The sequence below is a fragment of the Trematomus bernacchii genome, unplaced genomic scaffold, assembly GCF_902827165.1.
Source record: "Trematomus bernacchii unplaced genomic scaffold, fTreBer1.1, whole genome shotgun sequence".
Lineage (NCBI taxonomy): Eukaryota > Metazoa > Chordata > Actinopteri > Perciformes > Nototheniidae > Trematomus > Trematomus bernacchii.
Window position 1 is genome coordinate 3,565,693 of NW_022987727.1, and position 144,179 is coordinate 3,709,871.

General features: G+C 40.6%; 2 protein-coding genes across 2 annotated transcripts; one reads left to right on the forward strand and one right to left on the reverse strand.

The window, feature by feature from the left end:
• Positions 1-27,783: 27,783 nt before the first annotated feature.
• Positions 27,784-97,648, forward strand: cpne5a (copine Va). Its single transcript, XM_034144622.1, is given in 22 exon segments — positions 27,784-28,134; positions 41,042-41,082; positions 41,895-41,941; positions 45,506-45,609; positions 46,705-46,744; positions 47,586-47,600; positions 47,728-47,804; positions 64,469-64,532; positions 69,414-69,517; positions 69,781-69,885; positions 71,950-71,991; positions 72,461-72,536; positions 74,863-74,916; positions 75,506-75,567; positions 85,785-85,831; positions 86,382-86,563; positions 88,303-88,430; positions 90,085-90,187; positions 92,638-92,695; positions 92,848-92,921; positions 94,235-94,375; positions 94,377-97,648. Coding segments are annotated over 22 exon segments (1,722 nt in total). The 5' UTR covers positions 27,784-28,024; the 3' UTR covers positions 94,425-97,648.
• A 27,284-nt stretch (positions 97,649-124,932) lies between these two features.
• On the reverse strand, positions 124,933-129,040 carry dclre1b (DNA cross-link repair 1B). The gene is made up of 4 exons (XM_034145473.1): positions 128,416-129,040; positions 127,989-128,154; positions 127,637-127,819; positions 124,933-127,281 (listed from the first exon to the last, which is right to left on the reverse strand). Exons 1-4 carry the CDS (start codon positions 128,611-128,613, stop codon positions 126,128-126,130), a joined length of 1,701 nt encoding a protein of 566 aa, XP_034001364.1. The 5' UTR covers positions 128,614-129,040; the 3' UTR covers positions 124,933-126,127.
• Between the last annotated feature and the right edge of the window lie 15,139 nt (positions 129,041-144,179).

Here is a 144,179-nt window from a genome sequence, read left to right on the forward strand (position 1 = left end):
GACATTGGGTAACTTAATACTGTCTGTAGAATCGAAAAACCACGATTTTGTCATTACAAGATTGAATCTAGCCTAATTTTGTTTACATCTTTCTTGGGTTTAGCTCAACTTGTAACTGTCGTGTTGCTGTTTAAGCAAATACTTAGGTTACTTTTGGTACAAACTCATAGACGACCACAACAACTATATATCAAAAATGTTTTTAGACTGTACTTTTATATTCTCATTGCAGTTTTACTGTTTTGTTTTGCTAAACAAACATATTATTCTCCTCTTTCTTTTTAAAGTGTCATAATGTGATATTTATTGGATTCTGCCTGACAGTTAGTTTGCTGAGGTTTATGGATGATGCACAGGAAGCTTAAAATAAAGGTCTGCAGATATCAAATTCAATATCCTTCTTATTGGAGAGCTGCTTATCTTGAAACCTGGAAACTGCCAGTGGCAGGAACACAATAAGGATTTTATTTTGATGAATTAAAAAAACCCTCACACAGACAGGTTATAGATTTGGATTGTCGTTATAGAGGTTGGGGATTCAACAACCGTGAAGTCTGAAGAGGATTAGAAATGGCACAGATGTGCAAAAACTGACATGGGAGCAGTTTCAAAACACACAGCACACTTGTGTTTGCCAACGCCAGCTGGTCTGTGATGCTTCATACTAAAGCAAAGCTCTGTTTCTTACAGTCACTGCTGTTCAGGTGATCTTTTTTTCCATTTTAATTGCCCCTCTGTGGGCTGATAAATGATCGTATTTAACACCAGAGTTAAGTTTTTAGTCAAAATAATTTTAATAATTAATTTTTCTTTTTGGTCAATTTATTGAACATGTCAGAAACAAAACATACAACAATAATAATAATATATATATATTCTTTTCTTTTTATTTTTTTCTTGCTCATAATAATAATTATAACAAAGTACAAAAAAATAATAATACAAAACAAAACAAAAAGAAAATAATAATTCTCAAATAACTCATTTGCTGCAGTCCTATTTTAAAATGTCTCATTCTTAATTGCACTTGTGTTGGCATGTGTGTCTGTGAAATACAACGGCACATATGGTTTCACTTGGTGTACGTTTCTTTTTGTGCCATGTTCTGTTATGGATGACAACTCTGGCTTGAGGCTGACAGGGGGCAGCCGGACAGAGCAGGCCACCATCTGGACCCTTCACCCTGCAGTCAGTGCTCATAACAAGGAGTTTAAGGGACTATACTACGTGACACTCTGCCATGTGTAGAGAAGTATTCAGGGACAAGCGGTTGTCCCACATCTCCCACGGGCTCCCTGACGGCTCCCCGCAGCGCAGTAGAGACCGTCAGCTCCAGGCAGAGAGGGAAACATGAGAGAGAAGGAGGGATGACATGGTGAGGAGACATCACATCTTAGATAAATAGACTCATCAAACTCAAGTCTGTGGTGTGATGGAGGAAGAATGTGGGGGAGCTGCTTTTGAGTGTGACAGCCTCTGACTCTCTTGTCAAGATTTCAGTCAAGCCTGCTGTTTCTTCAGAGACGCGGAGAGCCAGCATCTTTGTGGGAAGTAGAGGACAGCAGTTTGTCAAGGCTTCATGCACACACAAACACACAGATACTTTTACACTTTTAAGAGGCTTAACTTTTTTATTTGGTCTTCATTTGTTTTCTGAAATAAAACCTTGTTTCAGGCTTAATTTAAAGTCAAAATAATGGAAGCCTGTAGTGGTATAAAATCCCCAAATCCACTTATGTTGCTCTCAGAGCCTCTGGTAATCAATTAAAATATAAACCTACATCTGTTGTTCACCCAGAGCAGCGCTGCATTATTAAAGCACCCACATGAAGATGAAATGTGATGTCTTAGGGTTGATTGGCTGTGTGAATCGCAGATATGAGCACAAGGTGGAAAATAAAACCTTTCTAAACCTATTATGATTTTACAACCTTTGTTCACCCACCACAGGCGGGATCTGGCAATTGCAGAATAATGAATTGAAGACGTTAACAGAGTTACCATTTTCTTCATTGTTTGTTTGAGTTTAGAAGTGCTATTGACTGCTGAATATAAAATTCAAGAAGCATTTCTCTTTCACTTCACAGAGGAGAATGAAAGTTTGTTTGCATTGGTCTTGGAGTCGTTTCTCCAGCTGTCACCAGAGCTTACACAGAAATTAAACACATTGTGAAAATACGTCTGGCTGTGCCAGCCTTCTCACGACTCTTTTTATTCAGTACAGAGAGCAGAAGTTCAGTTGAGAAATCAACTAAATTGGAGTAAATGGTACACTGTAAAATACCCGAAATGTCCAGTCTTCTCAGATGGAAGCACTTGTGAAATGAGAATTTTTACTTATGAATACTAAGGGTAAGATTTGCTGTTTATACTTACGTAATTTTGACTTATGTTACATATTCAAGGTTCAACTTTTAATTGTAATGGAATATTTTACATTGCGGTTTTGCCCCTTTTAAGTGAAAGATCTGAATAATCCACAACAGTCAAACAGTCAAATAAGCACCCGAAGCTCCGAAAAGTGTTGTTATTTCAGTAAATGCATAATTATTTTGGAGTATACACAACTTAAACAAATAATAAACTGAAAGAGTAAACACTTTAACAATGATATATATTGGTTCTTCCACACATTAGAGTCCCACGAAAACACAGGAGCACAATTAGATTACCACGAACCCACTGAAGTTAATCTGAGGATTTCGGCTCTCTTGGGGCCCCCGGGGCTCTAGACAGTTCTTTGCGTGTTTGGGAATCCCTTCTGCGTATCCCCTTTATCCAGGCGATATTCTGTTGCCCAAATGTGGATTTACTCAGGAACCTAGGTGAAAGAAAACTGGCAGAAAATCAACCCAAATTCCTGTCTTCAGAAAGCCTGGGACACAGGCATTGTGTGTGTTTCAAGCATTTATTGAATAGTAAAGAGTAGAGATGTGACTATAAGCTATCCAGCTGAATGTTTTACCTTTATCATTACAGGGTCATTGTCTTAGAACATAAAGCCGACAAACACCCAAACAATACATCGGTTTTATGTCTTGAAAACAAATGACTAATTATTAATTAATGTGACAACTTTAATGGGTGCATAATGGCCAACCTAAGGATCTGCCATCCAAACACATTTTGTTGGAGCCACAGACTTATTCAATCCAAAAGGACGTAGGTGGTGGTTCTTCTATCGCATGAGTGCCTTTCTAAGCAAAGTTGGTAGCAGAGCTCTTCTGTCGTCTCTTTCTTAGACCGCAGGGAGTCAGGTTTGTTTATCCGTTTGTTCAACAACTTCTGCTCCTCATGCTGTTCAGAGACGCTGTTAAAACTATCTGTGCAGAAAGATCACAAGCAAGATACATTTGAAGAGGGGTGCATGTGAATATATTTTATCTGACTCTCTGCAAACTGAAAATGACAGAAACCAAATAAAAGGTGTGTTTTGTAGAGTGAATATTTATGGGTTTTGGACTTTGGACAGAAAAAAAGAACAATTTGACTACACTTACAGTATTGAACTATAATGAAAGTGATCTAAAGGAGAAGAGAAGGATTTACTTTACATTTAGAAGGTTTTATACTAAAAACTATTTTCAAATCATATCAAACTTTATTTGTATGGCTCTCTTTATACACAAAATGTAAAAGAAAGAGCTTCACACACTAAAACCAAAAGCAGAAATAAATACTACCAACACTACTAATAGCTAAGCCCAAAACCAAGAGCTTAATAAACCAATAATAACATTTTAAAATATATTGTGAGGCCCTTCCTCTGTTGCACTGTAAAATGCCAGCCATGCTTTATGTTGTTTTGCAAGGCCTAACCTCACACAGCTAACCCTGGTCAGGTGTGAGGGGTCACAGGTGTGAGGGGGCGTGGCCTCAGGAACAGGGAAGAGACATTTTGGGGTGGGGCTAAAGGAGATGTTTTTGGAGGGAGGGGGAGAAGTAATGGCATCCAGCAGCTAATTTAGCTAACTGTTAGTGTTGCACTTTATCCATCTGAAGTGATGAAGGAAATGACAACTGTTGGTCAGAGGACTGGACATCAAACCAAAGCAGGATTACCAGATCCTAACATCTGGTGAGTTTGATTATTCTCTTATGTAGGCTACTGTACTTTTTCCATTTAGGTGATATGACATTTTTGTTGACAGTATGACAGATGTTGTGGACATTCTGTTATTTTCTTGTGAACTACCTCGAGGCATTGTGTCTTTCATAAATTGCGCTGAAACATTAATCCAACTGTATTTTGTAAGTAAGTTTCTTCTCCTCCTAGTTTTTGTCATGATTGCATCTACTTTCACACACACAGTATCACTGATGCTCTGATGCATGACTGCCAGGCTGAAAACGAAAACAGATTGTTATAGTAGTGAAAAAAACGACTTTAGTTGTTTAGTACGGTGGCCCTGAAGTGCAAGTCAAAACAGCATTTCAGGAAACACCACAGCATTTCAGAAAACGCTACAGCATTTCAGAAAACACTACAGCATTTCAGAAAACGCCACAGCATTTCAGAAAACGCTACAGCATTTCAGAAAACACTACAGCATTTCACAAAACACCACAGCATTTCACAAAACGCCACAGCATTTCAACTTATACGAAAGGGTATTCCTTTAGGGTGAACACTTCTTGTTTGTGATTGGACAGAGCCCGCCAGAGAAGCACTGCTGTGATTGGCTGTTTTTGCTGCCAGTCAAGAAATGACGCTTTGTGATTGGTCAGCACACGACAGCGCAACATGTCCCGAAACATCAGCCGTTAGCTGTTAGCACACAGAGCTCACAGCCAGTGGCGGTTATAGACCAATTTGACTGGGGGGGCCAGGCTGGGGCCAGTTATTTTCTGAGGGGGGTACAATAAATTCAGGACAAAAAAGACAAAGACAGTATGAAGTAGGGCTGCACGATATATCGTGTCATGACGATAACCGTGATATGTGCATGCACGATATTCACATCGCAGGACGTGCAATGTTTTTAATATTTTTATTTATTTTTATTTATTTATATTTATATATATTTTTTTTTAGGACATGCGATGTTAAGTAGGCAAATTAACTCAAACACGTCATGTTACAATTCTTTTGCTGCTTGCTACAAAAGGAAAACTTGCGCGTCTCTCATGTCAGGGGTACTTGAGTGAGTGACATGCAGGCTGTGCATGCACAGCAAACCACCAATCACAATCAAATCTCCAAAGCAAACGGACCCCGTGATTAAAGGTCAAAACACTGAATAAAGTAGTTTCATGTGTTTCCAGGGCAGTTCGGCGCTGCTAACCGAGCTAGCTCAGCTTGTTGCTCTGATGACTTAAGATCCAGACGTCCGTGACTAAAATCCTTCATCTGGTTAAATATAGTTAGACAAATACCAATTGTATAGCATTAAAGTTCAAGAAAGGATGGTTTGCGGACAAAAAAACGGTCTTTTCTTCAATTCCTGTATGTTTTCATATCGCAATATATATCGCAGGGGAAGAAAATATCGCAATGTCAGTTTTTTCCAATATCGTGCAGCCCTAGTATGAAGTAATTGCGCATAAGAAAACAATGCAATACAGTTATTGATATTTGTTTCATTACACATTATTATATGCTTACCTTTAACCTTTGTGTGCTGTTTGGGTCTGTGACCCGTTTTCAGTGTTTACTAAAAGAAAATGTATGCAATTTAATTGTTTTAACCTGCTTTATTTGGGGGTGGACCTCACATCCTCTAGGGGGGTCCGGGGGCATGCAAATGTTGAAGTTAAATGCATTAATCTGGTGCACTTGGAGCACAAAATTAATTTATGGATACAGCTCTCAACACTCAGATGAAAGGGAGATGAATACTTTTCAATTATCCAAACATCTTTAGAATATGATCACAACCAATAACAAATCATTTAAACTTGTTTATTCTTATCTTATGTTACCTAGTTAGCATTCTTTCTTTTTATTTATGCATAGTGTGAGGGAAACTTCTGTGTAGCAATGCATTGGGAGTCACCGACTCAGGAAGGAGACACGGTGAGAGTTGGAGCTTTTGATGTCAAACACTGATGGGTTTATTCAGAGTATCGGCCGGAGGATTCACATCACAAGTCAAAGAGTCAGAGGTTCTGACTTCACGGTAGAGTTGCCACGTCAATTCTGAAGAGCCTCTCTCTATGTTAGACCTTTTAACTGGTTCACAGAGAGTAATCAACATCTCTGAAGGAGTATACTAAACAGCTGGGAACACTGAGCCACCTGCGTCCGACACTCATGGCCTCAAAGATTTCACATCTTAGAGTCCACAAACACCGATAAAGAAGTGCCTCAGCGTTCTCACAACAATTACCCTTCGTGCCAGACAAGTTGACCGGTCACAAACTGGTGACAACAACACATATGGCACCAAGGCCTTTCCTTAAAGGAGATAACAGACGTCAGAGTAGATCATAAAACGTCACAGAGCAAAAGGTTAGATATCTAGAAGAATTATTCCTTAACACATAGTTTACTAATCACTCCCCTTTTAAACTGTTTTTTATTTTTTATTTTACTGTCCTATATACACATTGGAATGATTTCTTACTTTATTTTTTACAATTATATTAAATAGATAAAGGTGTGCTCTCTCTCGCTCTCTCTCGCTCTCTCTCTCTCTCTCTCTGTCTCGCTCGCTCACAGAGGCTGTGTGCTCCTCCGTGGCGATGACGGCTAGCGTTAAAAAAAAACTACATATTTGTAAAGTGGGGGCTATTGGGCTCGACCAAGCCCCCAGGAAGTGCGCCGGACTCTGATGAAAATATTCGTGCTGGCCAAACGGCGGTACTACACTTCCTTTTGGTTGCCAGGCCCGGAAACACTTTTTCCCATTGACTTACATGGGGAAAGAGTGGTCTGTAAATCGTTGGATAATTTTTTTTAAACTAAATAAACTACCCAGTATGAACACTTGTATAGCCCTTATTAAAAACATTCGTTCCTCAAGTTGTAAAATGTGCTAATAACGTTATTCTGAGAGTTATTTCCCTCTGCATTATGAACGCGCATCTAACCCACGGGACCGCGCCGCCCGGCACGTTCATGTTACGTGTTCAGCACTACATGCGTTTATCTTTACCCATGGATGCACAATAAGAACGGACCCATATCGCCTTATTGCCAGCCCACGGAGCTGTAATAATGGATATATTGCACATGTTTGCTGTAATTCATCATTTGTAAAATATTATACTACATGGGCTGTATGATTAAATCTTGTACCGTAAATGTTGTATTAAATAAAGTTAATATTACCGACGTAGATTAACGTCCCTGTAGCTTCTTATTGCACTAAGAAGCTTATTGCACTGTGTGTGTATATATATATATATATATATATATATATATATATATATATATACACAGTGCAATAATTATTTCATGCAAAATGAAGCTCTGTTGCTTGGATATCACTAGATCCTGTTACAGCGTAATATAAAAGTACATAACGATTGATGTGTAAATTAGCATAATTACTAGCTAACCGCTAGCTGCTAACTGCTGCCTTGTTAATATCAAATCTATCATAACAAACATTACCATGCTGTCATGAACGTGCGGTGCTGTTACGTGTACGCAAATTGACGTGCTTGATGTGAACGAGCATTTTGGGGGGCATGGTTAAAGTTGCGCATGCGCTATGAGCGCACATACGGGTACTTCTCAGGCATGCCGGGTAATCTGTGACGTTTCGCTCTCTCAAAAGTTGGTCCATTTTATCATCATGCGCGAATGAGCAACTCTCATAGGAATGAATGAGGCCCCGCCTCCCACGCTGTATCCAGTTCTTATTATACATCCATGGGCTCGACGTGTTGGAGACCCCTGCTCTAATGGGTCAGACTAGAATGACAAATATCGTTAGTTCCGCCTATTCCGTCAGCCAGGAAATCGTTTAATCATAAACTTTTTTTTTTTTTTTTTTCATTTTCAGGGGGGCGGGATCTGGCAATTACAGAATAATAAAGACGTTAAAAGAGTTACCATTTTCTTCATTGTTTGTTTGAGTTTAGAAGTGCTATTGACTGCTGAATATAAAATTCAAGAAGCATTTCTCTTTCACTTCACAGAGGAGAATGAAAGTTGTCACAACTCTTTTTATTCAGTACAGAGAGCAGAAGTTCAGTTGAGAAATCAACTAAATTGGAGTAAATGGTACACTGTAAAATACCCGAAATGTCCAGTCTTCTCAGATGGAAGCACTTGTGAAATGAGAATTTTTACTTATGAATACTAAGGGTAAGATTTGCTGTTGATACTTACGTAATTTTGACTTATGTTACATTTTCAAGGTTCAACTTTTAATTGTAATGGAATATTTTACATTGCAGTTTTGCCCCTTTTAAGTGAAAGATCTGAATAATCCACAACAGTCAAACAGTCAAATAAGCACCCGAAGCTCCGAAAAGTGTTGTTATTTCAGTAAATGCATAATTATTTTGGAGTATACACAACTTAAACAAATAATAAACTGAAAGAGTAAACACTTTAACAATGATATATATTGGTTCTTCCACACATTAGAGTCCCACGAAAACACAGGAGCACAATTAGGCCCCGGCTCCACGAGGACGAAAACGGGTTGAATCCGCATATTTCTCATGCGTATAGCCCTCTAAGCTCGACCACGCCGTAAGGGAAACGTAGAAACAGACCCCGCAAACGACAACGGGTCCAAAGGTGGATAGATCTGGGAACGGAGCGCTCTGGGGGGTCCAACGGGGCCGTGGAGTCGCCTATACGGTCATTCGTTTTCATAGCCCCGCCTCTCCCCCGCAGGGTTGCTATCGTGCTCCAGTCGCTACTGACCATGCTACAGTTCTTTGTGCAACATCTACAGGAGCTCCTCCTTGAATTCAGATTATTTATCTTTATCTCGATATGGACATAAACGCGAGTGAAGTCTAATCTGACAGGACGGAGACACGCAGCTCCTGCCGCTGTGATGCAGCGGGAGCAAAACACACACTTCAAGTCAGATCATCACCCTTAGCTATTTTAATTACCTCTCAAACTACCTAAACTAGTTATAAATATGTTCATTTTTACTGTCGGGTCACTCATTACAGGATCAGCTGCTGCATGAGACAGACACTGACGCTGTCAGAAGAGAGGAAAAAGAGACATGCTCCGTGTATTTGATGATTATATATCATTATATCGTCGTTATTCATTTGTTTTAAAGCTCAATAAATAATAATGAAGACCTTTGACCGGCACTTTTATAATTTTGTCCGGAAGATTTAAACTTTAACACACGCTGACCGGCGATAAACTCTGCCCGGTTCTGTCGGCCCCCACCGCGGAGAATACACAGAAGTGCAGCCATGACAACCATTCTTCTTCGCTGCTTTTGTGGAGGAAGTTGCTGCTTTGGTGGAGGAAGTTACAGCGCCACGTACAGGTTCGGCATATGTACTGCAGCTTTTCCAGTGTTTGGATGTAAACGGAGCCGTCTCGTGGAGCTTGACACAATCCGGTGTATATTGCGTGTGGTCGGAAGGTTTTTTGCGGTTGCATTTGCGTTACTCCGATGCGTTTTGCCGTATTTGTCCTCGTGGAGCCGGGGCCTCAGATTACCACGAACCCACTGAAGTTAATCTGAGGATTTCGGCTCTCTTGGGGCCCCCGGGGCTCTAGACAGTTCTTTGTGTGTTTGGGAATCCCTTCTGCGTATCCCCTTTATCCAGGCGATATTCTGTTGCCCAAATGTGGATTTACTCAGGAACCTAGGTGAAAGAAAACTGGCAGAAAATCAACCCAAATTCCTGTCAAGCATTTATTGATCCCGTTTTGTGAAATGCTGTATCGTTTTGTGAAATGCTATATCGTTTTGTGAAATGCTGTGGTGTTTTGTGAAATGCTGTATCGTTTTCTGAAATGCTGTGGCGTTTTGTGAAATGCTTTATCGTTTTGTGAAATGCTGTACCGTTTTGTGAAATGCTGTGGTGTTTTGTGAAATGCTGTGGCGTTTTGTGAAATGCTATATTGTTTTGTGAAATGCTATATTGTTTTGTGAAATGCTGTGGCATTTTGTGAAATGCTTTATCGTTTTGTGAAATGCTGTGGCGTTTTGTGAAATGCTTTATCGTTTTGTGAAATGCTGTAGCGTTTTGTGAAATGCTGTTTTGACTTGCACTTCAGGGCCACCGTAGTTTTGGCTTGTAGCTTTATGTTTTGGGTTCAATCAGTGTTATTTTAGTTTTTTGAATTGATTTTTTGCAAAAAAGCTCTCATCACTCATAAGCTTTTCAGCGCTATATTCAGTTAGACAAACCATTACATTCACCTCTGCTTCCTAATAAGCTCAAAGAAGTATTAAAGTTTCTGAATTGCAGTTTTTATTGGCCAACATGCTGGGACCAATATCTCTGTAATAGGCTCATTATATATTTTTTTATGCTTTAGTAAATATTATAGTTTCAATATTATCATTGTTTCCCCTTAAACAGCGTCATGCCATCAAAATCCAACAACATGCAAAGCATCAGGGGAGATTTAATTGAACAATTCGTTTTCAGTGTTAATCCAATGAATTCAATAATAATAAATAATTAAACACTTTTTGATGTTTTTTTCCAGAACTTGATCAACACTAATCAGTAGGCAAACACATACTTTTACCATTCATCATTTTAACAACTTTACACTCAATGAATGCTGGATGTAACCTGGAATCCAAGCTTTAGTGAAGGAGTGTATATGTTTTGTTCACAGCCAACACATGGCAGACTTGCACAAGCAGTTTAATTGCAGCAGTTATTAAAATGATGTCTTTGAGTTTCCACCAGCTGGGACACACCTGCAGATTGTCACTGCTTTATAGGTATTAATGTTTATAAATGTATTCAGTCACACACCACTAAACCTCTCCTGCTCCTTTGTAAATGGGCCAGGTCTACTTCCTTGCTTGATCATATATCATTCCATAATCCAATACTAGGTGTGTGAGCTGTTGTAAAATGGCCTGTGGCACTTCTAATAACCTTCGCAGCTTTATTACATTTATAGCCAACTTTCATCAAATGAGCGACATGCTTATTCCGTGATGTGATTACAGCCTGCCGCTGAGGCGGGGAGCAGAGTGCATCATAATGTTTTTCTGGAAATGTGACAGATATTCTATCATCATAAGCTTTTTAAAATTATATATTTATCTATCATTCCCTAATGGTATGTGTCTCATCTTCCTTCCCACCTAAGTGTCTGCATGTCTTTGTAAAAGATGCTTTGGATTCATAACAAACAAGCACTCCGGTAGATTTAGATGCCAATGCCAATTAGAGATTGAGATTGAGATGAACCTTCTTTAAAACTCACGTATTTGAGTGACCCAGGGGCAGGGTGATGGCCGAGCATAATTAGATTTACTTAGTCTTTTCTACTTTGTATTCAGTTTAATAAACCGCTCCAATCAGTATTCAGGAGGGCAAAGTCTCTTGTATCCATCCCTTCATTTCTATAGTTTTAATCTCACCGGCTCTGTGCATACTGTAATATCCCTGTAAACACTCCCTGGTGTTGCATCAATAACCTTCACCCTCAGCTGTGCTGTGGCTTTTGTTCCCCTGCAACAACACTGTTTGAAGATAATGAGCCCTGTGAGTTTAGTGCAGGTGTTGTAATGGCTGCTGAGGCTCTGCCCATGAAAAGAGATGAGTACCCACATGTCTGTACTCCTCACACAGCCTTCTCCTCTCTGATGGCTGACCCTGCACTAATATCATCTCTCCTTCATTACTGCACCGCAGCTTCATGGATGCTAGTCCAGCTGGCTCTTATGTTGGGTTTCTTTCATCCCACCTCTGTTAGAAACGCCATGGTTTGGCAGCCTATCCAGAGCTCAGCCAGACAGATCTTGTTATTTCAGACGGAGAAAAGAGCACAATGTGCTTTCACGCCCTCAGCGACCCAGCAGTGCAGTATTTAGGATAACAGTGACGCATCTGCAGAGGAATTCTTGGAATGTGTGATTGGTGTCACACTAATGAGGTTTTTCCGATCACAGATGTCCTGATTTCATGCTATAAATAAATACATTAATAAAACACAGAAAAAGCCTCAAAGTGGGGTTTCTCTCTCTTACTGCATTGATGAAAAAAACCTTTATTAGCCACTATTGTCCAAGAGGGGGCAGTATACCATTAAGGGTATTGAGTCACTTATTAGCATGTATGCACACAGGACACATTAAGAGTCTGCTCCTCCCATACATCTTCTGAAACAGTTTCGACATTACTGTTTAAATTATATATTTTCATGCACAGTCACTTGCAATAGACAGGAATACTAATTTTCATAACCAAAATTACCTTTATAGATTCATTTCATGTTTGTTTTTGTCTTGCAAGGTGTGCCTGTGTTATCTTTTGATGTTGAAAAGGACCTTAAGTGTGTTTTCTAAATCCTGTGGTGTAATGTTCTTTGAAGAGGCTTCTGAATCCTCCAGACTGACTATATTAATACACACCACCGTTAATCACATTGATTTTCATATCCAAACACCTTTAAGTCTCTCAGTCAACCCCTCCCTGTGTTCCTTTCTCGTTTGGATTTGTGAATCATGTGTTTACTCTTTGGATGTCTTGCAGATTCTGGGATTGCAGCCCAGCGTGTGTGTGAACAAGAAAACAAGTGTGCGATGGGGTCATCGTTCAGTCCTCCTGTGAAAACACTGCAGCCGCCGCCTCCACCAACACAGCTGCTACCGGTGGGACGACACCAGCTTCATTTCCGAAGCCGCACGCACGCTGCATGAGATATCAGGGAGGGGTGCAGGTATGCAAGGACACGCTTGGCAAGGAGGCATATTTATCTCAGAGGGCGAATCTCATCGTTTCCTTTCCTAGACCTGAGACTCTGAACCTTCTCTACAGTATGTGTGTATACTCCCACACGTATAATATCAGAGGCCCTCCAGTGATTAAAGAAAACACACCTATAATTTCAATCATGATGTGCTGCGCCCTTTATGAAAATGTCGCCATCAAAACCATCAAAAGTGCTGTGAAACAGAGGCGAGGGCAGCCGCTCACAGCAATCGTCTGTTTGTGGTTTGTCATGTGTTCCCTTTTTGATTGTCACCGCATGTGTCTGTGAGGGCGTTTGTTTCTGTCACTGTATGTGTCAGTGAAGCTCCAGCTGTTATATAACGTTGTAGCAGAAGTGATAGGAAGGAGAGTTTTTCCGTTCTTGACAGTAACATTTGGTGTTGCAGTGGTATGAGAGCTGTGGGGAAACTCTTGCTGTTAATTGCTCTGTGAAGGTTTTTTACTGCAGATTCAGCCCCCTCTCCATGTCCCTCTTCTTCCTCTGCATTTCCACACCACAGGTAATAAAGGGGTTTTCGTTTACAGCATTAGTTCTTCTATGTCCGTGTCCCTAATCCATACATGTACATATTCAGCCTATGCGATAAAATATTCAGCATAATTTGCTCTATACCACACAAGAAATCAGTGTATTTCGACATGTTTTAATTAGTTCCCCTCTAAATGATGCAAGACATGCGCTGACAGATGTCAAACAACCCAACTGAGATTTGAATAGGGCACCTTCCATATAAACATTCAGCCTAAAGTGCTTCAAATAGCAATAGAACAACAAATTACACAATTACACATACTGTACAGTAGCTAACAAGTCAATGAAATAAACACGAGAATGCTAAGAAGCTTTAGAAAGAGGCTGCCAGTTTAAGTGATAATCACGTTGGGAAATGCACTGATTTCTCTTTTTCTGTCTGAGAGTTGGTTGAGACAGTGATAGCTCTCTCTCTAATGTCTGTATGGTCAATATGAATAAGAGCAAGAATGTGGTTATCTAAGCTCAGCATAAAGACTGGAAACAGCCAGCCATGCTCTGTCCAAAGTAATAAACAAGTATCCTGTTTAATTTGTGTAGAAACGATTGTGAGGTTGTGGTTTCATGAAAGTTAGGTGCTGCACTTCTTTGAATCTTGGTGTCACTTTGAGGTTGCCATGCAGATTTTGTTATCGTTGGGCAAAGCAATAATAGCTTGACAAGATATTGTTATGAATCAAAAGCTCAAATTAATGTATGTAATTGGCAGTCAAACATAGTTTTTGTGATAGTTCTGACTATTTGGACAGTTTCCCACAATGAATGATGAGGACATATTGGAATTGGCCCCTTCTTTACTCCAACTACTATTAGTGAGATTGATAGAGTGCTGAGTTCACCAGTTATACTCATAATATACTGATATTATTATGGAGTTTGTAGTAAGCTACTGTATTACTGGTTATAAAAACCCATCCAATGAAAACAGTTGGGTTACATTTAATGAAGATTAGGCTTGTTAGAGGCTTTGACTGGGCCACTATGTGTCATATGTTCTGGCATCACCGTGCTTACAGGCTTTATGCTAACAGTTAACAAGTTTCTGGTTCCATCTCTTAGAAAGAAAATAAGCCTATATCTCAAAAATGTTGGGCAAGTCCTTTTTGAAAAGAACGTTTAAATGTTTTCTAAGATGGTCTCACCTCCATCTGCAATTTGTTTGAATGTGCTGCAGCTGTGAGTCGCTCCGCCACCTCTTTGAGCACTGCACTGTGGGATAGACGTGCCCATAAACTGCACACTTGAAAGAAGTGCATTTATAAAAGACACTGATATATTTAACACACACACACACACACACACACACACACACACACACACACACACACACACACACACACACACACACACACACACACACACACACACACACACACACACACACACACACACACACACACACACACACACTTTTTTATCTTCTTCTTCACTTTGAAGAAGGCTGCTCAGATGATCCAAACAAACACTATATGCATCAAACACTGATGAAACAGAGACTGGCGATGATGCCAGTTTATGTAAACGGCCTGTAATCCTGAAAGAGAGTGACTGAATCGACATTAAAAAGCATTTGCTGGGAATCCAATAGTGTTTCTGTTCCCTTATTTCAGATTGAATAATATTTGGAGCTGCTATGTGTTCTTTAGTAAAGCTTCCCCTTACCCTGGAAGTACAGTTTGTTTAACTTCTTGGCCTGATTTATTACAGCGATGGAGGTGCAGGCAGAAAAAAACGCCTAGTTTTAAATCACTTCACACTGCTGAGCATTTAGCCATTAACTGTTTCTCTTCTACCGCCAAAGAAAGGACAGGTGCTCCATCACATAAAGCAGTGGCTGCGGCAAAACACTGGACAGCATGAATGGGGGTATAAGGACTTTATCTGGAGCTTGCTGACCCAGAGCAAGTCTTCAATGTTCAACTGTCTGTTTCTTTTCAATCAGAGACATGTCATCTAGTTGTTTGAATGTGTGCATCTACTGTAGGTACTCAATCCTACATGTTGCTCAAAGAAACACAAACTGAAGAGATGTCTGATTTTCAAAGAGGGTGAAGAGAATGAATTGACTTTATAGGCTCTGTTTTTGATGGACTTGTGGACTTGCATCAAGTGTATCTAAATAATGAGTCTCCACACTCATGATGGAGATTGTAAACATTTTTATTTGTTTCCGCAATAAAACAAAACAGCAGACACAACAACAAGACATAAAAAAACAGCTTGTGCAGATGAAAAAACCCTCTGGGCCTATAGGAGGAATCATACCTCAATGAATATCACAAGCAAACACAAAAGTCATAAAATCAACAAAGGTTGAAGCGTGCTCCTTCCTCTGTAGGCTGGTTAGATAGTGGAGGGGAGCCAGTTGTCACTTCATGGTGGCAGCTGCTGGTGGTGCGGTGTTATGGAGTAGCTCGGAGGGTTGAAGACTGCTGGCGGTAACGACACCTCAGCAGGCCTGTGTGGCTACCCGCGCTCGCCACTGATGACTCTTTTTTTCCCAGGCAGTGATAACATCCCCGGGCTCCTGTGAGCACGTGGAGCCCATCAACTCCTGAAATCAAGCTGCTCCTGTAATGAGGAAAACCATAATGGCAAATCCTGCTCTGATCATCCTCTGGTTGTGATGGCTGCACCAGAGGGCATGTGCGCAGAGAGCGGGCTGCTTCAGCTGGCGAGCAGCCGCTCCTCATTATCTAGATGTGAGTGTACGAGGGGAGAATAACGCACAGGGTGTGGAGTCACATTAATCATACTGTCACATATGTACAGGTCTACTCCAGAGACACAGTTCATGGCCTCGCATGCTGATGCTCTGAGGATGACAACAACTCCTTTCCTTACTTACTCGACACAGTAGCATTTAAACACCTACCCTAGGACAGTGGTACCCTATCATTTTCTACTTTCCTGGCAGTTACCTTTTTGATGATTTTCGTGGGTGTGTGCTGTAATGGTAGTCCACTTTTGCAGCTCCCGCTCCGCAGTGCTTCCCTGCACCTGATCTCTGTGTGGGAGGAATCCTGATATGTGTCCTCAGTGAGCCATTGCTGGTGCCCGCTGTGAGTCTTATCCTGCAACGCTATCATATCACTGCTGTGTATTCATTTCCACCCATACTGCACACAGTGCACAGGGGAAAAATGCAATGATTTGCATGGATATAGCTTTGAGAAAACACTGCGATGAAAGTCCCTCCCGCCCACATTGGAAAGCAAACTTTGATTAGGGGTGGGAGGGAAAAAGCTCCGGGCATGGCAGGGGCAGGAGGCCGCAGTGGTGCAGCATTTATGATTGGACCCGATGCTTGTTGAACAAATAGATGAGGTCAACATCCTTTGGGAGGCGCTCGCTTCTGCTGTCCCCAAAGGTTGTCTCCCCCATGGTGGTGATCCGACTCACTGAATCAGTTTTTATTAAGCATCTAAATCATTCTTATTTCATTAAAGATGAGCAGTGGAGCTGCTGAGTTTCAGACAACACAAACTAAATTGCTTCAGCTGTATCCTGAGGTAGAATGATGTGTGGGCGTGTTGCATGAAGAAGCTGAACTGGATAATTTGGAGGATGATGTGGCAAGTGATGAACAGATGATATATTTTTCAGGCTCCCTGCCTCTGAGGGGATTCAATACATTATCTTTTTTTGATTGACGGTGGACATTTTAATGTTTTTAGGCAGCAATTATGAAGGGATTTCTTGCAATTTGGCTCCTAAATCAAATTACATCTCCCTAGAGACTCGCAATCTATCTTTGTGAGAAGAATTCATCTATAGATCTCCATAGAGCTGGAGATGTGCTGAGTGATGAGTCCCTGTGGGTTCATCAGTAGGTGCAAATGGTGTTCTCAAAAGTAGAATAAAGGCTACAAACAAACAAGAAGTCTGCTAGGACCTGTCTGCTTTCTGTTGCTTTTGTTTTTCCCGCTGACATTTTACATTTTTTAGCCTTTGAAGATTTTCAGACCTTTCTTTTTTTCACTAAACCCTCCAGCCTGTCTGTTTCGCTCAAGCTTTATACTGGAAAAATAACAGGTCTCATTTAAATGTATACTATTTTCCAGGGGAAAATGTGTCTCTTTCTGGTTTTGTAGATTGGGTTTGTTTCTGAGTCTTTTGACCGTACATAATTATATTTTTGGGGGACTGTCTACTTCCTTCCCACTTGAACTTTATAACTCATGGAGTCTGATCTTCGTTGCCAAAAGCTTACTTGAGAGGGATTTCATACTTGTAAATCAATTTCATATTGAAGAGGAGACTTGACCTCACTGAAGCTGCTGAAAATAACCTGCAATTATAAAGGTCTATCGACCAATTTGCCAAATTCAATTTACCGGGGAATAGTCAACATTATCGCCAGACAAGAATGTTAATACTGGATGTTTGTGCAAAGCCCGGTATTATAGTCAACAACAATGTTCTTTTTTGTTTTGTCAACCTTATTCAATTCTGGCTTATTACTATATTTATCATACAACGTTTGGGAAATGAAGGACAGGGCTTTGAACATAATTCAGGAGGTGTAGACTTCAACTGGGAGTTGAACAGCTGTATAATGTCGATGTGGCTTTGGACGAACCCTGGAGAAAGTTAATTGGCACAAAATGAAGGTTACTTCATCTTCTGCTTGAGACTACAAACTTTTAACTGAAATCCTGAATCACAAAGTAGGCGGACATTGGCCATAGGTCAACCAGACAGGGTGGATGCACCTTGGGAGGGTTTCTGTGTTTGTTACCAATGTTATTGAACCCCTTTTTTATAAATGTTCTCTCACTGAAGTCTACAACCGATATGAGAGAGCAGTACAAAACACTAATCAAGAATTACTTTTTACATTTTTTAAAATGTCTTTATTAAGGAGTGCAGATTTAACAGACAATACAACCATTGTTCACATTTCCTGGTTTCACATTTCCCATCTTTTGTTACATACAAGAAAACAAACAGAATCCCCCCATCCTCACAAGAACTGAACAATTGGTCACAGCATTGTATCGCTTACACCTCCTGATACATTTCACATGATAAAGAGCAAAAAAGAAAATTAAAATAATAATAATTAATTAAAAACACACACAAAATAAAATAAAGATAAAATACAAATAAAAAATAAATAAAGAAGAGAATAACTAGAGGAGGGACATATAGACTTAGTCAGGGGGTAGGACTTTCAATGAATTAAAATATGATATAAAGGGCTGCCATTTCCCATAATCAAGAATGACTATTGTATTTTAGATATAGAAAGATGCAATGCAAGCAGTGTTTCTATTGTAATTCAAAGGTGTCGTTATCCCAACATAACAAAGAGTAAATCGGCCCTCAAACTATTATTTCATGCAAAAAGTATCTAAGTTACTGATACTAAGTTCACTGCCTCTATTGGTTTGCATTGTATAGGCTACCGATGGGATCAGCCAACAATCACAACTGACACGGCAATCAGTCATTTTGTGAACAACAGGAAAATGAGAGTGCCTGTTAAAAGTTTTGGTTTAGTCTTGAGGGTAACGGTAACACAATAAGCATACTTTTGATTCATTTTCTCTGACAATCAGAAGCTGCAAACATCAGTCAGTCAGAATCATGAGGTGTGGTTTCAAAGCACCCAGCAGGCAGCTTCAAGTGTGTGTGCTACATGTGTTTACTTTAGACGTAACGTAGCAGAATGAGTCCCAGAAAACTCAACTCAACCTTTAATTTACAAGTGACCACAGGTATGGCAGATGCAAGTCAGCCCTGAATCTGCACCAAAAAACATCTGCAGCAGCATGATGAAACATTTGGCAGGCAAGACAAACGCAGCCCAATGAGCTGCCATTGCAAGATAGCAACTCATTAGAGAGTTTTCCCTTCCACTCAAGGGGCTGTCTTATGATTAAGAGAGCCCGATGAATATGTATACGATGTGAACACAGGGATGGCTGGATCTAGGTCAGGCTGCTGGTGGATGATGAGTTGCTTGTGAAGTGAAGCGTGGAGACGTGTTGCAACACCGCGCTATTCAGAGACGCCCACAAGAGGCACGCAGATGTGAGGGACCTTAAATTTTCCAGATTATGTCTCTAACAAGTTTATGGGCTCATGGCATTCAGAGCGAGGCGGCCTCGTGCAGCTGAAAAAGCCCTAAATGACTTCTCTGGGGATCATTTCCGTCTGTTACTGCTTGGCATTTAAATAGAGCAAGTGGATGCGTTGATTGGTCCTTACTCACTCGGAAAAACAGAGTGTTAAACGGCTATCTCCACAAAGATGGTAAAGTGATGTCATATGTTGCCAAGAGATAGCCCTACTTTGTTCAAGTTTGAAAGAAGATATATGTGCACCCATCGGAGTTTTATGAACACTATATTGAGAGATAAAGAGGCAAGAGTTCATCTGTCTTGGGTTATGTATCACAGTGACTCCTCCATAGGGATAAACGAGAATTTGTAAAGATCCTTTAAGTTGTCCTGCAATCATGTCTCTCTCATCACAACAGAAATGACAACAGATGATGAGTTTCACAGCTTGTGGTTTTTGCTATGAACTAATGACTTTGGCTTACATTATAAGCTCCATGCCCCAATAGTTCAATTTATAGTTTGCTTTGGATATGATGCGATAAAGCATGTGTGTTGCCACACAGCCAAGTCCTCCCTGCTGTCACAAATGCCTAACCACCAGATCTGTGAGAGGATATGAGAGGAGCCCCCAGTATTATTCTCTTTTATTAAAATGTGCAAGCTTTTTTCCCTACCACTTGCAATGCACTGGGGAACCATGACAGGTTATATGATTCCTGCATGCACGACAGCTCTCAATAAATTCAATGATTTCCTTCATTTTTTTTCTTTTCTTTCAGATAGAAAATAATTTAAATGAATTACCCCATGTTATGTGTGCAGCCTTTCAAAGCAAAACCACAGAGAGAAAAGTCTGCAATCCTGGGCTTTTCAAAGCAAACTTGCACAACTGCAACTCTTACTGTGACTGCATTTCTTGACTTCATTATCAGAGATTCACACAACAAAGAGATATGATGTGTGAATTCTGCACTAGGTTGCAGCCCGAACGTACCAACGAGAGTCTGAAATATCTCCACTGTACTCTATAACAAGAAATGTCTTTTTTTATGGGGCTGTGAATCTCGTCCTCAACATAATGAACTCCCTGACGGGGAAGTGGCAGAGCTGCGACTCAGTAAAACATGGCCGTCTCCTGTCACTGAGCACAGCCACGCGCCAGTGTTTTAGTGATGGTGGCGAGGCGGCTGCCAACTTCACATTTCCTGGTGCTCAATCAGTGTAACGGTCTCTGCTACCGACAGTGATGTTAATACAACATGTATACATGTACACCACCAGCCATGCATATACGCACATAAAGAAACCCTGGCTGTGAGACCTCACACTTCATTATTTCTCTGTCACACAGGCAAACGAACAAGATAAAACCTCACACTCTTTTCTTTCCCTTCATGCTCCATGAATCTCCATCCACCTCACATCAGTGCAGCTCAATTGGACAGAGTAATTGAGCAGAGATGGACCAACACCACTTTTCTGTGGAGTTCAATTGTTCTCTGTACTTTCAGGTATGACTGCAGATCCACCCTCTGCCTGTCGACTACACTCATTATGATAGCTTAGCCACTTTCTCCTTGGAGCTAGAGCTATGCTACCTTCCTATAGGAAAAGAGTTGGCAACATAGGGCGGGTTTTTTGGTTGGATTAATTAAAAAATCTAGTTTATTCTTGCTGGTTTCTCGAAAGTTACCTACCCAAGCTTTAATAAAGATGCAATGTAATTCAAAGTTTGACATTTTGCTAGTGCCAAAAACGTTTACCGGTTACCTCTTTATCGACTGATTTTTCATCATCTACTGGCGTGATTTTCATTCAACTTGGGCATGGGCTAATACCCTATTACATTCAGTAGCAGATTAAAAAAAGGGGGTGATGTGCTACTGTCGCTGTCTGCAAAGTTTGCATGTAAACTCTACTAAACTCTGTCTCTGGACATTATGACACAATTTATTCTCAGTGGGAAACAGAAATACTGAGAGTTAATATATTCAGTCCGTGATTTTGTGCACTGGAACACAACAAACTTTGCCGCAGATGGGATAGTTGTCCTTGAAAAGTCTACGCTTTGAAATGAGACGCGTAGAATTGAAGCAAAACAAACTAAATTCCACTTCAAACAACAATCATCTTGAGAATTAATATCCAATTTCTCTTCCACGGTACATTTACAGTATGTTCCTTTCAAAGTCGATGTATGTGTTCAGACTGCCCAGAAAATAGATGATATTATATTTTCTACTTTGCTAGGTCTTTTATTCTAAACCTTTTCATAAATCTTAAAATGCCAGCAGCATGCACAAGATGCTTTTCTGTATATCGTATACTTCAGTGAAAAGTATTCATATAATTAATAATAATAATAATACATTTGATTTATATAGCGCTTTTCCTGGTGCTCAAAGCGCTTTACAAGCAAGTAACGAAGAAAAATAACAACAAAAGTAAGTGCTAAACTAGGTGGAATAAGTGGATTAGGAGTTGAGAGCAAGAGTGAAAAGGTGATTTAAATTCATTTAACCAATGCATTGTCCAATTAAACATAGTAGGCTAAATTAGGATTCTAAAGAGTTGCCATGAGGTGGGTTTGGTGAAGTGTCAGATAAAGTAAAGGCGGAGAAAAACTTGGATATTCCCTGAGATTCTTCAAACTACATCAAATTCATTGCAAGATTGATTCAGTTTGATTTAAGCTTTTTTAATTTGTTGCAAAGAGAATCAACATGGTTTCTTGACAACAAAAAACACTCATACTTTTTAAATAATATGCAAATCTGTGACTTTAAATGTTCCTTTTCTTTTTCTTGTAAATATTCGTATTTTAATCTGAGAAAAAATGTCATGATACAATATCCACGTTTTTGTTCTCTTTGGCGAAAAGTAGAAAATGCAGTTCTGTCTGGATCTTGGTTCAGCGTAAAAAGCAAAGACAGCGCAAAAGACATGTGCAGTGATGAGTTGGGTGCGTTAATGAGCCATATAAGTGCACTAATAATGAATAATAATACTCTTTATTTGCATAGCACCTTTCATTCTAGAGTTGCAGTCCAAAGTGCTTCACCGTAAGGAAATCTCTTAAAATAGTCACAGAAAACTGACACATAGACTATAGTTGCAAGTAAAACACATACAAATAAACATAATAGACTAGAATAGATTGAAAGTTACAACAATAAAAAGGTGCGTTAAAAGGAGGGTTGTGCAAATTCACAATGTGATTTCAACAAAAAAAATGGCAGCGATGGGTTGATAATGACAATAATTAAAGCTGTGATCTACGGTATGTGATGAAAACTCACAATTGTCATACAGACGTGTTGAGTAGGACAATATTAAGTCCCTCCTCCATTCCCCTCACCTCCTTCCTCCTAACTCACCCTCTCACCTCACACATCATTTTCACAATACAATCAGGATTACAATCAGGATTACAATCAGGATTACAATTAGGATTACAATTAGGATTTACAAAGACTTGATTTAAAAATCAAATTCAAAATCAAATCAAATGTGTATATGTGTATGCCTCACTGTGTAAACATGTACAGTATAAATTAATTACTGTTTCATATGTTGGTTACTAAAGTCTTTTTTATTTATTCAATGTATGTGTTAATCAACACTTTCATAAATAAAACAACCCATGGTATGAAATAGAAGATGTTTGTACAGATGGTGTTTTTATACTTGTCACACTGTAAACGTTCAATTCCATTACTTAGTTATGGTTTGACTGGACTGTACTTATTATCTCTTTATCAGGTATTTTCGTCCCCTCAAAGCTCTTTACAAACTACGAGTCATTCACCCATTCACACCTCATTCATGCAGAGCAGCACCACTTGCTCTTGGGAAGCTAACACTCACACACACACACACACACACACACACACACACACACACACACACACACACACACACACACACACACACACACACACACGCACACACACACACACACACACACACACACACACACACACACACACACACACACACACACATACACATACACATACACATACACATACACACACTCACACACCGTTGGCCATCTGGAGCAACTCAGGGTTCAGTATCTTGCTCAAGGACACATCGACAAGTTGACTGCACGGGCTGGAATCGAACCCCAAATGTAATTGTATTGACGGTAACATGGAGTCCTTCACCTCAATAGAGTAAAAGAACAAGAGAACGTGGAGATATGCCTTATGTGATTCAACAACACAAACATTTTAAACCTCAAAATCACCTAATTTTGGTATGGAAAATTGTAAATCTAAAAGAAAATACTCAAATACAATACTCCAAGATTGTGATTATAATGTTTTTCATCACAAATCTCTGCACCTCTGCACGATATGCATCTTTTGAATCTCCTTTTGCTCATAGTTTTTCTTTTCTTTCTTATCTGCTTCACCCTGTCTCTGAAGTTGGTGCAGAGGTAGGGGCAGAGCAAATATTGGACTTTCATTTGTCTTGTGGTCGCGTACACAACTCGAAGGAATGTTAATGTTGCTCTGTTTCTACTGACTGTGTAACAGTAACAGCTTGATGCAGACCGAAAACAACACTGCAAAAACCCACAATGGTTTATTCAGTGTTGCCTTAATCCAGTGGTTCCCCCCCTGGGGGGCGTGAGAGACCAGGAGGAAAAATGGTTATTACAAAAAAAAAAAAAAAAAAAAAGATTAAAAAAATATATATATATCATAATTTGAAAAATGATTGATTCGAAAATAATATGATACAGTACTATTACGTCTGGGTCTCTGTGTTTCATTAAAGCTCGGCTCTGTGTGTGTGTGGAACGAGCCATTTTGTGTGTGTGCGCGAGAGAGAGAGAGAGAGAGAGAGAGAGAGAGAGAGAGAGAGCGCACCGGTACCGGAGATCGTTGTTGTTAGCTTCTGGTGCTAGCGAGCTATGCTAACGAATATAAGTTTTGTTCAACAACAAAGTGGAGGAGAGTCCTCTCCTGTCAGACTGAGAGGCTCAGTGAGCTAAAGGACTCTCTCAGTGTTTAGATAGTTAACTTTAGTCTAAGTTATCTCAGTGGGTCTCAAACGTTTTGGTCACCATTAATGTAAACAATTATTTCCGAGGCACACGTTTATATGATCATTATAGTTATACAAAAATAAGAGAATAAATTAAAAACAGGTATGAAATACTATATGACAGTAAAACAAGAATAAAGTTTAAAAGGGTGATTTGTAAAATATCCATAAAGAAAAAGTAAATCTGTTTACAGTTCTGTTTCATATGGGTGTTGAGAGAGGTATCCATAGATCTCTTCATTTTGCTCTCAAAGTGCACCAGATTGATGCTTTTAACTTCAATATTTAAAAATCTTCCCGGGGGAGCTTGCCCCCGGACCCCCCTATGTGAGGTCCACACACCACCTATAAAAATAGCACTTTACCCCTGCTTACACCTATATGCCGTGAGCTGATTATCGAGCCTTCATTGTAACAGTCGCGGGTACATTGTGTATTTGCGTGGGGATTTTTGCAGTCGAAAATTCCACTGTAGCGACTGGTACATTAATGGGAAACCCTAAATGTTTGAGCACCCTCTATGAAACGTCAAGCTACCCCACAGCACCCCCAAAATAAATCTCTGGCGCCGCCACTGAGCCTGACTATTTGTGTTGGGGGGGGCCCGACTTTTTTTTTTCTCCAAAGGGGGGGCCTGACAGAAAGAGTTTGAGAACCACTGAGTTAATCACATGTGAGAGGTTGAACTTAGGAATGTCCACTTTGAGTAAAATGGATTGATGGACTTAAATAAAAAATGATCCTACACAAGCACCATTTGTTAACGCAGAACAAATAAGAGCATTTTCTGAGTTTAGAAAGTTCAACCTTGGCTGATAATAAATCCATAAAAACTGTTCAGCCCTTGAAGACAAAAAACATACAGTAATTTAAACCACCATTTTTGCAGCTTTTTAAAGAGATGTCCAAGTCTTAAACATCTTCCTACGGACGGCATCAAGGCCTGACCCCTGACTCTTTTTTATTATCTTTTTGTTATTCATTGTGTTCTGTTGCTTAGGAGCCATTATTTTAAAGTGATTTGAATAAAATATGACATGCAACACAGATGCATTGGCTGTCCATTGTCACGCCTTTTCTATACATCAAGGTTTCTGCAAAGGAGACACCTGTCTCCTCTTCACTTGGTCCATGAGATGCATTTTAGAAATTGAGAATACTTCAAAATGGAGTGCTAAGATTGATTTTCATGTCCCAGGCAGGAGGGTTGAAAAGATGAGGAGGAATGGGGACATGGCCATGGTGGTGGCTGTTTATCTTGGCGCTTTTTTTTTTCTATGCCCCCTGGTGGCAAACACTTGATTCATACAGCTTTAAGTAGACCTAAAAGCACAATAAGTACCATCTATATACCCCAATGCATCATATATTATTGTCATAAAAGTTAACCTTCAATTGAAAAGTAACAGCTGTCTGAAAAATGTAACAAAGCTAAATGTTGTGTAAGATGTTATATCAAGTTTGAATGTACAAAACATTTTCTTCCATGAAAATACAGTGCCTAATACAGAGTCAAAACTGGTAACTTTCAGCCTCTGCTCTTGATGCTGTGGGCTCGTCGCTGCAGAGTAACAATGATGATAGAGTTTGTACCCCATCATCTGGCCTCCTCCCTTAGTGGTACCACACGCACGCACGCACGCACGCACGCACGCACGCACACACACACACACGCACACACACACACACACACTCCCCACAGAGAGGGTCCATACGGCCATAATTACACTCCTGCCACAGCTATAGGAAGTGGGGCGGCTGTAGCTGGGAACAGCAAAGAGTCTCACAGCAGGTGGGGGGGGGGGGGGAAACGGCTCACTGAAGGGAGCTCAAAATCAACCAAGCAAGGGCCACCACGGGGCCTAATTACTGGGTGAACATAACTAATGATGAATCTGCTCTCTGCTGCGGCGCTGTCCGAAATGTGCAGCCCTCATCAGCCTCACAGTAATGTGTAGAAATGTAAAGCAGTGTATTACTACTGTGAATAGACTTCCCACAATGCATGCTGCTTAGTCTCTTTGAGGGTGATGGATGCCGCATGGACCTGCATGCTTTGTGTGGCTGCATGATTCATATAGTATAGAACATATTCAGGAGCCTCAGTTTGTACCACGTATTTTTGGTATAATGTCAGAAATTGAGGCAGCTCCTTTGTGCAAATTGGTGATTTGGAGAGGGGCCTATTTGCTGTTTACCTATTTGATATCTGCGAATGTGTCAGAGGACATGAGGGGTGAATAAGAGTGATTTCTTCAAAAAACGTTTCGCAAGAGAGAGGCAATCAATCTGTGTAGTGATCCTCTCCTTGGAGAATTCTTGGTAGTTGGTGGCTGTGACTAATGGGAGTTTCCCCCCGCCACACACACACACACACACACACACACACACACACACACACACACACACACACACACACACACACACACACACACACACACACACACACACACACACACAGCCACACACACACACACACACACACACACACACACACCATTGGCCACAGAATATATGGTAGAGCAGTTTCCCATGAATTATATGTTTGACAGGTTGAATATATCCTGGGTTTCCCAACGTTGTTCAATCAAGATAACGATTAAAGGGAAATGGATCTCCCCAGGGAGAGCGCAGCCTCACATACAGACAGGCTCTCAGAGATGAATATACAGTACTGTAGGTGTGGAAGAAAAACAAACGTCAGTTTTTACTGGCAAGATAAACGAGGAACAGTGCTGTAACTGAAGCTGTAGGAGTTTGAGGAGCTGTCCAGATGCTGAAAGAGCACCAGGCAGCCTTTCAATTAGTAATAAGAGCATGTGGCTCTGAAGGAACCGATGCAATTTTAGCACTTACTGAAAATAAACTATTCATTTGTTGCGTTTCCCCTAAATGTCCAGCTGGACGATGTATTAGAGCTGCTAACTTGATGCATGCAGAGAATCACCCCTCGGACCTTTCATAAACCAAAACGGCTTAAACAGGAGACAATTAACACGTTCCACACTATTATATCTATTTATCTGTTCTAAAGTAACAAGAAAGAGAACACACTCGAAGGTTAAGTCTTTATTCTCCCCCTTTGCTGCTAATTTATTTGGTGCAAAACACCGATCCGTACAGCAGAGCTTCACCTTGCCTTGAATCTGCAACGAGCTGTCAGTCGCTGCCCCGCATGTAGGAGAATGCAGACAGGAGGGGTGGAGTTCACAGCTTCTACTTTTCAGACGCTGCTCGGGCAGAAGAGCTCATTCTGTGCCTGGTAAACAGCGGAGTTGGCACTTATGCGTCCTGGCATGTGATCCCACTTTAGTTAAATCAATCGCCTCACTGCTGCAGCCTCCCATTAAACTTTCCATGCTGTTGCCCGTCCAGTGGACAGCACTTAGAGGGTTTGTCTGGACCGTATCCGCTCCTGCTCGCTCTTCCGCTGCTCTCCGTCTCTCCACCGCGGACTCTCCCGGTTCAGAGCGACTCACGCGGCTCGGGGAGCTGGCCCGGGTCTCCTGCACACATGGAGGGAGACGTAATGGACAAGGTGGAGGCCACGGCGACGGTGTGTGACTTCGATCCCATCAGTGGCAGCATCCCGGCCACCAAGGTGGAGATCACCGTGTCCTGCAGGTGAGTCCCCTCCGGTGCTGTGCCTCTGCGTCAGGGGCATGGGGAGCTCCGCGCGCTAGACGTGTGTGTTTGGCTGTGCCACCGTTTTAAGTAATGTGTCATTTTAACATTTAGCTGCTGAAAAGACTAAAACATGTTTAACATTTTAAAGAATAAAATAACTTTATTAAACGGTAAAATGACTGAAGTCCTCATAGTGATCATTGCTCTTCTGCTTAAACGATCCGATAGACCTCATTGGAACATTTAACCATTTGAGTGACTTTTCGTTAGAAATGTGAATTAAAAAAACACCTAATCAGCAAAGCACAAAGGGATGCCTTCAATATAATTAGGAAAAAGCAAACTTTTATGCCTTTGGTTAGTTTTTCCCGTTTATTATTGTTTTGTACCTTTCGATGTCTTTGTCAGTGTGTGGGTCTTCTGCGCTGTGTGTGTGTGTTTGGCGCGCGCAGGGTCGCGGTCCACATGAGATTGCCATCGTCAGAGTTTATTCGCGTGCAAGAGGTTTCCCCTGAGACAACTTGTCGTGCGTGGAGCCATGTTCAGCTTCACTGGCTCCAGAAACCACAATTGTTTGTAAAAGAAACGTAAAAACACCAGTTTGAATTACATATGTTTGTCCTCAATGTCCATTAGACTTTAACTCAGTCCCCTCCCCCAAGACCTCAAAAATACCACGAAGATTGCAAGTGCCTCGGATAATAGATGGGGTGGGGCAGCGCAGGTTGCGAGTCACAGTATAGTCTGCTGCAACATGCAGTATTCTGTCTTCACTGGTACAATTGCAATTAAGGTCTCTCATGGAAATGGTTAATTTGTGTCCGAAGGCACCTTCCTGTGCGTAATTTTACCATAATCCACAATGTTTAGCTCTTTGTAGCTCCGGGCAGCATCAGAATTATGTGCATGTAAACGGTGTTTTCCCATATGCATTGCTGTTGAAAATGCTATTGAGATTTCAGATGTTAATGTTGTTAAGCCACAGGCAAAAGGTTTTTCAACAAACACCTTGCTATCATCATTTTCTTCACTATATCGTTTGACTTCTATTGATAATCTGCATTTACTCAAGAGGGGACATTTTGGAGAGGAGACTGATTGTCTTTTTTTAATATTTTTTTTTTATAAATGTCATCCATTTTAAAATTCTAAAATTGTTCAACAAACCCAACATTGCTGTAGCCATGTAGGAGACATTTTGTATATTAATTAATTAGTCACATTTCAGAAGGAATCTGTTAACCTTTACAGAGTTGACAGGGAGAATGGTGCAGCCCTGGGGAGAGAGGGGCTGCTTAGAACAAGACGGCAAGCATTAGGGCTGCAACTAATCGTTATTTTATATATGATTCATCTGCAGACAATTTTCTAGATAAATCAATTAATAGTTTCAAATGTCAGAAAATAGTGAAAACTTAAAATGTATAGTTTATTTTGTCCAAACCCCAAAGTTATTCAATTGAAAAGTATGTAAACCAGAGAAGAGCAATACATCTCAATAACTGTGAGGCGGAAAACCCAATTTTCTGCCATTTTTGCGATTAATATGATGAATTGTGCGAGAACATTTTTCTGCTGATTGACTCACTTGCACCTTTAATCAGCACTTCAGGATCTTGTGTTATGTAACAACGTGTTTTCGTTATGGAGCTTATCGTGTGTGTTTTCTATTGTGGGGCATGTTTTCTGAGAAGCAGCTTGTGTTGTTTCCCTGGTGGTACACAGACCTTCATACTCTGAGCTGGATATGTTTGGATGCCCCCCGGCTCTGTTGATCTGCTGCTCCCTCAACTGTCATTAATGTCTCTCCAAACAAAGACTTGCTCCAGGACAGAGTATGATATAAGAGAATCCCTGCTTTCTTTGGTCCTTGAAACATTGTCTGCTTTTAACGGCAAAGACTTCAGGTCCTGCATTTTCTTCTTTAGAACTTGCTGCAGCATGTCATGGCTGACCTTTGAGGATTGCTGCAAAGATCAAACACTGGACAGCTCAAAAGTTGAACACTTACCAAATAAACAGCTATGCATGACGTCATTTATCCCACTTATTAGCAAGTGTGTCTTTGGTCCATCAAGGAGCAGCTAACAAAAACAATGGGTGTTATTTGGGTGAGAGGCACAACTCTGTGTAATTGATTTAGTAAGCCTGTGAGCTTGGAGATTGCATAGCACATGGAATTGAATTGCGGCCTTCAGGCATTCCCATAACCCTCTGCCAATATAACAGCAAGCCCCCCTGACAAACTGGAGGGACTGAAGCAGACAACCTCTTATCAAAACAAGTGCATATCGCTATGATAGCACATTGTTCTCAGTCTATGGCTCTGATTGGTTTTCCTCACAGGTCAGCCACTGAGCCGAGCCGAGACCAGAGCATCTGCTTCTTAGCAGAGAGAGCTACACTCCAACTCAGCGATAAGATGGCTCTTCAATATCAAGTGGCCTCTTTTCCTACATCTGCCTTAACAAACACATGCCAGGCAATGCAGTTCAGTGGTTTAGGGCCAGTGGTCCCCTGGTGCTTTTACAGACCTGATCGCACCTCTTACGTGGCAGGAATGAGTGTGTTCATTTGTTAATATAGAAGCGGCTCTGATACATATTTCAGAAGTTGTATATGTGGTTTGCTATAGATCATGCTTTAATTATGAGCAAAGTAGTACATGTGAACCCTGCTGGATGGTAAACTGTTTCCTTTCTACTTCCCTGCTTAGCTGACCGTCTCAGAGTTCCCATGTAGACTTAAGGGAAACTGAGGCTTCTGCTCTGTGGTTCCTCTGTTCCGCACACTTACTGTAAGTGTTGGAGAACATTTGCACAAATTACAAAGCCCTTAAAGGCTTGACGCATGGATATTCTTTTAATTAATTGATTTTTTTTTACACCCCCCACATAGGTTTACACCCCTTATCAGAATAGAGCAAGGTAAAAATATTGTCATGCTCTTGTAAGATACGTTGTTGGCATCCCATTTGTTAAAAAGCACCCATCCAGAGGAGATTGAGGGAGAAAAACAAACAGAGCTGTTTGATGGATAGCCCATATGTCAACGCTGTCTCATTGTAAGTACATGAAAGTCCAACGAGACCACTAAGCACAAGGACATATCATGAATTTCTATTGTCCTCCCACTTAAAAACACGTCAACAGAAGGTGTATTATAGGAATATATTGGTCCATTGCTATGGCAAACGCACCACAGGTATGCAGTTAAAAGTGAAATGAGCTGACAAAGCCACCCTCACTTCTTCTGCGCTCAGCCTCCCACCTGACAGCTTGACATTCAAACTTTATCAGTCCCCACTGCCCATTTAATCAGGACCAAGACAATGCACCTTGTCCTTCTCCTGTTCTCTGCTGTTGCGTTAGCGCTCGCTGTAAACATTCATTTGCTGTGATAGATTGGTTAGAGTAGCACTGCATCCAATCAATGCACTCCATTGCTCGGGGGGATCTAACTCAAACAGGCCACCCCGCTCCAGAGGGATTCATTACCTGGTGAAACACACGAGAGGTCACATGACTACCGGCATCCTGTGACAAATGCTCGCAGGAGTGGATCCCGGGTGCACAAGGCCACTGATTGCTGTTCCCATGGGTCGATCCTAAAACGTGGAATGCATTTTGATCTGAAGCAAGAGGGGGGGGGGGGGCCTGCCTAATGAAATCATCGGCACGATTAGGATGTGAGTTGTCGCTGCTCAATCTGTCAAAAACAATTTCCTGAGCAGAGCTATTGGGATTCAAGCTGTGTGAAAACCTTTTGTTTATTCAAATGCGTTGTTATGGCCTGTAACTCTGCTGTTGTTGTTGTGTTAATGGCTGTTGTTCTCATTTAGTTTTGGTTACCCACTCAATCAAAGCCTGTGACCTGGTTTTTGCGGTTAACCGTCCTTTTTTTCTCTGTGGCAGAAGCAAGATTGAATTGAGTTTGCATTGTGCAAGAGCATGAAATATTGAAACAAGATCTCTTTGAATGAGAAAGATATTTTAATTAAGATAATTTTCTGTGCGTTTTTTTGTGCCGCTCATTTAATTTTGTGTTCTGGGTTAAGACTGACCTGAGGCAAGCTCGCAGCTTTTATCTTGTAGGATGACTTGTGTGTGTGTGCTATGTGTGTGCTGCGTGTGAAAGAGAGTGATGTGTCACATCTGTTTTGGGGATCGAGGCTGAGCGGCACACAGGTGCCAAGGGGAGGTTGATTTTTTTTAATTCCAATTTAGGGATGTTAAGATTGGAGCCGGCGAGTCTCACAGGTCGATGAAGCGGATGATTATGCATGAACCCCTGACACAGTGAAAATGAGTTTGGATACCAGACACTTGGCTTGTGGTGGTGTCGGTGTTATTAATATATTCTCACATGGGATATATGACAGCAGAGGGGGATCCCATAGATACACTTTGTGGTGTCATGCCGGTGCTGTATCACACGCCGCATGTTGCTTGTGTCATCTCAAAGTGTTGATTAGAATGACAGGGAAAGTCAAGAGGCTGGTGCAGCAATAATAAATCGTAGCAGTCCCTCTTGGCTCTGAAGTGTCAAGCTGCTTCTGTCACTATTTTGAGAGGACCTTAAGGGTCAGCAGACTGTGTTGGAGGATTTCTGTAACCAGGGATATCTGACCCAACATCACAGCTTGTCTGGACAATGTGCGAGCTGCTAGCAGATTTGTCCAAAGTGTGCCAGGTCCCTCTGTAAAGATTTCAGCACATTATGTTGCCTATGTCAAAGGACTCTACCATGGTGACAAGCTGCAAGCCGAAACAAGCTACTCATTGTCAGATTATTCTCATTTCTGTACTTCTTGAGATAGTGTAGTGGAGGTGTTATAAAGAAACCAAAAGGGGTGTGGATGAGAATGTGTCTGCTATAATGTAAATGTGGCTGAAACATTTGATAACTAAAATACTATACATTTTCACAGTAGGGACATGGACTATCATTCAAATTTGTGAATCGAACAAGACTAACTTGACTTTTTAAATGTAGAAGTCAAGTACAAGTGATATGTTTGATGTTCAAGTGGTATAGGTCATAGCCTGGCACTGTACTGCCAGAACAAGAAAGGGTTATTAACGCCTTTGTAACCTCGAGACTGGACTATTGCAACGCTCTGTATGTGGGTATGGACCAGGCCTCAATCAAACGCTTACAGCTAGTCCAAAACGCTGCTGCACGTTTGCTGACTGGCCACAAAAAGCGCGACCACATCACCCCTATTCTGGCCTCACTACACTGGCTTCCAGTTCGGTTCAGAATTGATTTTAAAATCCTTTTATTTGTTTTTAAAGCACTAAATGGGCTGGCTCCGGCCTATATAGCTGAACTGCTCCAGCGCTACAGCCCAGCCAGAGCTTTAAGGTCTGCTGACCAGCTGCTGCTGGTAGTGCCCAAGACCAGGCTCAAAACCCGAGGGCACCGAGCCTTCGCAGCAGCTGGCCCTAGGCTCTGGAACACTCTGCCCCTCCATGTGAGGTCGGCCCAGACCCTAGGGGTTTTTAAATCTAAACTAAAAACACACTTCTTCTCTCTGGCTTTCTAGTTAGAGCGGAGCACGACTCCTGACTTTTCCTTGTGTTTTATTTTTATTTTGTTTTTTTAAGATATATCTGTTGTAATTTATTGTCGTTTATTGTGATTTGTAGTAATGTGTTTTTATTACATGTACAGCACTTTGGCTCGACCAAAAATCGCTTTTAAATGTGCTATATAAATAAAACCTGATTTGATTTGATTTGATTTGAACAAGAAATGGTATACAATTAAGAAATTCAAAGTAAAGAAAACCCTGCAACAACATATTGAATTTATATTTTGTTTTACAAAATGTTCATGTCCAGGAAGTAATGAAACCCCTCATCAGTGGACACACACTGGTGGGTGTGCCAGTGGCCTGAGGGTAGGAGCCCCTCAGTGCTGCATGGTGTCTCCAGTATCTGCTCCCCGACGCCAGCAGGTGGAAAACGCTGTTATCCTGGTGCTTTGGATTCTAAGTGATCTTCCTATATTCACCTTACTCTTGCAGTACACTGTGAATATACCTTTAGGCGGTCAGAGCATTGTCTGCTGTATATTGAGCTGAACACAGCACTCTTTGAGGCGCCTTGCTGTGCTGTTTGATGCTGTTTCCATACCATGGCAATTCAGTCTAATTATAAGACTTTACTAAAACTGCATAATATATTGATATGAATAGGTTGTGGTCATGCTTCTGAATACTTACAGTGCTTGTTAGTGTTTGTCAGTTAGGCTCATTGAAGTTTACCACCACCTTAATGGCTTTGGGCTTTTTCAAATGACGGATGCTCAACGGGAGTACACCGCCAGTTAGATATCCGCATTTCTCTTTTCCACCTTATATATACAACCAGTGGTTTCCCCCCCCACCCCCCCCATATGGTACACTTGCAGCTATTTCATCCCTCACTAACATCAATTAGTGTTATCCTCTGAGAGTTTCTTCATATGCTTTACTATCATGAACACACCCTGCTCTCTCCCCTCCACACTCGGCTGGATCTAAGCAGGGCTTCCTTTCTCTTTCTCCATTTAATGATCAGTTACTGTCATTTCAAAGCCAAAATATGTGAGCTTAGACATGCTTTTCTGTTCATTATTAGGTTTTTGTGTAGAATTTAATGTGGTTTACCCGTCTTTGGAGTACAGTATATGTATGGTTGGTGTGTGTCTGCAAAGATATTTGAACAGTGGGTCTTTTCACATGGGACCAACATTCATTGGTGTGAATTCACAGTAGGCTAAGTGCAAAGTGCTGTGCCAGGGTTATAACAGCCATATACCACGAGTGTGTGAAGCTCTCTTAGTCCCTCTTAAAAAAAGTATCTTTCTCTGCACAAACCCTGAGCTGTCATAGTCTGCAATTAGCACAGATATTATTCCCTGGTTGGACATTTGTCACACACAAAAAGCCCCTCATTTATTACTCTAGCAGTTTTATGACCGAGATTCTGTCACTGCCCGCGAGACGGCCAACCAGGGAGTACTCTGCTGCAGGTACTGCCCACCTGGAGAGATCCCAGGCGGAGCAGAAACTGAATAATCAAACAGATGGAGGAGGAGAAGACACCTGGTGCCATCACTGTGAAGGTCACTAGGAGAGGGACCGGATTGTGTGTTAAATGAAATGTAGGGGAGTTTCTGAGTTCCACACAAAAGCAACATTACTATGTATGCTGGCAGAGATCATTTCCAATAATGAAATGCAGCAGTGCAAAAACATTCTATCAGTTGTTGTTTTCATTTGTTTATTTTAATTTCACATGATTGCTCCTTATCGCCCGTATCTCATGATTTTTCCTGCATATTGTATTGAAGATATTTCCTTTTTGCATTACAAAAATGCCCTCAAGGAAAACGGAGTACTTCAGTCGAAATAATGGGATCCCTCCGGTTTGTAAAGAGCCTGTCGACCTCTGCAGCAGCATATATCTCCCGTTTGGTTCTCTGACTCTTCAACCCCTGATAAGCTGCTTAAGGGCATTTGAAACAAAAAGTGGACTTGCTGACCCCATGCTGTGTGAGTGGAAAGGAAATGTCTATCCTCAGTCAGAGAAGAGAGGGCCATAGGGCAGGAGAGAATGTAAAGTGGCTTGAAAATACAGACTGTCCTTTACATCCTCCCCCCCAGCCATCTCCCATTGTCTGCCATCTAGCATAAAGACTTTCTTTTTCTCTCACCCGGTCAGAAACTTGACTTTCATGCTTGCATTTGTGGTCTCCTTTCAAGAACCAATGAGTTAGTAGCTCATGCGGGGATTAGCCAGCCAAATTCAAGACTGTTTAAAACCACTTTCCACTGAATTAGATGCTATTTCTCCAAGGTGCCAATTATGCGTTCAGCTACTTTAAGAAAGTGGAGAAAAATTAAGGGACTGCTGACAATGAGGCACTGAGGGTGCAGTCATTAATTCTCACATTTCTTAGTTTAATAATCAGCCACATGGACCAAGGAGCTGCTAAAATATCCTCAGGGATCTGACCCAGAGGGAGCGTGTGCTCCGAATATATATTTTTAAACCACTGTTTAGCAACCAGCCATTTTTAGAGGTCAAATTTTCTTCATTCTTAGATTGTAGTAGGAAATGTTTTAAGCCAAACTAAATACGTTTTTGTCCCATTAATAAAGCCAGAGTGAGTTTGCAGATTAGGAGTACGAGCGTTGGCTGGCGGACTGTTTTAAGTTTTTGCTCGTACTGCCTTACTTATTTAAAGTGTGCGAAAACATTAACTTCAAGCCTTTATTTACTGACAAATAAAAACAATACTTCATTAGGTATGATGAGCCAGAGAAAGGAACATTACATAAATTATATTTTCTTTGTTTCTCAAGTAAAATGACATTTCTCGTTGTTTGTTTGTTCTGCATCTAATAATGAACCCCAGATTCTTGCTTCACATGTGATGAATATGTAATGCTCCTGCGACTAGAGGAGATTATTGCACTCAGTTTTAATGAAGGCGGTGAGATCAAAAGGAATAGGAAAAGTGATGTTGCCATTTCCATTCACGTGTTTCAAATGAGATGGTCGTAGTGATCACGAAAGTGCAACGGTATGAAAGACGGCTGAGAGATGAAATGTGGTGTGGATGAAAAGTAGCTGGATCTAATTACTTTTGTCCTACTTTCAATTAACTTTATATTCATCAACAAACTTGTTCTACATCAGCTTTTGGGATAATGATCTTCTCTTATCCCACTGAGATTCGTGGTGAGAAGGAGTTAACTTTTGAAATAGGCAACGTTACTTTAGTGAAGGCAGACGGCTTATCTGAGACGTTAATACCCATCCTGCGGCAAAACTGTGTTCTCTGGCCATGTGCACACAGTAAGATGGTGGATTAATTTGAATCGGTGTATAAATCTTTTTATAATTTCTTCCTGGAATAAAAAATGTTCTGCTACAGGAAAGTGACGTCGGCTACTGTAATGAAGCCTTGTTATTTGCCAGTAACATGTAAATGTAAAGCAGCATGTCATTTTTTCCAATTCTCCTTTTCCCATGTTCTCTTCTGCACTGAGAGGTGATGGACAGGCTAATTGTCGAGTGGTAATGGCTGCCAGACGGTTACAGGTAGATGCAAAGAGGCAGTTAGTCCTTGATGGCTTTGTTATCTACATTGATAATTACACTGACAATGTTCCAACTGTAGTCAGGTCAGCAGGGCTAATACCTAACAAAACTGCATCTATTATCGCCTACGTTTCCCTGTGACAGTAGACTTTGTGTCCAGGAATGCAGAATACATGGACATGAATGATGCCCTCAGGTTTTATTTATTTTGCTTGTATTCAGTCCTGGACCCTCATCTATATTCATTGAAATCCTCTTGTCCCCTAGAGGGATGAGGATTGTTCTGAACTGCATGCAAGTTATTTATTGATACGGCTAACAATCAGGGAAGCAGAAACAAGACGTGTTTATAGGCTTTTGAATTATACTGATATGCTAATGAGATCATTTCAACTATGTGGAAAATGGCCCACGTATAAAATGTTCTATTAAACTATTGAAGGTCGGACACTGATGTTATATCTGCTTTGTTAGATCTTGTACAGTGACTGAAGGAAATATTTAAAGGAAACCTATCATGCTATATTTAAATGATATATTGTAGGGCCATACCTATATAAGGTATATTTATACGTTTCTGTTTTCAAAATACCAAACAGATCATGCATTTTAGCCATGCCTCATTTCGCTCTATGTGCTGTTTGCTGTCTACGGGTCTGATTCTGCTGACCACGCCCCCCTGCAGGAGAGGGGAGACGTGCTCTGATCAGCTGCTGGGCTGTCAGAAGAGTGGGAGAAAAAGAGATCTCCGTCCTCCGTGTTTTATTATATAGAGTCGTTATTCATTTGTTTTAAAGCTCAATAAATAACAAAGAAGACCTTTGACCGGCACTTTTCAAATTTTGTCCGGAAGATTTAAACTTTAACGGACATCTTGACCGGCGAAACAAACTGAAACTGAAACTCTGCCGCACGGTCCCCTCGTTCCTTGGAAGAGGCGGAGAGGTGGGTGTTTGTCATCTGCTGGTGGACTAACCGGAGTGAATTACAGTGCTTGCCTCGACGGGGAGGGATTGCATTGCAGCGGGAGCAAACGCTTGCTTCGGGGAGGGAGAAAGAAAGCCACAGCGGAGAATAAACAGAAGAGTAACCATGGTAACCAAGTCTTCTTCGCTGCTTTTGTGGCAGACTACAGCGCCACTTACAGGCTTGGCATATGTACTACAGCGTCTCCAGCGCTTTCGAACGGCAATGGCCGTGGCTGTCTCCTCCTGATTGGTGGAGTTGGCCCAATAGCCGTAGCGCCACCGCCCTGACGTCAGGACAGTGTTCAAATCTGGATCAGTTTTTATCAGATCCATTGCAGCCCCTTTTTTAGAGATTTGGGTATGGAGGAAAATAGAGAGGGTTGTGTTTTCTGACACTTGGTGAGTTCCCTGGAACACCGGGGACACATATTCATGTATAAAAGACGTACAAAAGTGCATTTTGCATGATAGGTCCCCTTTAAGACTCATTACATCATATTTCATTTAGCTGATGTTGTCAGGAAAACTAACTTGTCTGCCCAAAAAAATCACAAACCCAATCTACTAAAAATAAAGGTGGAATGAATAAAATGAGTGCTGATTGCGGCTCTCATCTTAAATGAGCCAATCAGAGTCTAGCTGTATGAAAAGGTGTTGGATGATGAGTGTCAGAGCAAGGCTGTGCTTTATTTTATTTAACTTTAGAGGATTTAGACTGAGGGAAATGCTGCTGTACGTATCCTGACCTGCAATAGGAGTCTGATTTCTTTGATTGTTGTTAAAAATAGGGGAGATTGAATGGGGACTAGTCTGAATGAGTGTGACTTAGATACCCAAACTATGAACTAATAATACGCTCTTTTGCAGGTAGCTTCCCTTGGTTGCTGCATTAGCTTTGAACATAAGCATGCTCATGTTAGCATACTGATGGAGCTCTTCGATATATTGAGTTTTCTGTTGCTGGGAAATGATGAAACATTCCTCACATGAGCTGTTGCTAAATGCTAGATATATGAATCTGTGATGGAAACAGGTCACACTTTTCTATGTTGCTGTGGACATACAGTATTAAGAGATATAGTGTAGAATTCTTGCTGATAAAGGTTGCTCATCTGTTGGATGTTTTTTTAATCCATATCACTTGTGCATTAGGAGCTGACACTAACAATAATTTCACTATTGTTTAAAGGGGACCTATCATGCAAAATGCACTTTTGTACGTCTTTTATACATGAATATGTGTCCCCGGTGTTCCAGGGAACTCACCAAGTGTCAGAAAACACAACCCTCTCTATTTTCCTCCATACCCAAATCTCTAAAAAAGGGGCTGCAACGGATCTGATAAAAACTGATCCAGATTTGAACACTGTCCTGACGTCAGGACGATGGCGCTACGGCTATTGGGCCAACTCCACCAATCAGGAGGAGACAGCCACGGCCATTGCCGTTCGAAAGTGCTGGAGACGATGTAGTACATATGCCAGGCCTGTAGGTGGTGCTGTTCTCACAGAATCAGTCCTTGCAAAAACAGGGCTAAAAAAGTGCAAATTGAGCGAAATGAGGCATGGCTAAAATGCATGATCTGTTTGGTATTTTGAAAAAAAAAAAGTATAAATATGCCTTATATAGGTATGGTCCTACACTATATTATTAAAATATAGCATGATAGGTCCACTTTAAGCTGCAAATCCTTTTCTTAATTATTTTTGTCAGTTTTAGAAGCAGAAAGTAACATCTTTATTATTAATTTCTTGTTTGACCAACTGTACAAAACGCAAATAAATCCAGTTAGCTATCCTACCAGACAGAAAAGCAGAAAATCCTCATATTTGAGAAGCTGCCACTACAGACGTTTGTCATTTTGCTTAAAAGAAACCTCTCTGATGAATTAAATATCACAATTGTTGCCAATTGATTTGTTGGTATTCAGTTAAAAGAATGGGTTAGGGTTTCCAGCTCCAATTCCTTTGCTGCTTAAGTAGTGTGACTTCCGGCACACGCATTGCACACAAATAATACTGATTGTTCTGTGAGATCTTTGCAATTAATGAGTTATTTGTGAATGTGTGTCTTTTCTTCATTGTATTTCTGTTGTTTCATTTATCACTTTGACTGCCCGGTTTCGGAGCTGTGGTCTGATTGATACTGGTCCATCCTCTGCTGTATGTCATGCATGAGGCAGCCCTAATTGCATACAATCAATAAGAAACAAAGAAACTACTTCACCATTTAAAAAAACACAGTAGTTAAGCTACAGCAGCCAGTGTGAGTATTAGTCACTTCTGTTCTGTTCATTTGTGCCACATATTGATTAATTACTTCACAAAAGAGGATGTTTAATGTTTTCGGTACTGTTTGTTTGTTGTTCTTGTTCTTGTTTCTTAACAACATTTCTCAAAAAAAAAAATGGAATCCATAAATTAAATTAAATGTGTTGAAAAAACAAGACTGTAGGCTAAAGAACAATTTCACATTTTTCAATTTTCCAATACTTTTTTTTAAGAATTCTTGATTCTGAGAGGGACGGTTATTATGTTTTTCATCTGGCACATGCCATGATTATCCATTTTTATATTTTTCTTGATTTGGCTTTTCTCTTACTGAATCAGAATAGATAAATAAGATTGTTCAGCCTTGGGTCCACTGCTGCCTGACTCCTTTCACTGTCATGTGAAGTGTGGTTGTAAATGATTTTTTTTTACATATGTGTACCTACAAAGTTGAAACCTCCACATTTGTGGAAGCCCATTATTCTTACAATTCTGAGAAATGAATTAGACATAAATGAAAACATTTGCCAGAGCCCAGTTTTAAATTGACTGTTTTCTTCTCTTCCAGAAATCTCTTGGACCGAGACACTTTCTCCAAATCCGACCCATGTAAGTTCTCAGCTTTCACAGTGCTGATTTAAGCATGGCTTTTGTCTTGCTCAGAAAATGGTTCTTCACCTTCTCTCCCTCGACAAAGCTTTACTTTCATTTTAGCTGAGCTTCACTTTGATTCAGTTTACTTTGCTATTTCAAAGTGTTCCTTCAATAACTGCATATCATTTGCACATTAATGTGACAACCTTTCCTCACTGAGAGCTACAGAAAGTACCTTAATGCATGCAAGGCCAGACTTTGAATACAAATGGGTATCTTTGGGTGAAACACATGGGGAACCGCCATAAAAGCATTTTCTTTGATGCTCCCTGCAGGATGGAGAATGGGAGAGACATGTATCATAATAAGGAGGAGGTTCGAGCCCTTTGTGTAAATAAGCCACTGGAAAATATCACATTCGCCCTGTTTTTTATTCGCAGGAAGATGAACCCTAAGATATATGAGGGGTCACGCTGTGAGCATGAGCCTCAGCTTAATTTAAACTCGTAAAATAATATGGGAATAAAGAGATTTTCCAACCGTTACTGTATTGCATATTGTTTTTTGATTGCACGACTTAAATTGAGCTCCAGACGTTTACAATGTTGTTAAAGAGCTTTGTTCTTTGCATGTGCCCATTATACCCAGAATGTGATGCAGTGCAGCATCATCAAGCTTGGCACTTCATTATGCTGTCAGGGTGAGATGGGATAATTAATGATGAATTGCAGCAAAGACGGAAAAAACAAACACCGTATGAAGAAGCGGGATGCTTGACTGAGATGGTGCAGTGACAGTGCACTCCTCTGCTCTCTCTTTCTCTTCAGTGCTGGTGTTGTACACGCAGGGCGCTGAGTGCAAACAGTGGAGAGAGGTAAGACATCGCCCCTCTGTCGACACAACTCCATCAGCATGTATCTTCTCTATCACAGGCTGCTCTCTGTTTACACCCCCCCCCCCCCACCCCCTCAAGGTAAATGCTGTGAGTGCCAATCATTTCCAATTGATTAACCCTGTGAATATCCGTGCGCTGGTCAGCCCTGTGTAAACTGTGACTGATTGGCTGATTAAGACTTTAATTAGACCGCAGAGACAGGTGACGTATAGAGAGGAAAAGCTATTGTGGCAAGACAAGTGATGCCTTTGGGATTATTTGTTCCTGTAATCCTGATGGATGGGTATACAGAAAAAAACTCCTGATTTAAGATTCCTTTCAGACTGATATTCGTTTGATCTGACGCAGCTGAACCCTTTGCTGTGAACATGAATGTTATTTTTCAAAAGCTAAAAGCCAGGCATTCAGTAATATACAGCACAATCAATACTGTGTGTACAGTACATGCTGCCTAACAGGAAGACAGATACTTTTAAGAGCTGACACTATTTGCTATTTCTTTCACTCTGGCTGAATAGGAGTGCCATGTCTATTGACTCCACAGAGGCCTTGGTGTCACACTGGTGCACATTGGTGTGACACAACAGATTCAGGAGTGGGAAAGACTTGGCTCCAGGATACAAAGGTTTCACTTGGAATCTGTGTTTTGGTGGTTCTTGGCTCTTATAAATAGAGTAAGGTCTAAAACAGATTTCAATGGCACAAGGCAGGTTAATAACATGGATTCCAACATGGATGAGAAGAGATGCCCCGTCTTACCTTTACATAGCAAAGCAACAACACACACGCACGCACGCACACACACACACACACACACACACACGCACACACACACACACACACACACACACACACACACACACACACACACACACACACACACACACACACACACAGCGATACAACATTTACAAACCTGTGTGTCGGATTTGAAACCACAAAATGCATCATAATAGAAGAATATAGCTTGTTTATAAAAACAAAAGTGCCATGGGAGTTTCTCCAAACGCAACTCCTCGCTAAGCCCCTAATCCATTTGTATCTTAATGTTTGTTATTAACTGGCCTTCTGTCATTATCAAAAAGTTCCCCCCGAGTAAAGCAAGTTCAGTATCTAAAAGGAATAGTTTGACATTTTGTGAAATACACTTTCTCTCTGAAGGGTTAGATAAGAAGATCAATATTTCTCAAACAATTGATTCTCACAAAGGTTGAAGTACCACACACACACAAACACACACTGGACTACAATCTCGATTGGGTTCACAACGTAACTTTCACACTTTAAAAGTCCTCTGGAAAATTGTTGTCCACTTTACCATTTAGTACAGATGCATTTGGAGTCACGTGGGGGTTACTTGTGCATCTTATCACGTCCTGTTTCTTTAAATGTCATTTCTACAAACCTAACTGTAGACAAAATGGCGACTAACATGAATGATTAAATTAATTACCAATTGTTACCTGAACTATCTTTTTTGCTCACAGGCTTTTAAGAGTGGCCACCAGTAAAGCAAACATTGGTGCTTGTAGCAGCAACACAGCGATATGCTTTTAATGAGGCCATAAATTAGTTTGACTAATTATCATGCAAATGTAGTCAAGCCTCCTACACTTGTCACCTCTGGCTACACTGCCCCGCCTCGAGCTTCCACACTGTGTGCAGCCTGGACGTCTCTCCCTGACAGAGATACAGAGTCAGAGCAGGACAGCTGCCTGTGTGAGCTGCAGAGTCAAGCTGTGCAGTATTGATAAAGGTGCTAAGCCCTTCTTTTGCCCCTGTCATGACATGCGCCTGTTTGTTCTCCTCAGAGTGGATGTGGTTGGTCGGAGCACCTTTCACTGTGCCACCTCCCATCTGTAATCCAATGACTCTTGTGTGGGACAAACCCCCATTGGCTTGGTGTCTTTCAAGTTCATCCATCAAGAGTAGAACATCTGGATATTTTAAATCCAGGTCCATCAATTCCTCCCCTTGACTGATTTCTGTCAGCATCCTTAGCCGAATATATAAAACCGTAGCTGCAGCCCATCATTCTGTTACCACATGACTTTAAAGTATTAATATTCAACTCCCTCATCTTTAATTACTCCGAGTGCATGACATGTTTTCCTCTTTCCACAGCTTTGACTTAACAGCTGACACAATGTAACCTCCATACATGTAAGCAAGCCTGGCCTTTCCACGCTGAGGAATTAGAAGAGACATTCATCTTTTTACCAAGATAATTGAGTGACATTGTAGCTCACCATTTATCTAAGGCAGGGTTATTGGAGTGAAGTATTGCACACTGACTGCCAATGCCCAGATATCCTTTTTTTGGGGGGGTTGACAGTTAATTGTAGTGCTTTGCAACTCTGGCTTTACAGGCCCACTTTGTACTTGCCAAGGAAGGAATAATATGTGGTCTGAGAAATGTTTTATTTCCTCCGGTGGCTGTTCTCTGCTCTGGTGCTGATTTTATCCTTCTGTTGAGTTTAGGCTAGTACCAAATTGAATATGTTATCGGCCCCCTGTTGCCACATTCAGCTCCTATCATAAAATGATGCTGCTGTTCGCCTGGTGCAGATAACTCCCTCTATGCTCCCACTTTCTGACAGGTATACATAGGAAGCGAGATTTTAGTGCTGCCACATAGAAGTTCTACTTTTATACGCTTAGACACAGTTTTATGTTTGATGGCAGGTTACACATCAGTAAATCCACTCCCTCATACTGTCATATGTTACACACATCCAGCTAGACTCTCTTGCATTAGCATAGGCGTCCATCTGTTAAAAGTATTCTTCTTCTGCAACGTTACTCTGTCGCTCCCCACATTAAATCCCACTTTGAGTTTTACCCGCACTGCATGTAATCACAAAGTTGTGAGCCTGTAATCCTGCTGCTACATCTCCTCATTAAACCTTAACACTGCTATTATGAATTCCCTGTGTCAGTCTATGGTTCCAATTCCTTTCATTTATGCAGCTCCACATACATTCTCTGACTTTTAATTATTCATTTTGGATTCAATAATGTGCGTGATGGGGGTTATGCACAACACTTTTGTTTGCCTGTTGATTTGTTTATCAGCACATAACCGCATCAGAAGGTCTTGCTCTGTATCAGTGTCGTTTTTTTTTTTTAGTACTGACTGATTCCCATTTTCTTCATAATGCCAGGGAACTGGAGATGGCATCATTTGTAACAGTTCATCATCCCCACCCCTTGTTTTTGAAGTCACTATGAGCTCGGAAGTGGCGTTGAATGTGATATGAATAAATTAGTGTAATTGGAGTTTTCCTCAGGCTTGCTCATCCCCAGCACAATGAGAAGAGGTGGAGAAGAAGAGCTGAACTGTGCGATCACTGACTTCTGTTAATCAAATCTGAGCTTATCTGAAGCTGTGAATTCACACTGTTGCAGGGGGAAGATGGGGGGGGGGGGGGTACATTAATAGAACTGTGGATGTAGTTTCTGCGTGACTGCATGATGTGCCATCTGAAAGCTTTGAGATCACTTATTCGCCTCTTTTCTCCTGCTTACCTGGTTCTGGTCTAGTTCGGGAGAACAGAAGTGATCGACAACACACTGAACCCGGACTTTATCAGGAAGTACATCCTGGACTACTTCTTTGAGGAGAAGCAAAACCTGCGATTTGACGTGTGAGTTATTCAGTTTGATCCATTCCTCTGGAGACACACACCGAGTTTCAAATGTGCAGTCCTCTTCCAAACCAGTCCCCCATTTCGTTCATTTCTTTTTTAACCATAAGCTTCACATCTTCTCCCTCAGTCACTCTCTGTCTTCCCCATCTATCTCTTAACCCCCCTCCCCCTTTCCGGTCTCTTATTTTCTCTCTTCTCTCCGTTGTCACTGCCAGCGCGGCTCTCTCCTGAGGAATTATTCATTGGTGCAGAGTCTCAGAAGTCATTTTTTGAAAGGAGATTGGTATAAGGGTGATACATATTTCAAATAAAGTGTTATCCTTAATATCTCTGCTGCTAAGCAAAGCAAATCTCTAAAAGTCCCATGAAACTCGCCGAGACCTCTTTCACCCCCTCTTTCACATACTGCTGCCTTCCCCCTCTTGAAAAATACCGGCCTGGAGAGAAGGTCAAGAAGGTGCGGTTTCATTTTGAGATCCCCCCCCCCAGAACAGAGTCAGGATCATCCTCCCTACTCAAGGAGAACAGATGTGCTTCTTTTTTTTCTTCCATCCTTCAAGCATGAAGTCCCCAGTGGACTTCAGCGACGTATCCAGGGCCGGGCTGCAGGTCTCAAAGGATTTTAGACACTTAATGAATTAATTTGGCATGCTATCATGATTCAACTCTGGAACCGAAAATGAGAGAGTGCATCCCCTCACAATTAGTGTTGCTGATTTACATATTTCTTTTGGGGTGGGAGCCTGGGCTGAATGAGGCTTAATTACTTTTACATTAAGTCTGGCAAATGCTGGAAACTTTCTGTGCATCTGTAGATAGTTTAAGTCTGATCTCCCAGGCATAGTACAGAAATCACATGAATAAACTATAGAATAACTTTCCTAATTAACTGTCATATTATTGCTTATGCTTTTTCTTCATCAGTCGGTCTCTTTTGCTCCCTTAATGACCCAGGTGTGTGATCGACAGGAGGAAAATGTCCACGCTGCAGCCAGTGTTTTTTGTATTATTAGACTTGGTAGTAAAATGTGAGGTCTCATGATGTTTCGCCCATCTGTGCCCATGTGATTTGTGGTGACTTTGTGATTTCAGGTATGACATTGATTCTAAAAGTCCAGATCTGGCAAAGCATGTAAGTGAAAACACTTGATTTCTTCTTGGAGGTTCAGAAGTAGTTTATATTTCATCCTGAAACTAGTTTGAGTTGTTTTTAGTGCTTTAATATTAAGGTTTTATGCAAACCAGTTTATGGCATCTAAAATGCTCAAATATATTTGGGAATAATGAGAGGATTATGCTTCATCTGCCAAAATATTGTTTATTTTACACTCTCCACCTGCCTTAGTTTGAAAACACATTTTATTTCTCCAGAGCTATTATAATTGGAGTTTTATTTGCATCTGGCATACCCTCAAATGAAGCATTGCACATCATTATCAAAGCCTTTCAAAACACATTTCCCTGTGCGCTCTGTAGTGTACTTTGCAATTTAGATTTTCATATTCTAAGACAGCACATTAAGGAACAATACTCATCTATCACAGTGATACGTGTATGTTAGTCATTAACGTTGAAAGCTTTGATTAATACACTCTGTCTCATTTTATACATAAACAATATATTGGTTTGCATACCACCAAATGTCACTGTAATGCTTTTATTGTTGTTATTTTGTGCTGCATGGCTCGGAAACACACTGTTCTTTGAATGAAACTCTTTGTTGCTTTCCATCTATTGTGCTGTTTCACATTCTCTTTCTTGCTTCCTCTGAGACTTTCTGACTCTCCATCGTCTACTCTTCTGTGCTGCATATCTGCTCTTTCACATATCCACTTTTGCTCTTCTTTCTTGCACCTGGTTGATGACTGTCTGGTATTTGAGTGGTGTGTCTTCTGTTCCATGATATGCTCTGTTGTGTCACTGCTGCTGCCTGGTCTCTTTCTCTTCCTCCTCCTTCTTCTTCACCCTGGAAGCCCACCGACTTTAACGTACGTGTCTGCCTCAGATGTCCTTAATTATAACCGTACAATGCTTTTGTCCTTGTTACCCCCTAACCACCTGAATGCCCCCATCCTCCGTCTCTCTCCATCCCACTGTGTTTTCCCCCCATGGCAGGACTTTCTGGGACAGGTCCACTGTACATTGGGAGAGATCGTGGGCTCACCTGCCAGCCGCCTGGAGAAACCTCTCGGGTGAGTCTTCTTTTGACTGTTTTTAATCATTTGGAAAGAGCCAGGAAGAGGATTTTCCTTTATTTCTCAAGGAGACACAATTCTACTTTAGAAAACACCAGTTTTCAGATATTACAATATAATGAAATCTCAGTGGCACATCTCAGCCCATTTAAATCTTACATGGTTCTCCTGCTGGATTTCCCACGTTGCAGCAAAGATGAGGCGATGATGGATATGTCTGCCTTCTAGAGACATCTGTATCGTACATTACACTGCGAGATTAGACCCGTGTGCTTGGATGGGAATGGGTAATTGAACACGACCGGGGGCTTCCTCAATGCAATTACTGTCATTAGGGAAGCGATCTTGCGCGGAGAGCGGATTGAAGTCAGCGTGAGACACATGGTACTATCAACGCAGCTTCTCTTAAATTGGGAAATATGATGCCCTGAAGCCATTAGCACCCATGGGCCTGTGCGTAGCTCTTTGAGTTGTGTGTATCTTTTGAGAGTGAGAGGGAGAATTTGACAAACTACAGAGCTTGTGTTCGAGTGTGTGAGTGTGAAGTACAGCCTGTAGGCCTGTCAGTGAAGTTGGAGGCGGTGCTGGTTTGTGTGAATAACAGGGCTTTGGTGTCGACCATGAACTCTGCCAAGAACTGGTGGCGGTGGATTACAGAGCTGTGTGCCCTTCAGTGCTGAATAAGCGGATGAACAGGATCAAGAGTCAGTATTCGCCAGTATGCTGTAAACTAGGCTTCACAGCCCACATCAGAGACAGGCAGAAGGCTCAGGAGCCCCAGGCAGACATGATGGACAGAAGTATTGATTCTGCAGCTTCAGCGGGGCACCTTGATCACTGCTGAGACTCAACGCTGATGCAACACCTCATTTAGCTGCAGCAGAGGGCGATGATGATGATGATATGTTTGTCGTTACAGACCGCAGCTTTCAAATTGAAGGACTGAGTCTTTATAAAAACATTCACTTGTGCTGCTATTAACTGTTCCAACAGCTATTGTGTCAGGAAATATAGCAATTGAGGAAAGGTACAGGTTTATTTAGATTGAATGAAATACAGTTTTATCAAGCCCTGCCCCATTTGAATAGCTAAATGGCACCCATGGGTAATGAAGTTTTCCTCGCCTCCTGTGATGGACGACATTTTAGAAGTTGTTTAATGGCCATGTGCTCCATTTCCTTATCATGCGTCCTGATGTGACAGTGCCTCTCTGGACCGGAGCTTTAAGGAAAAGCTCCCGCAGGGACTGAGGAAATCTGTTAGCCATGCTTAAACAAGCCCTCCCACGGCACACCGCGTCCAATGACCTGCTTAAGAAGCACATCAGCAGCCTTTCCCTATTTTCCACACTTCATCTCTCATTTATTCTCCCTCCATCCATCCTCCAGATTCTTTTTTTATAGCCTGACCCCCTTTTTCCTCATTGTGCTTTTACATTTGGTTTTGTTCCCCCAAACCTCTATCTCTTGTTCTGCCTTCAGTTTGCTCCTTCCTCTTAGCAGCATACACTCAGAGATGTGTACTATACTTGTGAGGACATTTGACTGACTTAGCTTACTGTAATGTTGATGCTATTTTAACATCTACACACCTCCCAACACCCTTACCCAAAATGTATCTCAGTCATGATCTTGCCAATTTCTAACTATCTATGCAGGTTTTTTTGACCAAACCTTTGTGTCCAGAGGGTGGTCGTCTACACATATCCACAATGTGTTCCCACTATGTAAGGGCTTCGCAAAAAGCATTGCCTGGGGCAAAGTTAAGCTACTAAATCTAACAACTCACTAGCCCAATCTGGCAAGTGATAGATAAGAATGAAAAATGTTGTTATTTCCAGAGCTGATAATGGAAGTAGCTGAGAAGTCAGCAATCTCCTTCTCATATCTGTTTTGAATTTTAGATGTGCAATACCGATCAGGCACCTGGTATATAATATAATACAAATTTGCTTTTCAAGTTCATGTGGGAAGATATGCTGATGAGCTTTTTCGCAGGTGTCGACATTTCTGTGACAAAGAATGTTTTGCAGATACACTCAGTGCGGTATGTTACATATTACATTATTTGTATTAAAAAATAAGCAGTACTCTAAGCAGCTTTGAATGATATCAAAATGAATAAGCCAATGCAAATTAGTTATGGATGAATGTTTGTGTAAGAAAATTAGGTTCAGCCAAATATTTATTTCCTGTAACTCCCTGTTTAGTCTTACCTTAACATTAACGATAAGCACAACATTTTTCCCATGACTTGACCAAGTCTAATGTAGCTATTACTTTTACAAGGCTCAAAAACTGTACATCCTAAAATAAATCATTACACTGCGTTGTATGTATGCAAAAATATTCATCATGCTGTGGGATTCCTTGTATCTGCATTTAGATTCATATATAACACGCGCACACACGCCCACACACACACACACACGCACGGGACACACATAATGTTCTGCCATTTGCTTCAAACTAATTTCCTCAGACTTATTTGTCTTGGGGAAAATAACAGGTCAGATGAGATGTATGGCGCCCCCCCCCCCATACATTTATTAAGATAGAAATGTATGCCAGAGGGAGGAATGTAAGCATGAAGCACCAAAGTGATACAGATGCTTTCTGTTTATAATCTGGTTTTAATGAGAAACATGTATCAAAGTTATTGCTAGCTGACGAAATGCAAAGCTAAATGATTGACTGATGCAGGTGAATGTCCTCTTTTACAGAAAAACATAGCGGCTCTCTTGGCTGTGATTATGTGAATGGCCTGTGGGAGGGAACCATACTATGGTTGTGTAGGTAATGCGGTAATAGAGTTCATTATACAAATGGCAGTAACCTTTCTTCATATTTTTTTTTTATTGAGTCAGGCACAATGAGTTACATTTATACGGTCTATATTTTTCCTTTCCCCCCCTCCCGGTCCTAGCTAGTAAAGTAAATAAATAAATAAATACATATATAGGTACAAATATAGTAATGTAAAAGATAATTAAAAAACAATTAATAGATAAGGAAATAAAGAATAATAACAATAATACATGTACCCATATACTCACATATGTATACCCACATATACACATACACATATATATATATATGTACATACCTACACCCATACCCATACATTTACATACACATATACATACACATACATACACATACACATACATATACATACACATACACATACATACATACATGCATATAAAAAACTAAAACATATACATTCATAGTCCCCCCTTTCTTCCTAACTTAGTGTCTTAAGTTCAGCTACAGAGCCCCAGACAGATTCAAACATTTCCGAAGAGCCCCTCAGGTTATAATATAATGTTCTCCAAGTTCAGGTATAACATTAGATCTTTAAGCCATAGAGATGCTTTAGGTGCTATTGAGGATTTCCATTCTAGGAGTATTCTTCTACGTGCTAAAATAGATTCAAAGGCTATACTGTCCTTCGTTTTCCTCCTCATCACTCGGTGGTCAGGTAGTACTCCAAAAATGGCAGTTTCTGCACATGGTGTCAATACCACGTCCAAGGCCTCAGCGAGGTGTTTGAAAATGCTTGTCCAGTATCCTTGTAGGCGAGGACAAGAGTATGAGTCATGTTTGCTGGGGACGTGTGGCATCTGTTACAGGTATCCGTGACATTAGGGTATATTTTGGAGAGTTTAGAGTTGGTGTAATAGATACGGTGGACAACTTTAAGTTGTATAAGATTGAGCCTGGCACAGGATGTACTATTGTTCACTCTCGCTAATGCGCCATCCCAGACATCATCATCTATTGCTTGGACTAGTTCATCTTCCCAATCTTGTTTGATTTTACCAAGAGATGTTTCTGTGAGACGGGAGATGGAATTGTAAATTCTTGAAACCAGACCTTTTTCGGTTGTTAGAGTGTCCAGAATTGAGTCAATTATTGAATCCGGAGGGATATTGGGAAATGAAGGGTTATTTAGTTTAACCCAGTTACGGACCTGGAAGTAGCGAAATAGATGAGAGTCTGGGAGGCTAAATTTGTCAGAGAGTTGGCTAAAGCTACCGAAAACGTTGTTGATGTAAAGGTCCCTTACTCTGATAAGGCCTAATCTCTGCCACATAGAGAAGGCCCCATCAGTGTGAGGGGGGAGAAAGAGATGGTTGTTGCGAATGGAACAATGAATAGAGGATCCATGAAGTCCATGAGCACTTCTAAATTGGGACCATATTCTTAGGGTGGAAACAACTATCGGGTTATTCGAATATTGAGTCGGCCGGCTGGGTAATGTTGATGTAAGCAAAGCCAAAAGTGAGGTATTAGGACAGGATTTGGCTTCAAGATCACACCAACTCAATGTTGGTTCCTTAATCCATACAATTATTATGTGGATATTGGCTGCCCAGTAGTGTCTTATGTTTGGAAGCACCAATCCTCCTGTAGATCTGTGCCTTTGTAAAAGCTCTTTCCTAATTCTAGGAGTCTTCCCTTGCCATAAAAAAGAGGAGATTAGTGTGTCTATTTTACAAATAAGTGATTTATGTAGGAAGACTGGCAGACATTGAAAGAGGTACAGGAAGGGTGGGAGCACGTTCATTTTGATACAGTTTACCCTCCCAGCGATAGTTCAATGTAAATTATTCCACCTTTCCAAATCAGATTTGAGCTTGTCAATTAGTGGTGGGACGTTATCTTTGTAAAGGTCTGAGAGTTTTCCACATATATTCACACCTAAGTACTTAAAATGACTCCTGGACATCTTGAAGGTGATGAGTCTATCGGGGATCTGGAGGGCCAGGTCATTTACAGGGAAGCACTCACTCTTGGAAAAGTTTAATTTGTACCCTGAAAAGGTTCCGAATCGAGTTAACAGATCAATTATCTGAGGAATGGTAGATATAGGGTTAGAAATGAACAATAGTAAGTCGTCAGCGTATAACGAGAGTATGTGTTCTGAACCATATCTGATCATTCCTTGTTTAAAGCTGGCAGATTTAAGCGCAATTGATAAGGGTTCGATCGCCATGGCGAATGGTAACGAGCTAAAAGGGCAACCCTGGCGAGTTCCTCTACCTAGTGTAAAATATTGAGAAGTCATCCCGTTAGTACTCACTGAAGCCTTGGGTGAAGAGTATAACAATGATATTCAGGACACACATTTGGATCCGAGGCTGAACCTCTTAAGGACCTCAAATAGAAAGCCCCACTCCACCCTGTCGAACGCTTTCTCTGCATCCAATTAGACCACCACCTCTGGTGTCTCATCGGATGCAGGAGAGAGGCAGTAACCTTTCTGTTGGTTTTGTAAATTATACCACACACTCGAGTTTATAAATGCCCACAATATTAGCATGTTCAACCCATTAGCATACTGTAACCGTGCCCTCCCGATGTATGCTTCAAGCAGGAAATGAACCATATGCAAAACCGCAGTGACTCTCGTGGGAGGGTTGGCTGGGAAGAAAGGGATTCATAGCAATATAGAAAACAACATTAAAAAGATCAAATCAAAGGGCAACTGAGATCATGATAGGCTATTACAATGTATTGTCAATGATCAATCTGTCTACATACAATTATTTGGAAAAAGCAATATTCAGGGAGCAGTCTCCTTTTTTCAACTGCAAAGATAGGAGAAATAATAATGAATTCTATTGAAAGTAGTCAAATTATCAAGAAGTTATTGCCATATGTTCAAGAGAAAGTATCTCTGTTGGCAAGCTTGTAACATGTTCTCTCTAAATGTTGCGTATTTTCCAGCTCTCTGAGCCATTGCCTGAACACAGGAATGTCCTCTTACAACATTGTTTAATAAGGTGTTTAGCCAAGTGAGAATTAGCTTGCCCACAATACTTTTGAACAGACTCTTTCATCCCAAACCATCTTTAAGAGTAATAATCTCTTCTTACAGTTGTCTCTACAACAATCTGGCAAATGAGTAGGAATTTCAGGAAAATATTTACTCAAATGAAAGTTGTGTTAGGTAACTTCTAGTGCACTTAATTTGGCGTTTAGCTCAGGTTAGAGGTCAGCCACTGTCTGTAGGATCTATAAAAACCATATAAGAGCTCTCTCGTTTGGTTGTCCCGATACACAAAGTCTACACAAGAGATTAATTACAAACGGCTTCGTTCAGAGGAAGATATTTTGAAGTAAAATTCCTGCTCTTCTATATTCTACCCCGGATGTGGAAGTACCCTGGAAGTTTGATGTAATATTGACTTTATAATGCTAGACTGTGTGACAGAAGCCTTCACCCTAAACTGTTCAAATGTGTCTTTATAGCTCCTCAGAGCCTGCACCAAAGCGGGATTCAAAACTTCAAAGTCAAAGGCCAAGCAGAGATTAGATTTAAATGATCCCAGGGGTAGAACTGAAAAATGAGACGAGATGAAAGTGCACATACACTGATAAATATTCTCTTTAAATTGTACTTGTTGATAAGGAAATCATTTGATTAAAACATGCCAGGTTTGATTAAAGCTGAACCAGGTTTGATCAAAATCGCAACACGCTTGATATCTTAAATCTTATTTTATCACAGATTTCCACCAGTGTGATAATTTACGTACAGCCTAATATGTGCAGTGGTCAACAAACGGTCGATTTCACACTGCAGACCGAGGCCTCGGGGAATACCAAGTTAAAACAATGAACTCTGACAGTTTGGTGATTGGTCTCTGATTGACACATTGACAAACGTTAAATGACAACTGCTCACACCAGTGCAGATGATGAATGCTAAACAGTGAACAGATGAAGGATAAAGATGTTTACTAAACTAAGCTTGGTTCTGCTTTCACTGGATAATTGACTGACTGCACTTTCTACCAAAACAGGTCAAAATATAAAACTATATAAATATCTGAACTTCAGTAAAGCCTTGATTTATTTACTTAAATTCCCTCAAGCTCTCGTTCTCTTGTTCCCACTGAGGACCAGACCTAATTTCATCACTCTATCTGCACTCGTATATCTCCAAGCATCGTTTTTGCTCCCTTTAATTTAATTTTAGACTAAGTATTGAATACAGCAACAGCAGTACAATGTAATGCAATAACCACAACAGTAAAAACAATAAATACTAAATCTGTGAATCCTATATTGTTTCATATTTGCTGTCACTGAGTCTGAGGTGTTGATTCAACTTTATGATTATTCTTTCAGTATCGGTGTTTGGGGTTTTGTTTAATTGCATTTTACAAGTTGAGGTTGCACCTGTGTTACATAGCATGCAGAAGTCAGCTGCACTGTACTGTTCTCATCGAGGCTCTGTAGCGGTATCACTCTTTTCTCTTCTGCCCCTAGTTTCTGCAGCTCACAGTACATCTGTGGATAAACAAAAGAAGTATGATTTGTGCTGTAACTAATCTGACTCCATTGTGCTAAAAAGCATAACTTTGCCTTTAGGGCTGTTATTTAAAATTGGAAGAATATCATCACTGACTCTGCAAAGTCCTGATTGAGGATATAAGAGAAAACTGTAGCTATCAAGTTTTTTATTGGCTCCCCTGCTCCCCTTTGCTAATTTTGCTACACCTTTCTGATGGTGCACGGCACATACTGCATGCAGTTTGCAAATTATAAAAGTGTCACAATAACCATTGGAAGTCTTTTACATTTCTTAAACTAAGTCCCCTGATGTCACTCAGAGGTACCAAAGCCAACCTAATTTATTTAGACTGTAATTTTTGCCAGCTTCAAAACTAACTGTAAAAATCTGCTACAGACTTTTTAGCTGCTTATTTAATGACTTTGATTGTATTCACAGCAGTCAGTTTGTATTTTCAAAAAATGTATTTGTTGCATTTGGTTTAAAGATGTGTGGACCTACCGACATACATGCAAACATAAAGCTGTTTGTATAAATGTTTTCAAATCCAATAAAGAGCAGAACAGTGGCACTAATGTTTCAAGAAAAGTTGATAGCATCCGGAAATAAACCTGACAGATCTCTTTTTTAACAAATTACTGCTTCGGGGGCTCACTTGCGGGGTTGTTTTTGATTTAGGAAACACTTAACATAGAGAGACCAGTATTTAAACTCTTAAAAGGCTGAGTAACACTCTTACTGCAGTCCCATTGGACAGTCTCTGCTTGGGGCACGGTTTCGCAAGCGGTCAGACCTGTTAGTACTTGGTAGAAGACAGTTTAGATTTACATACCCTATTCCAAAATACAACACCACAAAACAATCATAATTACAAATCTGAATGTATACAAAGAGGTCAGACACATCTAAATGTCATGCTCACAAGATGTAAAACGACTGTGCCCAGTAGCAGGGTTGTGTGACTCACCAGAAGTTTACTCTGAAGCAGAAGGCATCACTTGTCTCATCTCCACTTCAGAGACTCTTAGTGCTTTTAAAGTTGATGGTTAGTGTAGTTTCCTGACTGACTCCGGGCTACACAGCTGCAATCCCTCCGAGATGAGGAGGGAGGGAAAAAAGCTGCAGATTGAAATAATGAGTTGGAGTGAGAGAAGTTCATTTTTGGTGAAACTAAAAATGCTTAATCTAAGTGCTCTTGATACTGTGTGGAGAAAGTTTTCTTTGCCTGTTTAACCCCCGTGTGTTTTTGTATTACTTAACTGGGAGGTGTTGTGTTTTAGACGGTTTACAGTAACATCATCTTGTGCCGCGGGACATCACACACAATTAGAGCATTCTGCTGCCTCGCTAAGGGCCAATTTGGGCTCCAAGGCTGAACACTAACAAGGATCATTTTCTAATAATGTGTATTCCTGCTTAGGTGAGGAAACCTCAATGGGGCTGATTCTACAAGAACCATTTTGTCTGGAGAAACAGGGATTTATTAGGTGCCATTTTGGCTCCATAAGAGGCAAAAATGTCCTTCAAAGAGGCACAGTTCTTGTAGAATTTCTTTTTCTCCCATAGACTTCAGTTAAATTGCTCTGTTTATTAATCTTCCATGACTTCTGCATAGCAAAACACTTTAAAATCTCCAATTATTCTTTCTTCTTCCTTGAAAATAAGTGAATGTAATGATATTAAAAGTCTTGTCTTAATAAACCTTAGTGGATAATAAGTCAATAGATGTCTGTGCTCACAGTAGTAATGGAGGCCTCAAGCTTAAGGGCAGCGGATGTTTTTACTCTGCGGAAAGATTAGCTGGTTTTAATACACTTATGATCAGAGCGGGTTCATTTCTGTCATGGCCACAGGCTGTGATCTGATGGAAAGGTGAAAAGCACCCAGAGAGCCTCTGAACGAGCGCTCTGCTGCCCCACTCTAACACTCCCATGTTGTTAATCTATTCAGCAGCCAAAACCGATCAGTCTGCCAGCAGATTGCAATCTAAAGTAAGCAGTAACCACCACAGAGGAGGTCAGGGTGTCCCGGTGTAACATGGTATGAATTCCAATATTGGCCGCCCAGCACCAGAGGGGGGGTGAAAGTGGCGTTGCCTTGTGACACAGAGGGGATACGGGAGACGAGAATCACACCATGATATAATGTCAAGCATGTTGAAAAGCTCAAAATAGGATAAAATGTGACCGCAAACATATGTGTAAAACTGTATTAACAAAAATAATTGGCCATCTCTTATTGCCTCTGAGAGAGAGAGGGTTGTTCTATTCTTGCCAGGGGGAAATTGGATTGGGCTCGTTACATGTACGTCCTCTGGAGAAGGATTTTCTTGTTGGCAGGAGAGATCAGAAGGGAAGGAAGTGAAGTCTCTGTCATGACTTTCAATAGTTATTCGATTCAGCCGGAGAGAGAAAGTTTCTTTGTGATTGACAACTCCTCCTAATCCTCTCTTTCTCTGTCAAAACAAGCAATTGTTCGCTTGCAGGTGGTTGATGAATGCCTCATTTGTTCAGAATCACAATAAATCAAACATTATTACAGTGATTAGGGCCCATGGCAACATTTATATCATCAAAACTCATTACATCCATACTACAATGCATTTGAAATGTAATTGTATTTCATATTTAGTGTTTATAATTACATAAGAGTATTTCCTTGGATAACAGGATTTACCATGGAGGACGTGATCATGGTAATTATGCATCAATGGTAGATTTATCCATTGTAACAAAGGGAAAGAAAGGATGACAGTTTTGTGACAATGTGGTTTCATCTTTGGTAAAAAAAAAGTGTTCTTTCCTGGGTTGTTTTGTATATCCCTCTGACATTTTCGGCACCGCATTTCTTTGCCCTATTTACTTGCTTTGTGCTTATTTTAACAGAGCTTCAAAGAGCTTAGCACAGGCTGCCTGTAGCTACCTGATCTAAACACAAACATCAGCTCCTCCTGAAAGCAGCTCTCTTCCCCCTTTCTCAAAACCACAGTTTGGTATTCTGGTGTCCTTTTCTAAATTAGCTCACTTTATATCATCTTTTTTTAAATCCTTGTGAGGTGAGGGATTATGGATGCTTATCAGTGTATGCAGATCAAGGGGATTAGGGGTATAATCCCATTTGAACCCACATAGAGTTTTGGCAACCTTGTTTAATTCTGTTCAACTATGACTTGCCCACTGCCCCGAACGTTTACAGTGGCACAAAGCCAGATTATCATTCTACCTTTCATCTCTGTTGGTTTCTGAGTCAAGCCAGTTAGATTTGTCCATTTGCCCTTATCATCTTGTTCACCAAAGGGATTCAACCATGGCAATTTCACAAAGAAATCCTCCTTACTTTCGTGCAGTGAAGATGATCATATTTCCTGTCTTGATGCACTTCACTATCCCAAATAATATGTTTTTATTTGGCTTTTTCCCAGGTGTGAAATTGCAAAGTTAAAATGTTCACAGCATGGTAACGCTGCAGTCATTTTGTCTGGTGGTGAAATACGTAGACACACCCTGCCACAGCTGCAGTGTGAACAAAAATAATTTTCTTCTTCTTGGGCTCTCACTCATTTTGTTGGGCGGATAACCCTCCCCCACTCTCATATGCGTGACACGTTGCAGCGTTGTTAAATATCAAGACCATTTATCATCCTAATGACCTAATGTGAACGGCATCAACAATTGCTTCCCTCTCCCTCTCCGGACTTTAATCTCACCAACCTCCATCCACCCCACCTCCGCACTGATAGGTAATGGAGAATACAGGCATTGTGAATCACCATCTCACGACAGCAACTGCCTCTAGATGGGAAATTATAGTGGTCGTACATTAAGCCTGAATTTCCATAATAAAAGATGCCATGCACAATGATCTTTGATGCTTGTTCTTTAGATAAATATATGACTCGAATGTGTTTCCATTGAAAGAGATATTCTCATTGGTATTCTGCAGAACAGCAGAAATGGAAACTTTGGCCCTGTAATTGTAGTGTTGCTAAAAAATGCTGCTTGATCTCTTTCCATTCAGTTGATCAAGCAGGGGCTCTGTCAAAGCTCTGCTCTGTTTCAGTGTGAGCTGAGAGCATGACGGCACTTCCACCTTTAATATCTCTCTGTGTAAAGAAAGCCACTCTGCTACATGGACCTGTTTCATGTCTGTCTGTCCTTGTTTGTTTTCCTTATTTGAGATTTGTTTGATCCTCTGGTTTTTCTGTTGAGTATGAGGGACATGAAGAGATATCCCCTCTGACATGAGGATAATCTGACTGTTAATATTAAGCCCACTATGACAGGCAACACTATCACACATCACAGGCTGTCATTGGATTGGTCAGACCCATCTGGAACCCTTTGTGTTGAGTGCCAAGGGAGCCTGTCAGCGACTAGTTTAATTCAGGAGAGTTGTGAATGGCCCTGAGAATCATAGCTCCTTAGCAGTTTGTTAGTGCAGTCACCACTCACCTGCATTGCTCGGGTGCTGGAAGCTTTAATGCCTTTATGATGTCACATTAATCATTCACTGGAAGCACAGAAGCCATGGAGGATAAAACGCTCTCATCAGTCTTCGCTGAGCAAGACCACCTTATCAAAACTCCTTTCACCTGTCTGCACTTCACTCGCTAAATTTAGTTTTCTTTATTGCTCCTGCACAATGATCTGTTCTTTACTAGTGCTCCTCCTGACTGTTAAGAAGACAGTATGTTATATGGTAGCATAGATACTTACATTTATTTTCTTCTGATAAACTTATGTTACTGGGCTTAGTCATTTCTTCCCAAACTATCTGACTCAGGCCTGTGAGGAGATAAGAGTGTCCTTCAGCCTTGAACTCATGTTATAAAATATGTATTTGTAACCAATCATAAATGTAGTGTTTGAAATTCAAATGGTCCTTTGTTTGACTTTGTGGATGAGCACTATCAAAGGCACTGAAGGTTACTGGCAGAGGAATTTAAGTACGTTTTTGATTGTTAAAAACTAAATAAAACGTTTCAGAACCTTGTAGACGTTATCAAACAGAGACCCTCAATCTCTTTTACGGTGTGAAAGTGTTAGAGGAATTGTTCTCTAAATGATTTACTTTTCAGTGTGGCCAAGCATGCTTTCTAGAGCAGTGGTTCTCAACTGGTGGGTCGCGGACCCGTTTCAAGTGGGTCGCAGATGTGTGAGTGAAGAAAAAAATATATAATCTTTTTTTTTTTTTACTTTTTCTCACGCTGTGCATGCAGTAAGCGTTGGACTGGAAGTAACGGAGACCATAAATGGGTCTGAAAACTTCTGTCACGTAGTGATCACCTCAATAAAGCATCTTAGCTGATGTTTTTTCGAGTCTTCTGGCCAATCAGAATCAAGATTGTTGCCGGAAGTCCCCACGGAGAATAACTTCGCGGTAAAACTATTCTTTATACATCCATGGGTACAACTTCAGATACAAATGAACACGTAATGAAATATGACCCCCGGTTTGATGATTGACAGGTCACAGAACAATGGGGGCTATCTACCCTTACCCACAATTTAAAGTAATTCACACAGACTATCTCCTCTTTGCTCTTCTCTCTGTGTGGAGCAGTAAGTTCAGCTGTCAGAACAAAGTGAAAAACAAACAATGGCATAACATATTATTAATATGTCGGGTAGTAATAGATTCTGGTACACTTTTCTTTTCAGAGTGTACCAGAATGCTTAGTTTATATGTTAGTATTTAGAATCTCCCCAGACCGGTCGCAATCTATTGACTAAGGAAAAAGTGGGTCCCGAGGCCTGACCAGTTGAGAACCACTGTTCTAGAGTATTCCTTTGCTTGAAATATCATGCAATATAACTATCTGGCTTTGATATTTCTTGTGTTCAAGAGGATTTATTTTCTCTGACAGTAGGAGTAGAGGAAGATTCAGATGGTCATTAAAACATAAGCAATTTAAAGAGTGGTTAAACAAGCTCTCTGTAACCTCCGTTACTTTGAAAACTCAAGTGGACTTCTATAAGAGCGACCCTCTGAAAGCCAAGCGAACAAATTAACAATGTTGCAGACTTAAGTTGTGCTTATTACTGACCATGCATTATAAACTGTTGAATGAATATGATCTCATCATTGATGGGTGTTTGTGAAGTTTGTCTGCAGACGAGGGTCCTTTTGTAAATCTTTCTCCCTCTTCTGACCTACCCCCTTGTTTGGTAAGTGGTGCTTCATTAAAGCAGCAGTGAATACCGGTGACTGTTATATAGATAAGCACCAAGTGATGTTGGCCTTATGTTAACTTATTGATCTTAATCTATAATAATTAATGCCCTTGAAAAATTATAATAATACAACTTGAATTTGATAACCTTGTATGCATCCTTAATTACATACACAGTCACACATACTTATGACGGAGTTACGATGTTAAATCATAATGACAAATCATGTAGCTGTGCTGGTTGATAAGGATACCATATAAACATCCATATGTAAAAAAAGTGAAGCAAGATACAGAAAATAGAGAGAAAAATTACATTTTATTTTCCGCATTATATTGTTTGTAGCTGTATATGCCTCATGATGTCACTTGAAACACGCACTGAATGCCGTCACGTTGTTCTGTTGACATGGTTAGCTGGGATTTGACCGATTGTTAAACATAAAAAAACACCATAGGTTGTTGTAAATCGAATATTCAAAAGGTTTGAGCAGCAGAAAAATCAGTGGAAACATGTTTGAAAGTAATTCACATAAACAGCTGATTAAAGCCTGTCAGTCCCTCACAGCAGTCAGAGTGAAGGCCTGGTTCACTCACAGATAGCACAGCAAGAAGGGCTGCTGCAGCATATTTCACTTAATTTCATCATCAAAGCGTTTTCCCAGTGAGGGACCATCAGTGAATGAGAGCTGAGTGAATGAGGCCTCTCGATGCAGGACGCTTCGTATCACCAGTCGTCACATTTCACTACAGAAGCTCTTAGAACTATCGTCAGTCCGGACAGTAAAGAGGAACTCTTGTGCCAAAGAGAAACGGCAGGAACTGAATTTATCCACTCAGTGTTGTCTTGTTCTTCAAGTTAACTAGTCATTGTCAGAGGAAATGCCGCACTCAATAATGCATGCCTAATTTAAAAGAGCATTGCCCTTTTGGTACCTGCTCTCATCTCAGCTGCAGAGATTAGAGCAGAGTGGGGCATCTTAACGTGTCTGGAGCTGATATTTTACCAATCAGTGGATCTCATTTCACATCTTGAAAGGAGTATCGGTCATTCGGTCATTATCGTGACCCGAGTGAGATAACTTGACCTGTGCAGTGTGCAGGGTTTACTGGCCTCAGGGAGGAGGGCTTTACTGGCTCTTTGAAGCGTCCTCAAACTGCACAGCAGCGATTTAGAGTGAAACATCAATAATTCAAGGACAGTTAATTCACCTTGAGATTGGTCTCCATGGAGCCTGGTGGTAGAGCCTGAGAAATGAAGTGTGCCGGCCCCTTCAGAGTGGGATGGCTTCATTTGACATTTTGCTTCATTAAAGATGGGGTAGGTAATTTTGGAGAAACCAGCTCGAGATCGCTAGAATTTGAAAATACACAGCTGGAGAAAATCTGCCACTTCCTTACAGAGCCCCTCCTCCAACACACACGAACGCGCACATGACCAATGAGGGCACGAGATAAGTGTGTGCACAGATGGAAGGCTGACAGGCAGGTAGGCCATCCAGTTATTTTAGCCGGGCCAGCTAAAATGATTGGTCGTGCTTTTTACAGTACTACTGCTTCCACAGATGACATTTTTTTATGGATTTTTTGTCAAAGCACTTAAGATATTCATTGCTATCGGGATGTTAAGAGCATTCCATGGAATATAACAAAAAGTGTATCTCGAGACGGTTTCTTAAACTTACCTACCCCACCTTTAAATGCTGAGACTATGAAAGTTCTCCTGCACGCACTGCTGCTTGTAAAGCATTTCCGGTCTGTAGGTTTATATTAAGGTATTGATCTAATTTGATCATAAGGGTTGCCTTGGAGCGTAAAACCGCGTATAATATGGGCCTGGGAAACCTGGGAAAGGTTAATGGAAGGACCCTATATCTCTTAAAAACACAACAAACCCCTCCTCCACCAGCAGATAAGCAAAAGGAAAATACGCTTTATCTCTTAATCGGTCCCCTGGCATACCCGGTACTGTATTTTCAGCAATTTTCTGTCTTTGTAAATAATGCAAGCCTTTGCTGCAGTATAGGCTGCCTCCCATTTTGTGGTATGAAATCCAGTATTACTGCCAGTCAGATCAGCTGTCACAGCTTGATGAGGATCTTCAGCATGTCTGACCTTCTAATGAAGGCTCTCCAGCTAAGACCACAGCAGGACCCCCGTGTAATTTCCTTTTTGTATCTGGTAAGATGATACTGTAGGAGTGTCAGCAGCTGGAGTGGATAGTGCTGTCTTGCTTTGTGTTGTGTGGAACGGTTCCCGCCTTCTTTCCCACAGCTTCAGTGGATGCAGAGAGTTGCCAGAGATTGGATATAAAGAAATCTCATTTTGTTCCGCTTAAAGAAATCTGGAGCCACTCTGTCTCAATTTCTGATAGCAGCCATTGGGTTGGCAAGCTACTGAAGAGGTGAAGCGTGGAAAAACAGACACGCAGGGAACCTCTCTTGTGCTGCGATGTCTTGATCATCTGCTGGAGCGGGAATCAGCGGTAAACAACTGCAGGCCTGCGGAGGTTTGAAGTGAATTCAGGCAAACAGGGATCAGAGGAGCCTTGTGTCCCAGCAGTTTTATTTCACATTGTACTAAAAACAAACTTAAGAGCCACTGTTTTTCACCTGTTTTTATTCAGTTGCTGTGGTGAAGCAAAACAATGTGCTCATTAGAGACGTCAAACTGTCACTTAATGTCACAATTTGCGATGCGCTATAATGCTTTAAAGTTATGTTATGATTCACAGATATTATAGGTTTTCACAATGACCAAAATAATTTACAAATACATAACTAAAACCCTTTAAAATGTTTGAGATAGGAGAATTCAAATGTATGTTTTTCATAGCCCATTCTTTTTCATGCAGTGAAATATTAGAGTCCCCATTTTCCAAGTTCAGTATGTAACATATACAGCTAATGTTAAAATGTCCTCTGAGCTGACATTACAAGTACTGTATTCAATATAAACCAATGAAGATTTTTTTTTTTTTTAAAAGATTAACAGACTAGCCAAAAATGGTTAATGCTGCTATATTTTCTTCCATCAGTGAGTTATTCAGATCGTAGTTGTGTGCCGTTAACTATATTCCATGACTTGTGGGTATTACTAAATTCGACCCACAGTGCCTCTCGACAAAACGATCGAGAGGCTGTGCTTTGTTGTTTTGAATGATCTCTATTTGTTTTCACAGTGGCATACCTGGGAAGAAATGTGGGACCATTATCTTGTCTGCGGAGGAGCTGGGAAACTGCAGAGTAAGTCTGAACAGTTTTTAACACATGTACTGTCTATTAGCTTACATTGTAGGTTGCATAATACATGTTTTGCATCTTTCACTGATCTAGTTTGAAGTGGGCCCTTTAAAAACGATACATTAAAGTGCAATCGCACAGATTCACTGGAGCTGTTTATGGCGACACACTGTCGGGAAATGGTGCATGTTGTGTAAGTCACACAATGCATATAGCAGTGTTCACATACCTGCTGAGGTGGAGTGGCTTGTTTAATAGCCTTGACTTCATTTAGATATATGTGTGTTGCATAACTGCCTCATTGAACCAGCAGGATACACCATGTCACTATGCAAAAGCGTTTGTCATTGGAAATTGTGTACATAGTGAAAATACTGTGAATTTCAATAGCTATTTAATGATCTTGCCTCTACCCCAATCACTTCTCCTCCGATGTGTGGCGTGTTAATCCATGAATCTGCCCTAATAAACTGTGTTCACTAATGCCCATTGGCTTTCTCTCTACACTGCTAAATGAAGATAGTAAATAATCGCATTACACTGCTGCCAGTGCAGCAAAGTAGAAAGACTTATTGGCCGGAACAACTGGCCTCCCTGGGAGGCTATAAAGCAAGTCATTGAGCTGCAACTGCTGTATGAATACTTTATGATATAATAACGCATGTAAGCATCTAACGTTTAAAGCTTTATAACTTCCAGTCCTACATGTTGAGCAAAAAACATTTGGTTCCATGAACAAACAAAAAGCAGTCCCCAATTTGAGTTTGAAAAACAAGCCACTTTATAGCACATTCAGTATTTTCCCAACACTAATACAAACTGCCAAGATAGCCCTTACTGTTCTGGTTCTGGCTGAATTTAAGCAAGCACATTCATTGAAGGGCTGCTATCAGGTGCAGTGGATCTGCAGTGATAGAAGTTAGCATAATCACTGAGAAGCACCACTTGAAGAAGCAGTTTTCTAATATAAATGCAAATGATCATTACTGGTACAAATGACAATTTCCTTTTTTCCAGACTCAATTAGAGAGGCAAAGACTTGACATTTCACACCAGACCTGCCTTGTTTACTCAAACTTTGAGCATAAATGGAAATAACTCACGTTTGAGTCTGGGACAGGAAACTGAGAGAAAACACATATTATAGTTGAATAATCTGAAGGCCCTGCTGTCGGTACAAGTCCCACACCTGTGAATTCTAGCATTTAAAGAGTCCTACTATCCATCTGGATGGTGTTTATTCTATAATCCACCTGTGACCAATAAATGGCAGCAGCTGAGTTGCTGCATCGCCTCAGGTAAACACTACAACTCTTGTTTGGGGAAACCAGCGGAGTGGGAACGACTGGGGAAGTTCTGCAGGGAGAGGCTCTCCCATTGGTGGGGGTTTTGCCAGGTATCATAAAACAGAGTAACAGCCTCTGCTTGGATCAAAGGCTTCTTCTTGGCTGTGGTAACTTCAGGACATGCTGAGCAGCGGCTGGCTCTCTCTCAGATCATCCTCACAGTCCAGCAGCGGCTCTGGCTAATTTAAATCTGAGTAAACCAGACGGCACTTCACATAGGAGAGGTTCTTTCTGTATCCAATACTGCATCACAACCATCCATTCATATAACCACCAAACATTGTAATTACTGTTGATGTTTTGGATTGTATGATTTGTTTCCCTCAAGCAAAACCTTAAAAATATGTATCACCGCCGTCTTTTGATTGCTTTTTTGTGCGTATGTAAAACCTTTCTTCACATTGACAAAAATTAGGCTTATGGTCATAGACACGTAGACAAACAACCAGATGAAAGGAGCAATGCATGAAGCATAACAATATATATCTTTTTAAATGATGATTCATACAAACCTTTGGCTCATATTTGGTTAGCATATAACGCTATTCGTATAGCTATTGTTGGCATTGGTTTGGAATTATATTGAAAGACCAGTCCCACTTTTTGAAATTGGCAGTTTGCATCTCTTTCCACAAACCCCATCCCATCCTGATGGAGCAGAGACATTGAAAGAAAGATGCAGACTGCACTCAGTATTCCCTGGCTGCTCCTAAACCTCAGTGTTTGAAATGAATGTTCTGCCGTTTTTTGCTGACCTAATGAGAAAACACTGTTGGGCGCCAAGGTTGGTATGTGTTATCTGTGCCTAATGAAGGCTTAAGGCACCGCGTTGCCATGCAAGTGTAATTCTAGAGGCCAAGTCAGCGTTAGGCGGGATATTGATAGAATGCCTCTAATTATAAGGCCTTAGATAACTGACCGGAGCAAACTTTAAATCCACAAAACAAGCCACAATAGGAACATGTCAAATGAAATGTTCTTGCAAAAACCCACTCCATTGATGAGCTTTATAAGATTCAGGTACGACCTGGACTAACAATGTTTCTAAAAGTATTTGAGTTCATGGGACACAAACTGCCCATTTAGATCTCCAGTGGTCTGGACCAGTAAGCTCATTGTACAAAAACCTATAAACAATGGCTTTACATTTGTAAAGAACTAAACATGGTAAAGCAGCATTCAGTTATTATGCTCCGAATATCTGGAACAAACTCCCAGAAACCTGCAGGTCCGCTGCAACTCTTACTACTTTTAAATCCAGGCTGAAGACTTTTCTTTTTGCCGCTGCTTTTAATTGAACTATTCACATCTTAAACTGCACTGTAACTTTTAACTTTTATCCATGTATTTTTTCTTTTAATGTTTATTTTATTATCTTTCCTTTTTAATGACTGATTTTAAATGCCATTTTTAAAATGTCTTCCATTTTTGTAAAGCACTTTGAATTACCTTGTGTTGAAAGGTGCTATATAAATAAACTTGCCTTGCCTTGCCTTGCCTTGCCTTGCCTTGCCTTGTCTCTTATGTATGTAAAAGTACATTCACAAAATGAACAATCCATTTACAAACAGCAGATGAACAGCCTGAGATGCCTTGCTGATCTCTCAGCTACAACTAAAAGCAGACCTCTTGTTGACAACAACTAATTTATCGTGTCTGTTCTCATATGTCCTTCCAAGATATTTTATTGTTCACCATGATTTGTCTGCTGGTGGTGCTGAATATTATTACTTTAAGCACTGAAAGCTACTGTGAACACAACAAGGACACTTGCTTCCAATTTACCTCTGTGAAGAAATACGAACTGGTCATTATTGAAAACCCTGACACTCTATTTCCCATTTTCTACTTTTTGACAAGGACATTTTCAGTGTCAGTGTTGTGTCATGTAGCCTAAGCATATGGGACGTATAATAGCATATCAGTATAGGGCCTGCTACTCTAATTAGGACAGGGCTGCCCACAATGGGCACATAGGGATAGCATTGCATTTTATATGAAGTATTGGATTAATGGCTCCTTTTGCAAAGTTGTGCAGTTCTCAAGTGTGCTGGATTGGACCCATAATGGGGGCGTGTGGCGCAGTGGATAGAGCCTTGGTGTTGGGGTCACAGGTTCAAACCCCACTGCATGTCGTTGTGTCCCTGGGCAAGACACTTCACCCCAAATTGCTCCTGTGGGGATTGTCCACAGTATTGAGTATGTAAGCCGCTTTGGATAAAAGCGTCTAACAAGTGACATGTAATAATAATCTGGCCCGCAGGCCGTATGTTAGACATCCCCTTGGTTTATACCATACTGCAAAAAATGTAAACATTTCTCTCACCAACATATATTGTTAAATCCGTAGACGCATAGATAATAACAGAATATGACAAAGGGAATACAAAACAATAGAATGAAAAATGATAGATATACTACACCCCCGCTTCACACTTTTAATCAGCGCTTTTACTTTTCTTCTTAACACTTCCACAATGCTGATTGGAAACAAAAATGTTATTTAGAAGCAATGGGGGATAATTAAATCAGCTCAATTTTCTAGAAAAGTATCCATTTAGTGGCATCCATCTTTTTCTCAGCGGTTGCCTTAGAGGCTGATCCTCCGTGATGGGGGTTAGTGAGAGGCAGGTCAGAGGCAGATCGAGCCTCACTGATGTGGGTCAAACCAATCAATGGAGGGCTAGCCAAGCACCATGCTGATTCAGATCTAATAGCTGCACTTCAAAACCTAAAAGCTAGAGAGACCAGTGGGGAAACAAACAGCTCTTCTTCTGCCAGTGGAGGGCTCTGAATGTCTTCTGGTCTCACATCTCTGGCTTAAAGATATGATGGTTAGACTCTTGACTTGCATATGCCGTATGTTGAGCATGCTCAAAGAAAGTCTCAGATAAAATGATCTTGAGATAAAAGCTGTCATTTCTGAAAAACACTGCAGAGTTCTTTTGATCTGGACATTTACCTATCCAGTTTGTGCTCACTGTGCAACACCAACTAATATCTTGACCACAGGCAGACTATCTGGAAGCGAGAGCATTATGGGGCTGGTTCATTGTCCTTTTAATGGCAGCGCTCATTGAAATGCTGCCTAAAATTAGTATAATTATGTTAATGCCAGCCTTTCTAATGTATCATTAGCAGCACTCACATACTCCACATCCCTTTTGTACACAACCCCTCCCCTCCTCCATTTGCTGGTTTTAGCATCCATTTCCTTCCCTCTGCTCTGTCTCTGATACTGTTACCATGATTATATGCAGCACACCAAGCTATTTTCCATTTGATAGCTCTTATCCCATCCACTGTTGTAATGCAGGAGTTGCATAATAAAGAAAAGATGTTTGGGAACAAGGGCCCACTGGCTTGTTTTGCCCTCTCTTATTATAATTCAGCACATTGCTTTTATTTGTTGCTCCAGAGCTTTTATATCCTGGCATACAGCATGTATAAACAAACAGTAGGAAAACAGAGGCAGAAGCATGGATTTAAAATGTCCTTTACTTTTTTGTCTCTTCATTTCTCTTTTCTTTGTCTGCAGGATTACGCCACCATGCAATTCTGTGCCAACAAACTAGATAAGAAGGACTTCTTTGGAAAGTCAGACCCCTTCATGGTCTTCTACAGAAGTAATGAGGATGGAACGTGAGTTTGCCTCTTGCTTCTTCTTCTTCTCAGCAGGTATTTCATTTAGCCTATCAAAGACAGGTAGGATGGTGTGGGGATCAAAGAGGAAGTGATCCGAGGTCGAAAGAATTACATTGAAATCCCTTGAACTCAGAGGCACTGAGATGAATTCATGCAGACATGGTTTCAAAGCAAAGCGCAGCAGGAATATTTTCACACTGTATTTTTTCTTAGAGATTTGTCTTTTAGGATTTTGAATCCCTGTCGACCTGCGTTTCCAGGTTCACCATCTGCCACAAGACTGAAGTGATGAAAAACACGCTGCACCCTGTATGGCAGCCCTTCTCCATCCCTGTCAGAGCGCTCTGCAACGGAGACTATGAGAGGTGAGATAAAACAGGATGAACGATAAAGTGTTCTGCAGATGAAGTGTGATTTTCCACTGGAAATCAAAGCCAAGCAGATTTTCAATATGTGGTGTTGGATTGGTAGTGTCAAATTTAGACACCATTGATTTTCTACTGTTATTTTATCTGGTGTAAAAGAGAAACATTACCGGACAGTTTTTGACTATAAGCTACTGTATCTTGGCTGGCTGTTTATTGATTTGCCCACAACTGGCCTTTCAGAGCATTTAAGTTTCTGATTGGCGGCTCCAGGTGAAACTCCTATCTTATCTGGATCTCAGTTTTGGCAGAAAAGTCATACAAAAATGGAGGAAAAAGTCAATTGTGAAGGGAACGTGGCTGCACTCATCGCTCTTAAGATGTTGACAGGTGTCTCAAAATACAGAGGAGTCCTGCTATGTGTTCGTTTGTGAGTGTGAGTGTGAGTGTGTTCGCACAAGCACAAAAGTGTGTAGGCTCAGACAGCCATGGGAAAGGGTACAAATCGTCAAAGAACATGTCAGGTATTGCCCTCTCCAACACGCTGGGTGTCAACCTAGGTTCTTCACTGCGATCCCGGCTCTGCTCACCTGGAGAAGCTAATTGGGTCAGACAGATGGAGTGGAAGCATGAAAGGAGCCTGATTCCCTTTGAGGATTTAATGGCAAGATGTAGGGGTCTCCCTGCAGTGCCTGTGAAATATCTACAGTTAGCTTTTTTTATGTGCTCTATTTTCAAGTCCTAGACAGCGAAAGCCACTGCTTGGTAATTTTTTTGATTCTCAGCTAATCATTGAATAATGTTTCAAACATATTGGCTTTGTAAAAATAGGGGTTGTCCTGGTTTATAATCCGACAGTGATTTTGAGGCTTTGTATTTCCTTTGACTCAGGCATTTGTCAAATGCAGAGCTCTTTCATCTTTATAGATACTGCAGACTCCCCAGATTGAGCTACAAAGAGAAAAAAGATTCCCCCTACACTCAGCAGTATAGCATATTACACTACAGGAAAACAGAAAGTTATATTTGATATATTCTTCTACCACAATAACCTTTGGCAAGTCAAAACAACAACCGATCTCGATCGCGTCGTAGTGTTCCTCATGATCATTTCTTGCACGAAAAATTCGATTAGGAAAAATAAGTATGCTAACTGACACATCACTGGTTAGTCATCTGCCATGAATATCAGAACACACTTATTTTTAGTAAAGTGTACGAAAAATGTGATTGTTTCTCAAATCAAGTCTCTGAAATCTCACTATCTGGCTATGTAATATGTTTTTTCAGAATTGAAATTGAAAAAGTGACTGGTTGTTTCACATATTCACATTAAAACTCTTGCATTGTGCAGATAGAATGAGTTCAGGTCAGGATAACAGGGCAGCCCTACTTCACCAATCCTCCTCCAGACCAGAGACACATGATTGACAGCAGCTGATGGGAGGAAAGGGGCAAAGCCACTGATCTTTCCATCAGATACAGATACAAAGAGCAAGCACCTTCCTCATTCTCAGCAAATTATCTCAGGCATAGTTATTTAGTTTCTTGCCTTCCAAACTCTTTTTTGAGAACTTGAAATGATGCTCCCTCCCAAGAGGTTACTTTTATATCTTTGGCATGTGCAGTGAAATGTGCAGCTCTATCAACCCCGAACTCTGTCTTCAGTAAGTAACACAAACTTAATTATAAACAAGTCCTTCATGGCAGTTTACCAATACTTTTTTTGTTGCTTTTATTGGATGCAAGCCTGGCAGGAAGTAGGCTGTTTGGGTTTTTAGTGGTGGCAGTTTAGGTTAAATGATTTGTCAGTGACTAATGATGTAAAGAACTATTTTTGGCACCCTTTTAGCTCCTTAAAAAGACGTTTGCATCTTTCGCGTGCAAAAAAGTTGATTTAATTCAGCCTTCATTAGTAATTAATTAGCTTTAACAGCTTTTTTTAACTGTGTCATTTCAGGAAAGGCTCTCTGGGAAGTTTCGGTTCAAGGACAATTAGATGTATCTTTCATGTGTTACGTAACTGTTCTCAACACTTTTTCCTTTTTGTGATGTGTCTTACAGGGCAATCAAGGCAGAGGTGTATGACTGGGACAGAGATGGGAGGTAATGGATGCACACACACACACACACACACACACACACACACACACACACACACACACACACACACACACACACACACACACACACACACACAGTATACATATGCATACTTTATTGCATTACATGAATACACTATTTAGTGACATCCCTTTGCCATTCATCAGACTCTTATGATATTGTACACATTTCTGCACAATTAAAACTGCAAAGCTCTTTCACTTTTAATTCTTATATACTGTAAATGTTTTTGTAATTCTACATTTTAATTTATCTTACTGTCATTATGTATGCATCATCATTAAAAAGCAAATGTCTTGTATTTGAAAACCTACTGGATAATATCCTCCTCAATAAATTACATTTTCATCACCTTCATAAATCTTTTCTACTAAGTGTATTCTGTGTCAGGGTTGTACCTTCTTTATCTGAATGAACAGCATGTCATACTCTTTTTGTCTCTTTTCTCAAGTCATGATTTCATTGGTGAATTCACCACAAGCTACAAAGCGCTCTGTCGAGGTCAAAACCAGTTGAACGTCCACGAGGTGAGTTCAGATAAAGGCAGCCGGTCGGAGGTCCTAACCATTTGTGTTTAATTTCAGAGGGAAGAGGCTTTTAAAATATATAATAATTGTACATATTAACTTAAAGTTGACCTCACTATTGAGTATTTTAATTACACGGCACTATGTCTAGAAGATTGTTATTCTTCATCCTGTTCTTTTTTGTGCTCTTTTAACTCCTGTCAAGTATAATTCAGGTCACAATATAAAACATACCTCTCCTAATGTCTAATTTTCCAAGCCTAGGCCTTATATCCAGTTCTGAATATATATTTCTGTGTGTCCATATGCCTTACTTATGGTGTTCGAATCAGGTGAAGCACATACAACTGCACAGAACTGTACGCAACCTTTTACTGAATGTGTGGCTGCAGCTTTATCACAATGACTAGCCTAAAAGCTCACTTTCTGGGAACAAGAAACACACTTCAATTTAAGTCCAAATCAGAACACCCTTCGACTCAGCAAGTCATCCAAAGTTGAATGACCTCAGGAGGCTCTGGTTGTTGGAGTTGTTAGAGTTATGGCTATTTGAGATCAACAGCTAGCGTCCTCTGCATCTCCTCACCTTGCACAGCATTAAGCATCTGAGAGGTTAAGTGGTGCAGCTGACCAGATGAGGAAGGGTGTTTCTGCGGGGAGAATACAAATGGGAGTGCAACATATTGCTGCTGATTACAGTTTTTTTGGGTTGGTCCTTGGAGGGTAAGATTGGGTATTACTGTTCAGTGCTTCGGGGCTCCTATTAAAACACTTGCCATTTTACATTAGCTTTTGAATTAGTCATGGAGGTGGCTTAAGGAAAGAACAGGGCCAACGAAGAGTTAGAGGGTCGTGGTAAGATGGAAATAGGTAAGGAGAGACCAAGTGCGAAAGAGAGACAGAATAGTGAGTGGCATGCAGAGTTGCCCTTTCCCATTGCTGATATGGCCGATGAAGGTGCATCCATTACCCTTCACCAAACACCTTTGTATTTTAATTAGAAAGTAAAACACAGAAATTCCTTCATTTATTCTTTTCCAGGTCAGTGCTCTTGAATCAATTTCAAGATGTGGTCAAAAACAACATGAGGCTACCTCTTCACCATTGACAAATAAAGAATTTGAATAGGTCACCGGCCGCCGTGTTCAACTTTTCAGATTCCCGTGTTCTCAACCTGACATGCAGGGGCCTGCAAACATTAGCTGTGTGAGTGAGGGTGACAGCAGGCTAATGTCAACAGAGCCTGATGTAATTAAAGGTGATGTCTGTGTGACATGGTGTGAACATGGAAAGACTGATGGCTGCCAGGGATTCACGATGATACCGGCAGATCATCCGCAGATAAACACCTTAAAATGTGATATAGCCAGGAGAAACAATTTAGTTGGAAAAATGTTTCTGTTGTGTTTTAACATGTTACATCAGAATAAATATATCTATAGTTGAAGTATGTTTCATTATTTTCCCCAATGAACTTGTACATTTTAAAAAGCATTACATTTAATGTCTGCATCTCAATAACAGCATAATATGTTAACTGCTCTGAATGAGGGACCTAATGTTCTCTGCAATTAGTTTGAAACTAAATATGTGGTGTTACCAGTTTTAGTATTTGGCAACGGTCAAAAAAAGTAAGAAAACATTGACGTATCGGATGTCTGCAGAAATCCAATATTGTGAATCCCTAATGGCTGTGGTGCTGTGAGGCATCATCTGTGTACCTTTTACTTTATTTACTTTAGCACAGTTCCCTCCAGGCTCGTGCTTCATAGTATGTTTTTATGCAGACCGATGGAATAAGCAGTAGAGATTTTGGATTACGATAGCTTACTGTTTGACAAATGTTTTTGCCTGCAGGTTCTAAAAAATATTCGAGTACCGTTATCATTTAAAATCAGGTCTTCCTGCTTTTCACCTTTTTATATACGCATTTGCCCACATAGCACATTGTTCTCCACTGGTGCATTTCTACAATTGAGTCTAAATGTGGTTATCATTCTGTTTATCACAAGTGAATCATTGCTAAAGCTATATTTGTTCCACTATCCCCACCTTCGGTAATGTGCCTGGAAACATGTACAGCGCAGTGCAGGTGCTTATACGAATCCCCCTGGATAATCAGTATCTGGCTGCGAGGCATGATCAATGCTATCTCAATTCTCCCCTCCTGCAGTTATTGGATTCAGTCGCTCTGCCCCATTATCCTTACAGACATGGAGTAGTAGGACAAAGATGTTTTTATTACTTGCCTAAGGGTGGATAACAAGAACTGTGCTGAAAGTTTATATAATCATCATTCTTCTTTTCTATTCTGCCTTCATACCAGGTGGTGAATGCAAAGAAGAAAATAAAGAAAAAGAGATACATCAACTCTGGGACGGTGAGACTGACTTCTGAGATAAGAGCATTTCTCCCGTTGCACTCACACCCCGACATTTTCTTTTTATATCTCGGGGAAGTTTTCTCTCAGTGGATTGCATGAGGCAGTTCTGCTCTGTTAAATGTTTTTTTCCATTCCCAGTGTTGGGGCTTATGATCCAGACAGTACATTTAAGTACAAGGGAAAACATTCTCCTGACCTGAAACGGGGTGAAACGCCAAGTCCCTAGTTATGCACAAAGGACCTCTTGTCTGTGTCCTATTAGTGACGAGAAGTGATGGATGTTAATAAATGAGCCAGGTTTCTTTTACTGAGTACTTTGGCTGCTCTTGTTGTATGCGTTGACTCTGTAATTAAAATCGGTGGCTAGTTATCCATCACACCGATTATCAATCAGCGCACAGGCAGGCTGATGTTCTCTCAGTGATTGTAATACTAATATGCTGCCAGGGCGTCAAAATCATTCTGCATGGATAAGTCATTTTGTGGGTGGTTAGCTCAGAGGTCAGTGTTAATGTGCAGATTGGTAGATTTGGTTTTCCCTAATTACAAAGCATGATAATCAGTTTCAACCTTTTCTTTCCCTCAGGTGTCCTTGTTGTCATTCAACGTGGAGTCAGAGCACACCTTCCTGGATTACATCAAAGGAGGGTGAGTGTAATGTTTGTCTGGTGATGATATGACTGTTTATATTTGTATTTGTATATTATCTTTGTGCCAGGATCAATAAGGCGTTAACACAGGAAGTCCGACTATGTATAATTCATTTTCCTAAAGTTTCCCTTCACTCTGGGTTTTGCTTATTTTTTATTTCTTTGGATGTTCGAGCTTCGCTGTGCAGAATGATGTTTTTGCAGAGTTTGACACTAAAAGGCTGTTTTCACATGTATCTGCTCGAGGGGTAAAGTTTCTCTCTGCTCATCTTAAATGAGAGCACAGCTAGTCTGGAAGCCATTCAGCGTGAAGTGTGTTCACTACAGTTAAGAAGAAGACATTTTTCTTGCACTTAAATGTGTTGTTTACTTCACGAAGGAGTAGATGCAATTTTAATAACTCAGACCAAAGTCATTTTTTGGGAAGAAAAGCAATATTACGCACAATTATTCTTAAAAATGTATCCAGTGGATATTTAATTTCTTATACTGTTTAACATTAATATGTTAGAATTGTAATGATGTATTGTATTTAATATGGTGCTATGTTATACAGAAGTTATGTTATACTCTGAAAACCAAACAAATCTGATGCCTCACAACAGCCAAACAACAGTACTTTAATTACAGTACATCCAACTTATTAATCATACAACCATCTTAATGTTGTGAACACTCGCACGTCGTTTACACGGGAAATACATACCGTGTGACGTTAACTCTGCATCAGTGGCGATCCTAGAGTCGGTGGGGGCCCTAGGCAAACTGTTGTGTGTTGTGAGCATGTAAACATGTCATTGTTGTGACTCACAGAGATAAAGTTGTGGAAAATCCATGCTTTGAGATTGAATACAGTACATTAAAGGCACTACTTCCACTCCCCCCCCCCCTCTTTCCAATCTACCCTGCTGCCCATATTGCAGCACTTGTCCAAAATGTACTTCAGTATTATTATTCACTGCGGTTACTCAGTGGCCTGGAAGTTTCCACATGTGAGTAAAGTGTTGCCCCAAACGACACACTGTTGTCCACATCCACTACTATAGTGTAAATGAATATGGATGACTATGATAAAATATGGAGAAGATCCATGAGCTTATTTAAGGGCGGGCGACCTGTCACATATGGAACGATGTTTCTCAATGGATCAGTGGCTGCCCTGGTTTCAGTTTTCTGCTACTTTGCTGCTGATGGCTGAGTGTCCCAGATCTGTCCTGTGGTCTCTCTCCAGCTCACACAGAAGGACACACATATACACACTCACATCCACTCGAAGTGTTTTCATCCTTAGCTTCACTAACTGTTCGCCTCCGATTTAGTTGAGACAGTGGAGAAGTAAAATGATGTTCTTACACAGTGTGGTTCCAAATCTAAATGTACTGCATTTAGATTCATATTTCACTTAATTGGGGGTCTGGTCTTTTATGTTTGTGAATCTTACATTGTTTCATAATCAAAAATCCCCATTACACTTATCCAAGTTCTGTAAACAACTTTAAATGTGAGCTCTAAGATTTAAAACTAGATAAACAACAAATTGTCTGTATATGTTTTAAGATCACATTAAACCATTTTGCTCTCATGTTCCAGTTGATTTTTAGGAAACTCAAGTTTTAATCTTAATCTAAATTATACAGATATCAAGACATAAATAGCAGCATTTGCTCAGATGGCAAAACCGTGTTCCTGAATTGTAGAGCGACATATCTGGCAGATGGCTGCACACAAAAAGTTGCTTAACTGTAATATTTATGATGCACCAAATCCAGCGCTCCACCGAAAAATAGAAAAAGAAAGTACAGATGGATGTGTTTCAAGCTCTGAGAACTCTTGTGGTTCCTTGCTATGTATTTTCATTGTTGTAAATGTTTTAATACGATATTAGATAATCCCTTTTTAATCCCTGGAGGGGAAATGCAGGAATAAGTAGTAATTACTGCTGGTGTTATTCAACAGAAGGCATGCCGTCTGTTAAATAGTAAACAAGTAAACACTGATGGTTCCCCTGAGAAGACTCTTCCCAGGAGAACAACTTGGACTGAACCCAAGTGTGTGAACATGTGTAGGAAGAGTGGAGGTTTTCCTAAATAGAGAGTAATCAAGAATTGTATTTATATAACAAATATGCTTCTTTTGAATTGATATGGCAGGTTCAACCTAGATCTTACTGAAGACCACACTAGTTCTGGTATTTATCAGAATAAATGTGATTGCAGCTACTATTTAAGGCTGCACATGTCTTTCTGTGACCTTAATCTGTTGTTAAAGGATAGTCGTGTGTTACTTAATGTCAGTGCTCTAAAATCTGAGTGTAATTGAACTTTTAATAAAGTCATCAGTCTGATGCCCGAAACTGCATTTTATCCATCATGTTAATGAAACGCGGTAATCTTAACAGGAAACTGTTTAATACAGATATAAAAGTGCTAGATTACCCCATCCATTAATGAGACCCAGCATGGGGAGTGACACATTATGTGGAGTGGTGCTTCAAATTTTTGTTACAAACATTTTGAGATGTTAAAAGCTTATCAGGCACTTATGTGTGGTTTCAGCGCTGTGCTTGGAAGAGGGGCTGATGACAAAGACTATTACTTTAAAAGACTCACGGCAATTTAAGAAAAGATAAATCCCTAAAAAAGAAAATGACTCCAGCATCTGTGTTCTGATATTCTCTCTTGAGGTCGTTTAAATCATCATGAAAAACTCGCTGCAGACTCTGTGCCTTCTGTGTTCTCCCTCCTGAAATGTGCTCTCAACAATGAAAGTCCTTGTGTATTAAGAGTCTCAGAAGGTGCAGCGGAGGTAAGAATTGCCTGAAAGATACAATCAAAAACATGACAGGTTTAGTGGATCCAGAAGGGCTCAATTTTACACAGTCCTGCCTCTTTGTGCTAATGTCAAGGCTTTGTGTTCACTGTATTTATGTTTATATTGAGGGTCTTGCATTTTGTTGCTACATAGTTGTTATTGTCAATTTGTATCTGAAGGTGGAAATGCTACATGCATTTAAATGAACTTCCAAGTGACATCCATCCAAACACTTTGGGTTTAATTGATGTAAATATTCTACATGGAGCGATTTAAAGGTCCCCTATTATACTGTTTTTCATCAATATATTATAGGTCTCAGATGTATACAAAACATATCTCTGAAGTGTTTGGCTCGAAATACCAAACAGATCATTGTAGCATCCCATAATCCCCTCTGTTTCAGCCCTGTTTCAAAAGTGCTGATTTTCTGTCTGTTACTTTAGATGAAAATAAGGAGCCACTCCCCACGCCCCTCTGCCATATATTTGGTTAAAAAGAACACAATGGTGCTCTCGGAGGAGATTCAGGTGATAAGGTGGGGGGGGTTACCTTGGTTGTTGATTGGCTAATGGTTACACAAGCCAACAAATCGTTATGACATCATAAAGCGGCCCAAATCTGATCAGCTCATTTTCAGACAGGTTGTTATATAAATGGATCAGGACAGAAAGTGAGAGAATCTGTTAACCTGAACCTTTCAGAATCTCTTTACACAGAGGGGACACATGTTGATGTATAAAAGACATGAACAAGTGAATTTTGCACAATAGGTGACCTTTAATGCCCATTTATCTTTTTGTCATTATATTAATGAATTAGTTTGACAACACACCTAGCCCCCTTAGTTTTTAAATAATAACTGGATTATAATTTACATACATTTGTTATGTTTGATTAATTCCCAGCTTCATTCACATTTCTCATAATTAACCTATACTGCGTGCCAAGGCTTTTAAGTTAAAGAAATATGCCAACAATATGACTGATGGTAACGAAATCACGGTGTGCATAATCCCTGTTATTCTAGGCTGGATGTGAAAAACAATACTAAGGTATTTGGTGATGTTGAAGGACATTGAATCAATATTACAGTACATTGTCTTCTGGAAAAAGCCAAGAATCATCTGAGTGACATATAAAACATGACAGTGACAGTTGAGAACGAGAACATAGAAATGGAGCGAGAGGTCATTCAAACCCTCTAACATTAACGCTGTGTCCAGTACAAAATGGAAAAACAGATACAAAATTACAAAATACATCTCCAAGTTGCACATACAATTTGTGTGGCTAAGAGAAAAAATAATGTAGGTGTGTTATTAATAAAGACAATCCAACTGTTTGATCTCAGATCATTTTATGACATTTTACTTCTTTGTGCATAGCAACACACCTGATAATTGTCCTGTATGATTGTGAGTTTGATTCCTTTAAATCCATTAACTTTAGAATATTAAATTCTTCAGCCCCTTCATTTTCTAAACCTTTTTTCAATGTCATTTAGATCTACACTCAGTTGGCAGTTTACTCGGTACCGCTTTGTTTCACTTGTGCAATCCATTGCAACATCCATGACACATATCCAACCACTAAGAAGGTTATAATACTCAGTTTATGTTTGGACCATTTCAGAAAAGTATTATTTCAACATTGTATTTTGGAAGCTGTAGTTTGTGTTGCCATATGTAGTTGGGATACTCCCTTCTTTTTCTCCTGCCAAAGGCCTCTATGATCTGAAACATTAATTGCTGTCATTTAAAATACAAAGCTCGTATCTGATTCATGAGTGTGTGGCTTTCCGCTCCTTCCTCCGATATTAATGTTATGAGCCCGAACATGTGTGCACTTTCCTTCAGTTCTTTGTAGGCCACGCCATCTCTCTCTTATGTATATTTTAAATGCAAGCCTAAATATTTTAAGATATTATTTCTGCACTGCTGTTAGATCTTCATGATATATTGGTGCTATGTTAGCTATGAGATTTGTGATTGCAAAGATATAATTTCACTACGTCAAATCTCCCCAATCCTAAATTACCTGATGTATCATATCAAAAAGCATCAATTGATAGACAAACTAACAACATTACTAGTGCTGTAAGTGGAGGGATGAAACAATGAGTGAGTGGCTAGAAATGTATTATTATGAATAGTATGATTATTATTATTATTATTACCCATGATGGGATTGCGATTAACTGTATCCATGGTAAAATAAACACCAGTTTTACGGTGTTTAACTTAAAGGTGGGGTAGGTCATTTTGGAGAAACCAGCTCGAGTGCGCTAGAATTTGAAAATACACAGCCGAAAAAATCTGCCACTTCCTTACAGAGCCCCTCCTCCAACACACACGAACGCGCACATGACCAATGAGGGCACGAGATAAGTTTGTGCACAGATGGAAGGCTGACAGGCAGGTAGGCCATCCAGTTATTGGCTAAAATGATTGGTCGTGCTTTTTACAGTATTACGGCTTCCACAGATGACATTTTTTTATGGATTTTTTGTCAAAGCACTTAAGATATTCATTGCTATCGGGATGTTAAGAGCATTCCATGGAATATAACAAAAAGTGTATCTCGAGCCGGTTTCTCAAACTTCCACCTTTAAGATAATTACAAATAAAGAGCTACTGTTTTGGTTGATTCAACCTTTATGCAACATTTAAGTTCTATTCGTCTTTATAGCTAGAGCCTTTTCTGCAGTGAACATTCATCAAGATAGGTCAGATTATTTGTGTAACCCTTAATAACTGCTTCTGTCTCAAAGGGCTTCACAACACTCGCATTATGAGAATAAACCACCCACCCCCATACCCATAACCTTCCAATTAAGGATGAGAAAACACTTTGAAAAGCTCATTAGAAAGGAAAAGATTGGCCCCAGTGGGAGAGCCAGGCCTAGAGTACAGTAGGAGCTGGAAATGGGCCAATGAAGATTAAATGTATGTTTAATCTCTTCATTAGATGTACGCGGTTTTATTTGGGAAGATAGCATTCGAGGAAACATTCAGCTCACATTATTATCACTAAAATAAAAACAGGAGATGTTAGCAATCTGATGAAAGACATAATACAACAAATCACTAATACAAAAACACTTGTTTTACTCTTATGTCAATAGAAATTGCACTAGGACAGATTCTGCCTATCGACAGATGTACAAGTTGAAAATGTTTTGAATAAAAAAAGACTCAAATATTCATATTTTCTGCATAAACAACATTTGAAATTCATGAGTTCTGGCAAAGTCGGTGTTTGTTCAAAAGATCGCCTAGTTTTGATTTGGCATCTACGGCTGTGGGTGAAAGAGAAAACTTTTCCTCAAATCATGCACAAGTTCTAAACGCAATTTAAAATAAAGCTGATCCTGAATCAACGCTTCCATTCAGAGAGATGATGAGAAATGTGAGCAGAGTCCTTCTTCAAACTGTAAACATCAGATCCAAAGATCTTATAGATGTTTTCTTTACTTCTCCCTTTTTAAGTGATTACTAACATGATGTATTTAGATGATTTTGGTGGAGTGGAGGGTAAAAAAAAGCTATTTCTTCTCCAGACACACCGTTAAATCATGATCGGTTTCCCAGAGAATGACTTTTTCCAAGATTTTCATTAACGTTCAACTGGGGCAGAGATAAAGTCAAACAGAGGTAATTAGAGTCCAAAAGCCACATGCGGCTCTGATTCGGAGAGGCTAATAAAAGATTTATATTCTTTTCATCGCATGTTGAGATGCTTCTTTTTAAATTAAATCTGCAGTGTGATCGGCCGTGTAATGACTTGTGTGGAGTCTCTGTTTTGTGCAAATCGTATTAAGCTTTAATAGTTTCATCCCAAAATATCTTGTTGTCCTGAAATTGAAGAAAGTGATGCGATTTTATTTAGGCTTTCTCTGGGATCAGACTGGGGGGTTTTAACTCCATTTTATTTTCATCTTCTTCTAAAACTTCCCTCTGGTATTCACTGATTCTTACACATTGAGAGATGTTTCTTCATTCTTCTGCCACTTTATTTTTTTGCTGCACAGTTAGTGGTTTGTTATCTGTTAACTTTGCAAAGATACAGGAGGGAAATGGTTTTAATGTTCAAATATCCTCGGTACGTGTTGTGCTGCAATGTTTCTTTGTGACATGGAGCCACTGTTGCTCCTGCACTGAGAAGCAGAGGCAAAACACTTTACATTTATATTGGTGTTCAATTTTGTTCAGGGAATTGCAGCAACTGTAACCCAAATCTTTCCACAGTAGACCTACCTGAGCTTTTCTGTTGCTGCCACAATCTAAATATACATTACCTTTATAGTTTTAGGTTTATTTTCTTCATAAATTCTCAATGTCAGTCCTCACAGTCCAGGTCCCGTCCAGAGACCAGATTTATTTTACTCACAACTCAGAAACTACGCTTAACGAATGGGCCAAAGAACAAGCCATTACATTTTGGAACGTGTCCAAATGACCAGTCAGATACCAGGAGTTTTTATTATATTATTTATGTTTTAACATTGCAAGAAAAAAGGGCAATTGGTCTGCATTTATGTGATGTTGTAATAAAGCAAAATAGTTTTAACTAGGATATTTTATGTGAATGCCTCAGGTCAGATCCACAATTTGACTTTAAAAAAACAACTAATTGAATGGCTTACCTGAACCGTTCACTCTGCTCTTTATTGTCACGCAAATACTGGAAACATTATCAACAGTAAAGTAGACCAACAAGTGCTATACTAGTTTTGTCCTGTGTTTCACATATCAGGCTTCATACAGGCTGACATTATTGGTGGTTGTTGTTGGAGCTGAATTCAGGCTTAAAATCAATACCTGCATAATATGCTCAGACCCAATGTCTCAGTATCGCAGGATTCATTCAAATACACATCAATATTTTAGAAAAGGCAGTAAAGCACATAGAGTAAACATTACAATCAACTATTAGGTCTCCATCAATAGAGACAATTTAAGTAAGCTTGCTGCCAAATAGCTTTACTATACTATATCGCATAAAATATAAAACATTTTAATGAAGGGAAAAAGATGCTGAATATTGTGTTTATTTTACCCCCCCACTTTTGTAAGCAAACCTACTCCCTTGTGTTTACCTCCCTGCATCTCATTAAAAGCGCTGTGCATAACTGCTCATTGATGTACAGTAGTGAAGATTGGCCAATTTACAACACATACTGATGGGCTCGTGGGTGTAGCTGCATTCTTTGTCACACTGTTTTACATTACATTTAATATCCCATTCATCCCAGATTGCCAAGTCTGAAGGGATTTCATGTTACAAAGAGTCCTGCCATATGTTGTTTGTGCTAACTGTTGGGGGAAAGTCAGTATGACACTGATCTGGTTATACCTATTTTAAACTATTGCAGTAATTCAAGGTGATGCACACAGTGGTTGAGAAGCTGTCATTTTATCTGAGAACAAAACTGAGAGAAGAGGAGATGCTTTGCCAGTTGCGATGATATGAAAGGACAGACTGAAGCCCACAGGGAACTATTGGACTGCTTGTTCTGAAGGGATTTGTTCTGGATCAGGATGTGCTGCCATTAAAAGGCTGGTGTCAGATTTACAGTATGAACTCCAGATCAAATGTAGGAACAGATGATGGTACATTAATTTGCCCACAGTGCGATAGTCCACTCAAAGACAGGCATGATATGGAAGGATGACTGAATAATTGCCCTATCTCAAGGACTATCGATATAATGCACGGATACAAATAGTAACCTAAAACCAGCCACTGGTTCAAGACCTAGCAAACAGACACAACTGCAGCATCAGTCAACCTCAATCCACATAGATTTTCATGTCCCATGATAATTTGTAAGCTTGCATCTTAAACAAATAAGAAGATAATAAATACATCTTGATTAAATCTTATTAAATAAAGATTTAGTAAACATAAAAATGTGAACCCAAGGCACTCAGTGTGTGATGGGAGATCAAACTCTCAGCCCCAGAACACCATGTGTCCATCGTCTGTCTTTTCTCCAATAAAAAGGGTCAATGAGAATGCCCTGATTTCTGAATCTGTTCACCCAGTGAAAAGAGGTCTGCGCTCTGCTATTGCCCTTCTTACTACAGTATGTGATTATTCTTATATATATTTAAGGATTATGAGTTTTAATGGGTTTAGGATGTTAAAGCTTTAAATGTTACACCCGTAATGCGATGTACCTTTTTAAACACTGTGATATTGAACGTAATTGACCATATCGATACTCTGGCTCACTGCAGAGTGTAGCAGCTACTGTCTGAGGACGAACTCCCCAGGTAATGCTCTGATGATCGACTGTAATTGGCAGTTTGACTGACAGTTACTGTGTGACTATCACTACGGTCCTGCACTCTGCCTGAACCCTACCTTACCACTTCCCCCTTTTAGGCAAATATTCAAAACTAACCATAGAAATCAGCAGAGAGTTTCAAATTGAGGCAGCATGCCATTGTGACAATTTCCCTTTGTCAGCTGAGCAGTCAGCTCAATGCTGATTAATGAGCTAGGGTCAAAGTCTCCCAGGAGGAAGTCGCCATTATCTCCAATACTGCGCTCGTGGGAATATCTGAATAGAGGTGAAGTCAGGAAAGGCAATCAGTGTTAATCACAATGAAAGAGCACACACTTTGATCTATGCTCCCCTTCCCTTTCCCTCCCCGTTTGTCCCACTGGGCAAACGGGGAAATCCAGCAGAGACTAGTTAGGCCATGTTTTGTTTTATGTAAAGGTTTTGGCTATTATTGCGGGTTCATGAATACAATCTAACCAGCAGTTTTTAGACATTTTGTGAGGCTGCTTTTTCACAGAGGGTACAGTGGCTGGAAGACAAATGTTTTATTGATTAAACAACAACCATGTGAAATAAAGAGAGTAACAATGAAACAAATGTAAATAAAGATTATTATATAACTAGATGGGACGATTGGGTGCACCGTATGCAGGATTGTGTAAATGTTCATATATCTTGGGCTCTCTTTACAGCTCTATGCTGGGTTTATAATCATAGCTTTCCTCGTTGTTATGTTCAGTCAAATCATAAAGCCAGCCAGATTACTCTGCCTAAATTATTTTTGTAATGGTTTTCAAGGGATTTGTGCCTGACTCAGCCCCTGTGCTGTTAAATCTTGACTTCAGGTGTTATTAAAGAAAGTATTTTGGATGCTGTTTGACTGTTAGAAAATGTATGCTTTGATTAAATTGAACAATAAAAACTTGATTAGACCCTATGTTACCCAGACCGTAAAGGTGTATTATCTTCACTATATGGGGTTTCTTTTGTCACAGATGAGAGGTAGAGCAGCACGGTGAAACCAGGGAGAGCCTCATTAAACTGCAGCGCTGAGTTCTCCTTCCTCTTTTTTGTTAACACCATCTTTCCCCCCCTTTCATCTGTTTCAGGACTCAGATTCACTTCACAGTGGCCATTGATTTCACTGCATCAAACGGTGAGTGTTTTCACTGCCATCACCCTGTTCTGCTTCCATTTGTCTTCTGATGCATGAATATGGCATTTTTCATGAATCAAAGAAGGGGTTGGATTTTCTCTCCCTGCTTGTTATATTCCATCTTTTATACATAGCACAAAGGATTATAAACTGAACTCAGAAAAGGTAAACAAAACATGTATCTTGTGCAGGGTAAAAAGAAAGCAATATGCTGCTTATGTAAGGACAAAATATGCAGTATATGTGGAGGTTGTGTCTAAAAAGTAAATGTAAGCACATTTAACCAAGAAATGTAAATAAGTACAATTTTGAGGTACTTGTTCCTTCCTTCCTTCCTTCCTTCCTTCCTTCCTTCCTTCCTTCCTTAAGTGAAAAGACACGTTTTGAATCCTAGTATTGTTATTAGCACATTATAGTCACATCGAACACCTCTGATTCAGAAGATCCTTTATTTAGTTGAGGCTCTCTCACGTTGCTCTGGTTGCAGCTGTCGGCCCGGCCTCACTCTGATGGTTTGCTTCACTGACTCTGACTTCTCTTGTCTTGGAAGGAAATCCGTCCCAGTCTACTTCACTGCATTACATGAACCCTTACCAGATGAATGCCTATGCTATGGCTCTCAAAGCCGTGGGAGAGATCATCCAGGACTATGACAGTGATAAGATGTTCCCGGCTCTGGGATTTGGTGCTAAGCTGCCCCCTGATGGAAGGGTCTCCCATGAGTTCCCGCTGGTGAGGAAACTATGAGCTTTTTTTTACATAGACTGTATAGGAAGTGAGCGAATTCATCAATCGTTGATTTGTAGAATTCTGTTTTAAAGCCTCAAGTTTTCATCCATTTTGTTATTTTGGGGCGACACAAGAGGGCGATTCTAACTGGGATGCTAAACAAGTTTGTTCTCAGGACAAAAAAAGAAAACAGTGCACACTTTCATTACCAACTTTATCGTCTATTTTATTCTATACGAGACCATGAGTTACAAAATCATGCTGTATTAAAGAAGACTTGAAACTACAATTTAGACAAAACATTTTTTTTGGAAAAGGTTGGCTGAGGTAAAGAATCAAGCGATAATTTATCCTAGACTTCTATACCATTTTACTTCTTTTTGCAAACAAGTGGAGTCACCCCCTTCTAGTAATTAGAAATAATTTAGGTTTAAGTAATTTCTGCACTTCTTTATTTTCAGGCCTGGAAGTTTCCGCTGGGTTATTTCAGACACTCGTGTTTTAATTCAGCTTCAGAATTGTTCATCATTTTAATCAGACTATAATGTGAAAATGAGTTTTTGCCGTCCCAATGGAGCTTATCTCTGAGTATGAGCACTCATTTGTGTTTTCATGCTCATGTACTGTATGGATAGCGTGCAATATGGATGTGCGCATTTTGAGATGAATACTTCCACACCTCAGACAGATATGCATAATTCAGAGTGAATTTCATTTACCTTTTATAGTGCAAATGAGCTTCTGTAAGGCTGGAGAATCTTCTTAAATCAATTTGGCTTCTCTACCAGTTAATGTGCTCTGGCTGCTGCATAGTACAGCCTCATCAGGACTCTGTCTGCTGGGTAACGTCTGCATCACTCCATGTTTCCATTAAAATTAGCTAATTAAGATTCATCTCACCATGTAATTAAAGCCTCATTCTTTCATGCTTTTGACTCGTAAATGGGTTTAAAAGTAAAGTTTGAGTCCTGGTTGAAATACTTTGGTAATATACAGTATGTTTGTTAAGAAATGTGCTATTAGGAAGCTAGAAGAAGAAGTTAGAAGTTTGTTTACCCAGGGCCATGTTGTCTTTTTAACACCCTTTTTGTTTTGTATTCAACCCATTTAGAAATAGAAAATGGTTGTTGGATGTATGTTTAAAATATTTTTGGCTATCTAACATGACAGTTAACAACAATACATGTGTTTTAATTCAAGGTAGGTTAACTGCTTGTCTCTCTGCTTTTGAATGTTTTCTCTCATGTACTAGAATCTCATTCAATCATTATTTCAACAAAATACTGAATATTGCGTCACAACAATCAAAGATAATACTTTTTTTCTTCTGGCACTGACCTATATGTGTCCTTTTCTTCCAGTGCACAGTATTTATCATTCACTACTGTTAGAGATACATTATGGTATCAACAATCCGGGAAATCGGCCTTTGTTGTTGACTATGTATTAAATAGCCAACATATATTTGTGCTTTGCTAGGCTAAACATGATTTGAACTATATGTAAACGTCTTGAATTCAAAAAGATTAAATGTACATGTATATACAGTATTTTGCTTCATGAATATTGTTAACAAACAAGTTTCCCGATACTCTTAAGCTTGGTATTACAGTAACTTATCCCAGAAACATTGTGGTACTGCGGCACACTCAATGGTGTTTACAACAACAATCACATTGTGATGTCAAGCCTATTGTATTCCCTTCTGACTACTGTTCATGCTTTTGGTTTTTTTCTCTCAGAATGGCAACATTGAGAACCCGTACTGTAACGGCATGCAGGGGATTCTTGACGCTTACCATCAAAGCCTTAAGACGGTTCAGCTCTACGGACCCACCAACTTTGCTCCAGTTGTGAATCATGTGGCAAGGTACAAGAACAAATTGCTGTACCAGTCAACATCACAGAGCACATCTGTCCTTTCTTTGAAAGTCAATCTGTAAAAAAAAATACCCGCTGTCAAAGGTATTAGAACATTGAGTGATGGGTTCTCTTTGAATTGAGCAGAACTAATGAAGGGAAAATAAACAATCGGCTGCCAAGCGGAGATGAATAGAAATGGTAATCAGGCGTACAGTATGTGGGACCAGATATTTCTGAGTGCAGGTGCTGCATTGCTTTATAGACATCTAGTGCGGTTGGGGGCTGCACCACATGTTTTGTTGAAAAATGTCAAGATTCAGACAGAAGTGAACTTATAATAATGTACAGGTGTACACTCCCCCCCCCCCCCCCATCTGTATATTAATACCTAACTCATGCTGGGATTTAGCTCTCAGTATCATAACTTGCCTTTAACTTGAATATTAATGACTAAACGTTTGTGAACTGCAGTTCTGAACCTGATTTTTAGATGACATATTCAGCATTGACTTGTATTTCTGCTTTGTTAAAAATTACTACATGAATACATGAGCAAGCCACATTAGAGTACCAAGGGCCCCAAAGCTACGACTTTTTCAAGGCCTTTCCCCAGGCAGCTTCACTACGCAACTGTTGCCCTGTCTGACCCGAACACACATCGTGCTTCCTTTGCATACAACGATGCATCAACAATCACCCACGAGTGCAGTATTATCTGTTGCCAACACAAATAGAAGTTATATCATTATTTTTAAGGGATGTAATCAGTGGTGAAAAAGACAGAAAAGCTCCTAGCAAAACGCATCATCATCAGGTCCTATCATAAAAAACCAGAGAACTATAAAACCCAATAAATTCATAAATACAGAAAATACAAAAAGAAAATTGATCGAAGAGATTTGAATTTCTTAATCTCGAAAAATGTACACTCTTCAATTCCCAATATTGTCTTTTGTCATACAGTTATTACTCTTCCAATGTGATCAAATGTCTCAAGTGAGTTTGTTGCAGGGAAGAGGGAAGACCAAGCTCTTTTTGATCTCCTAAACACCGGTCATCGCTCTTGCCTTTGTCAGGCTCTTTGATTAAACTGCCAGCGCCTCAAAGTCAAATTCACCATTTTGAGAGCGAGAGTAATGGCTGACCTCTGACCTGTCCTTGGCTCTTACAGTGTTCTGCCACGATTTCCCCTCCTTTTGCTCATCAAGTGTGTTCAATCATTGCAAGGTGATCAATAATGCTCTGAGAGAATAAGACTGCAGCACTTGCATAAACAGTTTGATAAATAATTCATAAACGAGCCAGCGATGGGCAAATGAAACTAGGCCACACTCACTGTGCTGCCTCTGATGGGTTTCATAATATTGTCTATAGACCTGCGAGACACGAACTGCCATACAATGTATTTCACTTCTGTGCATATCTATATTAAGCCTTTGTGTCAGATGGTGGGCGGGGGGCCACTTTGTCTCTGCTTTTAATCTGCGACTCAGTGATTGCTGCTCTCCGACTTTCTCTGTGGTTGTTCAAACCAATCTCAGAGTTTTATGTAAATTCATAAACATATTGTCTGCATAATCTATTTTTAACTTACATTTACTTTAACATAGTCTATGTTGTACTGTCTTCAACGACTTTATGTAGTTCATTTTTGTTTTCAGCTATGCAGCAGCAGTGCAGGATGGGTCCCAGTACTTTGTTCTGCTCATCATCACTGACGGCGTCATATCAGACATGGCCCAGACTAAGGAGGCCATAGTGAATGTAAGTGCTGCTCTCACACTACCCAGAGGACGTTCACCTCCCTCCCTTTCTCCCTCCCTCCCCACCCTTGTCTTGCTTATTAAAAACTTCTCTCATGCTTTCTGTTTCTTTTAGGGGTTTGTAAGCCAGTAGCACTAGATCTGATGATTTATAGGACGTGTTCTGCTCCACTTGTCTTACCCCTTGTGTTTTGTTAGAGGGGCTCTCCTGAGATTCCCCCACAGGTCAACAGGTTCACCTTCTCGGAGGCAGAGCTCTCACCCAGCGCATCATCTGAGGCTCAGGAACAGGGCGCTCTGACCCACAGCAGACTGGGTTTAAAGGGAATTTGCGACTGTTAATCAAACCTTTCGAACAGCCACACCTTCCTTTTAAGATCTTGTCTGCTGCTCTGCACTGCTCAGCCCGGCCCTGTCGCGTACCTCTGCCACCTCCCACCTCTCAGTTTGGACTTCGCCCCCCAAATTCCTCTGCCCATAGAGCAAAGGACTGAATGACCTGCTTCACTGGGCCTTTAGATTTTGCTCCTAAGAAATACGGTAAATCATAAAGAATGAGTTATGTGCAACGCTCATTCCCACACTTTAGGTTTCTTATTAGTGTTCTCAAAAGCTGTTATGTTTTGTTATTTTTTGAATATTTGCACATATCAGATCCCTGTGGTAATAATGTTGAATGTACTGCTGCTGACCAAACTGTACAGGCCAAATCGAACCAGCTCAGCTTCGCCTCCGGTGACTAATGTGTCCACACATCTTTCAGGACAGCCCCTGGGGGAGTCTTTGCTTTGATGTTATTCCTTTCGGCTCCAAATTTCATTTCAGGAGTTTAAATAATAAAAGAGGGTCTCTTTTTGACCTGGTAGGCCACGTATAATTTAATTTGTGCCCAGGTATTGGATTGTGTCTCCGGGAGTCAGTTTGTTTTCTGGATAGGAGGCTGGCTCCACCGGTAACTTCATAAAACCTATGAATATTTTAGATTGAGAGACACTTGAACAACTGAATTCGGCTTTGTTCATCTGCTGAATCAACAAAACTAACACTCCACCTGTCTGGCCGACGTACAATCATACAAATTGCAGAACAGATACCCTGCTACTCAAGAGTTTAAAAAAAGGCCAGTTATGTCTTTTGGCAAAATGTGTAAAGAAATAATCCATGTGTCTTAAAAACGCATCCATAGAGAACATGAAGCCTTCGTTGTACATGCAAAAGAGTAAATGCAAAAATGGCTAATGACAGGGCTAATCTAATGCTCACTTTCCCCCCCACACACACACACACACGCACGCACGCACGCACGCACGCACGCACGCACGCACGCACGCACGCACGCACGCACGCACACACACACACACACACACACACTGAAGAAGAGAAGAATAACTGCAGGCAGAGAGCTGCAGTGAGATCCCCTGAGTGACTTTACAGTTCAAGCAAAGTAACAAATGGTGTAGACTGAATAATTCAGACCGTGAAACGGAATCTAAAATGACATTCAGGTATATGAGTGTGGGGTCTTTCACGGCTGGAAATGGGCAAGCAGAATGTATGTATTTAGTGCGGGAGCAATAGGTCATGAGGAATGAGCCTGAACATTGAGAAGATGGTCCTCCTTACTGCATGTACTCCTATCTGTGACAGGCCTCTCCCCTCGGGGGGGTTTTTCCAGGAGAGATGACCCACTTTTACCCGTGTAAATGTATTTCCACCACAAGCATACATCATTCATTCATGCCAGAGCTATTTCATTCTCCACATCAGGACTGTGGTTTGGTTTCATGCAGTTGAGAAACTTGTACACCACATACTGTGTGGAAAATAAGCCTTATTAAATCTTTATTGTTATTCATGTTAACTTGAGTTCGTATTGGTGTTAAATTGAAAGGAAATGTAACATTTTTATTCTGGGCTTTATAGTATTTGAAACATTTATATATGCCAAGATCATGAATAGATAATGCAGGACTGAAAATCTTAGTGTATAGGATGTGTATATTTTGTGAATAAAGTGCTTTACTGTATTCACGTTATCTTAACTGTTTTTATCTTGTGCTTTGTTACCAAGTCAAAAACATGTTGTAACCTTATGTACTTTAAATCATTATATTCCACAGTGTAAAAGCGGCTTGTAAATGTGTAGACGGTTTATGAGTAAGGTAAAATATTCTGTTATCTGCTGGCTTTTGTAACAACCTTTGGGACCCTGAGTTGAATAATGTATAGATGCAATGTAATGTATTTTCTTTCAATCCCTGGACAACCCTAACTATACAACATAATGGGAAACACAGTCAAGAAAAGGCTATGTACCAGATATATTATTTGATATCTCTGGAGAAATGTGCTTCCAATGTTAGACTGACTTTGTAAAATACGAACGAATGAATGAATGAATGAATGAAATGTTCCCCTAACAGACAGTGTGTGTGTTCTTGTTCACAACAGGCAGCTAAACTCCCCATGTCTATCATCATTGTTGGGGTTGGCCAAGCTGAGTTCGATGGTGAGAACAGTAGCGTGAATAAAAGCAGTTTTTGGATCTGTTTGCATCAAAGATAGTTTCTTTGTTAAAGTCATATTTACTCTTTAGTTTTGACCCAGTGTATAACTGTTATGATTCATCATCATCAACATGTCATTGACCTTTCTCTGTAGCCATGGTTGAGCTGGATGGTGATGACATCAGGATTTCTTCTCGGGGGAAGTTGGCAGAGAGAGACATTGTACAGGTAAGATGATGTTTTCCTCATACAGCTTGTTACATTGCTTAAAAGGTATAATATTGGTACGTTTCTTACAATGCAGATGGGCCTATTGTTTTTGATTTGATTTCAAAGACATTTATCTCAACAGTTACGAGTCAGACTGTCTTGAAATATGCTATTTATCATTTAGAATCTGAGAAATCTTTACATTATGTTATTATGGTCGCGCTGCGTTAGGGGGCTATCACTTATAGCTATTGAGCATTGAGATTATAAAGAGTGAAGAGGACAACAAGGAATTTAAAGAAAAGCTCAAAAATATTTTGCTTTTCCGAAACAAACATCTAGCAAGCATATCTCCATTGCATATTTTCGGACAACGGCATTCCCCCCCTAATGACAGTAAATGAAAGAATGTAAATACTGCAGTGGCATGGCAGCAAAGAGTGATACGCTGTCTTTGATATTCAAGCAAGGATCTCTTGAGGCTCTACAGTCCAGCCCATTTTTGGCTAGACCAACAACTAACTGTTGTGTTTAAACTGCATTCAACTGGAAAAAGTTCCTATTTATTGATTCAAAATGTGTTTTGATTGACATGTCTCTAAGTTTAGGAGTGGCAAAGAATATTTGGGCATTTCAGGTATCTATAGCTGTGTATCGTCAGCGTAGCAGAGATAATTCATGTCATGTTTGCAAATGAATTCACTAAGAGGAAGCATGATCACTTTGGGACACCCTACGTTACAGATTCAGAGATTGTATTTGCACATTCAGTTCTTTTTGATAGTTACAAATTGTTAGAAAAATATCACTCGTCACCGGCTTGAGTTTCAATATCAGGATACATGTATTTATCATCCTTGCAAGAATGGAAGTAGTCATCACACACAGAGCATTTGGGACAAATAGTTCCCCGAACAGTGTCCTTCACATGCCTTTTATACAAGAGAGTGTCACAAGATGCAGGAATACCGGTTCAAAGCAGTATTCAATGTTTAGTTCAGATTAGCTAAGGCCTGCGTAAGCAATAAACATGACGGTCATATGCCTATCTCCATAGAGGCTGAATCAGCATGTTAATCGTTGTCACATATCATATGCCTAAAACAGTGTGTCCTGACGCTCTTCTAGGTAATCATACATCCTGTTACGTACACAGCTACGTAGGGCCTTTGCTATCATGTGCTACTCTGATATTGGAAGAGTACATTCAGTATTTTCCCAACACAAATAAACCATGAAAGCATGAATTAAAACAAAAAGATATCCTGATTTTTTATGATGAATCCGTGTACATGAAACATTCTTTTCATAAAGTCATATATTTCTTCCAGTTTGTCCCGTTTAGAGACTACATGGACCGCACAGGGAACCACGTGCTGAGCATGGCGCGGCTGGTCAAAGACGTACTTGCGGAGATCCCTGACCAATTGATCTCCTACATGAAGAGCAGAGCCGTTAAACCGAACCCCGTCCCCCCCCCCTTACTCGCCCGTGGACCAACCACAGACCAACCCCGTCTGAGCCCCACACACAGCTCCACGTTGTGGTGGGGCAGGGTAGAGGTGGTCAAGAACTCAAAACCGTCCTTTGGGAAGATGGAAACTCTTTTAAGGCCATTACGTAAATATTAATTTGGCTATACAAAAAAGATGGTAAGACTCCAATTTGTTTTGGAGGAATATGACTGCTTTGGGTGAGGCTGCAGGTGACCATGGAGTTTTCTCTCTCTGCGTGCTTGAGGATGAGAGCGCTGAGAGGAGCTCGTGCTGGAGGAGGTTTTAGTTGTTCGCTGTCAAACCTGTCAAAGTGGTGATGTAATGGATAGCAAGTAAACCCGTAGAGAGAGCCTGTTTGAAGGCATACATATTAGAATGTGCCAGTGTGTATCATGTGTGTGATACCTTTTGGAATAGGTGTGTGTTGATCTAAGATATCATATGTATGCTAATTTATTTTATTTATTGCAGAAATTATTTATTCCTTTGTGGGGGTTTTAGATAGTGGGGGATTAAAGTCATATTTTCCCTGTAGTTTTCCATCTTATATTTTGTGAGCAGTTTAATACAAATAATCTCCATTTCTACTTTGATAAGGACTGTACTATAAAAGCATGGGATAGATAGATCACTGATAGATAGTTTTGATTGCAAGCAGTTATGTAGAGAGCCTGCTGTAAGCTGTTTCCATAATGATTTTTCAGCACCATGTCTTATACATATTTCTAAAATGTATAATAACAGAATGCACTAATTCAGATATAAAGCACAAAGGTTATTATGGGAAATAAGCTCAACATTTTTTTTTTTTTAAAGGAACCAACACCTATCACAATGAAAGTAATGGAAGGGACCACACACGTTTTAACACATATTTTAAACTGGATGAAACAGGAAGAATGTTTATAAGAAAATACTATTCAGATGTATTAGAATTAACATATTTAATCATAAAAACAGTATGTTTACAGAAAATAGATGAATAACTCTATGCACATACTTGCTCTCCCTGTTTGTTTGCAGAAGAAATTATAATCCATGACATAGCACATTTGTCATCCCGCTGTTTGTGTTTCCCATTATATTTGTTGTTACGTTTTACTCTCTGGGATTTTGCTCTGAAGTAAACAAACACACATTCAAAAGACCAATGTCTACTAATACAGTTTCCCCTCCTCCTTAAATTGGTTTGTTTCCCTGTAAAGAAAAAAATCAAACAATCACAAATCTTGCATGAGATATTTGGGCGTTCAAGTCAGCTGTTGATATATTCATATTTGTTCTCTGAATTGTTTTCAAAGACAATGACAGCCATTGTGGCTCAGTTGTGTACATCATATCTATTAATAATGGCCATTGTTTCCATTCGTATCTCTTTGTCACTCAATATCTCAATCCAAATGTGCCTATTATATGGAAACATATCCAAATTAAGTTACCCAGGTGTCATTCTGCCGGCAGCAGCAGGTCTCATATTTAAGATGTACACACGATTTTATGTTCACGATAAAAACTGTTGCAAGATTAGGATTCTTACAAACTATTACATGCTGTCTCAACTACTGTCCTGTACTTTTTATACTAACAGCTCTTCACTTTGGGTCTAAAACAATGAGAGTTAAAAGTGTTGCTAAGCCTTGTTGTCCAATATTTCAAAGTCAAGACTTGTTTACAACTCAACTGTGGCTGTTCACATTGCCTCATGGAAAAAGGAAACATTCATGTGTTTTATTTTGAAGTGAGTTTATAGTTGAGTTGTGCATTATTCAGTCTTGTTTGTACTCGTAATGAGTCTAATTGAATAATACTGGAGAACTAACGTTTACAAAAAGTTGTTGAGATGTTCACACAGACTTCTCACTGTTGTTGTTACAATACTTTGTTTTGTGTTGAGAGCAAATGTGTTTGCGCACCATTGTTAACTGCATACTGTTCTCCGATTCCCGTTACTTTAGTGCTCTCAGCGATAAAATGAAATCCTTTGTTACAGCAGAAACTCCAGAGGAAGTGAACTCCTTCGCTCACAGGCTCAGATCCATATTTGACTTTTTTTTCGTTCTTAATTTTGGATGACATTTTTCCTTCAGAAACAAAGCAGTGTTTGATCTGTTGCCAAATTCAGTTGTTTCAGTGAAATGAGGCCATTGCGTTTAAGCACATAAATCACATTAATACCAGAATACCTCTACAGAAAGCCATTCAGCCAAAAGATAATCATAAACATACATTTATTACATTTCTTATGACATATATATTCAATTAAATACTATCATTTAATGACTTGTATAGCTGTTATATTTTGACTTTCCAAGTACTGTAAACACTTCAAATGTCACTTCATAGGATGATCATAACTCACAGTATGAAAGTCAGCATCAGCATGCAGCGTACTGTATATACTGTGAGTGTGATAGCAAACCCTTGTGAGAGTCAATAAGATAATGTGGAGTTGGCCCTGTATGATGTGTGCACTTTCAGTCATATTTCCTCTATTAATACTACATGACTTTTGAGCCCTTCTACTAAGATTATAAAAAAACTATACTCCCCCCGCCATCTCTGAGTTTTCCTCCACAGGGAAATTAAAAAACGACTACCCCTCAGTACTAAACAAATAATCAATGAAAATGAAAGGAGCACAGTAATGACACACTTATGCAATTGTGAAACAGAGTTATAATGAAATATATTTTTCAGTCTAAATGATGTCTTTCCAACAATTCAATTTACATATTTTCTCTCTGTGGAAATGGCTTTGATTATCTTTTAATTTAATATTTTCTTTGAGGCTAAACTATTTAATTATGTACATAAGCCCCGAATGAAGAATATGAAATGCCAAAATGTGTTCAGTTGTTGAACTTAGCCTCTTTAGACAATATGTGCATGTTTGTGCCACAATGGCAGGAGGTTTGGTAGTCTACCTTTATTTCACCTGATTAGTGCATCCGCCATGTGCTTAGTTTGTTACTTGGGATGGTATTTAGAGATAACAGTCACCTCCAGCATGTTGCATCTCTGGTTTCTTTCCATTCTGTTCCTATACCACACTTTCTGTATGGGATGTTCTTGCCACTACTCCTGTTTTATCCCAGGTTGTTTACATACCTCTCTTGGTCTCTGACTTGCATGCTGAATAATTTCCAAACCAGGTGTTGGACATGATATTGTCGTCATACTGTGGTTTGTGAAATGCTTTGTAATGGATTGCCTTAACTGAAGATTAATAAAATATTGATAACTTTGGCAGAATGCAAGATGAGTGTTCTGTGTGTTTGGTCGCTTTGAGATAGAAGTAAATGGATCGGTAACTTTTAGCACTTAACTCTTAGAACACTTTTAATAGCATACTTCACCAATTTAGCATTGCACTTTACAGTATATATAATAACAATGTTGAACTTTTAATGGACAATATAATTAAGAACAAAATAACCAGAGATATCATCATTTGTATTCCATATGTTCTTCCTCCTTGATAAAAAAGTATCCATAATGCTGTTGAGTCATTAGATTCTTCAAGTTTTATTTTTAAACATTCATGAGATTCTAAGGCAGCTCCCTCAAGCGCCACAAAAAGTCTCATTAAAAGTTTTTTTTTTATCATGCATTAGTACTTCTAAAGAACTGTAAACAGTTTTTTTTTCTGAGCGGCAGGGGAACCAGGCAATCATCAAGAAAACATTGCATAACAAATATCAGATTTGAATTCTTACATTAGGCTATGCACGTCGTTCTATGTCTGATTCTTTTTGAAGGAGTCCCCATGACCTTTGAGCGTTACTTTGCTTTGGTGGACTTATTTAGTCTTTAAATGACTTTTTATTAAAGGTGGGGTAGGTAATTCACTTCAGAAACACTTTTTGTTATATTCCATGGAATGCTCTTAACATCCCGATAGCAATGAATACATTAAATGCTTTGACAATAAATACATAATAAAATGTCATCTGTGGAAGCCGTAATACTGTAAAAAGCACGACCAATCATTTTAGCCGGCCCGGCTAAAATAACTGGATGGCCTACCTGCCTGTCAGCCTTCCATCTGTGCACAAACTTATCTCGTGCCCTCATTGGTCATGTGCGCGTTCGTGTGTGTTGGAGGAGGGGCTCTGTAAGGAAGTCTGAAGGAAGGGGCAGATTTTTTTCGGCTGCGTACTTTCAAATTCTAGCGCACTCGAGCTGGTTTCTCCATTCTTACCTACCCTACCTTTAATTTGTAATGAATTAGGAATTTGAATATGTTAGGTTGTCATAACATAATACTGTGTACTTGACATGTATCAGTGTCATGTTTCTCTTCCCCTCCCAGGTGTACTATGCTGCATGCATTTTACAAGAAGCTAAACTACTGCAAATGGGAAGAATCAGGTGGCGCATTATGACATAGAAGCATTTTGTACTTTGTCGGTTTATTTTCTAAAGTCACCGACAAGTGGGCCAATATGATCCAGAAGGATGGGCATCTAAAATTGGATAAAAACGTATACTAAATCTGCTGTTTGCAGTGAACTGAGAATAACCTTGAGTGAAACAGGTATGTAAACAGTCTTTTATGTGTACAAGTCCCTCAGCTAAGCTTGGCTGTCCACATTTCTTTTTTTTGATGGATCCAACTGTCAGTGAGGGATCACAGTTTAGCTCCTCTCATGAGATTTAGATTGCAGCTTTTTGGCTCTCAACAGGATGGTTGATATGTATCTAGAAATCTATCCCCGTGAGAGTCTGGTGACCAATCAGGGATAAGCATTGTCCTCTCGCAGAATGTCTTCCTCTTAGAAATTGGTTTTTCTGCCCCTAATGAAATGCACTGCTCACGCTTCCAGCACTCCACCTGGGGAGAGGGAGACAGCAGCTGGAGCCATAAATTACCGGCCTAAGATGGAGCCAACACCTCCCTCGCAAAGCCACTTACCGCCTGAACAATAACCCCTGACTGGCAGCCAGGAGGAAAATCAACAGCTAATGACATGGAATTATACCCTACTTATATGTAACGTTTCACATGTATAATGTGCAAACCATTGAAGAGAGAGTTCTGCTAAGAACTAATTACACCAATTACTCTGGAGTTCTGGCAGGCAACATTTTATAAGCCAAAGTAGACATTCAAAAACAGTCTCAGATTTTGGGTTAAACTAAGCTAAAATAGCTAGATTCTCTAAACCTTACTCTTAGTAAGAAAGAGATTGTGATTTCCATCAGCAGTATCTCCAATATAAGACTTTATACACCTGCATGAATCAATGTCTGCATGTTGGCAATGCAGTAACGAATGAAATGTGTTCGTCTCTTATACAAAAAATAAGATTTTAAGTGCTTAAGCTGATAAAAAACTACAGATGGATATTACATTCTCTAAGATAAACATTAAAATAATTTGCTGCAGCTTGCAACTTTTAATTTGGCAGAGCAGTGTTGTCAACAAACACCTATAGTTAGCGTTTGTGAAACAATAAGGTCAGTTGTCAGTGGGGGAAGCACACACTGAATTTCCCTCTGGACTCTGTATTTGTTTTTTATCCATTTAACAGAGCAAGGAAGGTGTGCAGAAGCAATTCCAACTCTAATCAGAGATCGGGGTGGACCTGCGGTTTCAGTATTGACCTGGAAACCAACCAGAACCGGATCTTTCATGGTACATCACTGCACTGCCAGCACTGCCCAATTAAAACAGCAAGATGGGCTGTTTCATGTCTGGTGAGAAAACATCCACCATTGTGTAGAGCTCAGGAAAATTGAAAACATAAAGATATTTCTCTTCAGGTTTGGAGTAGATTCGTTTCAGCCTATACTCCTCACAGCTAGCATTAACTGTATGGTTCACCTCTCTGCTCTGCTGTTCAAAATGAACTCCACTCAGCTGGAGGCTACAACAGAGGTCTCGCTCAGCAGCACAAATGCACTCACTATACCACTATTCACCAGCCACGGCTGTATTGGCTATAAATCATCATTAGGCTACCGATAAAGACTGATCCGAGAAGAATAAGTGAGGTTTTAGTTCACTGTAATAGAGCCAGAGGGGAGAGAAGAATGGTTTCTTGTTACAACCCAATGCTTAGGTAATGTTTGGAGATATCTGAGGCAGAAGAAAATAATGATTGTGATTAAATCTCAATCAGATTCTCAGAATAGAAACACATACATGCCTTCTTTTGTCTGTCCATTTGAAATTTAATTTTGCGACACACTGGATGTAAGATGACATACACAATCTTTATGGTCCGTGACATTTGAATAAATGGAAATGTGCTTGTTGATTGTAAAAACAGAAATATTTGTTTTGGAATAGTGCATCTCATAATTGGATATCACATCTTCTTCCCTGTAGGGATGCAATATGGCATTAAAGCACTTCTAAAGGCAATGACCATACACATTAAAAACACAACAAATGTAAAAATGGAGAAGAGCTGAGTTCCTGGAGCTGAGTGCTGACTTCTCAGAGGGGAGTCCAGCATGCTGAATACCATTACCTCCTGGCAGAGTAAGCCTTATTTACTGTTTGTTGCATACTGGAACAGCCTGTTCCGCATAAAATTGTATTCCCATCACAGACACTGAATTGGAAAATGTCAGAGGTATTTCAGGGAGTTAATGTGATTCTACACTGAGAATGAAAACCCAGTCTGAAATCCAAGGCATGTTTAACTGACTGTGGACGGTCAATTGTATCATCTCAAACAACACTAGGATATATTTACTGGGAAAATAAGTAATGTATTCATAAAAAAGGCTATTCAAATTTATCAGCAAATGATAATTATTTCATATATGTGATATATTAGTGAAAACAATGCTAAAATAATAACTGAATATTATTATTACTGAATTGATTTTACAAAAGTATAACAAAATACATTTTTCAATAGATTTCTTGTAATGTGACTCCAAATCATTTAAGCGTTGTTTTATTACACTAGAAGGTTATGACATAGCTGTTTTGTTGGATTTGAGTGCTTTTCTATTTTATAGATGTATTGTTATGGAAATTAAGCATTTTCTTTAAAAAACAAAAGTCTATATTGTTTTCAAAAGCTTTCATGTCATGTGACTGGAGGACTCCAAGTTATTGGAGCATTGTAATACACTGCTCAAGAAGTAGGACACATCTTGAATATTCTTAAATGAAAAAGTCAGCAGATACTTTATTTCCCTCAATAAAAAAGGTCAGACTACACTCAATTTTAAAATTAAAATTCTCTCCCTCTCAATGGATAATTTCCCACAATCCCCTGAGACTATAAAACCCTTCACACCAACTTAATCTCATGCTAAACCAATTGCTGTAACATCTCAGACTGCTGATGCTTCCAGCAGCCATGAACCATTTTGGCTCTGAGAAACACTCCCTGGCTGATGCATGCCATTTAGCAGCAAGCAGAAAAGTAGCCCTGCACGACCAGCCTTGTCATGCAATAAAAGGCTTTGGAGATTTCTCGGGAGTAGGTGGTATTTTCAAGAGTACTCAGATAATACTTCCTACACTGACAGCTTCTTTATCTGCTGCTTTCTTCGCTGCGCCCTCTGCATTTATTTACTCTGAACCTCAGATTACCTCTTCAGTGACTCTGAGCCAGGACAGTAATCTCTGTGACTGCAGGGGAAAGAATAGAGGAGGCGAGTGATTTCAAAACTGAGAGAGGGGCATCGTATGAGAGAAGAAAAAGAGCCATGAGCATGGACAGAGCACGGGAGGCTGGAGTGAGGAGTAAAGGAGATAAGAGAGTGAGAGAGAGTGTAGCAAGACAGTGGAAGAGAGTATGAGGAGTACAGCAGGAGAGAGGAGGAGCCACCCATAGGGAGGCGATGTCCTTTGAGTCCTGCACCAGCCGCTGGGTCTGGGCCTGTGTAAACCAGAGACTCCCTCCTGGTCCTATGGGATATTAACAAAGAGAGAGTGAGGAATGACTGCTTCTTTCATGGAGAGAAATAAAGTCTCCTGGTGAATTCAAGGCTGGCTGATTGAGGCTCTTTTGATGTGAAAGAACGTGATGAATGAGTTAGAACGTACACTACCTCGCTGTCTTTGTAGTGACGCTCAAAAGCTTGATATTTGCAGAAATTTGATATTTTTCCCGCTGGTAGTGACTGAGCATTGTGGAAAATAGTTTTTAATGATGGTTTGTGGGAAAATCTGAAATGAATCCTAGCTCTTTGAAAGTCCCAAAGCAAAAGCTACGATCCTTTGAAACAATTGCATTTTTGCTGGCATGTTTGACCTCATATCCCTTTTTCTCTGTTTTCCTCTCCAGTCCACAGAGATGTTGTGTGACTGCTGTGCTCAGTCTGATCCCTCTTACTCCTGCTCATCTCTGTGTGTTAACACCCTCAGAAGACACACAAGCACATAGAGTATATTGGAATATGTTTGTGTGTAAAACCCCTCACACAAACACCCCTCACACAAAAACACCAACAGAGGCAACAGAAATAGCTGTAGACTGTGAGTGTAATGATAACAGCCTCTGCTGCTGTGTGGGTGTGACACGGCTCAGCTCCATCGTTCCAACTCTCTGCGACAGAGTGTGAAAGAGGGACTGAGAGGAAACATTACAGAAACCAGTGGCTGTCTTTTGCCAGCTCTGCTTTTCTAATATCACCTGCACATTGCCATTGTCTTTTTAAAAAACAGCTATAAAGCTATCTCGTTTAAGTTCAAATGAAATAAGAAAATAGGTTTCTCTCTAAGGCCTGGGTTAAAATGCTGCTCTGTAGCTCGTTGGTTTCGCCTTCAGGAAATTCCTCATTTCAGCTGAGTGTGTGTTTTCAACTTTCTTGTTGTATTCTTCAGACCAGTGCAGTCAAGATGTGAAGCTTCACTATAGTGTTCATCATGAATGCTTCTGTAATCCTCCAAAACCCAGCCACGTGGAAAATTCCTCCATTGGCATATTAGCAATATTTTCTAACCCACCTTATCCCACTGAGAAAATTGCCTCAGGTTTTACAAAAATGAGGTTGATTTTCTATTCAGTTTCTATTCTATTTTAAGATTTGTGCTAATGTGCAGTTCACTGGGTGCTGTCCATGGTGCTGAAAAACAATTTACATGGTAGGGTTGTCACATGTTCCATCAACCAGAAGTACTTTTAGTTGTTAAAATATGGTCAGGTTTTATGTGTTCAAGTTCTTATACTCTGTTATCACTTAATGTACGTACATTTTATTATTGCATGCATTTTATTATGTATTTTATATCACAATGACGATACCTTCAGCTACAAGGCTGACTGCCAAGGGGACATTTTTCTGTTTCCCACCAAACTCCAAGTCTATTGTTACACCACAAGTGATGCAGTTAAAAGTACTTATAAATTAGTAAGAAATTGAGCAGAAAACTCTGTATTGATTTATTGGTTCGACATATCCAGAGTGTGTCACTTCAACTAGGTATAACAGTGTAAATGCAAACTTAATTAACCATACTGTAGAAAATAAGTCTTAAAATGGGAAATCACACCAGATTACAAACTCTTCTATGTATTTCAGGTGCAACCGAAATTGTCTTTGGTCACTGTATAGAGATAAAACAGTACCTAAGGATTCTATGAAGGCCACCAAACCTACCAATGAACGTTATGGGGGACATTAGCCAAAAAAAGGATATGACTGAACAATGTTCAGACCATCAGCCTGAATACCAATGACAGATGAATACCAATTGTGTTTTCGGTAACACTTTATATTAAAGGGCCCATGTCATGCTTTTCCGGTTATTACCCGTCCCCTTGTGTGTTATGAAGCTTTTTCTGCATGTAAACGGTCTGCAGAGTCAAAAACCCTCAAAGTACACCCTGTAGCGAGTAAAACTCTAACACAGACCTGTGCTGCCCCAAAACGCCTCGTTGGAGATTTCTCATTTTCCATTGTTTGCTTCCTGGGTTCTGTGACGTGTGAATACCCAAATCAACAACAAATGACCGGATTGGCCCAAATGGACCAATCCGCGGAGCACCTCACACACCAGGATCCCTTGGCTAACTAACAGGGAGTCCCCATTGACTTGCATAGAGCTCCCTGAACGCTGGTAATAGACGAGTTGGGATCGCGGAGAAATGCTCTCCGCAGACCCGTTCTCACAGCGTTATAAACCTTTTTCTTACTCAATATCAAGCCACACTTATTGTTTTTACTTCGGCTGTGAGTGTTTGTCTGTGCTCAGGATGAGTTTCGCTTGTTCTCGCTGTATCGCCGACCCGGAAACCTGTCCGCTCCTCGCAGCATCGGCTCGCAGCAACGAGCAGCAACGAGCCTCGCAACGTCCCGACCAATCAGAGCACACTGGGCTCACAGGGAGGGGGGGGGGGGGGGGGGGGGGGGGGGGGCAAGAGCTCCAACAAGCTGTTTAGGACAGAGAGTGAATACCTGGTGAATACACATACTATACAGAGATGCTGTATGAGAAACCAATGTGATTTTGGAAAATTGAACAATTTAAATCTATTCTAGTAGACCTCAACAATGGAAATATGATCAGTAGAAATGGCCATGACATGGGACCTTTAAGGTACACAAATTCACCATCAATCAGTCGTTAATTAACATGCATATTAGCAGTATATTGGCTCTTTATTATGTTTTGGTACATGTATGTGTCTGAACCTCTCTTTAGTGGTTTAATAAAACAGATATTTCAACGTTTGCCTACTTTGTTCATGTACTGTTGAGGTTCATTTCAGTAGTTGTGCGCTATAATGTATTTACAAAGTGTAAAGAGGAGGCAACTTTAGAATAGGGAACCTGTTCAGGTCAATTAGATTCAAATTACTAGCTTATTGGTTATGAACAATACTTCACTTTAAAATAGGGAACATGTTCTTATATAGAAATACCTAATTTTGAGTTATTTAGACTTAATTAACACTTATAGTTTCATGTCTTGTTACATAAGAACAGATCATATTTGTTAAGTGTTATTATGGGAGAATTACTATTCTTGTGGTACTACTGCCTTATTAGGCCCATATTGAGCAGAGCATATTAAGACCAAAACTCATGTACAACAACTTCCTTACTTGCAATAAACAAGCACTAATTAGAGGGTTATTGAGGAAAAACTCTCAACTAATGGCCTATTACTTGTAGAATATGGTCATGTAGAATAAGGCATTAATAAGTGTTTTATAATGACTAATAAAGAGCCAATATACTGCTAATATGCATGTTAATTAACAACTAGTTGATGGTTAATTTGTGTACCTTAAAGGTGGGGTATGTAATTTATTTCAGAAACACTTTTTGTTATATTCCATGGAATGCCCTTAACATCCCGATAGCAATGAATATATTAAATGCTTTGACAATAAATACATAAAAAAATGTCATCTGTGGAAGCCATAGCACTGTAAAAAGCACGACCAATCATCTGAGCCGGCCGGGCTAAAATAACTGGATGGCCTACCTGCCTGTCAGCCTTCCATCTCGTGCACAAACTTATCTCGTGCCCTCATTGGTCATGTGCGCGTTTGTGTGTGTTGGAGGAGGGGCTCTGTAACGCAGCGTCCACACGGCGGGCGTGTCTGAAGCTCGACCAACAACCAATCACATGAATCTCCCGCCCCGGACACACAAGCACACGGTTTCATTGGCTAGAGCTTGAACTAGCATATGATTTGATTGGCTGACGCTTCCATCGAAGCTTCAAAAGTTGAACATTGCTCAACTTTTGAAGCGAGCAACGCAAGCAAAGCGAAGCGAAGCGAGGCGACCACAATGCAGTTCGGCAAAGCCTGACGTCACCCCATTTAAAGGGAATGGGCAGAAGCGTTGAAGCTTCAACTCACGCCGCCGTGTGGACGGGCCGTAAGGAAGTCTAAAGGAAGAGGCAGATTTTTTCCGGTTGTGTACTTTCAAATTCTAGCGCACTCGAGCTGGTTTCTCCAAAATGACATACCCCACCTTTAATATAAAGTGTTACTGTGTTTTCTTTGTGATCCTGTCCAGTGAACTCAAAGCTGAATCTTCTTACTGATGCACTGAAATACATAAAGGCAAAACAAGAACATCTTTGACAATTAAACCTTCAAAGGGTTTGGTGATGTTTAAATATCCAGTGTGTAGGATTTAGTGACATCTAGTGGTGAGGTTGCAATTCAGAAAAGGAACAAGGCCAGAGTTGGCTTTGTCCTTCCTGGGCTACTGTTAAAACATGGCCGTGCAACATGGTAGACTGCGGTGGAGGACTACCTACCTATGTCGATATGTAGCACCATTTCTAAGGTAAAGAAAAATGTATTATTTTAATTCATGAATGTTTTGGGAAATGATACACTCCTAAAACCATAGTTTTGAATATTATATATGATTTCAGATAGTAGATCCCCCTTAATCCCACACATATTACCTTTATAGGGTTAAAGGACACAGGGAGCCTGGGAGGATTTAGGCTGGACACATTCAGTTTGTCTGTCAACACAAAAGACTTATGAACAGATCCTGTTGATATTCTGCTCAAAGAGCCAGGGAGCGTTATGTGTCAGACTGCAGTAGCAGCACATCTGGAGACTCACAGTGATGAAGTGCTTCAGCACCATGAACAGAAGCTTGATGTGCTAGCCTGTCGTGTGCATTCACTTTTTGATTTGTGGGTCATAAGGGGAAGCAGAGTTGAGGCCCTTGTGACAGTTGAAGAATGTTTTTACAACTTTTGCTGTAATGGAGCTATAAATTGCACAGCAGGATGATTCTCCATTTCTTTACCATAGAACAGAAAAACACCCAACACCATATTGTGATCCTGGGTGCATTTTGTTTCGGTTTCCCCAGCACTTATTTCTATAATCTATCAGATACACGATGAGGTGAGCAGAGTCTGTGTTAACCCAATCATTGTCCTTAAGGGAAGTTGAGTGAATTGCCATAGTAACCTCATCCCAAAAGCAGTTTTACTTCCAGTAAAAGGGCTTGGCCTTGCAGGTAGCAGCATCCTCACGATTTCCACTTTGAAGTAATGGTGTGTGTGAGAAATCCATTACTTTAGCCCTAATACCCTGCTGTGATGCTTGTGGGGTATATGACACTCCATTTCGTCTCATTTCCTGCCCTCACTGCCATGGCATCATATTCTCTCATAGTGTCTAAGAAAATGCATTTAACCCCTCCTTCTTTTTTAAAGTCACAAACATGTTTTCTGTTTTTGAGTGCACTGCCTTAAAATAGTATCTGGGACTGCAGGGGAAAAGAAGGCTTGTATAAAATATGCAGGAATCTTTATGCAGATCCAGTCTCTGGTGTTGTCTATTCCTGATTACAATTCAGCCAATCTCAGGAGTACATGAGTCCGCCCCTCTTTGCTGTCAAGGAAGATTACAACTGACTATATTAAAAAACAATCTATTCTTGTTCTCCTTTAATCCTGGAGTCCCTGTAGAGTCGGTTATGTGTATGTGTAGGAAGATGGAGCATCTCACTGCGGTCATCATTAATGGTGGCAACAACTGTACATTTACTTAAGTACTATATTGCATCACAATTTGGGGGTATTTGTACTTTACTGGTATAAAGTAACCAAGTAGATCATCCCAAGTACTGTACGTTTGTTACTTTGCAGATTTGGATTAATGATGTGAAATATAATCAACACTTGGTTAACACTTGTTTTTTAACCTGGAGTAAAAATTCAACAGCTACCCTGCAGCATAAAAGGTAATTAAAACGATCTGCATATTTACCAACTTTCATTCACACAAAAATGCATCAATAATTATAATCAAAACATATGATATATATTATTCTGAAATTGACTAATCTGCATAATTATTACTTTCACTTTTGGTACTTTAAGTGTTTTTATAAGCTCATACTCATGTACTTTTACTAGTTAAAAGTAACCTTTGGTACTCAGGATTTGTACTTGTAACAGAGTATTCCTACAATCCGGTACTTTTACTTTGGTACAAGATCGGAGTACTTCTTCCACCTCTGTATAAGATACACATTTAGTCATCAGTAATAACAACCTATCCAATATTTAAAGTGGACCTATCATGCTATATTTGAGTAATATAGTGTAGGACCATACCTATATAAGGCATATTTATACTTTTTTTTTTTTCAAAATACCAAACAGATCATGCATTTTAGCCATGCCTCATTTCGCTCAATTTGCACTATTTTACCCCTGTTTTTGCAAGGGCTGATTCTGTGAGAACAGCACCATCTACAGGCCTGGCATACACTGTAAAAACTGTTGCTTTGGTAAAACTTAAAAAATATGTGTCAAGCGATTCCAAGCAATTTTAAGAGTTTAGGCAAGGCAAGGCAGGCAGGCAAGGCAAGTTTATTTATATAGCACCTTTCAACACAAGGTAATTCAAAGTGCTTTACAAAAATGGAAGACATTTTAAAAATGGCATTTAAAATCAGTCATTAAAAAGGAAAGATAATAAAATAAACATTAAAAGAAAAAATACATGGATAAAAGTTAAAAGTTACAGTGCAGTTTAAGATGTGAATAGTTCAATTAAAAGCAGCGGCAAAAAGAAAAGTCTTCAGCCTGGATTTAAAAGTAATAAGAGTTGCAGCGGACCTGCAGGTTTCTGGGAGTTTGTTCCAGATATTCGGAGCATAATAACTGAATGCTGCTTTACCATGTTTAGTTCTGACTCTGGGGACAGAAAGCTGACCAGTCCCTGAAGACCTGAGGGTTCTGGATGGTTCATAATTTAGCAGTAGGTCAGACATGTATTTTGGGCCTAAACCATTCAAAGCTTTATAAACCAGCAACAATGTTTTGAAATCTATTCTTTGACACACAGGAAGCCAGTGTAAAGACTTCAGAACAGGAGTGATGTGATCCACTTTCTTAGTGTTAGTGAGGACTCGAGCAGCGGCGTTCTGAATTAGCTGCAGCTTTCTAATAGATTTTTTAGTGAGGCCTGTAAAGACACCATTGCAGTAGTCGAGTCTACTGAAGATAAAAGCATGGACAAGTTTTTCCAAATCCTGCTGTGACATTAGTCCTTTAATCCTAGATATGTTCTTTAGGTGATAGTAGGCTGATTTAGTAACTGTTTTAATGTGACTGTTGAAACTCAGGTCAGAGTCCATGACTACACCTAGATTTCTGGCTTTATCTGTTGTTTTGAACATTGCAGACTGAAGCTCAGCGCTAACTTTTATACGTTCTGCCTTGGCTCCAAAAACCATTACCTCAGTTTTATCTTTGTTTAATTGGAGAAAGTTCTGACACATCCAGTCATTGATTTGTTCAATGCACTTACTCAGTGTTTGAATTGGAGCATAATCTCCTGGTGAAATTGTTACGTAAATTTGTGTGTCATCCGCATAGCTATGGTAACTTATTTTGTTGTTTTTCATTATCTGAGCCAGTGGTAGCATGTAGATGTTAAAGAGAAGAGGCCCCAAGATGGAGCCTTGAGGTACCCCACATGTCATATTTGTCAACTCAGATGTGTATTTACCTATAGAAATAAAGTTTTTTCTGTCCTTTAAGTAGGACTCAAACCAATTTAGAACTGTTGCCGAAAGTCCCACCCAGTTTTCTAGTCGGTCTAGTAATATGTTGTGGTCAACAGTGTCAAATGCAGCACTGAGATCTAATAATACTAACACTGAAGTTCTGCCACTGTCTGTGTTTAAGTGGATGTCATTGAAGACCTTTACAAGAGCAGTCTCAGTGCTGTGGTTTGGACGAAATCCTGACTGGAACACATCCAAACAGTTATTTAAATGCAAGAAGTTACTCAACTGTTGAAATACTACTTTTTCAATGATTTTACCTAGAAATGGCAGGTTTGATATTGGCCTGTAATTGTTCATTACTGAGGCATCTAGATTATTCTTTTTTAAGAGCGGTTTAATGACTGCAGTTTTCAGGGCCTCTGGAAAAATACCTGAGTGAAGAGATGTGTTTACTATATGAAGTAGATCTGAGGCCATGCAAGGAAAAACATCTTTGAAAAATCCTGTTGGAATAATATCAAGGCAGCAGGAGGAGGATTTCAGAAGTTGAATAATGTCCTCTAAGTTTTTACCATTAATCTGATGGAATTGTGTCATGGTGTTTGAATTGATATTAGGTGGACATAGGGACAAAACATTTGCTGTACCTGATGTAGAGGCACTGACTGCTTGTCTAATTTTCTGAATTTTGTCAGTGAAGAAGGAGGCAAAATCATTGCACGCCCTGGTGGATAGAAATTCAGAGGCTACTGACACTGGGGGGTTAGTTAGTCTGTCGACGGTAGCAAACAAGGCACGTGCGTTGTTTTTGTTTTTGGTAATGATGTCAGAGAAGAAAGACTGTCGTGCCTTTTTCAATTCCAAATTATAAAGGCCAAGTCTCTCTTTATAGATTTCAAAGTGAACCTGGAGATTTGTTTTTCGCCACCTACGTTCAGCTTTTCGACACTCTTTTTTCTGTTCTCACGGTCATGGCCTTTCTCCATGGAGATATTTTCTTGCTAATCACTTCCTTTACCTTAGTTGGAGCAATGGTATCTATAACATTTTTAATTTTTGAATTAAAATGATCTACTAGCTCATTTACTGAGATGTTAGCAGGGGCAAGTGTGGATGAGAAATTATGAGTAAACATTTCCCTAGTATTTTCAGTTAAATATCGCTTTGTGGTTACCTCTTTCTGAACATTTTTGTGAACAGAAATAGAGCTCTCAAAGAAAACACAGGAATGATCAGAGAGTGCAACATCAGTCACCACAACCTTTGAGATATTCAGACCCTTTGAGATAATTAAGTCCAGAGTGTGCCCCTTATTGTGCGTGGGCTCCGCCACATGCTGAGTCAGTCCATAGTTATCAAGAACACAAAACAGTTCTTTAGCCCCTCTGTCCTGGGGGTTGTCAACATGGATGTTAAAATCACCAACAATGACTAAACGGTCAAAGTCAATACACACTATAGACAGCAGTTCAGTAAAATCATCAAAAAAGCTTGCACAGTATTTGGGTGGTCTATAGATATTTAGGAACAGAGCTCGAGAGGAGCATTTCAGCTGAAGGGCCACATATTCAAAAGAAGCAAAGTCCCCATAAGATGTCTTCCTGCATTGAATGGAATCATTGAACAAAATAGCAACTCCACCCCCTTTCTTATGCATTCTTTCCTGACTCATAAAACTAAAGATGGGAGGTGTTGATTCGATAAGAACAGCTGCACTGTTGTTTTGTTCAATCCAAGTTTCCGTTAAAAACATAAAATCGAGATTGTGCTCAGTGATAAAATCATTGATTAAAAATGTTTTTCCTGCCAAAGACCTGACATTTAATAAAGCTAGTTTAAGTTTGTTAAATACACTATCAGTAAAACATTTTGTGACAAGCTGTGGCTGACATGGAATCACTGCTAAATTTGATAACCTCACACAAACGTTTGAGCACTTCCTGTTTCTAAGCTGATTTACCGCTCTTAATCTATTACCTATCAACACAGATATCGGCAAAGCTACTGGCAGGCAGGGCCCCGGCATGTGCTGGAAAGAGTTGAGAGTGCCATATGCCCTTGAGCCTGGACCCAGCACATATCAGTAAAAGTTTGTTGCGTTTTGTACACACACATCCTTATCAGGCTTCGGAGACTGCAGATGCTTTCTTGAAGGGATGGGAGGTGGTTGACATAGGCACAGTGATGAAGACGGGGGAGATGGTGCGCGTCTCTGCTTCGGTGATTTTGGTGGGCGTCGTTGAGGGGCGGGGGTAAAGGACATGCTGCCAACCCTGCATCTCGCCTTCATGCGGTCATCGAACTCCAGGGGGGAGGGCGAGGGTGAAAGGGTGAGCGGAGAGTAGAGAGAGCTGGGAGATGAATGAAGAGTATCCTCCAAGGCGTTGACAGGGGGGGTGACGGGCAGTGGAGACTCCTCCATTTGTGTCATAGGTCTCCCATAATCAGAACATTCCTCAGGCGGGTGCAGTGATACTTCTTCAGGGTTTTCTGCGCAATGTGTTGTGTCTTTCTCCTGTTTTGATTCCTCTTGCCGCTTGTCCTTGGCAGAGGGAACAGATTGCTGACGCAGGCAGTTGAATATGTTAGAGATAAACAATTTCACTCCTGACTTGTTCAGGCAAACTCCATCTGCCTTAAAAAGATGTCTGCGATCCCAGAAAAAGTTAAAATTGTCAATAAAATGGACAGAATGGTCAGTGCAGGCAGCTGAAAGCCACATGTTCAATGCAAACAGTCTGCTGAATCTCTCCACTCCTCTTCTGACTGGCGGTAGAGGGCCACTGATGAACACCTCCGCATTTAGAGAGCTGACAGTTTCCAACAGACATTTAAAGTCTTCTTTCAGCGCTTCTGACTGTTGTTTCACAACATCATTTGTTCCAATATGTAGTACCACATTCTTCACAGTCGGATGTTCAGCCCCAATATGCAGGATCTTCTCAGCCAAGTCGGAGACCATATCCTTGGGAAAACAGAGTACTTTGGTGTTGTTCTTACTACACAGACCTTTTACATCTCTTACATCTCTTACAGCAGAATCACCCACAATCAGAGTTTCAGGCCCAGCCGTTAGCTTTCCCTCTAGCCTTTTACTTTTGGAGTAGCTATTGGTCCTTACCCTGCTGTGTGAAGAGGACGGGTTATCCAGGTCATCAGAAAGAGATCTCCGGTTCTCGGTCAGCGGAGCGTATCTGTTCTGGATTGGCACACTTGGTGGTTTAGGAGGATTGTTTGTAGTTCTCCCTTTAGCAGCTGTCCACGGCTGTTTCCTAGTATGAATAGGGGTTGAAGAGGCACTCTTCCTGGGTGATAACAATGCAGGCCAGCCGGTCGCATCACAGATTTCAGAGCGCTGGGCTCTGCCTGTTATTCGTCCTCCCAAATCCCATGGAAATGATTTACTCTTAGGCTTTGCACCCAGAGAGTTCCAGGGAGGACTACCACTTGTAGATTTATTACCCAGTACACAGCCCTCCTGTTCCTTGGAAACCTTGTAGCTGCGAGTTAGCATACCCTTTTCCATTATCTTTATCTTTAGTCAACTTTTGCAATTTTTGAGTTGGTGAAATGTACTTTTTTTAGTTTTCCTCTACTCCAGAATGTGTTACTTTGCTAAAACTTAAAAAATATGTGTCAAGTGGTTCCAAGCAATTATAGGAGTTGGGTAAACTCACTAATGTGATTTTTTCTGCATATGAAAAGATGAGATGAGCCTACAATTAAAAGCCCAGATATTAAGTGTAACCAGTGCAAATAACAATCTGCTAAGAACCACACGAGAATAAAGTAAATTATAAAACACAATTGAGTTGCCGGAACCTATATACGACAAACTCTTCCTGATTTCAATCCAACCCTTTAAATATTTGATAGCATTGAAACATTGCAGATTAAACAAATAAATTAAAAAAGGGAACGTTATGGACATGTTAATACATTTTATTAAAATGTGATTATTTCAAAACAGTTGTCATAAAAGAGTAACAAGTTTGTTTAAAAGCACAACACATTAACATACATGGAGACACATGGTTATTACTTGATGGTTATAACTGCATCTGGCTCTTGGGCAACGTATCACTTCATGCTGTGCATCACGAGCCTGGTGCACTTCGACCTCTGCTGTTCCCTGTAAATACAAATAAAACACTAAATTGAGTACAAATCAGGACACACCATGTGTTTTCCTCAAAACAAAAATCAAATCCGTCTTGAAAACATAACGAGCCAGTTTACATTAGCTGTTAACAGACGGTAACAGAGGTGCTATTCACATGCATTACAAGGTGTTACGCTTCCCGAGAAGTGACTGGAGATGAGAACCCGCTACGCAAACACTAGACGGAGACAGTGGTGAAGTGTCAAACAATAGTCTTTATTTGACCACGGCACAGGCAAGGTGTAGAGAGGAGCTCAGAGAAGACAGACGTGGAGCTGGATAGCTCAGGGGGAGACGGAGGTGCGGAGATGCACGGAGGGAGCACCGGTGTGGAGAGCCGGAGATCCAGAGCTGGCGAATGTAGACAGGATGAGCTGGTGTGCGTGGAGGCACGGAGGAAACACCGACGAGGAGAGCCGGGAATCCAGAGCTGGCGAACGTAGTCTGGATGAGCTGGTGTGCGTGGAAGCACGGAGGGAACTCAGACGAGGAGTCGGAGGCTGGACGTGGCAAGCAGAGCGGAAGGTGTGTGTAGGTCACTGAAGGATAAACGAAGAACTGGCGAAGTCTGAGGATGGGAACCAGGGTTTTAAGCAGGTGCAGGTGAGTAGTGGCAATCAGTGAGATTTACAACAGCAGTGGAGATGAGTTGGCGGGAATCAGAATGTAGGTCAGCCACGCCCAGCCAGGAAGACAAACAAACATAGACGTGGAAAAGAAGGAGGAAGTACTGCAGATCCTCACAGTACCCCCCCCTCAACGGGAGCCTCCTGGCGACCACCAGGCTTGTCTGGATGAGCCCTGTGAAAGGCCCTTATCATTACAGGGTCCAGGACTCGGGAGCGAGGGACCCAGCATCGCTCCTCGAGACCGTAACCCTCCCAGTCCACCAAATACTGTAAGCCCCTGCCCCGGCGCCTGACGTCCATGACACGGTGCACTGTGTAGGCAGGATGGTCATCAATGACTCGGGGGGGAGGAGGGGGAACGGCCGGAGGGCTCAAGTCACTGGTGTGAACAGGCTTAATCTGGGAGACATGAAAAGTAGGATGGACTCTCAATGTTCTGGGAAGCTTCAGCCGGACTGCAGAGGGGTTAATAATCCTTTGAATGGAGAAGGGACCAATGAAGCGTGGAGACAACTTCTTCGATTCTGTGAGGAGAGGAATGTTCCTGGAAGATAACCAGACAGACTGACCTGGGACGTAAGGAGGAGCAGCTTGTCTGTGGCGGTTGGCCGACTGTTGGTTCCGAGCTGAAGTCAGGAGGAGAGCAGAGCGAGTGTCTCCAGATCTTTTGACAACGACGAACATGCTGCTGGACCGAGGGAACTGCTAGTTCTCTCTCCTCTTCAGGGAACAGGGGCGGCTGGTACCCCAAAGAAGCCTCAAACGGGGAGAGACCAGTAGCAGAACACGTTAGGGAATTATGCGAGTACTCAACCCAGGGAAGATGGGAGCTCCAGGTAGAGGGGTTACGGTCAACGATGCAGCGGAGGGCTGACTCCAGGTCCTGGTTGGTTCGCTCAGTCTGACCGTTTGACTGGGGATGATATCCGGATGTTAAACTGACAGAAGCTCCCAGGGCTTGACAGAACTCCTTCCACACTCGAGAGGTGAATTGAGGACCGCGGTCAGAAACTATGTCAGAAGGGATTCCATGTAGCCGGAAAACGTGTACAGAGAGGAGTTGGGAGGTCTCCAAGGCTGAAGGGAGCTTAGGAAGAGCTACAAAGTGGGCAGACTTAGAGAATCTATCAACAATGGTGAGAATTGTGGTGTTACCCTGGGAGGGCGGCAGACCGGTAACAAAGTCCAAGGCGATATGTGACCAGGGACGACTAGGGATGGGTAGAGGCTGAAGCAATCCTGCAGGTGTTTGGTGGGAGGACTTACTCCTAGCACACGTGGGACAGGAAGAAACAAACTCCTGAGTGTCCTTGTTGACAGTTGGCCACCAGAAGTGTCTCTTAAGAAGAGAGCGTGTGCGGTTTACTCCGGGATGGATGGAGAACCGGGAACTGTGGACCCACTGTAGAACCTTGGAGCGAGCAGCATCGGGAACGAACTGACGGTTCGGAGGACCGTTACCAGGATCTGGTTGCTCTCTCAAAGCCTCCTGGATGGTGTTATTAATCTCCCAAGAGAGGGCGCCTACAACACAACTCTTGGGCAGGATTGAACCAGCAGAGGGCTCGGGAGAGTCAGAAGAGTACAGTCTGGATAGAGCATCGGGCTTAACATTCCGGGAACCTGGACGGTATGTGAGACTAAAATTGAAGCGACTGAAGAAGAGAGCCCATCTGGCCTGTCGAGAGTTCAGCCGTCTCGCTGACTGGATGTAGGCGAGGTTCTTGTGGTCTGTCCAGACCAGGAATGACTGCTTGCTGCCCTCGAGCCAGTGTCTCCACTCCTCTAACGCCAACTTTACTCCCAGAAGCTCCCTGTTTCCAACGTCATAATTGCGCTCAGCAGGAGAGAGGCGGCGTGAAAAGAAAGCACAAGGATGAAGGATGTTATTAGAACCAGCAGTTTGTGACAGGACAGCTCCCACCCCAGTGTCTGACGCATCAACCTCCACAATAAACTGCTTCTCAGAGTCTGGCTGGATGAGGATGGGAGCAGAGGTGAACAGGGACTTGAGTTTGAGAAAAGCCTCATTAGCCTCTGGGGTCCAGAAGAACTTAATGTTGACAGAGGTGAGTCTTGAGAGAGGTGCAGCAACCTTACTGAAGTTCCTGATGAAGCGGCGGTAAAAGTTGGCGAAGCCCAGAAACCTCTGAAGCTCCCTCCTCGTAGTAGGGGCTGGCCACTCGACCACAGCCTCGATCTTTCCAGAATCTGCCTCCACTCTGCCTTGACTAATGATATAGCCCAGGAAGCTGATCCGGTTCTGGTGGAACTCACACTTCTCAGCCTTGACATAGAGCTTGTTCTCCAGCAGTCTCTGAAGCACCAGGCGGACATGGTTCTCGTGTTCCTCCTGGTCTTTGGAGAAAATCAGGATGTCGTCTATGTATACAAAGACAAAGCGGTTAAGGAAATCACGCAGAACATCGTTGACCAGAGCCTGAAATACTGCTGGAGCGTTGGTGAGTCCAAAGGGCATGACTAGGTATTCAAAATGACCTAAGGGAGTGTTGAAAGCCGTCTTCCATTCATCCCCTTGACGGATACGGACCAGATGATAGGCGTTCCTAAGGTCAAGCTTGGTGAACAGGGTTGCCTCATGGAGAGGTTCAAAAGCAGAGGTGAGAAGGGGTAATGGGTACTTGTTCTTAACAGTAATGTTGTTTAACCCACGAAAGTCAATGCAAGGTCGCAGTGACTTATCCTTTTTGCCAACGAAGAAGAAACCGGCACCCACGGGAGAGGAGGAAGAACGAATAATCCCAGCAGCCACTGAGTCCGTGATATATAGCTCCATAGCCTCCTTCTCAGGACGGGACAGGTTGTAGAGGCGGCTGGTGGGTAGAGGAGCCCCAGGAAACAGATCTATAGAGCAGTCGTAGGGCCGATGAGGAGGAAGAGAGAGAGCCCTCTCCTTGCTGAAGACCAATCTCAGGTCGTGGTAGGTCGCAGGAACTCCAGTTAAGTCTACAGAAGCAGCAGAGTTTGGGGAGACAGAGACAGGAGGTATGGCAGATAACAGACAGTTAGCGAGACAGTGCTGATCCCATTCAATGATCTTTCCCTTGACCCAATCAATGTGTGGGTTGTGGGTGCGAAGCCACGGATAACCCAATACCAGAGGTGTGGAAGGTGCAGAGATTACCTTAACTGGATGAGCTCTCTGTGGTTGCCGGAGGTGATCAATGTCAAAGGGGCTGACTGTGCTGTTACAGAGGAGATTATTTGTCCATTAAGTGCATAGGCTGTTAGAGGTTCATCTAACGGCTCCAGGCAGAGTCCCAGCTGTTCAGCTAGCTCACGGTCCAAAAAACTATCCTCAGCACCAGAATCAATGAGAGCTTGGATAGGCAAAGTCATAGTATTAACACAAATCTTGGCGGGTATTAGAAAACGGCACAAAGAAGGAGGTAGAGAAGATGGCTGTGGACTCGTCAGGACCCCCAATCTCACTGACGAGCTCCCACGTTTGGGCGTACAGGACAGTTGGTAATGACATGCCCAGCGTTGCCACAATACATGCATTGGCCAGCACACGCCCGACGTTGACGCTCCTCCGGAGATAGTCTAGCGCGACCCAGTTGCTCGTGAGAAGAGGTGCGCCCGCTGGGCGGCGAGAAAACGGAGGGAGACTTAAACACAGAGGGAACAGGGTAGGTGGAAAAACTGGGCTTACTGTGTGAGACAGGTGGATTTCGCTGTGTCCGCTCAGCTCTGCGCTCCCGCAAACGACAGTCCAGGCGGGACACCAAGGAAATCAGATCTTGGAGATCCGCTGGAACGTCTCGTGCAGCTAATTCATCCCGGAGCTGATCCTTTAATCCTCTCAAAAACACCGCCTTGAGAGCCGCCTCGTCCCATCGAGCCTCTGCAGCGAGTGTGTGAAACTCGATGGAATATTCGGCCACACTCCGGTTTCCCTGTTGTAAACCGAGCAGCTGATTCTCGGCGGAGCCAGAATAATTGGGATGATCAAAGACAGCAGAAAAACGCTCAGAGAAGCATTCAAAACGCAGATTGTCATAGTCCACTGAAGAGCTCAAAGCCTCTGCCCAGGTTAAAGCCTTGCCACGGAGCAAACTCAGAACATAATTAATCCGGGTAACATCAGCTGCAAACGAAACAGGACGCTGGCGAAAAACCTTGTTACATTGGAAAAGAAATCCTCTGCATTTCTCCACCTCACTGTGGAATGGCTCAGGGTCAGTGATGGGGAAATCCTGGCGTGGAGTAGGAGAAAAAGCTGGATTGGGAGTGGCAAGAGAAACTGCAGCCGAGGTAGTTAGAGCTGAGATCTGGCAAGCTAACTCAGAGACATGATGAGCCATGGATTGATTGCTCTCGACTAACGCCCGAATGAGCTGGTCGTGTTGACCCAGAAGGGAACCCTGACTAGACAGGGCATGATGGACTGTGGCGGGATCCGCTCCAGTGCCTGCGGGGTTCATTGTTGGCCAGTTCTTCTGTTACGCTTCCCGAGAAGTGACTGGAGATGAGAACCCGCTACGCAAACACTAGACGGAGACAGTGGTGAAGTGTCAAACAATAGTCTTTATTTGACCACGGCACAGGCAAGGTGTAGAGAGGAGCTCAGAGAAGACAGACGTGGAGCTGGATAGCTCAGGGGGAGACGGAGGTGCGGAGATGCACGGAGGGAGCACCGGCGTGGAGAGCCGGAGATCCAGAGCTGGCGAATGTAGACAGGATGAGCTGGTGTGCGTGGAGGCACGGAGGAAACACCGACGAGGAGAGCCGGGAATCCAGAGCTGGCGAACGTAGTCTGGATGAGCTGGTGTGCGTGGAAGCACGGAGGGAACTCAGACGAGGAGTCGGAGGCTGGACGTGGCAAGCAGAGCGGCAGGTGTGTGTAGGTCACTGAAGGATAAACGAAGAACTGGCGAAGTCTGAGGATGGGAACCAGGGTTTTAAGCAGGTGCAGGTGAGTAGTGGCAATCAGTGAGATTTACAACAGCAGTGGAGATGAGTTGGCAGGAATCAGAATGTAGGTCAGCCACGCCCAGCCAGGAAGACAAACAAACATAGACGTGGAAAAGAAGGAGGAAGTACTGCAGATCCTCACACAAGGGGTTTAAGCCATCAAAAAAAGGCTGGTTTGCAAGAAAATGAACCAAATAGTCATGATATTGATATAGTTCATAAAATGTCCAACTACTTCTTTTTAACCCCACCTCATGCTCAGAGATGTATATAAAGTGGCACATGGGTCCTAGAATAAAAAGAACAGACGATTATTTCAACTTTTATCTTGATAAGTGAGAGCGCATGCCAGTCTACATGAATGCAGGGCAAGGCACGTTTCTGTCCAAAGGTTCCATGATGGAGTCGATAATGTTTTAAAATATCACTTTGAGTGGTGACACTAGTGCTGCATAGTTTACATCTCCATCCCATCTGTGATTCAAAAAATAGAAATGGGTACGTTTACCTGATGCTCATTATATTAGTATGTAAACATAACACGTCTTGAATTAACCTCTGAAACAACAACTCTGACACACTCAAGGGCTTACCTAATGTGAACCTGAAGTCCATAGCAGGAGGCAAAATGTCTTCAAGAGGAGGTGTGACTGTTTTCTGGTGAGGCAAATGAAAGAACAAAATAGTTACATGATGACAATGTAACAATTATTTCAGTAGAATTCATTAAAACATATTTAATTCAATTAATGGAATCAAACATTAAAACACAAGTATTATTTAAAACGGTATTGTATTTATATTAGGGCTGTCAGTCGATTAAAAATATTTAATCGCGATTAATCGCATGATTGTCCATAGTTAATCGCGATTAATCGCAAATTTTTTATCTGTTCTAAATGTACCTTAGAGGGATATCTTTCAAGTTTTTAATACTCTTATCAACATATGAGTGGACAAATATGCTTTATATGTTTGTTTATTATCATTTGAACAATGACAAATATTCTCATGAATATTAAACACAACAACCTCTGAACATTACAAATATTCGCCTCAATTCAACCTGGAACCTCTCTCATACAATAATACTGTGTGTGTGTGTGTGTGTGTGTGTGTGTGTGTGTGTAGACACTGTGATGGATCGTTGAGCTATGTGCAGCTGCTCAAGGCATATATGCTCGAATGGGAGCTGCCTGGACGCTGCAATAATGTTGCGCGTACTATCCGTGCTGAGTGTGCTGACTTTTCGTACAATGTCACACTGTCTGGCTACCTGCATAAAGTCAAGTGCTCGGCGCAGTTGTCGGCGAAATGTCATTGAAACAGCTCCTTATATCCGTTAGCGCAGCTAGCTAGCACCAGATGCTAACAACAACAACAACACGTAAGGTGTGCCTCGCTCGCGCGAGTCGCGCCACACATACACACTCCCTCCCGGTCCTCCCGATGGCCAGTCCGGGCCTGCCAGTGAGCGTGGAAGTGTGGTCTGCCACAAGCGGGCGGCAGGAGCGGGGCTGTCAGCATCAGCTTGTCGATGGTATTTTACACTCGATGCGCTCTGAAACTACGGCGGCCGAGGACAAAAAATACACATGCGTTAATCGCGTTAAAATAATTAGTGGCGTTAATTTTTTTTTTGCGTTAACGCGTTATTAACGCGTTAACTTGACAGCCCTAATTTATATACATTTATAAGGATGGCATTGTTAGATACCAGTACAATTCCATGATTCTCTACACAGCAGATCCTAATTACTTCAATATACACTCCTTTATCTCGTTTGCATACTGTCTAATATCTACTTTATGTTGTAGTAAAACATCTCCTTAATAAAACTGTATTTATTGATATTTCTCGCTAAAGACTGCATTTTACTGTACTACATTGAACACATCTTGCTGACGTTATACATGCCTCCTCGCCCAATACACACTTTTACTGAATTGCGCCTGAATGCACCTTAACTGAAATCACCTCCGTCACTTTCTACTGAGAGTAGTGATGGGAATTATGGCTCTTTGAAGGGAGCCGGATCTTATGGCTCCGTTCCTTTCAAAGAGCCGTTCAAAAGAGCCGTTCAAAAGAGCCGTTTTTTTAAAAAGGGGGCGGGGTTACTAGGTTTATCTGCGAAATAATCACCAGGATAATGATTGACTGCATTGCCAGACCTAATGTCAATAATCTGCATTGTAAACATGACACAAGGTGGCGCCATATCCATGTCATTCATGTCAGTGAATGTACTTTGAATTTACCCTCTGCATGTGTTAAGTAAATAAAGTTGCCTTGCCTTGAATGAAATTCACGCAACTCTTAATATTAGTAGTGTGTTTTTAAGTGGCGATGGAGATTATTTGTTGACCCTGCTTTAAAGGATATTTTGCCTTTACAAATGGTGCGCTTATCACTGCCTGGGTTTTGGTTGAAGTGCATCCAAATGCTGCTGCGTTTTCGCGTTTGGCTCATTTTACATCCGAAAAACACGTCGTCTATCTGTCCAGTACCACTTGTTATGACTTCTCTCTCTCGCGTATTCCGTTAAGACCCACCCCACCTAACTCCTCGTGCTGAAACCTACAAATCAGAGTAGGGGCGGGTCTTCACAGAATACGTTTGGGGAACAAAATCAAGCTTTTTAAAAGGCGAGTGAATTTTGGCAGGCAGTGAGTGCGGACCAACTTTGATTGAACGATAAGAAGAACGGCTCTCACCAAGTACGACTCGGTTCCCCTCGTTCGTACCAAAGAGCCGTTCAAAAGAATCGGCTCGTTCGCGACCGACACATCACTAACTGAGAGCTAACGTTAACTCTCCTGCAGATTCCAACATGGATAGCGTTGCAAAAGCATGAAATATATAGTTTGCACTTAACACTTAATAACAACTCGATGCTGTAACTGCAGACTATGAGTTTAAATTGGGTACACTAAGATTGTTGAAAGATAATTCATTGCTCACAGTAAAACAAACGGCGAAATACATATAGAGGAATTAATATCAAATAGGCGCATTAGTAACTTACTCTTACATAACCGCTGGGTTATAAAGTAGTAGGGAATAGTTTTAACGGAGGTATTTTACCGCACAACATGCACGGCAGGAGAGCCTCTGAGCCCCGCAGCCGCATCATGGTGCCTGGGCCAACGCTTAGAGCGGCATAGGGGAACAGTTTGCAGAGTTGATTCTTAATACGTACTCTTAACTTAACCACTTTTAACAGAATTGCGTCGGTAAGCACTTGATGCAAACTTTGCCCAACAACTTTGCGTGAAGAAATAGACTACATGAGCACGACAGGGCTGAGTCTAACTTTAACAGCAGTAATGGCGCTGGCATGCATTAAAATGTCGATGTTTCGTTCAAAACAGTGAATACAAGAAAAGTAAATAACACTTTCTAGTTAAAAAGCAGTAATTAATAACTCAGGTGGCATGCTTACTTGTTTTACGATGGTTTGAGGAGGATCCAACGCAAACACGTGTCCAACTGCTGAAGAACCGCTGCAAACTTGAGGAACAGGAAGTCTCACACCGCGGTATTCTCGTTTGAGGGCGTGGCATGACCGTGGCGTTGAAAAAAGCATTTTTATTACGTTTTCCAAAACGTCTTTTTAAAGAAAGTTCAGCAAATGTGATATTAATTTACAAATTAATGAGTTCTTAAAACATGTTCTCATTGTTGCTTACGTGTTACTTATTTAAACGCACATTGAAAAAAAACTAATTTAGGGCAAGTAAATTACATAAAAAAATTGAGTTTTGTTGACTTCACCATCGGAACTGTTTTTACAGTGTATGTACTACAGCGTCTCCAGCGCTTTCGAATGGCAATGGCCGTGGCTGTCTCCTCCTGATTGGTGGAGTTGGCCCAATAGCCGTAGCGCCACTGTCCTGACGTCAGGACAGTGTTCAAATCTGGATCAGTTTTTATCAGATCCGTTGCAGCCCCTTTTTTAGAGATTTGGGTATGGAGGAAAATAGAGAGGGTTGTGTTTTCTGACACTTGGTCAGTTCCCTGGAACACCGGGGACACATATTCATGTATAAAAGACGTACAAAAGTGCATTTTGCATGATAGGTCCCCTTTAAATAAAGGACTTCTAATAAAGTATTTCATCAGTGTGGCATTGGTACTTTTACTTAAGGAAATATCTGAATGCTTCCTCCACCGCTGGTCATCATTAGTATTCTGACTCTGAGCTTGTGGCTAGTAGTTAGTGCCAGATGTCCCCCCCCTCCTCCTCCTCCTCCATGCAGGGAAACCCCATGCAGCAGCCGGCCATTTATCCGTTATGAGCACATGAGGAGGCTCCTGTTGGCAGCTTATGTCAATCTGACAACCCGCTGATGGTGACTTTATGATGTCTCAGCATGACGCCTTTCACAGAGAGACATCTTTCTCAAAGCCTAACGGGACGCGTTACAATGAAGGCGCTCTAAAAATATGTATGGAGTTGGATCTATTGTAGCCTACTGTTTGTTTGGAGCTGTTGTTGTGGGAAGTAATGAGGGGGATGTTTACTGTATAACAGCAAATGAGTGAGTCCCTAACAAGCCTGTTAGAGCTTTGACAACATACTGTGTTTTTGTCCTTCTTATCTTCAGTATTGTAGACTGTGCTGTGAGAGTTAATGACATTTTTTTATTTGTGGACGGTGGATGAAGTTATTTGGTCGTTACTCTGGGCACCAGAAAGCATGCAGACCTTCAAAATATCATTCTGCAGTGGCTAACATAAGAGACAGCCGGTCTCGCTCTGTATTCAGGTAGCGCAGCAGGCATGCTTCACATAAATACACATTTCTTTGAACAATTATAGTATACCTTTTACATCGAGAGTATTGCAGTCTTTGGTCATTTTTCTGACTGAACAAGTCTGTTTCTGTATCTGGTAATGCTGTCATATAACATTTGTATTATCTTAATTTGTGATACAATATTCATATACAAACAACGTAGGTTTTCTTTTCTTTAAAGCTAAGTTATTAGTACTAAGCTCGCTATTCCCAATCCAATATGCATATTTCTTTTGCACGGATATGACATGCTGAAAAAGCTACGACTGAAAAGCAAGACCAAGTAAAAGATTCAGTTGAAATTGTTAACAAGCTACTGCCATCTTAAGGGAGGAAAACAGCATAGCAACAAGAGGCAGCTGTGAACACTCAGCCTACATATACAATAGATAGATGCTGTCAAAACCTTTGTTGCAAAAGTATATTATATATATATAAAAGAGTATTCATTTAATAGTCAAATACTGAGAAATGTAAAACAAGTATTTAATCCCCTACCAATTATACCTGGATTGTTATAAATATGACAAGTAACGTAAGCAGTAGAACAATAAAGAAAGGACAGTGCCACATCTGCTTGAAGATATTTAGGAAACCATTACTTTATTTTTGAACTATATCTTTTCACACTTCAAATATTCAGACAATTATAAACAAAGGCAGACCGTTTATTCATCATTAGGTTCCTCTGGAGTCAAAACTGCCCCCAAAATACAGAGGATACCATAACCACTGTGGATGTTTAACCATTGATTCTCAGAGAAAGACACAACACCAGTCCTGGACTTTTCTTAACATTTAAATAACAAAGGGCTATTACTCACACACAGCGGAACGATAACATCTGACATTTTTCAATTGCACAAGATTCAAGCACAAAGAAAAAGTGACCAGCCGGCGTCTGCAGACAAGAAATACAAACATCCCTTACTGAATTGTGCACTATCCATCTATTAGTTTTTATTGAAATACATCATGAGGGATAGGCTTCTAATGAGACTTTAACCACAGAACTCAAGGCAACCCATACAAAATGGAAGAACAACAATGATATGATTATAATAAGAAATAAAACAATGGAAAAAAGAAAGTTGGATTTACCGAGGCTAATGCAATGTTGTCATGCTGTTGTTCACTCATCTAACACTGTGTCACAGTCCTGTATCAGATAGACAATGGTTCAAAGGCTGCTGCAACATTCATTTGAAGCAGTCTCCTCCTTTATTTTGGCATTAGTTTCAGAAGGCCATCTTTTGGTGTACAACATCATGTCTGGATCTCCACTGGAACAAAGTGGCTCTAAGTGGCACTGACTCTGTATGTCTTTAGCTGCTCTTTTGTTTTTGTTAGCAACCAATGTTCCAATACAGTTTGTTTTCAAGGCAAAAAAGAAAAGTAATTACTCTAGTTGTAAAAACACGAGTTTCATAATATGAATTACAGACTATTCTGAGCTGTGGATCAGCCACCAATTTGTTGTTTCAGAACAAGAGTAATAGGGACTTTCAATGAGAAACTAGATTTTAGGAAGCTGCACTTGCAAACATGGACAGGAGGCCAAAATACTGTAATAAAAGTTGAAGGCAAAAGTCAGTCAGTCACTTCACAGGTGTTGTAACTTCAGGCTGCACAAACAAAAATGAGGTACCACAAGATATATTACATACATTAAAAGGTACCAATGATTTATATTATGTTGGCTTTAAAGTGCTTATCTTTACATACACACAAGACAACAATCTCTAAAGCAGCACTAATATGTCATGTCACATTATTTGTCTGAAAGGTCATCATCACTAACATGACATAAGGGCAAGAGAGAATACCTTTTCACAAAGCTCTGCTGCAAGAGGCCACACATCTTAAAGTCTCCCTCAGTGAAAGGGAGATTCTTTAATAGACTGTTTTCAATCTCTTCAATATAGTTCTGCTTCAGCACAGCCGAGGAGCTAGACGATGAGATGCAATCTTTACCCAGGCGGCTCTGCAATGTTGCCACGCTGTTGTTCATTTGGTCATCTGACTCATTGTCGCAGTCCTGTTCAATTCTTTGTCCACTGAGCAGACTCATGCTCTCATCTGCTGACAGTGTGTCGTTGTTCTGAACGTTGCTATGTCTCATATGTGGACTACTGTGTATGTCATTTGATACAGTCTCACTGATTATTTTGGCATTAGTCTCAAAAGGCGTTCTTGTGGTCTTGACGATGTTGAGGCACATGTCTCCAGTCCCTCCTCTGTTTTTCTTAGGGGTGTGGTACTTGCTCGGGTCAACAAGAATGCAGTCAGAGTCATTTTCACTAACCTCTGCGTCCATCTCTTCCTCAGAAGCATCTGGCTCCGTGGCTTCTTCGCCTGACTTCCCAGCTCCACGTACAGGAGAATCAAACAACACCCCTTTGGGTAAAAGAGGCTGGAAATGTCTGCGGCGGGGGCTGGTGTTTGCGGAGGAGCTGAGTTGGCTCTCAGGCTGACTCAACATGTAGTGTCGGACACACTCAGGCACCAGGATTTCATGGCGTTTTCTGTGGGGCAGTAAGGCAGAGAAGCTAGCAGGTACATGGTTTCCTACAATGGGTACAAGGGAGGTAGGTTTAAGTGCAGAGACAAAGTCCTCCAGCTCTTGGTAAGAGGAGTGGTCGGAGTAGGGAACCACATGGACATTTGGGTGAAAGGACACCAGGGGCCTGCTGGTGGGCAAGATGGCCAGAGTGGGTTGTTCTTTGTCCCACTTGTGTACATTGGCAGAGCAGATCTTCGACTGCTCCACAACTCGGATACGACCGGCACCTGGTTCTGTTGTGAAGACGTCAGGCAGCTCAAGGGCTTTGAGGGTCTGCATTCTCTCAAAGCTCACCTCAACCCAGGTTTTAAACTCCATTGCCAGCTCCACTAGCAAAGACTCCTTGCCCAGTGCATACAGGCCTGCAAAGCAATGCAAGAGAGAATCAGGGGAAAGTAGAAAAAAAACCCATTGAAATCAATAATAATAATTGCAATTTGAAAAGAAAAAACCCAATAAATAACATATTTCTAAATGAGCATGCAGTTGTATGTCAGAGGTTTTGTATTAAACAGCTGATCACTTTGTATTATAACTTGCCCTGGCCAAGAGAAGAAAATAATAATGACCCTTTAATTAAGAGAAACTACTTTTAGTGCATGAAAACATTCCCTTTGTTGTCATCTTATTGTCTAGTGGTGACCATCTATATGTTCATACTTCTAATGCGACTAGTAAAACAAGACATAATGTAAAGAAAGATCTAAATTAAAATACCTATGACAACATTGTGGTTTGGGTGTCTGCGGATGATCTCTTTGATTTGTTGAGTGGCTTGCTGTCTGGAGGGAAGGGTGTGGTTGGGGTCACAGTTGGTGTTGTCCATGTACAGGACATCTATAGTGGTGTGGGTCCTCAAGCATGGCTCAAGCAACATGGAGGGAGTGTATCTGAAGTCACCTGAAATGACAGTTACCGTTACATCACATGATTCTGTTATCGATAAATTAACAGCACATATGATGCTAAATGTGACGTTAGCAGAAAGCATTAGAGGAGGAAAAAACAGCTCAAGAAATCCTTCTACATCCTAAAAGAATCAGGTAAAACATGCTGCCCAGACACTCACCAGTGTACAGTATAGAGCCAAAGTAGCCTTCGAAGAGAAACATGACAGAGCCTGGACAGTGGTTGGCTTCTATCAGTGTGACGGTCAGCTTCTCCTTGCCGATGTCATCCATTGGCAACAGGTATGGCTCATCCAGCTCTAATGGGTGGATCCACTTTTCTTTCACCTGAGCAGAATCAGAAATAACGTGTAAAAGATAACTTAATTTAGTTATTTCCACTGTTGCTACACCCTAATGACAATTGTCTTATGTTGACTAAGTGAAAGAGGACTGCCCACCAATTGAAAAAGTCCAAGGATAGTTCAGTCAATATACATTTGCTTAAATAGATTGGATTTATAAAGCCATAAAAGAGTGGGCCGGCAGAGCTTGGGTTGGCATTTGAGTCCTAGTGCACAAGTGCATGAGTCATGTGACCGCCCTCACCTGCAGCTTGAGTCTCAGCAGAGTGGCGGTGGTCGGTGAGCAGTAGATGGGCCGGTTGCTCCAGGTAGAAGTCAGACCCACCGTGTGGTCACTGTGCATGTGGGACAGGAAAAACAGCCGTGTGCCTGGACACTTCCGCACCTGCCAGAAGTCCACGGCCAGCGGGGTGTGCGGGATGACTTTCCCGTTGACTGACATTGTCTACAGTTTGCTGGATATCCAACAACTACCAGTGCAACAGGTGAGATAACACGAGACGGACGATAACCGGTGTCCAAATGGTAACTGCTATTTGGGTATTTTTCGACAGGCATGTGTGTGCTAAATTGTGGGTAAAGCTAAGGTTGCTTCAGTGAATCTACACAAGTATTGCATTAATTGATCTCGGTGATAAAATATTGCAGCTAACAGAAGGGACCCCTGACGTTGCTAAACAGAACACAATGTGGCTATCTGTAGTTAGCATTAGCCGGCTAAATACCATACTTGCTCATTGTTGATAAGCGACGCCATTATCTTCGCTATCAGAACATCCCCTGTCCAACTTCACATCACAAGCAGAAGGCTCCGTTACATGTTGACGGCATGGTTGACTGTGCTAATAACAACAACAACATCCCCGCCATTTCTGTTTTCAATTCAACACTAAACGCCTCTTCCTGTTTTCATTCTTCATTCTGTAGCTGTCGTCCTGATCTCTGAACCACATCGCCACCTGGAGGATGAACCGTGGTGCACCCATAGGTGAACTCCGTTGCCGTACAAAAACATCTAAATGTAGAAGGTAAACAAATATATATTTACCAAATAAAACATTAATATGAAGCACATTTTCCTTAGAAAGAAATTAGATGAGACTGAGAATGACACAAAACTTAAACTTATATATCTGAGAAACCAGTCAAATTGAGTGTCGTAGAGTGAAACGGATCTGATATAGTCAATTTTACTATGAAATTACAAAAGGCAATACTAAGATTTATAAAATATTCAAATATATATTCTAGATATGTTGACTAATCTAATACTTTTTTTTAAATCATTCCTAACTTTTCATTACAATGCAATCCAGCTGTGAACACACGCCTTCTCTTTATTAATATTAACAATATTGCAATAAGGTGGTTCAAAAATAAATGTACATTAAGAAGCATCTTCCTGAAAATGATTGAATTGTGGTTTACTCTCCAGAAGATGGCGCCAAGAGAGAAGAAGCAGTTTCGATTTTTGTTGAAATAGAAAATGTGTCCATTGACATTTATTTATAAATATCCCACAAATTGAGAAAATATAAAATGTAAAAATATTCTTAAACACATGGTAAACGTTGACATTAAACTATCGTTATTTCATCCTAATAATAACATAAAAATATGTTTTGAACCTTTCCTAATATAAAAGGTAAATCATTTTATTACAGAAAATAAACAAAAAACCCTACAATGTGCAATATGTGCTAGTATTTATCTAATTGTGATATTCGATGATAGATTGTTTCCTCTTCTGAACATTTGGCTCATCTGGCATGATGTTTTTATAAATACAGACTATCCTGAATGTAATTTTCCTGAACACCATCACATTCAACTATCTGTAATATTTTACATGTGTATTTCATTTTTAATATACTTAGGTGGAGTTATTATAAAATGAGGGTATTGCTATGGTGACAGTGACCCATTGTAGCCCCCTCCCCCAATGTTTGCACACTACTCACTTTTCAGGATTATACCTGGGATTGCTGCACATTCCTCTTTTATCGCACAGCGTGTGCTCTCTTTATATTCAGAGGCACATTAATCATGCTCTGCTTTGCAGTTAATTATCTATCTTTCCCACACACACACACTCACACATGCAGCTTACCCTGCAGACGAAATTGTGGTAAAGAGCAGAGGAGTGGGTCGAGCTCAGTCAGGGAAGTCCCTGTTACTATTCACATCTTATGCTTTGAGAGAGGTTACACAGCTGGGTGCCTTTTTAGATTAGTGTGAACTGTGTGGTGTGATTTCATGCAGTCAAGACAGAGACAAGGCAGCAGGGGATTGATTACAATTCACTTCTATTGCACCATGTAAAATTGAGTTTTTTTAGGTAAATACATGGTACATATTTCACCTTGTATAGAATAATAGAGAGTACAAGTATACCTGACACATACAGTAAAAAAAAAGGCCACTGCAGTGCTGCTGATCTGAAAAGTCCATTTATTTATCAATGAGCCTAGATTCTTAGTGAAAGGCTTGGGGATAATTTGTATAGCACCCAGGATAACTTTATGTATACCACATATATTGTATCTTTTATCCGTCAGCAAGACTTCAACAATTCCACAAACTATTGAGCACCCTCACTCACAATGGAAATCTCACTCCTAGATCATGTGTTTTCATTTTACCAGCACATAATATACACAAAACCAATGTGTAGAATGACAGAAACACAAGCACAGTGAAAAAGCAGCAACAATGTTTACATTCATCAAGGCAAAGGTTGCTGAGGTCAGGAGGATGAGTTGTCTTCTCTGTCATGTTGTTATGCAGAGAAAACAAAAGTGGTGTCAGATGCTACAACAGCAGATGGCTGCACAGTCTGTGATCTGCCACTACCGTTTGAACAGCAATGCTTTAAATCCACCATATACAGTACACTTTTACTGACCTCAGTAAGTCCGTAGTATTGTCATTTTTCCCATTAATTCGTCTATTTACTAAACTGGAACTCTATACTATAACTATTTAAACTATGGCCAAACAATAAATGTCTTCCAAATGGCAATATGGACTAGTTCAATACCCAAATTACAGGAGGTGAAACATTTGTTAAAGTCAAAATATGTCTTAAAACACTATTTCTGAATAAATTATTGTGGTGCTGCAGAGAGGACCCTAGTCTCTACAGACTTGTTTAGTGCAGATCCTCACAAAAATCACAACATTATAATTTAAATATGTTTTTCAAATAATTGTAATAAAAAAACGGAGAATAAAGATGCAAAAATGATCATATCCTCTATTACCCTGAACCATAAAAAACGTCCCATGCATGACCTCTTGTGGATTCTCATATGTCATGCATCACTATGTATTGATCCTCCGTGAATAATGAGGAACGTGCGCTATCTCCATTGCCCTCATTTATCTGAGTCAACACATTTGTACAGTCAGAAGCAGTGACAGCTTTATTTCTTACATCCCCCAGGGAGGATGCACTGGTGCTGTCCACACACTCTGGCTGAGATATTTATGGACATGTGTGTGAAGCCAAAGATGCCAGCCAAAACGAGCTGGTGAGAAGACACATTCTCATCCTCGCATGCACTTTCACTTATTCCATCTGCCTTTCTCTGTTTATCACTCTGTCACTCTCTTGTTCTTCCAGTCTCTCTCTGTACGGATATGTTTTTGCTTTGTTTTCCTGACTTGATCCCCTCCACTCTGTCATCCTCAATAGGGCTTCATGAGGTTTTTGTTTGTGCTCTTGCTGTTTTATTTTGACACGCTGGGGTTGGACTGCTGTCTAAATCTCTTTACAGACAGGTTTTGAGACTGCCTTCATTTCCTTTCCACTGTAACACCTTAGTGTCGGAGGTGGAGGAGCTCTATGTGGGGCCAGGCTTCAACGCTCCACGATATACTGCGGGTTATGAGAGCTCGCTGATTCCACCACTTATCTGATTTGATTAGCCCAGTTCATTAGACTTTCAGGAGCGGGCGTTGAGGCATGCAGTCATCCTGCTGAAGATCCTCCACCGACCAGCGAAGGGTGCCGTTTTTAAGGGCCGCATTATGCAAAGGATTGTGCTCGTAGCCTGCTGTCATTGCAACGCTGCATACTGAGGGAAAGTGACTCTAATTGTCCTCCTGGAGGGCTCCACGTCTTTTTGAATTTCTCTTGGTAGGACGCAGACATGGGAAAAATCACCGCAGACTCTGAAAGACCGTGCAGTCCTAATCAGCATCATAAGTCATTAATTCTCTATCTATGAGCGGAAGCTGAGCCCGGGTCATTAATCAACTATATCAGTTTTTGATCAAAACAGATGCTGCTACTAAAGAGAGAATAAGAGTGTGAACCAAATGAATATTGCATGAGAAACTTGCTGTAATACTTTTTTGCTTCATCCTTTGGTGGTACCTAAATGTTACACAGTAATCCTGTTGTGCACTGGACACAACTATAAAGAGTGGTTGAAGGTTTGGTGTAAAAGGTGATTCAAGCAGTATTTACTACACTGACACTGTAAATGTTTCCAGTGCTGTATTGAATTTTTGAAATGTGAGCTGTAGTTTTTGAGCTTTCATACAAAAAACTGATTTTGGTGGAGTCCCAAGATTGTTTTACAGTTTTGCCAAAGAAGATATATTTGATTATTAAAGAGAGCTCTTGTAGTCCCTGACAACGAGCTGACAATTCCTCAAAGGTACTGTCAACCATGAAAAGGACACCCAGCTGTGTATTATTTGTTTTTCCACATGAGTTAGGAGGAACGTGATCATTCAGTGATCAGATTTACACACATTGCTTCGCTCTGTGCATGTTACACACGATTGGTATGCTGCCGTGATTTTTAACGTCATATCAGTTAAAAATGGGCTATCTTCCATTACTCTTTCACGTAGATCAGGACTGGATTCCGCAGAAGGGGTTCCACATTATGATTGCATTTTTTCATAGATGCAAAGAAGAATTTTGCTCTAAGCTTTTTAGATACGGCTTTCTCTCTATAACAAAAAACAAAATATTGTAGGTGCATTACCGAAGATTGGATGATGGAAAACTGAAAATCTGCAGTAAAAGCATCATTCACTTGAAAAAGAGAGACTCTCATTTAGTCGTGAACAATGGGTTTTAAAGTAGCTTCAAGTCTGCCCGCTGAGGCTCGAATAAAAGTACAACATGGGTGAACGTTATGAGAGCAAAACACTATGTGTGTTGTTCTGTTTATGTTTTTAATGTTTCATGTGGAACCTACTTGAGCAGGTCTCCCTTGAAAAAGAGATCAATGATCTCAATGGGATACAACCTGGATAAATAAAGGTGTGAAATGAAATGAAATGAATGTGATTATGGCAAATCTTGTGAGGTAGATATGTTAAAGGACATCAACATCTAAGGGACGTTTTAAGACTTCTGTTGAGAGTTTATGTCACTTATGTTACTCTTAATAGATACCACAGATTTAAAGATGTTCTTATTCGTGCCAGTAGTACCCTGCACACTAAACTGTAATAAAAGACACAATAAATAATTGATGATTTAAGCCCCAGAGAAACTGTACTCACAGGGCGGCAATATGCTTTAGTGTATCAATGTGCATGACAAATTCTGCGTTAACTCATGATGTAGTGAGGTGCTTCCCTAGTCCATAATGCACACATGAAACAGGTTCTGCTTTTACTACACAAGAATTGTTCTGCGATCATTTCCAATTCCTCTTAAAGCGCTTTTAGGCTGCAAGAAAAACTCAACTGTAGCTGCTTCCCTTCTTGTTTGAAACATTGCCTGTAATACTGCCCGATGGGAATCGTTATGGGAAATGCTCTGTTGTTGTTGTTGTGAGGGAATGTGGAGGTGTGATGTGTTTTGTTGCTTAGTTGCTGACGGCATCCTTGAAGTGCTTCAAACTAAGTAGCTGCAGAAAAATAGGGGTAACCTTGTTTAGGCCTATTACAGTCTGACTGGGACAGCGTACAAACGTATACAAAAAAACTATTTTCCCCGCTGTTAATGAGACAACAGGCCCCCCCCACACACAAGTGTATTTAGGTACTGTGTATTACTAGTGTCTACAGTAGGCTATATTAACAGGACAAAGCAGCAGGTTTGGTGGGAATCCAGGTATCAGCGTTTCAATCTGTTCAAGGCTGTGGGCAACAACTCCTCATTAGTGGCTTAATTAAAAACACTGTTTGGCAATACAGCCATTCTAGCTGATGCTCCCAAGTGCCTGGTAATATAGATTGATTTCCAGTAAATTAAATGGTTGCTGTATCCACTTGGGAGTGGCAGACAATCAATGCATGGCCTATCTTGTATTTATTTACTGTATAAAACAGATATGTACATATATTTATGTTCTATAACAACTATAATAAATTATATAATATTTAACATCAACAAAAAGCAGTCAAGGAACAGGTTGTTTGACTTTTCACTGGACCTTTTAGGCTCTAGAGATTCACAGCCTTTTATTCCAAATGTCCTGCCGCAGCGATCAGCATGACCTTTGTCTGTGGTGTTTGCAATCACTTAGAGCCAGTTCATATCAAATGTGAGCTCAGTACCACTCACTATGATCGCAGTTGAACTTCTCTCATCCCAGCAGGATTAGGCTGCGGTGTATATTTGAAGAGAGACGGAGAAAGAAGCTTTTCTTTTAAGTCAGTTTAGGTTCTGTCTCTGTTGAATATTAATTTGCAAATTGAAGAATAGTGTATTTAGTCAAAGTATAAAGGTTGCAATTGCCTCCACCATGAGTGCTGCAGCCTTTTTTCCATATAAGTGGTTTTTTTGGGGTGATATAAGATGGCTGATGGCAAACTAAATTGAGTGATGGCAGGGTTTTCAGCACAAAAATAACGAGATGATACCTCAGTATTTACTCTTAGTTGGCTTTCTGGCTAACCCACTTTTTGTTATGCTTTAGTTATCATTTGCAAAACTGAGGATATACACAGTGCGATAGAAAATGTTCCAAATTATTCATGCAGCTCCAGTTGGGCTTACATAAAAGACTTGTATGGCATCTCTCCCTGTCTTTTTCCCCCAAGATGCCTCTATTCTTGTTCTTTTTCAGATGCCTGTGTTGTCTTTTCCAACCGCAATCTTTTTCATCTAGCTTCACAGTTTTCTAGGTTCTTTCACCACAATTTCTATCCCCACATCGTGATACGTTTGAATCATAGTAGCCCTAATAAGAGGAATAAAACAAGCAAATCATTATACTGTATATTTTCCTAAAGGCTCAAAGGTTGTCTTGCCTTCTGTGTTTCAGATATGCAAAACTGCAATAATCTTTGTATATTTCAGTACTTAGTCAGAAGAACTGCATGAATATACAATGTCTTGTTCCAAGTATTAGATTTAAGCATGCTGAATTATTTTCCATATTTGATTAGCTGTTGAATTTTTATTGTTGCATTGCCTTTCAAATCTGTTTAGGCAGACATTGGTAAAACTCAAAGTGAGCTGCCCATAGTTTTGCATAATTTTTTTTAAAGGGCCAGATGTGCGTACAGGGGAAAAGGGAAATGTTCAGGTAAACACGTGAGAGTGCTTTCACCACAGAGAAGGAAGTGAATGAAAAATGCTCTTTTATCTAATTTCTGTCCCTGTTCCTACGCCCCCACCCAGATGCCAATATGTAATGCTTATGGATGGCCTGCTCAGCATCAATTACAGCCAGTGTATACTGAAGTGAATCAGTGCACATGTAAGGACTCTGTGGTGGACTGAGACAGCTGACACAACCGTTTTAAAGGTCATGCAGAGGGGTATGCATCTGACACAGATCAGTTTAGGGAAGGTAAATTACAGAGGACTGTAGCTCCAGTGTAGGAGGATACTGCAGCATCCTGTTCACCTTAAAGTAAGGCTAAGCAATAATTCATTATGACAATGTATTGTTTCTTAGTGGAATCCTATCGTTATGAAATCATATACTGTGATTCACCTTTTATGTCCTCTAAATTGATAATCACAAGCACATACTAACAACCAATACCTCTGAAAAGCTCTCTCTCTCTGTATCATTTCATGGATAAACAAACAGTACATCTATATTGCATATAATTTCAGTTGAAACTTTCAAGTTAAACTTAATAATCAGAAGAAAATATAATCTTTTAATTTAATTTACACAGGAGCATGTGATTTATTTCATATAGACTGTTTATTTATTTGTTGAGTTATCAGAAAATGCAATATATAATGATAGAAGATATTGGCCAGATTGGCCCCAGCCCTACATTTAACCTACTGAATCACATGTATACTGACCCGTTTATGGGGTGCATCAGTATAACAAATGCAATACAATACAATAGCTCTGCATTATGTTCAATCATTGAGGAGGTTTTAAGGTTCAGTCTGTGCTGACACTGTGCAAAAACATGATGCTGCACCTGATAATGCTATACAGTATGCTGCTGTTGTTCTGGACTGTACTGTATTGAAAGGTGTTTCCAATTTATGAAATGTTTATTGGTATTGACCAATGCCAAATACTGTACCACAACATTACTAGGCTAAGCTGGTTTGCAACGCCTGTCTGCTGCTCTGTGGCCTTAATCCAGCCCAATGAAAACAGAAGTAGACAAAACATAAGAAATGGAACATAATACAGTTCAATAAAACACCCCAACACGGTGAATCATCGAGTATTATAAACCTCACAATTTTCTAAATTAGATTTCACTGTTTTTATTATGACATTGGACTGTGTCAATTATAAGCCGTTGAGTGTGCCATTCAGATGAGTGAAATTACCAATATGACTCAATCGTGAAGCAAATTGCTTCTTGGAAGAATAAGAACACAGCAGGCAGATGTTCCCTCTGAAGTTTAAATGCACAGAACCACACATTTATTCAGCAGAGTGATTTCCAATAATGAGGCAATAACAGCAAGCATTCATTTGTCTCCATTATCGCCCGTATGGTTTAATAGACTTCAAGGATTGAACGGAGTTAGAAATCCACTGAGGCAGTGGGTTTCTAACGGCAACAGATTACACAGGTTGAAGAAAAGGTGAAGCCTCACACACTTCAATCAGGAGAGACGTTGATGTATGGAATACATATTTATTACCGGGACACGTAATATGAATGTGATAATGATAATGATTGCCAGAATTAAAACAGGAATGGAATGGTGTTTGGCGATTAGGCCCGGTTTGCAGGATTATCATTCAGGAGGGGAAGAACCGCTCCGAAGAAACCCCCCGGGGTCTAGACACTGGTGGTGGTGATAAGTAGGTGGGACCGGCCTGAAGGGAGAAGGTTTAGCTTGGTCCTGTAGGAGACGGGAGGCGAAAGGGGTGGAGGAGGGTTGCGTATTGTCACCTGAAATGACAGCTGACAGAGGGAAGAGCAGATATAAAGGGATTAGCGGGTGCAACGATAGGCTTGTGAGAATGGAGAGAGGAGAGATTGGTTAGCTGGGGAGTGACGCCCCCGATCACTTAATGAGGGAGGAGAGAGTAATGAAGTGACGTGTAATCTGAATGAAGAGCTTGGTCTTCCTGATTGAACTTGCGCTAAGCTTCATTTGTAAATGCATTTATAAGGATAAGAACCCAATGTTTTCCCAAGGCTCTCTTTTATGCTCAGGGTTTTTAAATGGCAAATCAAAGGTCATATCCACTTACAATTAAGTACTCAGTTCATTAAGTTTAAGGCAGATTATTGCACCTAGTGTACAAACACGGTGTATACTGTAGATAAATACTACCCAACAAACAAATCAGAATCACAATACCTTTATTTGTCCCACGGAGGGGAAATGTATATTGTTAAAGCAAGTAATGAGAAGCATGCATAGAAATATTAAAGATATAAGTAGAAGTTGCACAATTTACAAAATAAAATGAAGAACAACAACAATTTGCTACCTGCAATAACTGTTTGTTTTGTGCCTCTTGCGGGCAGTGGGAACATGCTGTAAACACAAATCTGGAGTTGTCAGTGTCACCTTTAAATTGGCAAACCTGTTAGCTTGCAGTTACTGTATACATCCAGCAGACGCACGTCACACATGTGATGCATTGTTATATCGGGGTTAAAAATATTGATTATAGCCTCTTTATTATTTTAAAAATACAGGAATTAATTAAAAGGTGTGTTATAATACTGCTCTAACCCAGGGGTTCCCAAACCTTTCAGCCCACGACCCCCAAAATAACAGATTTCAAGAAGCGTATAAAACAAACAATGGATGCATCCGATGAGGCGAGGCGAGGCGAGGCGAGGCGAGGCGAGGCGAGGCGAGGCGAGGCGAGGCAAGGTGCTTTACAAAAATGAAAGACATTAAGAGCATTAAGAAACATATTATAAAATGTTATCTAGAAACACTCATTTAAAAGCAATGATATCAAATTACATTTAAAAACACTCATTTAAAAAGCAAAGATAATAAAAGTTACAGTGCAGTTTAAGATATGAATACATCAATTAAAAGCAGCGGCAAAAAGATAAGTCTTCAGCCTGGATTTAAAAGTAGTAAGAGTTGCAGCGGCCCTGCAGGTTTCTGGGAGTTTGTTCCAGATATTTGGAGCATAATAACTGAACGCTGCTTCTCCATGTTTAGTTCTGACTCTGGGGACAGAAAGCTGACCAGTCCCTGAAGAGTTCTGGATGGTTCATAATTTAGCAGTAGGTCAGAAATGTATTTTGGGCCTAAACCATTCAATGCTTTATAAACCAACTACAGTATTTTGAAATCAATTTTTTGACACACAGGAAGCCAGTGTAAGGACTTCAGAACAGGAGTGATGTGATCCACTTTCTTAGTGTTGGTAAGGACTCGAGCAGCGGCGTTCTGAATCAGCTGCAGCTTTCTATTTTTTAGTGAGACCTTTGAAGACACCATTACAGTAGTCGAGTCTACTGAAGATAAAAGCATGGACAAGTTTTTCCAAATCCTGCTGTGACATTAGTCTTTTAATCCTAGATATGTTCTTTAGGTGATAGTAGGCTGATTTAGTAACTGTTTTAATGTGACTGTTGAAACTCAGGTCAGAGTCCATTACTACACCTAGATTTCTGGCTTTATCTGTTGTTTTGAACATTGCAGACTGAAGCTCAGCGCTAACTTTTATACGTTCTGCCTTGGCTCCAAAAACCATTAACTCAGTTTTATCTTTGTTTAATTGGAGAAAGTTCTGACACATCCAGTCATTGATTTGTTCAATGCACTTACTCAGTGTTTGAATTGGAGCATAGTCTCCTGGTGAAATGGTTATGTAAATGTGGGTGTCATCCGCATAGCTATGGTAACTTATTTTGTAGTTTTTCATTATCTGAGCCAGTGGTAGCATGTAGATGTTAAAGAGAAGAGGCCCCAAGATGGAGCCTTGAGGAACCCCACATGTCATATTTGTCAACTCAGATGTGTATTTACCTATAGAAACAAAGTTTTTTCTGTCCTTTAAGTAGGATTCAAACCAATTTAGAACTGTTTCCGAAAGTCCCACCCAGTTTTCCAGTCGGTCTAGTAATATGTTGTGGTCATCAGTGTCAAACGCAGCACTGAGATCTAATAATACTAACACTGAAGTTCTGCCACTGTCTGTGTTTAAGTGGATGTCATTGAAAACCTTTACAAGTGCAGTCTCAGTGCTGTGGTTTGGACGAAAGCCTGACTGGAACACATCCAAACAGTTATTTAAATGCAAGAAATTACTCAACTGTTGAAAAACTACTTTTTCAATGATTTTACCTAGAAATGGGAGGTTTGATATTGGCCTGTAATTGTTAATTACTGAAGCATCTAGATTATTCTTTTTTAAGAGCGGTTTAATGACTGCCGTTTTTAGGGCCTGTGGAAAAAACACCTGAGTGAAGAGATTTGTTTACTTTATGAAGTAGATCTGAGGCCATGCAAGGAAAAACATCTTTGAAAAATCCTGTTGGAATAATATCAAGGCAGCAGGAGGAGGATTTCAGAAGTTGAATAATGTCCTCTAGGTTTTTATCATTAATCTGATGGAATTGTGTCATGGTGTTTGAATTGATTTTAGGTGGACATAGGGACAAAACATTTGCTGTACCTGATGCAGAGGCACTGACTGCTTGTCTAATTTTCTGAATGTTGTCAGTGAAGGAGGCAAATTAATTGCAGGCCCTGGTGGATAGAAATTCAGAGGCTACTGACACTGGGGGGTTTGTTAGTCTGTCAACGGTAGCAAACAAGGCACGTGCGTTGTTTTGGTTTTTGGCAATTATGTCAGAGAAGAAAGACTGTCGTGCGTTTTTCAATTCCAAATTATAAAGGCCAAGTCTCTCTTTATAGATTTCAAAATGAACCTGGAGATTTGTTTTTCGCCACCTACGTTCAGCTTTTCGACACTCTCTTTTTTCTGTTCTCACGGTCATGGCCTTTCTCCATGGAGATATTTTCTTGCCAATCACTTCCTTTATCTTAGTTGGAGCAATGGCATCTATAACATTTTTAATTTTTTTATTAAAATGATCTACTAGCTCATTTACTGAGATGTTAGCAGGGGCAAGTGTGGAAGAAAAATTATGAGTAAACATTTCCCTAGTATTTTCAGTTAAATATTGCTTTGTGGTTACCTCTTTTTGAACATTTTTGTGAACAGAAATAGAGCTCTCAAAGAAAACACAGGAATGATCAGAGAGTGCAACATCAGTCACCACAACCTTAGAGATATTCAGACCCTTTGAGATAATTAAGTCCAGAGTGTGTCCCTTATTGTGCGTGGGCTCCGTCACATGCTGAGTCAGTCCATAGTTATCAAGAACACAACACAGTTCTTTAGCCCCTCTGTCCTGGGGGTTGTCAACATGGATGTTAAAATCACCAACAATGACTAGACGGTCAAAGTCAATACACACTATAGACAGCAGTTCAGTAAAGTCATCAAAAAAGCTTGCACAGTATTTGGGTGGTCTATAGATATTTAGGAACAGAGCTCGAGAGGAGCATTTCAGCTGAAGGGCCACATAATTATTCAAAAGAGTATTACATGAAGTCTGTTGATGATCAGAGGCCGTTGTTGGGGCTGCATAAGCGTTTTTTTATTTTTGTTTTGTAGGCAGACCATGCAGGCCTCAGAGAGTTAAACTTGGGCCTGCGACCATAGTTTTACTGTATTTTGTTTTGAAAATCCACAGCGGAGGTTTGTGTCGTACTATGCAGTGTATTTTGCATATCTCTCAGTAGCCAACAATCTGTGAGTCTGTTGTCTCGGACATAAACTCCGTAATAAATGTAGTCTACATTTCATAAGAGGTGTAAAACCTGAGAGCATTTTAAATCGCATTTAAATGCTTATATAATCTGTAGTTGTATTTGTATTGTTGATTTATTGTGCGAACGAGGCGATGTAGAGAAGGTTAAGCTGTCATTATTAGGCTGTTATGTACTGTTGGAGTGGTAAGCAGGCCTATTGTTTTTGGATATTTGTGGAGTTAGGTGGTCCATGAGTGTTTTTTTTATTGGTTAAGTGGTCCTTGGTATGAAAAAGTTTGAGAAACATATACAGATGGCTAGTCCGCCCCTGAAAAATGTCTATGCACACGTTATTATTAATACTAATAATACAAAAAAATTGCTCTAACCTACCCTCTGCTCAGACAGACTGGCATCCTGATAAGCCTTTACACAGTGGAAGGCATCTCATTCAAGCAGATTTCCATATTCTCCTCCACTAAGATCGAAAAAAGAATTTGGATCCACGTTCATCTCTCTCCATTTGCTGTGTCAGCTGACCCTTTAGAATAAACACACTCTGTCATTTTGATGGTCTTTTAAGATTCATCTTATGTACAGGGAGTGAAATATTAATACCTTCAGAAGCCCCCGGAGGGTCTTACACAGGGCTCAAAGTGTTAACAAAAGATGTTTGCTATTCACTGGGGACTGCAGCAAAGAGCTGCTAGATTACAGAAATAGCAGCCAGCACGCGTTGGATCTCGCTTCGTTGGAGCTATCCGAGCACTTGCTCTTGAGTTTTCAAAGCAATATCCCCAAATAGACAGGTTATGATAAACTAATATGCTGCTTTGATTTTTGCTCATATGTCAAATATGACTGTTGGGGATGCGACTCTATCATTTTCCATACTGGCTGTGGAGTGTCAGCAGAAGAAACCGCTCATGTGTTTTTCTTCATGTGTAATCACTGAGCCAGAGACACAGAGAAAATAAATCTACCAATATGTAGAATGTTTTTAAAACTGTGAAATAAGCAGCCAATCTCAATCTGCTGCAAATGCTTCTGCGTTAGCTACATATATCTTATTGTCAGCAGACAGCAACGTACTCATTATCATTTTATGAGGCCACGTTGGCAGAGTGTTTGGCAGAGTGCTGTACGCCTCAAACTCTGTTGGAGTGAATTAACTTAAAGCAGGATTCAGACATTTGCCCTAGATATTTTTAGTGTCTTCCCAGGCTGCCACTGCAGGGACTGCATGTTCAGAGCTCAGACAGTAAAGGCAAAATCTGTGCTGCGACCTTTTCTACAGAGGTGATAAAGGCTTGGGATCAAGAAGTGGGGGTCTGTAGATCATTTGACTTTACCTTAACTGCACTTCTCCTCTCAGGTTTATCAATCAAGCCTTCCAATTCTACATTCACAACTGTTTCGCTAGCAGGATATCATCAACGCAAAAAAGACATTCAAAGTTAGTATTGATTGCAGCCGTAAAAAATCAATTCTGTGTGAAGCTGAGCACTTTTAAATGCATCAGCTGAGCGTGTGTTCTTTGTTAAACTAAATCAGGCAATTTACAACTCCTGGCGTGTTGCGATGATGCAGTTTATGTAATCTTGTTCGGTATCGGGTTGTAGCTGGGAGTCGTTATCATCATGTTTACTCTGAGGAATTACTCACACCAATGAGACAACTTATGCCAAAGATATTCTTTACAAATCATCTGAAGCTTTCAGTCTATTATTTACTGGGAGGTGTGCTTGTTCATCTTGCAGGGAAAGATAAGCCCGCACTGAACAGAGAGAGAGAGACCGGGAGGGGGGGGGGGGATTATTGCTGGAGAACTCTGCACCTCAGCACTTTTAAAGGGTTATTGACCTTATCTCTCTGCTCAAGAATGTCAGTGGATTGTTGACATTCACTGAACCTGTTATTATGCAGACAGACAGAGATGTGTGTGAACAGGAGTAATAGGAAATTAGATTTTTTTTTGGAGAACGGTTGAAATGCAATGTCCTGCCAAGCCAACATTTTCAAATATGACCTGATGTCAAGTGTGGAGCAGATCTTGACCAACATAATCTCTCGCAGACAAAATATTCCTCTCATGTTCTCTAAATTGTAATCGAAAAGCACCTGAAAGAGGATACTTTCTTTATTAAACTCCCCATATTCTCATACCTCCGCTTGCCCCATTTTACTTATTAAGGAGTGCTTTTGCATTCCATGTCATAAAAAGGCTAGCCCACAAGGGATTGTATTTAATCAAAAATCTGCCTTTGCTTTAATGTTTCCCTTAAGCCCAGATTTTCTCATTGTGAGTAAGAGCTGGAGGGCAGCAGTTAGATAGCAGAAACACTAAGGTCTGCAAAAAACTGACTAAACTGGGTTTTCTTTCAATTTCTTTGTGTGTTCCCTTTCTCACTATAGCGGCGATTTCTTCCTTCAACATTTTTAAAACTTAAATGTATAACCCCACAGTTGACAGTTTAACTCAGAGGTGGGCAAAAGTCCACAGGTGCACTCCAGTCTCTCTCTAACCTTGAATCTCCTTTTGATTATGGTGCGTCAGATTCTTAAACTGAAGAATCGTTGAGCTGCCAACTATTGATCGCAGCAATGTGAGATGCAATCCAATATTCAGTATCCTCCCACTGTCATGCCAGGCTGCCATGTTGCAAACTATTTCGAGAGCAGCATGAGTGGGCATTCATTATTCATGTGATCATGACCACTTGCTGTATGTATGCATTTTATAGATGTTTCCTGTTTGTAGTTATGCAGCATGAGTTGGAGTATTTGTGTTCACACTTGAACCTCTTCTTACTTTGCTCCTCTTGCAGGCAGCACATGTTTAATTCGTT

Coding starts and splice junctions, on each gene's coding strand:
- dclre1b (XM_034145473.1), bottom strand. CDS start 128,613: ATGTCAGTCAACGGGAAAGTCATCCCGCACACCCCGCTGGCCGTGGAC. Junction 128,155..128,415: donor TGCTGAGACTCAAGCTGCAG/GTGAGGGCGGTC, acceptor GATTCTGCTCAG/GTGAAAGAAAAGTGGATCCA. Junction 127,282..127,636: donor AAACCACAATGTTGTCATAG/GTATTTTAATTT, acceptor ATTGCTTTGCAG/GCCTGTATGCACTGGGCAAG.